Source organism: Uloborus diversus, chromosome 3, assembly GCF_026930045.1.
Source record: "Uloborus diversus isolate 005 chromosome 3, Udiv.v.3.1, whole genome shotgun sequence".
Taxonomy (NCBI): domain Eukaryota; kingdom Metazoa; phylum Arthropoda; class Arachnida; order Araneae; family Uloboridae; genus Uloborus; species Uloborus diversus.
Window position 1 is genome coordinate 153,505,537 of NC_072733.1, and position 144,179 is coordinate 153,649,715.

The 144,179-nt window shown below is 33.6% G+C and overlaps 1 protein-coding gene across 1 annotated transcript; it reads left to right on the forward strand.

Annotated features, from left to right (window-relative positions):
* The first annotated feature begins 54,522 nt into the window (after positions 1-54,522).
* LOC129218656 (uncharacterized) lies at positions 54,523-112,003 on the forward strand. The gene is made up of 8 exons (XM_054852976.1): positions 54,523-54,680; positions 74,473-74,909; positions 84,772-84,940; positions 86,834-86,903; positions 92,673-92,805; positions 92,896-92,978; positions 109,119-109,195; positions 110,451-112,003. Exons 2-8 carry the CDS (start codon positions 74,491-74,493, stop codon positions 111,222-111,224), a joined length of 1,725 nt encoding a protein of 574 aa, XP_054708951.1. The 5' UTR covers positions 54,523-54,680; positions 74,473-74,490; the 3' UTR covers positions 111,225-112,003.
* The last annotated feature ends 32,176 nt before the right edge of the window (positions 112,004-144,179 follow it).

A 144,179-nucleotide genomic window follows, 5' to 3' on the forward strand; every position in this document is an offset into this window, starting at 1 on the left:
ATTTTGCACCGTATTTTATTTATTTTTTAATACATTACAGAAGAATCATGAAATGATATTAAGTGTTTAACTAAGCAAACATCCTTATAAAATAAAAAAGAACTGCAGGTGATCAAAAATAAATAGTTGATTTTTTGTTCCTAACCAATACAATGTTTTTTTTTTTTTTTTTTTTTTGAGTTCTAGATCGATATATAGAAGTAAATAGTGCATGAGGTTTCTTATTTACTCTATGTACAGTGTCTTTTTTATTGACGATATTCTAAGCATTAAAGAGTCAGAATTTTGATTTTATGATGAAATTTACAACTAATAAACAAGTTGCCTATTTTTCTCTGCTGGTTTTGTCTTTCAAAGTCAACCAATTTTTCTGTTCTGTAACTGGAGTGTAATGAATGACATTAGGCAGTCACATTACAGTGACATTTCGTGATTATCCATCCCTCGGAAAAGCAGAAATGTTTCTTTTATGACCTTACAAAACAACTGAAACAAACTTCACCCTTTCCCCTCTGAAATGCAACGACATCCCTTTCAATTTTTTTCTGGCTACGTCAATGTTACAAGGACTTTATTTCTTGACAGTCGAAAAATTCAAACTGCAGTGAATGATGATGGCAGATCATTATCATTATTCCGCAGACTGTTTTTTGCTAAGCAATTTTTAATCTGTTGCGATATCCCTCAGTTTTCTTGAATTTGATGTGGATTATGTTTAGGTGAGCCAGATTTTTGTACTGTTCAACCGGAACATCGAAAAACTCCCCCCAGCCTTCAGCGTAGCAAGTATTCAAAAGGGTAGGGATTTGTCATTCATGAACAAACGAGTCAAAAAGAACGAATCCTTAAAATGAAAGATCCGTTCGTTAACTAAAAAACGAACAACCATTCCTTTGAACGGTGAGCATTTGGAAAATTTTATTGATGCACTTGTGATAAAATCGCATTTTTAAAAAAATACTTTCATCTTCAATTTTTTAATGGGCAATCAATTTCAAGTTTCCTTTTTCTCAATGCAGTACAATATCTTCTTTTCGAACCTTTTTACTTTCTGCGTTATTCATTTTTCTTTAACCATTGCAGTTAATTTTTTATTTTCCAATGTAGTTAAATTTACATTAAGCAATGTTTTGTGTAACTGGTTTGGGCTACTAGCAAAATGTTTGGACATTCCACTTCTTGTCCCAAGCACTTGCTAAAATCCTTCTCACACTTTCTGTCACCAAAGTTATTTCTAAAAATATTTTTTATCACTTTTCAGGTGATCATTTTATCTTCTATAACATTCCTATCAGCTACATTCTATATTGATTTTAATTTATTTTTAACTTGCTTGGCGATTTTGAAGTCGCTTATTTTACATTCAATATCCAGGGATTTTTAATAAAGATTGTCTAATTAGTCCCCCATTTAAAAAAGTGTTGTCTTTTTTTCTTCTGTTCTCATCGGTACTGTGGAATAATTTTGAAATTCTCTAATATTTAGGTGAGTACCTTTTTCTAAAATTAAGTTCTTCGGTACTCCGGCTGAGCTACCAATACATTTGTTGTTACTTTTTCGTTTCGGCAACTGAGAAATGACTTACAAAAAAAAAAAAAAAAAACTATAATTGCTTTATACATCTAAACCTGAATAAAAAATTTTGATCAATTTTTCATAGGCATTTTTTATTACTTTAAAATAATTTTATTTATTTTTTCTTTAAGAATATTACTGATCTAATGAAACCTTTCGAGTCTAAGTGAGTCCAGAGAGATCATCTGCAACTTTTTCAAGTGTACGAAGTAGTTCAAATGAACGAGTTGAATGAACAATCCTCTGATGTGTGTGTGTGTGAACAGAAATTAAATAGAATGACATTGCCCACCCATTTTTTTTTTTTTTTTAGAGTTTTAGAGGGTGGTTCATTCTCAATGCCAGGGGTGCCCATCCCCATTAAATTCAATGGCGCAAATTCCCCCCCCCCATGTGACCAGACGTCCTGCTTTTTGTCTTAGCAGGAATGTCCCGCCAAAGTGTCTCGCTTTGTCGAAAAAGTCCTGCTTTTTTTGTTTAAATTCTGTCACACAAGAAATATAACATACAATCTAGATTTTTTAAACGCTTTTTCGATTTTTTGCTGTCAGTAAACTTAAGAACGCCATGTAAAATGTTATTCTTTAATGTTTAATACGCTGCAAGTACAAATGAAAATAATAATTTTGATTAATAAATTTGTTGTGTGATGCAATATTCTTTACATCAATACTATTAAATTATTTTCAACTTGAGTTCTTTATTGGTACATTTGAGTTATTTCTTGGCATTTTTCTGTTACGTAAAATATTAAGCCTGTGGGAAAAAAAACTACTCAACCCCCCCCCCCCCACCGTCATGTGTCCTGATATTTAACTGGAAAAATCTGGTCACATTGCCCCCCCCCCCCATTTTCTCAACCTTCTTTCCCCCCTTTTTTTTTCCTAGCTCTCTTTTTTATGTTTTATTTTTTAAAAATATGTTAATTAATTTTTTTAACATTTTTATTTATTTGTTTATTTATTTGTTTTTAATCATTATTATCATCATTATTTTATTAGAAAAGTTCTTTGATATGCCAATGAAAACACACATACAAACTAAATAAATAAATGAAATGACATATAAACAGAATAAAATAAAATAAATAACTTGAATCAAAAATTAATCAATAAATAAATTTCAATAGAAAAATTAAAAAATCCCCTCCAAAAATTTTGATAGCGCAATTTGCACCATAATCCCGCTCTGTGGGCACCCCTGCTCAATGCTATGAATAAATGGTTACTAATTTTAATGATAAATCAGGGGTAATAAATAATACATGACGCAATCAGATACATTTAAATATTTTATTTCCTACACGTTAATATTTTTAAGTTACTTTAGTAGGAAGGAAAGCTTTGAATGAGAAATAAAAATTTGAACGATATTTACGCATTCTTTGCATTGACCAGGACTGTTTCAGAAAGTCTTTTTTGTTTTTAATCTTGCTGTAAAAATTCCTCACAAGCTAATCCAATATTAATTTTACAGGTCAACTTTACCTCAGAGCAAGACTAACTTAAGTCCACAATCGCTACTTTATAGGAAAAAAAAAGAACATTTGTCTGGATCATGCAAAGGATAAGGGGTGCGCTCTTTTAACTCTGGTAAATAATTGCATTTTTTTTTTTTTTTTAGAATTACGTTTGCATGACTCGATATGGACTAGGATTATACATACAATGCAGAAAATCGCAATTTATAGACTCGTGTCAGTCTGGCTCTGAGATACAGAAATGAGTTTTTGGACTTTTTCGGTCATCTGTAATCAAATTTATCTTTTTCCGCGACGTGAAGTAAACCAGCCAGGACACCGAGATTTTGTTTGAAAACCGAGACAGTCATGGTCAAACCAGGACTTCTGGCAATCCTACTTATAGTCTACAATTTCACCATCCGATAATGACTTAACCTTCCGAAATGGCTACTGCATGATAGATTTTTCTGTATGTTGCAGTGTTACATTTTGTTGCTTTTATATTTTTCTTAAATCTTATGATAATACCACCAACCTTAATTTTAAAACTCATATATTATTGCTTATTACAAGAAAAAGAAAGGATTATTTTCTCATAGCATGAGTATTGGAAAATAAATATCATTCATTGAAATCTGTTTATTGAAAACTAGTAATACATTAGTTTTTATGAATCATAAGGCAATCAAATGTAAAAATAGTACATGTCTGTATCATTGTATTGTTTAATAAAAGTATTTGTTTGTATTTAATGAATCTATTTTTTCCATTTAAATCCATATTCACTTTAAAACAGCCTAGGCTGATACCACAAGAAGTTATGATTCATTAAGTTTGCTTCAGATATTGAACCAAAAGTGAAAACGTATAAAATGCATTAAATTTGAACCGGAACAAAAGAGCTTAACTTTAAATTTACATTAATGTCATACTAAGTACTGGTTTCATTTCAATGTATATTGTGACTCTGATAAGTTTAAGCTTGACCTTGATAATGTTTATATTCTTTTGGGATATCAAGGAAGGGTAATTGGCACCAAATTGAGTTGGGTTGCTTTTGTAGAAGTTTCTCAAAAGTATTCCAACCCAAATCCGTGCAGCAATTACACGTCCCTTTTTCATTGAAGTTCCCAAAAAGAAGTAGTCAAGGTCAAGCTTGCATTTATCAGAGCCACACTATAATATTTTCTTTCTCAACACCAACTTTTTAATTCATTTTATAACTTTTAAAACTGGACCCAAAATTCATGATTTTTTGTATCATGATTTAATTTTTAGTTGCATTAATTGAAAATTTAACTGCTACGTTACAGATTCATCATTTACACAGATTACACATTTATTTATTATTATTAAGCTCAGCGTTTTCGATTTGAACATTTTAATGTACTGAAAAAAGGTGGATAGGGCGGTTTTTCCCAGCGTGGACAAAATCTGACAACCTTGCCTTTCGGTGATATTCCGCATAGCTTTGAACCCGACATTTCTTTGAAAAAACTTCTCAAGATACCATTTAAGGATTTTTTTTCCTCTACTAAATGCTTTCACTTAATTCATAGCATATTATAGGATTCTAATAGAGAATTTTATCAGTTTATATTGATTGTTTTCAGTTGTAAGACGTGAATTTTTTGATAAGTTGACCAAAAGTTTAAAAAGATGTGATATATGGAAATTCACTGTATAATATTGTTTACATTTTGTTTCACTAGCTGTGAAACTAGCTAGCAGACGAGTGATCGAAGCAATGGTTCGGTCACTCGTCTGGTCATCAGTGCTAATTCTACATTAGCTACCAGTTTGTTTGGCACTCTAGGCTTCCTTAAGAGGTTTTCCACCTCCAGCTCACTCACTTCCTATGCCGGGCTGATGAGTGCTAATAAGCACGAAACTGCAGTCCTCGGCTGGAATTGACTGAGCTGGCGGTGTATTTCATGTATTTCCGCCTTAACCCTGGCTATAGGGCGGTAAGTTACTGAAAAGTATATATGGACTTTCAATATTTTACCCCTACATGGAGAACAACATAGTGGCATGTTCTAAGTATGAAATCTCTCACTACACAACAAATCATGGATTATACAAAGTATAGTTTTACCATATGGACACATCAAACCATTGTTGAGTATATATAGATTATTGTGTGTGTGTGTTGTAATTTTTTATTTTACTTTATCCTGGTAAACTTTGCTTCTTTAATAATAAATTGATAAAAATTACCCTCTTATCCATACCATTCACTACTTACTAGTAATCAGACTGCCTATTGTTTGGGAGGAAAACTTTTTGATGCTTAAAATACATATTACTCTTTAGTCTTAAAACCAATTTTGAATGTTCAACAGTTTGTATAAAAAATAACAATGACACATTCAAATAAAATAATTTTATTTTCAAAAAAAATCCATTGTTTTTATGAAAATCAGCCTTCTTGTGTGCAAAATTTTTCGCTATGCCAATGAATCTGATGGGATGTTAGCCACTTCAACTGTGATAACCTAGACATATATGTTGCATGCAAATCCTTCTCATGTGAGTATGAAAGGTTTTTTAAGAAAGATAAAGTTCTGCATCAATTTCCACACTACCTTAAAGTGGCATCCAGACTGGAGCATCATAAAACAGCTTCTGAACATGACCTAAGATCAAAAGCACTCTAGTGGGGATGCCACTTAGGAGGTATGATGCAATAAGCGCATTACCCCTTTTTGCAGAAGCAAGGCGGGTTCCCCAGGAGGTATATTTCCATCACAGAAAAGAAAAGCTATTTGCTACTATTTTTAAAATGTCATCAAGAATTGATGGTGTAATAATCATTTACAAGAGTTGTTAGATAGTTCTAACTAATGGGAAAATTTTATACCAGGTATGTATCCAATGAAGGTGTAAGAATTGGAACATTTCTTCATTTATAAATGTTCATCCATCTGAAAATGCAGCAGGAAACTAAAAAATACAAAATTGTGTTTAGAAAATCAATAATTTTATGTAAGGACATTACACAAATATTTTATTTACTTTGAAAAATAAAAAATCATTTATAAACAGAAAAGATATTAAAAGTAATACCTCTAGTGTGATACTTTAATGTCCAAAAGAAAAACATTTACTTGAATTGACTGGTTCTCAAAAATATTCATGGATGCAAGCCTTCATTGAGTTAGCACACTTTGTCCTTTGCCTAATATTTTAAATAAAAGAAATGAATAAAATTGTAGAAAAGTTATCAAAATTCAACATTTGACAAAAAAAAAAGAAAAATTAATTTGAATTATGAAATTTTGAATCCAAATTATGTTTTTCGCAATCATGAGTTGCGACAGGACCCTACTCATTGGAGTTATTGTTTCTGGAAACGGCTCCTGTCCCTCCAAGCCTGCCCCTTCTCCTGGGCCTGGGCGGTTACGTGTTTATAGTTTTGTGTATGTAGGCGCGCGTTCGTGCATGTGTCGGCTTGTGTGTGTGCGTAGACCTGTGTGTATGCACGAAGGCGTGTGCGTATGTGTGTAAAAGCGTGTGTGAGTGTATGAGCGTGTGTGTAAGTAGGACATGAACACCACCGCCGAGCTGATTTTAGAGGACAGTGGTCAGTACCAGAGGAGCCGCGCCTGCAGAGGCTCCCGGTCCAAGCTGAAAAAGGAACCACAACGCCAAGGACGGTCAAATGAAAACAATTAGCAATCGTTATTGCTCAAAAAAAAAAAAAACACACACACAAATAAGCAATTGTTGAAAATGCAAGAATATTAATGAACAACAAATGAGCGATTTTCGGAAAAAATGTCCCGTTCGTAACGCTGGAGAATCAAAAATCAGGATACTACGTATAAAAAGCGAAAGAGATCCTTAAAAAGGCATAACAATTTTGTATCGGGATGAAAAAAAAAACTATGTTTTGTTACAAAAATTAGAATTGTTTACAAAATATATGAATAATTTTCCACATTACAGTCAAATCTCAATACCTCGAATATTCCTTTATCTCGAAGTTTTCATCAGATGCCAAACTTTTGAGACTGTTGTGAAAATTCCCCATAACTCGAAGTACCAACAACTCAAACGTTTTAGCCCACGGGACTTCGAGTTATCGAGAGTTGACTGTATTTCCTAACAAAGAATTAGTCTACTTATCTGTTTCAAACACTAGTGACATTTCAATGAAGCACGGTCATGAAAATGCTTCATTAATAGATCAAAATATAAATGGAATCTTTCTTGCACTCAGAGTTATATTTTTACTTTCATAACTTAAAATTATATCTATGAAAAAACAGGATTTTTAAAGAAATTTTTAAATTTGATTAACGAGACTACTGTACTGTACATTGGTTTGAAATGCACTTCTTAATTTCACTTCAACAGCTTTGTCAAAAATCAGTGGTGGCGCTAGGAAATCTCCGACAGGGTGGCAAGCTTGCCCGACAGGGGGGCATAGCCAAATTTTAGTTTGCAAGATTACACCCCCCCCCCCCAATTCAGGTGATAAAGAAGCTAATCATTCTTTGCGTCTAAGAACACGAATTCCCCATAAAAATCAAAAGCAAAAAATAAAAATTTTAAAATAGATAAAATGAAATATGTAGGGGAAAAAATCCAATTTCAAATGAAAAACATGAAACTAGGTTTTTGTGAACAGGGTCATCACGAGATGAATAAACTAGAACTGTCTGAAAATCAAATTTGACGAAAAATTTGAATATGATGTAAAATCATTATAAATGTGTGCTCAGAGGTTTTTGCAGAGAAAGAAACTTAACAGGAATTTAATTGTGGGTGTAGAAATTAGGGGGGTTCGGGGGTTCTCCCCCGGAAAATTTTCGAAATTGTAGCTCTGAAAACGCATTTTAGATGATCTTCGGTAATGTCAAGGAGAGAAGGGTTTGGGTGCTCACCCCCAAAGAATTTTAAGAAATTGAAGTCCAATAAACGAAATTTTACTCGATCTGTAATGGTATTTTATAGGAAGTGAGAGCCAAGGTGCATCCCCGAAAAAGTTTCAAAATTAAAGTATCGAAAACGCAATTGTAGGTCATGTTTGGTAACGGGGTTAGTGACCGATTAAGATACTGAGGGCTCCTCGCTAAAAAATTTAGAAAAGGTGCGAATTTTTACGGTTTTTAATTAATTTCTATGGGAATAAAAGGTCTACATCGATTAGGCCTAGCTGGTGGTGGATGGAGCCGGCGGGCAGCCGGGCTAATCAAATAAATAATCATGATCATGTTTCATAGGGGCCGCGAACATATTTCATTCCTAGATTTTTTAAAAATATCATCGTAGAAATCACAGCTATTTGGAGGAAAATGTGTGGGCCGCCGAAGCATGTTTAAAACAGAAAATAAAAGTTAAAATGTAGTGAGCGAGATTTAAATTATTGAAATGAATAGTCACACCAGTAGTTCTAAGCAGGACTGCGGAGTCGGAAGAAAAATGACCGACTCCGACTTGGGGGAAAATTAGAGCCTTCGACTCTGATTCCACAAGAACTGGCAGAGTTGCAAAAAAAGGGAAAAAGATCGACTTCGATTGTTGAATTTTAAAACCTTCGACTCCTGACTCCGACTTCGTTACCTCAAAATCAGTCCGACTTCAACTCCTCACCGTTGGTTCTACGTTTTTGAATGTACAAAACGAAAGTAATGTGTGTGTGTGTTTTGTGTAATCCAAAAGAAAAACAAAAAACGAAACTTGATAATATGGTAAGCACCATGCTAAACTCGGTAACAAACGAAGGTGAAAAATCGCGAATCTCGTTTTTCAAATTCAATGGTTTGCCATAGTACTCAAAAAGGACTATTACTACAGTACACTCCCGATTATCCGCGGACTTGAGTGGCTCAGGTACCGCGGATAATGCGAAGAAGGTTTAAAACCAGAGGTAAAGCAGACAGAAATTATCTTATGCTTGAGAATGATTGTATTGTAAATAAAACGTGGAAACGTTTAAAAGAGATGAGGCATTAAAATATATTTGTATTTCAAGCTCTACAGAACTAGAATAAACTAAAATTTAAATCATGAGGTTGACTTTCCGTCAACCTAAAACATTCAACAGCCCAGAAGTGAAAACAGTGACCACAACAAAAAAGACCACCCCATCAGAGAATTCCCAGAAGACCTGTAGGCGTTTTCCTAACCTTTCTCAATCGGAACAGATGATAAGGATAATGTCGTACGCTCCTTTTAGGGGATAAACTAGGGATCTTCAGTAAACACATTTGTTTTACCGAAATCAGCTGAACGCTTTCCCTTGAGGCACGTGTCAAAGAGAAGTCGATGACAATGCTTCGACTTTCACGTTTTTTGAGAAGGAGCACTTGTCGTGGGAAAAGGGAAAAAAAAAAATCTGGGACGAATTGATTTCAGATCCGTGTTTTTGAAGAAAAATTTTTTCACCACAAGGATTGAGTTAACTATTTTTTTTTCTTTTTCCGAGACTTTCGCGGATAATCCGCTCGTGGATAATCGAGAGTTTTCTGTACTTCAAACAATAAGATTTACCCTTAATGTTATTTATAAAAATCAAAACATTGAAAATAACTAAAGCGTCTGGTGGACAAAAATATTGTTTCGGCTCTCCTGAAAAGAGCCAATTTTCACATTCGGTAGTTCAGCATAATGCCGACGATATTACGCCGTAAACAAACCTATTAAGTATCAAAGTAATTAACATTAATTGCACAAGTTTCTCTTATGTAAGGTTTTTCTTTTTTTTAAAATTAACTATATACCTAACTTTTTTATTTTTCAAATTTTTTGAAGCATTCATAATTCGAAAATGCATAACCATTAGTTTCAAACTTTTTATTGAACATGCCAGTTGAAATCTGTCATACTTTCAAATTTTAAGTTTTAATTCACTTTCCAGACTAAGGGAGGAAAAAGTCAATTCAAAGTCTTACCTCAAAATTTATCTACATGGACCATTTTTGCAGATCTGCGGAGTCGGAGGGAAAATGGCCGACTCCAGCTCAGGGCCGGATTTAGACTTAACGGGGCCCTAAGCTATTTTAGGTATGGGGCCCCTTTTGTAGTTTTAACAATGTTTCTCTCGGTGGTGTAAGAGAGAGAGAGAGGCATTTTTTAAATTTTTTTTCTCCTTTACTATGTCTGTCTCTTTCATCTGATACATACAGCAATACTTTAATTTTTGTTGATCGTGTTTTAATGTGTTTTTCTTGATGTCCTGTGTTGGATTGACCTTAAGAGGGGAAATGTTATCAAGAAAGTGACACATGACTCCCTTTTAAGTGGAGTACAAAATATTCCCAATTGTAGGGAGTCCGGGGATTTCTTCCCCGAGGAAATTTTGAAAAATAGATATAAAATTCTGCATTTTGAAGCCTTATAAGATGTAGTTGGAACTACAAAAATATCAGGACAGAAATAGGCAAACAAAACTTTTTTTAAGTTATAAATTATATCAAAAATTAAGGTAATACACAGTAAAAATTGTTTTTGATTCGAAAAACTAATGACAGCAGTCGACAGAGAGAAACAGCGCGGGAAACGAAAAGACAACTCATTGCTTCTTGCTCACATTGGCTTTCGATACAATTAGTTTTTAATTACCCCTCCAACTCACCGACAAACAATTCAACTCCGACTCCTTTACCTTAAAATCAGTTCGACTCCAACTCTCACTCCGACCCCGCAATCACTGGCAGTGTTACAGGCATTGAGAAAAAATGACTCCGACTCTTGGAATTTTTAACCTACAAATGCCGACTCAGACTCTTTGTCTCCAAAATCTGTCCGACTCTGACTGCGCAGCACTGCTTTTTTACACTATTTTAGTACTTGAAAAAAAGCGTATTAAAAAAAAATAGAATATAGCTCGCAAAAAAAAAAAAAAATTAAGCAAGATTGAGTCTGGTATCAGTCTGTAAGTTGGTTTGATCGATCTCGAAGGAGCAATGTTGACTTTTGAATTGGACTTGGTCCGATCAAATGATTACAGCGGTCTGGGCTAAGCGCAGCTTTTACTTTAAGTTAGAAACATGAGTTTCGACTACATGATAATATCTGAAAAAAATAAATTTGGAAGCAAAATGTATGTTTTCAATTGCTTTTAACACATGATTTATTTATTTATTCAATTTTGCCTTTTCCAAAAGGTTCGCCCTTCCCCCAGACACAAAACTATTATGTAGCCTACAAACAAGATCAATATAAGTTTTTGAGAAAAATGTATTTAAAATGTTAAACATCTATTTGCTTTTATTATATTAGTCTAAAGAATTTTTTTCCTGCATTTAGCATTTGCCGACAAGACATCATTACACTAAAAAATTAAATCTACTTTAGTACACTTCCTTGTATGAGGTAAAAGGATAGTTTACTCATCGATATGTTTTGATGCAGAATAATCCAACAATAATCAGAAAAGTTGTAAATAACTATAGTAATAACTTACTTGTAACTTCTGAGTGAAAATAAAGTACTTTAAAACAAATCAAAATGAGTGCGTCTGCGTCTGCACACTTGACATGCTGAAGAAGAGCTGTTTAGCGAATGTAATAGAAAAGCAAAAATCTCCGAAGCATGTTTTTTCTCCGATGACAACCCCCTCCCCTCCCCTCTCGTCCTGGCTATTGTCATTCGGTACGTATTTGTCTCGTAACCCGATGACGACGCCTTAGGTCTGACCGGTAATCACCACTGCATTCTGCAAGCAAGGACGGGGAGGGGATGGTACTCTTTTAAGTGGACACCCTGAGGTCAAAACCAGCTCATCGACACCCTGCATCGACAAACAGAAATTTCAAGGATCAAAACACACCATTTCCCCCGAAGCAATAGCTATATTTTGTCACCATCTGGACGACGTTATACGGACTCGGGCTAACCTTGCCTCAAAGGGGATTGATTTTTTGTTTCCTTTATATATATATATATTCATATATAAGATACTTCTACTTTTTGCCAAAGCAAACAGATTCCCCGACGAAATACTAAATTTTCCCCGACGGGGGGGCAAGACGTTTCCGACAGGGGGGCAATTGCCCCCCTGCCCCTCCCTTGGAGCCACGTCTGTCAAAAATGTTTGTATTCTCGTTGGGCCCTCACACCGAACATAGTATAACAGTAAAGCAGACCTGTAGGTACTCAGAAAAGTAATTTTGCATTGAAGGTGCACTGCTTGGCATTCAATTTATGGTACGAGATTTGGCGAATCACATAATATGTATACAGTATAGAAAATATGTTTAATCATCCAATGATAAATATAGAATGATAAGTGTTCTTCATCTCTTCAGCAGGAAATTACTAAGATTTAAAAGATATAAATATGGCACAGCTCCAAAGACTAGTTTTAATCATTAAAATTTTGTACAGTATTTATATTACTTGACAAATATCACATGAATTTACAATTAATATACCTGAATCAATGGAATGCATGAGCTGTATATGAATGTTGAAAATTTATTTAACCTGAGAACTAATGTTCGGGGATGAAGGAAATAAGAATGAATTCAGGTAATTGCAGGACTAGTGGAATAAACCTTTGTATTCAACAAGAGAAAATAATTTATAGTTTTTTTGCACTTGGTGGTATAGTTTTTTTTTTTTTTTCGTACTAATAGTGAGACAAGTTTACAACATCATTTTTTAATACTCAAAGCTAAAAAAAAAAACTGAAAATCTAAAGGAATGTAAATAGTATTTTCAAACATACACTAAAAGACTATTAAAAGGAAACTTTTAAACGGGATTAGAACACAAAGTTTTAACATTTAAATTTTTATAAAAATATTTGAAAATTGACCATTTTTTACCTTTTTTTTTCAAATTTTGCTGCTAATGCGCGATCTGAATACAAAAATATTAATTGTTTTAATTATTTTTCCCATGTTTAGGATGGCAATACACAAGATTTTTTTCCTATTAGAAGTTGCTTCTCAAAAATATCCTTTTTTTCGGCCCACCCTAGACCACCTGACACGAGGAGAAGAGAAAGTTCCTGAAAGAAAAGGAAAATCCGGAAAAGGGGTGGGATCTGCAATGACGGACACAGTTATCAGCAGTACGCCACAACTTCCTACTCGTTACACATTATTAAGAAAAATCTCACAACTAACAGATATTTTTGTCAATAAATTTATCAAGGTTTATATAGAACCCGATAAACGAGTAGGGGCAAATTTCAGCAATTTATAGTGATCGTCAAAATTTCATTCATGGGGGAGGGGGGAGGAGAAGTTTTCAGTGACGCAATTTTTCTTGCGTCTATGATTGTCATAATAAAATATAGCAAATTCTAACGAATAAGTTTTTAATTTAAAAGCTGGAACTACTTCTGGGTATTTTTTTAAGAGGAACGTTTAGTTCGAACAAGTTACTGCTAAAACTCTATTGTTTATCAAAAACGTAGTTGAAGATAAATGCATCTGTGACCAAGTAAACTTACTGAATCTCTTATACATGATATGAGGTACATAGAAATTTTCAGTGACATCTATATTTGATTTTGAACTAAATAATTAATAGCCGTTAAAGGGCTATTAATTGTTTATTTTTTTATTTAACAGCGTATTATAAATTTTCTTAGTTCTGCATATACGATGAAAAGCTCGCCGAACGTACACCACATAAGCACGAACACCTCTCATAATGGATATGTTTTTAATAACCCCACCCCCATTTCCTATGGTTAAACTATCAAATCTCCCTTTATTATCCCTCTGATTTCTCTTTGAAAAAAACAAAAGAAAAGAAAAAGACAAGGGAATCTGAAAATCCTTTGCTTCCACCACATTAAACTGCAAGTTGTTCGAAACAAAGGAAAGAAACCAGCGATAACATTTCAGCTCCTAGGACCTGAGCTCTGATTCCAAGAAACGCAGATTTTAGCAGGACTACGACTACAGTATTATATGGTACAGTATTAGGTCCTGGCTGTTATTAGGGGCATTTCTTGGAATGGTTAATAATAAGTGAACAAGTCAATTTGCTGAAATTTTTGATCTGCACCCCAGAGTAACAAAACTTCCCTCCAATCCTGAGACCTTGTGGTCTTGTTTTCCGAGTTTAAAATAGAGATTGAATAGGCGACTCTGGTGTCTGGTGGTTATAGTCTAAAAAAGGTTGGGCGGATCACCAAAGAGAACTTGAACACATATATTTGCGGAAAAGCGCGGAAGGGCGCGTTGTGTCCCTTCAGGCACTTGCCGAAATTCCAAGCTTTCTTTTTGGAAACACTTCATGAGGAAAAGTTCTCTGAGTCACTTATTATTTACACCCCTACATACCACCAGTGGCGGATACAGCCGGCGGGCAACCGGGCATTTGCCCGGTGGGCCGGTCATGCTTGAGGCCGATCAACTAACAGCAGAGTCTTTCGGGCCTGTCTACTAACAGCAAAATGTAAATTTTGCGCGCATGTGTTTAGAATAACGCAAAACACATATTCGCAAAACACAACCTCAGCTCCTCTTTACGCATGGGCTAAAGCTTGCGGGTGGAGGGAGGTAGGGCCATCACCACAAGAGGGTGGAGGGGGGAATTCTGAAATGGGCACAAAGTACTGGCAAAGTACTGAACATAGTCCTTTAACGCGATAGAATGCCTATGCATGCGTTATCAAGTCTCCCTCTATAACGAACACCCATGGGCGGATCCCCAAGGGGGAATTGGGGCAATCGTCCCCCCCCCCCAAAAAAAAAGTTTGTAAATTCAAAAAAATTCCGGGAAAAGGTCACAACCCCCCCCCCCCCCCGTCCCAGCACGTCACAAAAAAACGCCTACTACTGTATTTTTACGATTTGAACTCCAAAAATTTCCAGGGGAGAGTTCCTCAACCCCCTCTCTCCAATGTCATCGAAGATCGCCAAAAATTTTGAATTTTTGGAGCTTCAATTCCAAAAAATCGCCGGAATCGAAAACTTTTTCGAAAATGTCGTTAATGAGGGCCTTCAATTACATTTTCAGAACTTCAATTCCGAAAAAATTATGGGGGAGAGTCCCCGATCTCGAGTACTTCCCCTAACATCAATAAAGACCCATTAACATGACGTTTTTGAAGCTTCAATATTGAAAAGTTGAAGGATAGCTCCTGAACCCATCCCTTCCCTTAACGCTACCAAAGATGACCAACCATCGCATTTCAAGGCTCCTATTCTCCTCTAACAATGTCCCGATGGAAAGTTTCAAACCCCATTCCTTCCCCCTACTTCATAAAAGATGGCTTATGCTTACTACAGCGTTTTCAGGACTACAATTTCAAAAAATTTCCGGAGAGGAGACTCCATGTATTTCTTTCCTCATCTTTCAACATCAAAGACCGTCTCAAGAACCAGTTTTTTTAAGAATCAGGTAGGCTGGATAGTTGACATTTTTAATTTTGCTGAAATTGTCAGGATCTGTTCCTTATTTAAAATTACTAAACACGTGTTTTTTTATTTTTACAATTTTTTTTTTTTTTCAAAGTTTTTGGAGGTCAAAGTTGGTCTTCGTTCCTTTTTTTCAAGAAAAACATACCAATTTTCGTAGGCCAATACTTTTTACTTTATGAGTGAATCGTGGCACTGGCAATTATGTTGTGTTCTACTGTATCCTCGATATCTGTTAGTACTTAGTTGTGGTGAACTCTTTACGCAAAGGTCATGGGTCACTCAAAGTTGCACAAAAAAAAGTTTTTTTCTGCAAATTTGTCCGTCGAAATCCTCTTGTGCCAACAGTGAGCCTCAGTAGTATATATTTCAGTAAATACATACCAAAGAGTAGTATCCAAAAAGAGAAAGATTTGTGTGGCTGACCTTTTGCGCACTGAAATATTTGACTTAAAAATTGCAGAAATCACAAAATGACCGGACTTTCAAGGTCATTAATTTCTTGCGCCAAGAGTCAGCAGATATGAAACTACCTGGAGAAGAAGCCTTTCTTGTCATAGAAGCATAGTCAGTTAACAGACCTATGGCTACCGTTTTAACTTGTACATATAATTTGGTTCTTAACTGTGCTTAACGAGTGTCTCTTGGCGCTTGTGAAAAAATGCCAATTAGTACCTGCTTTTAAGTATTTATTACTATTATTCACAATAATATTATCATAAATTTTAATAAACTAACTAAAATGGTTACAAAAGACAACATATACTTGGAACCAAATTGACAATGAAGTCTATAAAATACTCAGTATGCAGCAAAAACTCTATTTGTCTAAGTTAAATAAATACCTTTGTGAATGAAAAGTAAAGTAAGAAATAACAACGTCAAATAGTACCAAATGTAGATTACTGCAGACAAGAGTTTCGGATTACAAGGAATGCCTTTTTCAATGCAAAAGAAATCAGCTTATGAAGGAAAAGACCCGACAAAAGACATACGCTTTTTTCGGATGTCTTTTCATCCATGAGCTTTTACACCGAAACACGTGTCTGCAGATGTTGATATTTCCTATTGAGCAATCACGATTGCTTATTGCTTTTATTTGACTGTTTTGATGTGCTATCATTTTATTTTCTCGCCAGCACCCTCTGCAGCATCACCGTCGACCTTGTCCTCACGATGCTGCTCCTCTTGCGAAAACCGTGTCCAGGTTGCGTCAATATCCTACACTTACACGCATACATACACACACGTACAAACAAACACATACACACACACGCATACATACAGACACCTACACATACACACACACCTACACACAACTACCCACACACTCATGCCTGCACACAGACACAAACACATATGCCTACACACACATACACATCCCCCCCCCACCACAAACACTCATACACACAACTACCCACACACATACCTGCACGCAGACACAAACGCACACGCCTACATACACACACACACTCGTGATTGCGAAAACCATAATTTGAATTCCGGATGTCAAAATTCAAATTAATTTTTTAATTTTATTTTATTTTCTATTTGTCTACTTGACCCCAGGCAACTTTTCTTGTAACATCTCGTTTCCCTTTTCCGTCGGTAACTTGTTCAGAATTTGGAAATTCTGTTTCAGAATAATGAATATTCTCAAGTGTTGTAAGGTCCAAACTGAACCAAAACCTTTTAAAAAGTTCTACGAATTTGAATGTATTTCAAAGGGGTCCCAATAATCTCCTTCCTAAACCCAATAGGAAAAAAATGCACTTTTTATATAAATAAAATAATAGCTTAAAAAACTAAAAAAACACGCTTTAGTAGAAAATTGAACTAAAAAGTTAAAAATAATCTTTGGATGACAAGTATGTAAAGTAACTGACCAAACACTTAATTTTACTGTAATAAAAAAAAAAACGTGGGGGGCTGCCTATTTACATTTTTGCATAACAAGTGGAAGAAAGTTAAGACAACTGATAAGAAGCCCCCCCCCCCCCACGCTTTTTTTATTACAGTAAAAATAAGTGTTCGGTCAATTACTTTATATACTTGTCATCCAAAGATTATTTTTAACTTTTTTGTACATTTTGCTGCTAAAGCGTGTTTTTTTGTTTTTTTTAATTTAAACTATTATTTTATTTTTTACTTTTTAGTTCATTTTGCTACAAAAGCGTGTTTTTTTAGTTTTCAAACCATTATTTTATTATAATGGAATGTATCTTAGTATTCTATTGCATTATTTGCATCAGACATTTTGAATGCTTTCTGGTAAATTCATGTGCAAACATTGTTACACTCCGCAGCTCTGATTTGTACAAATACAAATACAAAAGTGACGACCAGCAACAGACTCTGAGTCAATTTTCAATCCCCAGTGAAGATCAATGGCCCTCTTAAAACTATCTACTCCCTTGCTCATTACCACCTCTTCCGGTAAACTGTTCCAAGGCTCCACTACCCTGCTAAAATAATAATTTTTCCTAACATCCATGTTAGCCTGAGATTTAAATAGCTTAAAACAATGACCCCTTGTCCTGTTTTCAATGCTAAACTTCAGCCCCGTAACATCTTTCATTTTAATAAATTTAAACAACTGAATCATGTCCCCTCGGTCTCTTCTTTGCTCAAGACTGTACATTTTTAGCCTTCTAAGCCTGGAATCATAGTCTAAGTGAGAAAGTCCATTTATCAACCTTGTAGCTCGCCTTTGAACCCTTTCCAATACATTAATGTCTTTCTTAAGATAAGGAGACCAAAACTGAACAGCATACTCCAAATGAGGTCTTACCAAACTTCTATATAAGGGCAGAAGAACTTCTTTAGATTTGTTTGAAATAGATCTATTGATAAACCCAAGCCTCTTATTGGCCTTGTTACTAGCAATGCTGCACTGTTGGCTAAACTTTAAATCCTGACATATTAAGACCCCCAGATCAGTAACTTTGTCTGCCTGACTAATGACTGAACCTTGCAAATAATAACTTGTACACTTATTTCCATACCCTAAATGTAGCACTTGACATTTCCCAACATTAACAGCCATACCCCATTTATCAGCCCACTCCGTAATATGATCTAGATCCTCTTGCAGCTGTTTTGCTTGTTCTTCATTTTCTACAGTCCCCATAACTTTGACATCATCAGCAAAACAATTCATGTTCCCAGAAATATTTTTGTGAATATCGTTCATAAAAACAAAACAGGCCTTAACACTGATCCTTGAGGAACCCCGCTTAAAACCTCACTCCAATTAGAACAATTTCCCCTTACAGCTACCCTTTGTTTCCTTCCGGTCAGCCAGTTTTTTACCCAAACGAAAGTTTTCCCTCCTATTCCTATATCAGCTAATTTGCTAAGTAGAGCAACATGCGGTACCTTATCGAAAGCTTTTTGAAAATCAATGTAAACAACATCTACAGGCTTCTTATTGTCCAAAGCCATGGTAACTTTGTCATAGAAATGTAATAAATTAGTTGCACAAGATTTACCTTTCCTGAAACCGTACTGAAAACTAGTCAATAGATTATTAGTCTCTAGAAAATTTACTATCTTAATTTTTATCAATGTTTCAAAAATTTGGCAAACCACCGAAGTTAGACTCACAGGTCTATAATTTCCCGCACTCCCTTTGGACCCTTTCTTGAAGAGCGGTGTAATGTTAGCCAGCTTCCAGTCCTCTGGCACTGTCCCCGAGTTATAAGAAGCATTGAAAATATTTACGATTACATCTGCTAATTCCTCCGCACATTCAACTAAAATTTTTGGATAAATATTATCAGGTCCCGGAGCCTTAGTCTCTTTAATTTTTTTCAAATGATGTAAAACGTCATCCCTGGAAAATAGAAAGTCCTCAAGCTGTTCTAAAGCTTGTGTCTTGTTGGTGTCAACTGTTGAGATACAGTTATCGTTAAAAACACTCGAAAAAAAGTTATTAAGAACATTAGCGATATCACTATCGTCCTGAACTAAAATTCCGTGCTCATCAATCAGTAGCCCAATATGACTATTTCGAACTTTCCCCGAATTAGCGTATGCAAAAAACCTCTTGGGATTCCTGTTTATGTTATCTGCCCATCTTTGCTCCAACTCTCTTTTCTGAATCCGTACCAAATACTTAAATTTACGCCTTGCCTTACAATACTGGAGCCTATCTGCACTGTGACCAGTTTCTCTAAACCTATGAAAAGCAGCTTGCTTGTAATTTAGAGCGTCTTTAGTTTCCCTGGAGAACCACATTGGCCAAATTTTAGTGTTGACACCCTTTCTCCTAAAAGAAACATGATCCCCAACCGTTTTCGCTAGCTTTTCCTTAAACTCTGCCCACTGAAAATTCACATCGCTATTGTCCAATCCAGAAGAAAAAACTGCTTTCAAACTCTGCCTAAGTGCCACAAAATCAGTATTTCTGAAATTGGGCACCATAGGCGTCGGAACCGGGGGAGCTGAGGGAGCTTGAACTTCCCCTGGAATATTTCAGACCGGCTTAGCTCCCCCGGAAAATTCTTGCACTGCTGCTTTTTGCCGTACATTGTTTACCTCAAACCGGATTTCAAAAATGTGATCTGCCTTTTTTGGGAATTTTGGAATTTCTACCCATTGAGCAACAAAAGCAGTGAGCAGACGGAGTGGTCAGTGCACTTGAATTCACCTTCACTTTTTTTTTTCACTGTTTAAACACTCTTGATTGCCGAAATGCGGGAAAGTGGACTCTACTCCGCGGCCTGCGAAAATCAGTACCAGTCAGAGGCGTAGCATAACCAAACATCTTGGGGGGGGGGGGGCACCAGAGCCATCACCAAGAAAGGGTTTACTACCCCCCGCCGCCCAGTTTTTTCAGAAATGGCGTCACCAATTTCATATTAGTAATGAAAAAAAAAGCAGAAAGGAAACCTTTACGATCTTAAGAACATGTAATAGAAATGATAAGTGAACAAATAGAATAAAAGTGTCAATAAGAGTTTTTTCTGAAAAATTTGAAAGCAAATGCAATCTCTGAATATTATTTAGGAACATCCAAGCAAGGTTATGCATTATGATTTACCTCTGAGGAGCGCTGAAACGAACGTTTCGAACATTTTTTAACGAAAAGAAAGTATTCAGTGTTTAGTACAAATCTATGACAAGCGTCAGTCAAGTAAAAAATGAATACGTAAATAAACATAACTTCATAGGGGCTGCCGGCATTTTTAAATTTCTTATTTTTTTTTTCTTTTCTTTCTTTTTTTTTTTTTTTTTTTGTAAAAATATCATCATGAAAATAGTGATTAAGTAGAGAAAAATATATGTGCCACCAAAATACATTTTAATTAGAGAAAAAGTTGAAACAGAGTAAGGCGAGATTTAAAAATGTCATGACTAGTCACACCACTGCTAGTGTGCTAGTTCTAAGTGTTTAAATACAAAAGGCGAAATTAAACGAAAATTTTATAGCGATGTTCTGGAGACATGACATCTAAAACAAAAGAAAGTGTAAAAACTAAGATAAGTCTGAACTACCAAAAAATTCAAAATGTTAAAAGTTTTTTTTTTTTTTTTTTTTTTTTTTTTTTTTTTGACGGGGGTCGCAAACGCTTGTATTTCAAACAAATAAAAATATAAGGCTAGAAATTGAAAATTTCACTATGGAAAAACCAAACCACTCAAATAATTTTGGAAATGAATAGCAGCTGAGAGCGAAGACACATTGACTTGGTTGGATAATGCAGCGTGCTAATGAGGGAAAGAGTGGGAGTTCAAATCTGGGCCGAAAAATATCGTTTTAATGGGTTTTTGTTTTTGAGCAGAATATTGATCCAAGTTTCCACTAATATGCAAAATTCTGAGCTGTATATCTATTGTTGTTAAAATCAGGAAACAAAACATTGATTTTAAGAGGGTAAATCGAAGTTTGACTTTGCAGAAGAATAAATTTCAATTTATTTTGCTGCTTTACTACGCATTGCTTTGGTCTATAACATCTCGAGGTTGCATTGAAATCAGAAAATTGTTCCTTTGAACTCGAATGCTTCGCGTGGGTCAACTAGTCATCTAAAATCGCGTTTCTGGAATTTCACTATCGGAAAATTGCTGAAGACGGATCCCGAACCGAACCTCCCAGCAACATAGCCAACTATCATCTAAAACTGCGTTTTGACAAGTAACTTCGAAAATTTTATTAATGAGCTTCAGCCCCCCCCCCCTCCACCTCCGCCAATATAATTTAAAATAATCTTAAATTTCGTTTAAGCTCTTACCTTTCAAATGATTACTGGGGTAAAGCACCCGAAAACTCACCCCTAACATCATTAAAAGTCAAATAAAATTGTTTTTGGAGCTCCAATTTGGAAAAATTTCCAGTCTTCATAACGATATCAAAGATGGCACACAGCTGCGTTTCTTAGCTTGTTCATTTTCGACAAAATTCTGGGAGGGGGGGGGGCCCGGATTTCTCCTCTAATTAACATCTCCGAATAATGTCTAAAACTGCGTTTTCAGAACAACAATTTTGAAAAATTTCCAGGCAGAACCCTAAAATACCAACCTTCTCTTAACGTAATTAGAGAAAAAATATAAAATTTTTCAAGTTTCAATTTCGAAAAATGCCGAGGAAAACGTTCTCAGGCCACTTTTCCACCCTAGCATTAACAAAGATCATCTAGAATACATTTTTAAGACAGTGGCGTAGCTAGGGAGGGGCGGAGGGGGCGGTCCGCCCCGGGCGACACTTTTTTAAGGGCGGCAATTTCACACATTTGGTGCGAAAAATTCAATCTATTTTCCCAATAAGGAAATCACTTTTATCTATTACTGGAGGCAAAAAAAAAGTCTTTGAATTGTAAAGTTTTGGTTCAACTATGATAGTAAAATTTCTCTAATACAAAACGTATGTTTTTCTTGTGGACATCTCAGCACGATTCTTTGTTTTTTCCCTCCCTTCGTCTTGATTTACAGACTAAGGGAAGTTGCAGTGTAAAATTAAGGTACCTAAAGTTTTTTTTTCACCGTAATGGTTTACTATAGGGAAGGAAACAATAAATTTCATAACCTTTCGTTTTTGAGGAATCTACCATTTAATTTTGAGAAAGTTCCTTGGAAATTACCTTATTTAAAAAAAAAAAACACTATTTTTTAAAGGATTGTGACAACAAGAGTAAGAGAAGAAAAGTCTCAAATAGAGGGCAATTTATTGCTCAACTTCGGGATAACATTATCTATTTCAACAATTGCTTTAATTGGTCCTTGATTACAAAATTTTCATTAAGACAGAATGAATTTTATATACACTTTATAAAAGCACTTATTCACAACCCAGATACCAATATTTGCTATTAATATTTATTCCTTTAAACAATGAGTTTCACATTTAGTCATTTATTATAATGAAAAGTTTTTTTATCAATAAAATGTCTAGGCAACGCCTTTTACATTAACATCAAAAATAATGAAAATGATTTTCGACCCACAACTTTTCCTTGTGATGAATCACAGTATGGTTAACCGAACGCATAGGGCCTCTTTATTTTATCGTCCTCTATCAGTAAAGAAGAGAATCATTCAAACTTGGTAATATAGCAGAAACGGACCTTAGTAAGTATTGCTCGTACCCTGACGGCAACTTTTTTCAACATTAAGTGAATCGCTCAAACACGGATCCAAAAGAAAGTCATAACTCCCTTTGAGGAACCAAAGAGACCCTAAAATTGTGTTTTTAAAACTTCAAATTATTAAAATTTCCATGGCGGAGCCACGACCTTACGTTCCTTCCAACTGTCACAAAGCTTCAAATGCATTTTTCAAGATTTCAATTTTGAAAATTTCTGGAGGAGACCCACTTACTTTCCCTTTCTCTCTTAACTTGGCCAAACATAGCCTAAAACAGCATTTTTAGGGGCTCCATTTTCAAGCCCTCCCACCCCTTTTCCCAATCTAACGTTTCCAAAGATAGCTTTAAAATGTGCTTCCAGGCCGGCGAATACTGACCTCTTCCCATATAACAAAAATAAATACAGCTTAAAATTGCGTTGCTTAAGACTCAATAAATGTTCCATTTTTTGGGAAAGAGCAACCGAACTTTCCTATTTCTTAACGTTACCAAACGCCAAAAAATGCAGTTTTAGGCCTTCATATCTCAAAACATTTCCATTTAAAACTTCAATATCAACAAAATCCTCAAAGCAGTTGAATTCTGACCGACCTGACCCTTCCTGTAACGTGATTAAAGGTAGTGTGAAATGTGTGTTTAGGACATAACCTTTAAACTTTAAAACCCCCTTTTCCTCCAATGTCTTCAAAAATCGCATCAAGATAAGTTTTTGAAACTTCAACTTCAGAAAAATTCTAAGGAAAAGGCTCCAAATGTCCACGCAGTCACCTAACGTCACAAGCTGACTTAAAATTTCGTTCTCAGACATTTCTGAAGGAAGTACGCGAAACCTTTTTTTCCCTCAATAATTAAATTTAACAACAATTTCCAGAAAGATTTCGGTAGGGAAACCCCCATCTGACCTCTCTCTCATAACGTTGTCTCTCAAACAACGGTTGAAATCGCGTTTTTAAGACGTCATTTTCAAAACGTTTCCAGTGGAGACGGAAGAGCCATCTGATTTTCCAACATTTTTAGAAACATTCAGCCGCTCCCTAACTCCCACCAAAGAGATAACCTACGATTGCGTTTTTGAAACTTCGGCATCGAAAAATTTCCGGCGAGCTCTCCGAAAGTTCTCTACTCTCTTTAGCGTCATCAAAGATAGCAAAAAATAGATTTTAAAATGGAAATATTTCGGGGGGGGGGGAAATCCAGTGGGAAACGCTTACACCACTAAATACCGCCAACGCATTTGTGTTTTTCAGTCTCGTCAAAACACTTTCCGGGCAGCTCTCCCGAGCTTTCCAATCTCTTCACGCATCCAAAGATATCCTAAATTGCTTTTTTAACACTTCAATTTCGGAAGATTTCCTTGAAAATCCCCCTTCCCCCCTGCGTTAATAAAATTGCGAATTTTTACTTAACTTTTGGAAATTTTTGGTGGGGCACTGAATTTTTTTTCGCCTACAAAAAAATAAAATAATAATAATAATAAGTTCCCTTTCTTCTCTTAATTAAGTTCTTATATTTTACTTCAAATACTTTTGACTCTTTAATGTATAAGCTATTTATCATCAAAAGGGCGGCAAATTGAGGAACCACCCCGGGCGGCAGAAAGTGTAGCTACGCCACTGTTTTAAGACCACACAAATTAGAAAAAACATCCTGTTTTTGATTTTTGGGCTAATTTCTTTATAATTCTGGAACAAAAGATTAAGTGTCTAGCAAGCTGGGGGTGATGAGTCTGTTTGGCATTTAAATATGAATAGCATGGGTGCTCCAGACATAACTAAAAAAGATTGCTAAGGTTGTTTGTACTTGTTCAAATAATTTCAATTTTCCAAAAACTTATCTCATTTTAAGTTATCTGACCCCTCAGATTATACTTTACGAAGTTATAATTATTCTTGTTATTTTGCTTTCTAAATTGCGGTTTTTTCGTCACTTACAGATATATTTTCATGACAAAATTGTTACTTTTCATCTACTATTGCAGGAAAAAAAACCCAACATTATTATTATATTAATATTTTATAGTTTCTATCAGACTTTTACAAAAACTATCTGAACAATATAATATATAACGAACACTTCATTTTAACACATTTCCAACGTTCTGTTTCGCCGTCCTCCTGTTTCATCTATTCGCCTTTTTCTAGTTCTCAGAGAATAAGAAATTCTTCTAAATGCTACGCTGTCGAAGCCTCCCCTTTCCTCCAAAATTATTACTGAGCACCTCAAATTTTGTTTTCAAGGCTCCGATTCCCTGAAAATTACCGGAAGAGAGTGCCTGGATACCTTGCCATCCAACAACATGGAAGATTATGTAATGTTCCGTTTTTGGGACTTCAATTTAAAAAAATTGCTGGGCCCCTAATGCCAACAAATATGATTCACAGTCAAGTGTTTTAACGATTACAATTTCGAAAAAATTAACGAGAAGGAACCTCTGAACCTTTTCTGATAACATCATTGAAAAACGCTCTCTAGTAGGACCTCAAGTTTAAAAGTTTCCAAAGTAGAGCCCTAGTACAATCTTTTCCTCTGACATCATTGAAGGTTGTCTACAATTACGTTTAAGACTTCAAAATGAAATATTGGACGGGAGATGTAAATCGATTCGAAAAATCGATCGAGGACAATCCTTCGAGTCACATTTTCACTAAAGTCAACAAATATGGTATACAATCGCGTTTTTAAGACATTAATTTCGAAAAATTTTCAGGGAAGGTATTCAAAACTTTTCTCCCCTTAACATTACCAAAGATCGCCTAAAAATTCGTTTTTAGAACAAGAATCCTGAAAATTTTCCGGAGGAAGATAACCGAAACACCTCTATTTCTACGTGCTCATCATCGAGTACTGACTGACCTTCTTTCAAAACCAGAAGTTTTATCACCTCATTCTCTCCACAAACAATTGATACAAGATAAAAAAGAGATGGAAGCTTAAAAGCTAATTTCATATGTAGAAAAAAAAATTAAAGTCCCCCCCCCCACCAATTATTTTAAGGGGCCACTGCTTCTGCCCCTTACATACCAGACACTTCTCATAATGTGCCCCAGCACCCCCTACTTCTACAAAGTGCCTACGCCTCTGTTGGGCACAAACCTAAAATTCTCTACTTTGTGCGTATCAAATTTAATCCCAAACCTAATACTGTTGTGGTCACTGTCTCCAATGTGTTCCCCTACACATAACCCCTGAACAGAACCTTCCATATCACAGAAAACTAGATCCAAAATCACGTCATGTCGAGTACCCTGAGTTACAATTTGATCTAAAAAGCAGTCACCAATTACTTTCAAAAATTTCTCTTCTCTGCTATTACTATGGTAAAAATTATTTCAATCAATTCCTGGAAAATTAAAATCTCCCATTATAATGACTGACCCCTTGCTTGAAATGTCACTAATAATACTAAACATCTGTTCATCTTGACCCTGGCTTAAGTTGGGTGGCCTATAAATGTTCCCCAAACGTAGTTTATTGCCCTTATTGCTCATCAACTTCAGCCAAATCATATCAATCTCATTAGGTTTATCATTAATTACCAATTCATAGCAAGTTAAAGTGTCTCTGACATAAAATAAAACCCCACCACCTCTTTTACCTACTCTATCTTGTCTAAACAAATTATATTCAGCAATAGATAATAAATCATCATCACTTTCGGTAGCCCATGTCTCGGTAACTCCAATAATATCCAACCTCTCGTCTATTGTTATGCTTTTCAATTCTTCCATCTTGTTCCTAATACTACGAGCATTTGTATAAAAAACCTTAAGTAAGCCCATCTTACCTTTATTTAATGCTGCGCGATTATTTGAATCCCAACTGTTAAAATCTTTTCTCCTACTAGCCACCCTATTTCCGTTTCTACTAAAATCCCAATAGTTAGTACCCATTCGAATTCTGTTCCTTAAAGCATGCCCCCCCCCCCCCCATTCCAACTTAGTTTTTTGATTCTGAATCCTCTAAAACCAAACCACTAACCATTTTGACCCCCGTAGAGCGCAGGCCATCCCTAGCAATCCAATCGCGTTTAAATTTACTCCACACATCAATAAACTTGATACTACGCTTAACGCAAATTTCCTTGAGTACCAGGTTCATACATCTAGCCCGTTGGTTTAACCAACTCCTATGCACTCCATATCTGGGAAGCAAACCAACCACTTGGACATTTGCCGAACAGTTGGTTGCTTTGTCCAACAGGGAATCCCATTCCTTAGTAAACTCATTGTTGTTACTATGGCCTACATCGTTAGTTCCCACCCACAACGTAACTACATCCTCTTTATTAAATACCCTCTTCTTTTCAGCAACCCTATTTACATCTCTCACCCGAGCCCCTGACAAACAACATCTAGCCACCTTACGTCTAACTGTGCCTATTGAGTCTCCCACCTCACGCACCATTGAATCTCCCAAAATTATACCCTTTGTTTCCCAGTCTGTTGCCTCAGCAATAACTTTCCCCTTTACCTCTGGAATATTCCCACTATCTAACACACAGCTAATGCCCACCTCCTTTTTACAAACTTCCTCCTTTACCACTGGAATATTCCCACTATCTAACACACAGCTGATGCCCACCTCCTTTTTACAAACTTCCCCCTTTCCCTCTGAAGTGTTTACTCCATCTACACTCTTACAGCCTAATGCTGACTCACCCTCCAAAGTAAGCATCCTAACTCTGATTTCTGAGAGTTCAACACAGTTAGTGCAAATGAAATCCTTTTCAGACTCATCCTTCCCCTTAAACAAGCAGAACATCTGACATAGGTCACAAGAAATCCACTTGTCCCCTTTACTAGTACGTTGTAAGTAATTCTAATAAGCCACTGACTATTTGTCCAAAGGAAAGTTGGACCCACAAACATACAAGTTAAGCTAATAAAAGCGTGTTAATTAGAAAAAAACTAATAACTTATCGTTAATAAATTAATTTGATTATAGAATATTGCATTGTCATCGGGTATGAGGTTGCATTCCAAATTTTAAAAGAATCCGATCACAAAAAGTGGGTGAAAATTGAGTTGCAACATTATAAATTTAATTTCGGTGTAGATGAGATTAGAACGCACGCCCAATGATTCCCGGAGGTGGACGTCAGCAAAGACCCGCGCCTTAGAACGCTCGGCTACGAACGCTCGTAAAGTGGTGGAATGTACTAACAGTAAGAAGCCACTAACTCTTAGTCCATAGGAGAGTTATTCACAAACATACAAGTGAAGATAATAAAAGCGTGTTAAAAAATACACGATTATGATGTTTTTATGAAAGGAGAAGAAACTGCTGTAAAATCATCTCCAGAAAGCACATCAAAAGAAATGAGAGAACAAACAGATCATAAAGGGAAAAAAATATTTCATCCTTACTAATATATAATTTCTTTACAAATCAGAAGCATCTTTAGAGATTGAAAAAAAAAAAAAAAAAGGACGGTACATGAAAGCCTCAGAGTTTTTTTAGCATGTCTGGAAATTTTTGATGACGTTAACGACATTGAGCAAGAGAGCACAGTTGAATAAGTAAGGTTTTTTTTTTTTGATCGAGTAACTCGCGTCTCCAACAATGAAACTCGCGTCACGTCATGATAATTTGATAATATGTTTTGGTAATGTTTAACACGCAGGGAAAGACTTTATTGTGACGAGGTTGAACCCGAGGTTCATACCATATTTCGCCTCCGCGACATTTTGCCTCGGACTGTCAATATAAATGGGGCAAGGGGTGCTTAACAATGAACAATAGAGATCGGGAAAGCCGAGTTGACAGTTGATGAACTAACCTCTTATTTAGAAAGGGGGACGCTGAGGTAGGGATTTTTCTTCGGGCTGACCTGAGATCGCACCATTGGGGGAGGAAGCTCGGTTCACCCCAAAACTCGCCCCAACCCCTTAGGGAATAAGTGTCAAACTTGGGAGGATTAGAAAGGAACAAAGGGGAAAGGGGAGATAAGGATTACAATAGATGCCTTCTCCTCCAACTCGAGGGAAAAGTTTAGCGAGAGGGAAAATTTTCAGGGATATTTCTTCGTGTATGAGACCCGCTATCTTGGACTACAAAATGCTAATATTGTCTCTCTAAAAGTCCCCCTATGAAGATATATTGAGTTATACAACTTGTTTCTCATTAATTGTTTTTTTGTTCAAAATATTTTAAGATTCTTGACGATATCATATTCTGTACTGTAAATGGAAGAAAATTTTGTTTTAAAACTTTATTATTATAGGCAAAGGCGTTTCCCAAATATTTATGAATCTCTTCGAGAAATATCTTAATATATTTTATACAGTACATTCATTTTCAAACCGAAACATTTTAAATGTGATTTAATGTGGGATGGCTATTTAGAATATGAATATTATGAATGTGCTGAGTAAAAAAAAAATTTTAGTCGTAAAAATAATAAAATCGGAAGGTTTTTTAGTATGAAAAGTTAATTTAATTCATGCGCTTGTTAATTACATACATTCCTAAAGTTAATTATTCTTATCTGAACTTGATAACTGCAAACTACATTTCCACAATGTTCAACCTATCTTATTACTTAATTAATAAACCAAGAAAAAAAAAACAGCTCCTATAAAGAACAAATTTAGTAATTCAGAAATAGCATGAAAATAATGAATTAAAACTAACTTCTCGTATTATTCACATATAGTTCTTTATTTTCATGAAGTACACATTAGGGCCATTTCACGGAAAGCGGTTACTTTGTCTCACAAGTAACGCCTCATATATTAGATTAAAAATAATTAATTATTAAACTTCTTAATGCTTCTTAACCTTCATGTTCCCCCCAAAATGGCTACTTTTTCGTGGACTTAAATTGCATACTTAATTTTTTAAATGGTTTAAATTATTATTTTTCAGCAAATGAGATATGCTTCATTAACATTGGAACTTTAGCTTTCAAAACCTACAACTTGTATTATCATTGCAAAACTATTAGGGTTATCTCCAAAAAGTATCTTTTCCGTCACACGCCTTTTAGCAAAAACTTAAAGAAACAATTCATTTTATAAAGTTTGTTTTTTTTTCCTTAATTTTTTTTAAACCTCAATCAAAAGTATATATCTATTTAAACCTGCCAGCAATGTTTTAATAGTAATTCCTATTTTAACATATTTTTGGTTCACAGCATGTGAATTCTCACCTCCGTGGCATGTCAAACACCTGGTTTTACCGTTTCTGTTGCTTAATAACTGGTTTTTTATTTATTATTTCTTTCACAAGTGTCTCGAATGCTAACCTTTTAAGTATATTTATTTTTTTTAATATTGTGTTTTAGTTCGTTTTAGAAGCATAAGGAATTACGTCATACAATAAATTCTCACCTCCGTCACAAAATGTCATTTCTCATTAACAGATGGCAGTAATGACATCGCATTTTATTTCTCCTTATGCGATGGAGCCCCCTTGTTTATGTTCAGCCATACAGAAGTTGTGGGATTTTACTTGAAAATCAAGATAGATTTGGTTTTAAAAACCGAGTGTGGTTATTGGGAATTCTCACTTCCGTGAACTTGAATTTCAGAACGTAAATTAATGTAAAAAAAAGAAGTTCACATGTTTTCATATGCTTAACATGAGCAGACTGTAGCAACTAAGAAAAAATTTATTTCCCTGAAAAATTTATCAATTAGGCTTATATTAATGGAAAATTCTTCACCTCCGTGACAGACCTTATCAATGTCATTATTTTTGAGGTGAGAATAAATGATGAAGGCAAGGAAATACCTCAATTTTAGACAATCTACCAAAATTATAAATTACCATTGCATTCTCAAATTTACTAATTTAGAAATACATTAATACTATACAATTTTTAACACCAATTTGAACTAAAAGGATGACTGAAGTTTAAGCCGTACTTTAATTAAGAGCTTAATATTACAGTCACACTAATCATTAAAATAACTAATTGTTTGTACATTTAACAAAATTACTCCTTTGATATTAAATTAGCCTCTATTTTCAAACACAAGTTTCTTTCATTTTTATTTTAAATTTCCGTGAACAAGATTGTTTTTTTAATTGTTTTAATTATTTATTTATAAGTAAAATAATTGGAATTTAGCCGAGGCATTGCTTATAGTTATTTCTAGTAGGTAACACTTTCATGTAAGACTAGAAAGAAAAAAAAAAGAAAACAGGAAAAAAAATATTTTGACCCAAAAGTTACACATTCTGGAGAGTGACCCATTAAGTAATTCATACAGCCTATTAAATAAATGAGGTAGACCTTGGATGATGTGCCACACGTGACGCATAAAAATAAATTCAAATTTAAGAAAAAAAACTCCTTTTAAAAAAAAGTACATACAGCGTACGGTAATGTCCACAGCCCTGCATTTTAGTTACAATACAGAAAATAATAACTTTTAAATTCAGAGCAATTTTTTTTTTTTTAACAGTGGAATTATTTTCATTTCAGCTGACTTTGTTTTTTCTCTGCACTTCATTGTTAAAATAAGAAAAACAAGACAGAGAAGAAAAAAAAAATCTATTCCTTTTTCCTCAAATGTTTGTGCTATTTTCTGCTCCATGATGAAATGAAACTTTTCTGAACCAAGTTTTTGGACTTCATAGAACAAAACGATATTTTTGTAGAATTGTGTATTAATTCAATCTTTAAACTGACAAATATTTTCGTGATAGAGAAGTAACAATAAGAAACTAGTAATTTTTAAATAATTTTTCATGCAATAGGTTGACAAATTCAAGTTTATGTGTTTTGACGGAATGACTGTGGTGGAGTGGCTTTTAAAGTCCATTCATTACTATAAAAATTAACATATTTTTAATTAAGCTAAAAATTGTTGCCTTTAACTTATATGACACTACTGTTGTTGTTTACGTGTCCATACTTAATAGCCATGGAAGGATTGAGGGACATTGCCTCCAGATTTTGGACTTTTTTATTTATTCACACGTAAGACAACATGAGAAAGATTTTCAGCGTGAAGAAAGGAAATACACCACTCAGAGCATCCGAGGTTATCGAACCCACGTTTATCGGCATTTGAAGCGAAGTTTCTACCACAAAGCCACGAAGGCCCCCAACGCATAATGAATGAGGGATAATGAGTGATATAGTTCACAAAATCATTCCAATAAATTAATGAAAAAAAAAAATATTCCGTAAAAATTGTCATTTTCGTGGAATTCCCCATCACTGAAATTAGAAGCACAGTGAAAATTCGTTTTTACATACATAAAATACGCTTTATCATAAAATCTGATTCTTTTTGGTAGGAATATATGTGTAGTTTCAGTTGATTCAACTGGAGTGAGTATTTTGATGACAAGATTTTCTTTCTTCGGTAATAATTTGCCTTCGTTGTAACTGTAACAGATGTTTCAATAAAACACCTTTTTATCAGGAGCGGCACGGATTTTCATTCTGTTCTTTAAGTACTGAGTATTTCAACTAAATTGTTTATTCTTTGAGTTGGGAGATTTTTTCACTTGATTCTGATTCAGCAATCAGGATTGCTCATAGTGGCCACATTGCCCAATGTCTTACGTTTGTCCTTGCAAACGGTAGATAGCGAGTAACGTGATCATGATCATGTTTTCGCATGTACAAATACAGTGTTTATTTTTATTGATTACTTTTTGTTCTGCTTACATACATTTTGAGACGACAAATCTAAGTTTAGTGATATTTCTATTTCTTTGCTTCTTTTATTGGCAGTATCTTTCGGATTGGAGAGTTAAAAGTTATTATCATATTTTTTTTAACTTTAAACGATTTTCTACGAAGATTTTAAAAGATTCTAAACGTATTTAAATCAGATGCTATTTTCTTTAAAAGAGAGAATTTTGATGGGACAGGTGTAATCTTTATCAGGATTTTTTTTTAATTACTTTACGGACTATGTTTGAAACTTATACAAAATTATGTGTGCACATTTTAACTAATGAAACAGAATCTTTCTTTTTATTTTGGAGTAGAAAGGGAACTTTACACTTACTCTAAGAGTTTTTATTTAATTTTATAGCACGAGCAGAACCCTGCGGGTATACTGCTAGTCATTAATAAACTGGCTAGTGAAACGAAGAAGACTGAAAAAAAAAAAAAAAAAACTGTTTGGTACATGACCATTTTTTTTTCTTTTGAATATTTGCGTGGGAGAGGGCGGGCAATATCCCCTTCACCATTTAGTTGAGCTATAATATAATTATAAAATGAATATAAAAACGCAGTATAGGATTAATTTGTAAAATGACTATAAAAAAGCAATGCTGGTGCAAACAGCGACTGCACAAGTCCCCATGGCGTTAAAAAAAAAAAAAAAAAGACTCTCCACTGAGGAGAAGTTAAACATTATTTTCTGTTGACATAAAGTGATAGAATGGAGAAGGGTCTCCAAATTATTGTGGGCCTTGGGCCTCACTTTCACTTAGTCGGCTCATTTAATATAAAAATATGTTTTCTTTCATCGGCAAAAACACTTTTAGACACTCATACACACGGAAGGAAAAAAAAAATTTTTAACTAACATTTTGGAAGCCTGGAAAACAATTAAATTAGTTTTTGTTGAAAGAGCGTAAGTCAACGTACAAAATTACGTCTTTTTTCCAAACGTTATTCAATTTTAGGCGCTAACTCCCCCTAGCCCCCCCCCTCCCCCCAGAAATCGTTAAGCATAATAAAAACTCTGAACGGGTACATGGTTATGACTTCCAATTATACTTTCAAATTGTCCTTTACTTGAAAGCACCCTTGCTCTGCAGTTTATAATACTGGTGCATTTCCAATACGTTCTATTCGTGGATTTGTTGTGAATCCTGTATAAATATTCGTTGTGTAATATTAGTTTCCTCTGATTAAATCGATGAATTTAATGCTGTTCATTTTCGGACTGAACAACGATTTTGGAGAAAAAGGAAAAAGTCCGAGTAAAAATACGCACGTGCTCGGAACCGGGAAAAATAATCCGCATAGAATTTCCCTACACCGATTGTCCCCTAAACCAAAATCCCTACAACCAGTTTGAATTGATGTACCCCACACCCCCCAATGGGAGATTCCCATGCATCATCCCCATCCCCTTGAGGATTGAGGCGAAAGATAGTAGACACGGGAAGCTCTTCCCCTAACCAAGACTAGCAAAGCAGAAAATTTGTCTACCCCCGTTGGAGCTGAAATCTGCGTGGATGATTTTGGTAACCTCTTCCATGTTTGGCGAGAATTTGTTGACCGAATGACTTGGGCAGAGAAAAAAGTTGCCAATAAGATTGCTAATTAGTTCTGCCAAAATTTATTATATTTCATTAATTTTACTATTTTGAAATATAAATATTTTTTATAATTTTTTTAAAAAATTTCGTATAAATTTAAATGCTTAGGCGAGACGAGTGGACTGTATTATACGTTTTTCTTATTTTTTCCACTTCCAAGGACAAAATTCATAAATTTAAAATTAAATTGATGCTCTACACTTATATTTTTGAATTCCAGAAAATATAATTAGCGATCAATACAATTGCAAATAAAATTAAAAAATAAATGAAAATGTTTCAACAAGCATGCATATCAGTTTGGAATAAGTAAATTTAACAAATTTTTGTTTTAATAATTTCATGGTATTAGAAGATAAAAGAATATACGTGTCAAGAGTATTATTTATAGCTATTGCATACGACAGTTTCTAAAACAGAAAAGAGTCTTTTTCTATAAACATACATCGCTAAAAATTAAAGTAGAAATATTTAAAATATAATTTACCTTACAATAACTACAATAACTGTGACTCGTCATTCTCCTACAAATTATTAAAAACTAAACTTTAGATACCAATTATGTACAGATAGTAAGCAAAATCTAGTAACAATAATTACAATATACGACAATGTAAAAGGGGGAAAAGGTGGTCATATTTGGATTCAGGGGGTTAATTTGCATAAGAATCAGTAAGAATTATATCAAAAGCCTTTTGAAGTTTTTTTTTTTTTTTTTTTGCCGTACGGTGTTATAAGGGTATATTTTAAAACTTTTAGTTCATATTCGCCAGCACAGTTTATTACTATTTAGTGCATAAAATCCAAATTCTAACAATCACAATTTCATTTCCACCCTGTTATTTTTTCTCTTTTTTATTTTCTTCTATATTTAATATATAGAAGAAAGTATTGGATTCGTGCAAATTTTCGAATTTCGAATTTTGATGGATTCGAAAGTTTTGAGGTATGCTGTCCATTTCTCCATTTCGACCATTTTTGGAAAATGTCTGTGTGTGTGTGTGTCCGTCAGTCCGTGTGTGTGCGTGTTACGTATGTGTGTGACCAGTTTTTTGTGGCCGCTCTACAGCAAAAACTACCGCATGAAATCGAACAAAATTTGGTACACATATGTGCCCATATGTGAACTTGTACCCATTGGTTTTTGGCACGAATTCCTCCAAGGGGGGTGGAGCAATGGGACGTTTTTTGAGTTGTGCGTGACTGCTAGTCCCCAAGAAGTAACTGGCGGAATCAAACAAAATTTGGTCCATATGTTGCCCCTAACAGGTACAGGTTCTGATTCAATTTTGGTGTCAATAGCTCAAACGGAGGTTGAGCTAAAGAACGTTTTTCTATCGTCAATTGTGACTGCTGTATATCAAGAAATAATGAACGTAATCAAACAAAAATTTCTCAACAAGTAGCCCTTAGAGGGTATAAGAAATGATTCTATTTTGGCGTCAGCAGCTGAAAAGCGGTGGTGCAATCGAGCGTTCATTTTTTTCCATTGTGAGTGCCATATCTCAAGAAGTAATGCTTCGTTCTGGATGAAATTTTGAATAAATGTGAATCCATATGTAAACAAGCGTTGGTTCAAGTTTGGCACCAATTGCTCCTAGAGGTGCTGATTTTTCTCTCTTTTTTTTTTTTGTTTTGCGAATAAAAATAGCTTTATTAACGCAACAGTAAGAAAGATAAATCGTAATAAACTGTCGTCTGCGTATTTCTCGTGATTTTAATTGTATGGAAATGATCGGAAATATTATTTCAAAATGATTTTAAAATTTTAACTGTTGCCATCTTATGTTTGTTAACAAATAAAATATTTGTAATTAATTCAAGCGATTATTTTAAAATAACTTTCAATTTTCGCTCTTTGCTTTAATTTTGCGATAATTCAGACATTGGGATGGTCGTCAAGTTTTTGCATGTGTAACTTCGTTTTTGTTGGGAATATTGCTTCCTCGTCAAGCATGAAGAGGGATCAGAATTAAAAGAAAGATATAGAAGAAAGTTTCGTGGTGGCCACAACATACTAGTTTCTTTTGAGTAGAAGTAAAATTAAGATGATAGCACTCAATTCTTAATTATAAATTGTCTAAATATTTAACATATTATAAGCAACTTTTTGGTAGTGGGCGCCAGGTAATTTTTGCCCAGGCGCGTTATGTCTTTAGGACGGGCCAGCTGATAGAAATAGAAAGGTTTTAAGCTCAAATTAGACAAAAAAAAAAATCTAGCTTTGTTCTTTAACCCTGACACTGATTTTTGTAGTGTATTTTTAGGAGGGTGCAACGCCCTGTCCGTTTTAAGTGAACATTATGCGCCGTCCTTATCCTTTGAAATTTTTTCAAAACAAAATCACAAAAGCAATTTTTTTCTTTGCGCGCGCGAGAGAGAGAGAGAGAAAGCTCAGGCAAGAAACGAAAACTGAAACGAAACTCCCTCGCCTCCCTGTCCACAAGAATTTAATTTAAATACATTTTAATTTCCTCGGTTTTTTTTTTCTTTTTTTTTAAATTTTTTCGAATTACCGTAAAAAAGCTCTTTGTTATTTGAAATTTAATTACTTGTATAAAATACGTGGGTTTAAAGACATATGCAGTACAGGAATGTAAAAAACGCCTTTATGCTACAAAATTCATGTTTAAAGTGCCATTTTATCTGGAAGTACTCCCCGACCTCCCCTTGATCTGAGAGAAACGTTATATTTGGAAATATATTTGGCTATTTATATAATACTAAGGATCTACCTGCGACCTCTAAAAATTCAAAGGTCAGAAAAGTCACCTATACTTTCATTTTTAGTTGTTAAGAGATTGATTTTATCTTCTAAAATGTCATTCAAAAATATTGTTAAGACTCGTGAAAGACTGCTTCTTTTGTAGATGAAGGCCTTATCAGTACCACCTAGGGAGGTTCAATAGGGTGTTTTCCCCTATGTTATGCCCACAAACATTCATACTTTTACTTATATTGCTTTCCAAGACTGCTCCTTCAATATTGTGAAAATCAAGAAAAAAAAGTGTATATCGTCGCCTCAGAGCAACAGTTAGACATCTAATCCCAGAAATAACACTAAGATATCTTACTGTTGCTCTGAGGCGACGATATGTTATACACACAAACATTCATATTTTTACTTATATCGCTTCCCGAAAACAAAATTGACACAAAGAGGGGGGGGGGGGGGAACCAACATAGGCGAAAACCAAGGTTTGACGGAATGCTACCTTTAACTGATTTCTTCTCTTTTTTTTTAATTCTAAAGTAATACGTATTGTATATTTGAGGTACGAACAGTCTTCTGCTAAACTATAAAATTGTACTAGCGTGTGTCACTGCTGATACCGTTTATACGTCGTCACACATCTCGCGAATTTTGTGGTAAAAAAGAGCATTACGTTTAGATTTTAAATCAATGATTGGAACGTTTTTTCAAATTGTTTCAGATGAGTCACTTCTGTTCCGTGGGCGCGACATACATAATTTGATCTTGAGATACAATTCGTTAATAGTTAAAGAAAACGCATAAAGAAAGGGGCATCTTCTCGCTGCTGAACATAATTGACGTTCAAAGGTTATTTTTTACTCAATAGTTCATTTTGATTCAAGAACTTGCTCATTTAGTTTTTTAAAACTATTATACATTATTTTTCTTGCTGCCTTTTAGTTTTTACGTGCTCGGGACAATTCTACGGTAAAGCCGTCATTTTATCCATCTCGTGACAGCTCATGTATTTGTTAAAAAGTATTAAAATTCAAAGGTTATGAACAAAGTTTTTGACAACAATTTCAACAGAATTGTGTTCATTACCCTTTGAAATTACTATTTGATGTAAAACATATGACATGACATGTGCGGGACAAATTGTCCATTTCTTCATGGAATGGCGCCTTAACACGTCCTTACTGAGACATAAGATGCAGCTTTCAGTTTTTTTATTTCTATTTTTATATTTCAGGAGTACAATTTTATCTCTACATAGTATAAAATAAAGTCTCCAAAAAGCGTCTATGTGTTTGAACTCGTAAAGTTAGAAAACTACCCGGCCGATTTCGCTGAAATTTTCAAAGTTTGTTCCTTTAAGTTCTGAAAAGGTTCGCAGACCGGTGCAAAAAAATTCGATGAATAGTTCTTTTTTTATTCCAATTTAGGCCCAATTTTCACATAAATTCCCGAATATGGGGGTGAAAAAATATTAATATTATGCATCAGTGAAAAGAGTAGAATTTCCCGCGTTTTACGCAATTTGTTTCAATGCTCTAACTTAATTACGGCGGGTGTTATTTGTTTTCTTAGCTCAAATTTGATTAGGCCTAGCTGAAATTTAGGCACTACTTTCTTCATTAAATCTATCAATAAAAGGTGAAGGAACTGTACCACATTTTTCTTTTTGACACCATTGTAAAAAGCGACATTTTTTACTCCAGATCTATCTCGACCTACGGTCGAAACTAAGCTTCTATCTCGAAAGGAAAAAAAGTTACAAGCCTTTTTAAATTAAGTTCAAAAAATCTCATTTCCATTAAAATTATTAACCATTTTCTTTCGCATTTTAATTCCTTAAAATTATCTTATTTTGGGTTTTCATGATTACGCTTTTTAAATCCTTCTTTCTAGATTTAATTTCTTTAAAATATTTTAATGTCTGTCGTCATTGTTTGGGAGGGAAATTTTGCATGATATTTTTTTATTTATTTATTTAAGCCTGATTGTTGAATATACGTCACTTGACACAATTTTTATTTTCAAGGTAGACTGGGCAAAGCAGCTAGTCTATATATATAATGAGTCTGGTAAGTTTACAGCAAACACTGCCAGTCAGGAAACTTTAATGGAAATCATTACATTAATATTTATTTCTAAGGCATTAACAAATGATATAAATTTGAATTATTTATTCAATAAAATGAAAGAATCTTGATAAAGTAAAATTGAAGGTGAAAGCTTTTTTTTCTTTCTTTTAATCATATTTCAATAGACCATTTTTCAAAGCATGTGAAGATTTTGAAACTGTAAATGTTTTCTTTTGTAAAGAATGTAAGCATATTGCTTCAGTTGTCATTATTGTTAATATATTACTGTTTTTTTTTTTTGCATAATCCCTGTTCAGAATTCGCTTTCTTTTCACCTGACTGAATTTTTATCGACCTCTGATCGGGGAGGTTGAATTAATAATACAAATCAAATCACAAAGTAATCCGACTTTCCAAATTCTGTACCAGCCAAAGCAATAAATTTCTTATTAAGGTTAATGGTTATTCTTAAAAAATTGCGATGCACTGATAATGTTAAAATGAAGATATTCGTCAATTAGTATCGCTCGGCTATCATTTTTGCTATTAGAAGTACAGTGCACTTCCAATGTCCTTGCTGTTCTCAAGAAATATGATAATTTAAATAGTAGAATGAGACTTGTTAGGACAAAAAAAGGGATATTTTTATTTTGGGGAGGGGGCGGCGTCTCCCGTTTTCGCCGAGGGTGGCGAAACTGCTTGATAGCTAGACCCCTGGTGATAACGGTCTATTGGTCGGTCTATAAATCGCGATTCTATCTCAGCTCTGTCAAAAGGAGATATCTGGACGCTTTTCCTACAAGTTTTGCCATGGTTATATCAACAACGATTTTTGAAACTGGAAAAATGATAATAATAAAAGGTAATTAATACTTTTTTCCAGAAGCAACTTTTTTTTTGCTTTTTTTCAAAATTAAGACGACATTCAATAATGTGCATGTATTGCACCGTAATGAACTGAAAAACTACTACGTTTCATTTCTTTTCGCCAACAAAACTCATACTGATAAAGGTACAGTAATGTCAACCCCTACGAAATTGAGATCATTCTACATTCAGGGAGGGGGGATCTCATGCTTGGAAACAACTTTTCCCTTTTGCCAACACTTTTTAGGGTTGTTTTGGTGCGTAGGGGAAAAAGAGCCGGGAAAGGAAAAATTTAGGGGAAAATATCACGCAACTGTCCCTAGTTGACCCCCCGTGAGTTTGATTGACACCCAACCCAGCCCATTGGGAGGTACCACGGAGTAGGAAGAAGGAGAGAAATGTCCTACGGGTTTGCTAGTGTAAAAGTGGCAACGATTGTTCACTTTTTCCAGAGCGCGCTGTCGGCGAACCGCTCCCGTCAATCGCAGTAGATCAATGTAAATGAAGCTAAGTTTCGCATTTTTTTAGAGGCAGCTATTAAAGCAAAAAAAGAAAAAAACTTCTGGAAATTGGTTGTAATAAGGGGCCAATATAGTGGACGATGTACAGCTTTCGTACACAGGAAGTTAGCGCAGTATTTTGATGGAAAATTTTATTTTATTTTTCATCACCAACTTGCCGAATTCGTCTGCTATGAATATTGCGCTGTGCGATGTTTTATTTTTTACGAGTTGGAATGTTTCTATTCCTGTAAATGATTGACGAAATGAGAATGTAGTAGAATTATTTACGTAAATACATTTTTTTAAATTAGTTGTAAATTTCGTGACATGTTTCGAGAACTAATTAAAGCGAAATAATTTTTTGCTTTCACGACCTTTAACAGATAAAAATAAATGTTAATGTTCTATTTACTTAACTTCAAGCTGATATTGATTATAAAAATTTTATTCATGTATTTACTCACTGCTTAGACATAATTATTATCATTGCTTTTTATTATTATTGCATTTATTTCAACAACCAAATTCGAAAAAAAGCAAAAAAAAAAAAAAAAATCGGAAAACCTTTTTCATTTAAAAAATACATGTACAATAAGAGTAAATCTTAATTTTTGAAAACTTGATTAATTTCAACAGAAAATCCCACAAATATCTCAAAAAAGCGTTCCAAGGTATAATTTTTTTAATGAATAAGGTTTCTCGATTTTTTTTTTCCATTTGGTTGTCGAAATAAATGCAATAATAATAAAAAGCAATGATAATAATTATGTCTAAGCAGTGAGTAAATACATGAATAAAATTTTTATAATCAATATCAGCTTGAAGTTAAGTAAATAGAACATTATCATTAATTTTTATCTGTTAAAGGTCGTAAAAGCAAAAAATTATTTCGTTTTAATTAGTTCTCAAAGCATGTTACGAAATTTACAAATAATTAAAAAAAATGTATTTACGTAAATAATTGTACTACATTCTCATTTTGTCAATTGTTTACATTAATAGAAAAATTCCAACTCGTAATAAATAAAACATCGCACAGCGCAATATTAATAGCAGACGAATTCGGCAAGTTGGTGATGAAAAATAAAATTAATTTTTCCATCAAAATACTGTGCAAACTTCCTGTGGACGAAAGCCGTACATCGTCCACTATATTAGCCCCTTACTACAACCAATTTCCAGTAGTATTTTTCTGTTTTTGCTTTAATAGCTGCCTCTAAAAAAATGAGAAACTTAGCATCATTTACATTGATCTGCTGCGATTGTCGGGAGCGGTGCACATACAGCGCCCTCTGGAAAAAGTGAACGATCGTTGCCACTTCTACATAGTAAAGATTTATCTCCTCCCCTTTAACCTCCCTGGGAGGTACCCACTCATCAAATTCGGAGGCCAATTTTCGCGGAGGCGAAATGTCTGAGACACCGAACCCGATCCGGCACCTTAACAGTTTTACCGGTAAAACTGTCATTTCAGTGGCATGAAGAAGCAAAAGAGAAAGGTCAACAATGAACGCTACGCACTGGAGTTTAGGGTTAATCCACTGAAGTTAGGGTTACAACTTCAACTATCGACATATCACCAAACGTGCAATGGCTTCGTTCAAATGTAGAAGAAATTTTCACCTTGACGGGCGATTTTTTTTTTTAAACAGATATTTGCTTACCGCACTTCAACTGATTTATTATTCTCAAACGCAATTTCGAATCTGAACAAGTTACCTATGGAAAAGGGAAGACAAGATGTTACAAGAAAAGTTGCTTTTGGCCAAGTAGTAGTTTTTGTTGCATACTGAGTATTTATAAACTTAATTTTCAATTTGGTTCCAAGTATATGTTGTCTTTCGATAGCATTTTAGTTTGCTTATGAAAATTTTTGATTATATTATTGTAAATAATAGTAATAAATACTTAAAAGCAGGTAATTGGCACTTTTTTCACAAGTGCCAAGAGACACTCGTTGAGCACAGTTTAAATCAAAATTATGTAAAAGTTGAAACAGTAGCCACAGAGGTCTGTTAACTGATTGTGTTTCTATGACAAAAAGACTTCTTCCTCAGGTAGTTTCATATCTGCTGACTCTTTGCGCAAGAAATTAATGACCTTAACAGTCCGGTCATTTTGTGATTTCTGCAATTTTAGAGTCAAATATTTCAGTGCCCCGAAGATCAGTCGTCACACAAATCTTTCTCTTTTTGGATGCTACTCTTTGATATGTATTTACCGAACTATACGTATACTACTGTAGCTCACTGTTGGCGCAAGGAGATTTCGATGGTCAAAGTTGCAGAAAAAACTTTTTTTTGTGCAACTTTGAGTGACCCATGACCTTTGCGTAAGGAGTCCACCTCAACTATAAAGTACTAACAGATATCGAGGATACAGTAGAACACAAAATAATTGCCAGTGCCACAATTGACTCATAAAGTAAAAAGTAGTGGCCTCCGAAAATTGGTATGTTTTTCTTGAAAAAACGAATTAAGTCCAACTTTGACCTCCAAAAAACTTTAAAATATTTTTTTTTTTTTTTTGCAAAAATAAAAAAACACGTGTTTAATAGTTTTAAATAAGGGACATATCCTGAAAATTTCAGCAAAATCAAAAATGTCAACTATCCAGCCTGCCTGATCCTTAAAAACCTGGCTCTTAAACAACGTTTCTGGAACTCCTACATCGAAAATTCTCTGTGGAAAAGTTTCGAACCCCATGTCTTTAGTTACGTCATCAAAGATGGCCTACAATTGCGGCTTTAGAACTTCAATTCCGATTTTTCTTTCTGCGGGAAAGCCCCCGACCCCCGTGGTTTTCAGCATCACTAAAGATATCTAAAATTGCATTTTTGAAGCTCTAATATCAAAACACGATTGGGGAGAATTCCTGAATCTCATCCTTTCCCTTCAAGAAAAAAAAATGGTAGCACAATTGTGTTTTCGCAAATATGCCCTTGAATGTAAAAAAAATTCCGGAGAGGGACCTCCAAATCTCTTTTCTTATTAACCACCAAATTAGTCTAAAAAATGCGTTCCTGACAAAAATTTTCGGAAGAGAGCCTGCCAACACTCCTACTTATGTGCGAATGTTAAACAACTCAATCAACAAACGATCCATAACTATCCTCAAATTTTATTTAAAAATGCAATTTTAGTATTTCAATATATTCTTTTCATTTTGTTGTTCAGTACCTTTCTCTTCATTATGTTGTTTGGTACCTTTCTTTTTCTGCAACCTTTCTTTTCTATCGAAAAAAGTTCAATTGAGGACCTGAATGGCTACTGAAAATGCTTCACGAGTCCGCAAACAAATCTAAAGTTGTAGGGTTTAATTTAGATAATAAATCCAGAATATTAGTAGAAATCCTTTTTTTTTTCTTCAATTTTTTATTCTTTGTCACTTATAACTATCATTCAAACTCTTTAAACAATACATATTATTCGAGAGGGGGGAAAAAACATGGTTCAGTTAAATTTTGTTTTCATCTTCCCCCCCCCTCTCCTTACATTGAATATTACTCAATCGCCCCTCCCAACAGGATGGTCTGGATCCGCCACTGTGACGAAATGGGAAGATTGGGCGCCGAAGATTGGGCACCGACTATTGGGCGCCGCATATTGGGCGCCGGGAACTTTGGGCGCTGAGCATTTTGGGCGCCGGGAACTTTGGACGCCGAGCATTTTGGGCGCTGGGAACTTTGGGCGCCGGGAACATTGGGCGCCGAGCATTTTGGGCGCCGGGATCTTTGGGCGCCGAGCACTTTGGGCGCCGAGCACTTTGGGCGCCGAGCACTTTGGGCGCCGGGAACTTTGGGCGCCGAGCATTTTGGGCGCCGAGCACTTTGGGCGCCGAGCACTTTGGGCGCCGGGAACTTTGGGCGCCGAGCATATTGTGCCCAGTATTCCCGGGGCCTAAAATGCTCGGCGCCCAATGTTCCCGGCGGCGAATTCTGAAATGCTCTCAATGCTTACGATACGGTAGCTACCGGTTAGTTAACCACGTGACAGCTAATGATCACGTGCTCCAATCAACTGCTTAGAACGGTAACCAGTTGATCATAGAACGCTGCGGATAGTAACCGGTCGACCGGTTCGTCGAACGCAAGGAATGCTTGCTTTCACGCAGCGGTTAGCAACCGGTTACTCAGTGGTCGACCGGTTAGGATCGCCGAACAAAAACAATTACAGTACATTGGCGAAATGAGAAATAAAAACGAGCGCGTTCTATTAAACAGCATGGTGACCTGGATACATTAAAGCAACCCCGAGTAAAATGTAAACAGAGCCGCCCCTTTTAAATTGTGAGGTAGAAATTGCAATGCGAAATATTGCTGTTTAAAGTTTTAGTTCGTTTTAATTTCACGATTTACTGTTTTTTGTGTTGTAAAATATTTCCGGTTTCGTAGGGTTTCTTCTGAATCTTTACGTCTGTATTGTTGTTATGTTTGGAACCCTTCCCCCCAACTACCAATCACTTTCGAAGTGCTCCAAATTCAGAGTTAATTACACTACAATATGAATAGCAACCCCTTCTGCAAGTTTTCCGGATTTTTCGCATGCCATGAATGTAAGGGAAAAAAACGGAAACGAACAAGTTCAAAGGGTGCAAGAATGCATTAGCCAAGTGCACTCACTTTGGCTCCCCTCCCCGCTCTAACTTAACTATCACAGGTGCTATGAATTCAAAGTCAATTATACAATATTTGCTGTAAACTTCTTTCATAGGGAACATTTTAATATAATTAAGATTTTGGTGCAATCTGCAAATTGTTATCAATTATCAGTTCATTCAGGCAAAATTAACAAGGCCAAAAAAAATTTTTTTTTTTAGAGCTCTGAATATATCATTATCATTAGCATACAAATGAACTCACACCTAGTAGACTATAATGATTTAGTACAGTTAAGGAGTGACACAAGCTCGGAGCATAAAACAATCGAAATGGAACAGCTTACAGTTCCTGGGGCCAATGACTACTGATTGCCAGTAGTTGGTGGTAGACAAACGTGTCATTTCAATTTTTTCTAGGAAATGGGGGGGGGGAGAGGGGAGTGTGCAAAGGCTGACACTGGTCGCTCAAATTCTCACGAGCCCCACAGAGCATAGGAGCAGTGATTCAACATCTTCCCACCCATCCTTTCCCCTTTTTTTTTTTTTTTTTTTTTTTTATAAAACTAAAAACTGAGACAGATGAAAGTGAAATTACAAATTAAATGAAATGGATTATATTTTTTCCTGAGATAAAATGTATTTCTTAGATCATTAAATGGTAGTATTTTTTAGATTTTCTCACGACACTTGTATTGTTAAAAAACTTTATGAACTAACCAAAATCTTCAACATTGTTCAGAGAAAACCAATAAATTAAAACATCAACACCATAAGAGAAGCACACTCAGATCATATTTCATTCTCAAGAATATAAAAAAAAAAATCAACAGTCAAAGAAACTCATTCTGAAACAGCATGTATTATCTACCATGTTTAAATCTGTTCTGCGTCTCTTTCAATGTGAGTTTATTGCGAATGTTTACAGCAAGCAGAATTTTCCAAACATAACAACAATACAGACGTAAATTAAGATTCAGAAGAAACCCTCCGAAAACGGAAATATTTCGCAAAACAAAAACGGTAATTCGTGAAATTAAAACGAACTGAAACTTTAAACAGCAATATTTCGCATTGCAATTTCTACCTCACAATTTAAAGGGGCGGCTCTATTTAAATTTTACTCGGGGTTGCTTTAATGTATTCAGGTTACCATGCTGTTTAATAAAACGCGCTCGTTTTTGGTCGACCACTGAGTAACCGGTTGCTAACCGCTGCGTTCTATCATCAACCGGTTACTATATTAATATGAAGCACCTGATCATTAGATGTCACGTGATCGATTAACCGGTAGCTACCAGTTGAGCTCGGCGATTCAAGCATTCCTTGCGTTCGACGAACCTCACCGGTCGACTGGTTACTAACCGCAGCGTTCTATGATCAACCGGTTACCGTTCTAAGCAGTTGATTGGAGCACGTGATCATTAGCTGTCACGTGGTTAACTAACCGGTAGCTACCATAACGTAAGCATTGAGAGTGTTTCAAAATTCGCCGTCGGGAACATTGGGCGTCGAGCATTTTGGACGCCGGAAACATTGGGCGCCGAGCATTTTAGGCCCCGGGAATACTGGGCACAATATGCTCGGCGCCCAAAGTTCCCGGCGCCCAAAATGCTCGGCGCCCAAAGTTCCCGGCGCCCAATAGTCGGCGCCCAGTCTGCGGCGCCCAATCCTAGACCGCCACTGTGAACACCCCCATAATCTGAACTCTTACCCAGGTAGCACAAACCATCGGATTTACGTTGGAGAAAGGTTGAAAATGCATCGCAATGGTTGGAAATATGTTTTGGTTAGATATTGGTTTTTTTCATACGCTCATCCGATCATTCGAAGCATCAGAGGATGGTTTAAAACTAACCTATATCCGATTAAACGAATTCCCAACTTATTTCTAACCTTCAAACCTGTTTCACATTTACGCCCATTTATTGCAAGCTCGTTGCTGATTTGCGCGTTCTGCGAAGCGTGCGTAATGCGTCCCATAACCCCCCCCCCTCCCGCCTCTGCAGTCTTGTTGAGACCCAGGATTTGAAAGGGGTGAGAGAGGAGTGCGCCGGGGGCATAGCCATTTTCTTTTTCATTCCAGGGTCACATACACATTCACATGTGTCGTACTTGCTCACGGCGAGTATTCAATTCTTGCAAGTACTCAAGTCTTCCAAAGTAAATCAATTCATTTTTCCAACTATTTTTCTTTCTTTCAATAAATTTAAAACTAAGATAAAAGATTTGTGTGTGTGTGTGTGTGTGTGTGTGATTATTAAATGCATTCTACTTTTATTCGTTTTTCAAGCTTGACAAATCATTGTAGCTGTGCAGGCGCAGATTTTTTCGTTTTAAACTGCTTGAATTTTTTCTACAAATTTTTTTTGGCAGAGGTTTTTAGGAAGAGGCTGTTTCTAGGGGTATTTTCTCTTTTTGGGGGGTCTCCCGACTTGGGAGGGGGGGGTCTCCGATGAATTGAAATTCTTAAAATTTTTGCGTATTCGAACTGATTTTTTTTCTTTTTTTTTGATAGATGCTTTAACTAGTTTTCTAGAGAATTTTCGTGAATGCTTAGAATTCGTTTCAGAATTTCGTGTTGTTCCTTAGTTTAACTTCGGTAATTTTAAACGCCCAATAATAAAAAATAGTTTGCTAATCATACAAATTACACGTGCAATTTACCACAGAAATAAAATTGTGTCTTTGAATGAACTTTTCTCTTTGACGGATAAAATACATTAAAATTCCTTCCCTAAAAATAAAATGAAAAAAAAAAAAAATCAATGAACATGAACTTTTTAATGAAATGGGAGAGTATAATAGTTCGGCAAAACAATAAAATAAGTACTTTTCATGATATTCAAGTTTAACCCACGTCATTTTAATTGTTATGAAGATTTACTAATTGAATGTGTATGCGTATGTTTTATTTATTTTTTAATTCTTATTTCAGGTCAAAGCAAAATTGAACCTTCAAACAAGCTGGGTTATTTTTCACGGCAGAATTTTAAAGGTAAAAATTCTATTCTGTCTTAAGAATAACCTTGCTGGTAATTAATATTTCCTGAAAAAGAAAAAAAGAAACTAATGTAATGCTTATGACGATAATTTTCGTGTAATTATTCCGAAAAATAAAAGGTAAGAATTATCAATATCATAAATTTTTGTTCATATTTAATTGAAACGTTTGTAAATGATAGGGAAATGATAAATTGTATGTCAAATTCAGCCACTTTATCATTTTATGTTCATATGACTGAAAAATTATTCTTTACACTCGCTCTTCTAAGAGCACCTCGTAATACTTATTTTATTAATGAAATGCTACAGTTAAAGTAGATAACATTGGAAGATGGTTTAGCGTTGAAATTCATAGTGGAATAACGTTAGAAAATGTAGATTAAGCATTGTTTTTTTACATCGAAATTACGTTTGGAAAATGTTAGTTTACTGTTGTGTTTTACATTGGAACAACATTAGAAAATGTTGGTTAAGCGTTGCTTTTTACATCGAAATTACGTTTCTAAATTAGTCCAGTCAATAGGTAGAAAAAAACGGGCTTGCCTTACAAAAAATGGGGTCAAAGATTTTATTTTTTAAATTTGTGTATACTAGTGCCAATATGAAAAAACCAAGTTATCCAACACGAAAGACCTCGGGAGAACTTTTGGGGGCCGAAAACCCCCAAAAATGTGTGACTTTTTGTGGTATTTTCAAAATATCTCGAAAATGGTTAAAATAACTAAAAATCTTCCAATGCAAATGTTAAAGATGATGAAATTTCCTTCAACTTTTGTTATTACAACATTTTTGTAGCATGAAAAGCAAGCGAGTTACAACTTCTTGAAAGTCACACTTTTTCTGAACCCCTTCAGCGAAGTACGTGAAAGCGCATCGGATAACGGAGGAAAAAAGGAGAAACGCCGGCAGTCTGACCTTGGAAATCATTTGTCTTTCACAGCTGAGGGTAAATGCCTCCGTTCCCTTTAACTTAAACAAAACACCCCCATTCCATTCCCCTCCCCCTTTTTTTCTCCAAATGAGATGAATCGACTCAATAGCTACTCATGTTGGTCACTTCAGGGTTTGAGCGAGAGTATGTTTTATCAATTTGTGTGTTCTGAATTACAATTTTTTTTCCTTGAAATGATTACGGCTGACCAAGGTGTTTTTTTATTATTATCATTATTATTTGCGAAATCAGTTTGCATGAATGCGAAATAAAGATTGTGAAGGAGAAGGGAACAGAAAATCTTCAAAGATGCAGCGCAAAACGGCAAAATGAAGAACATCAGCGTTTTTTGAAGTTCTTTAAAAAAGTGACAATTCACACTGCCTGTCACAAATGCTATATCAATGAGCAATCAATCTCTTCCCTTGAAGTAATGGTTGAACCTAACATGTTAACTAAATTCCTCAAGAAAGATTTCTGGCAAATTATAACAAAAAGAATCGTCTTATTCTACTTCTTGAGACATATTTCGAAGAGTGTGGCGTTGAAGTCAGGCAGACTCAAGATGATGCCGACTTACTTACTGCTCTTTCAAAAGCAAAAGAAATTGAAAAGGTTGTTATAGTGGGCGAGAGGACTGATGACAGCTTTAGGACAGCCTTTCAGCAACTTGTTCTTTTTAAAACCTGGAAGAGGGAATGCTTGTGATTTGTTTTTTCCCCCACTTAATCTTCTAAGTTTGACCCCAGCAATATTCTTTTCATCCATGCGTTTAGTGGGTGTGATACGACTTCGGCAATCTTTGGCCGAGGCAAAATTAAGTTGTACAAAATAGTCAAAAAAAAAAAAAAACTTGTGAAATTAAGGAAGCTATTGAAGTATTTATGGACCCAATCTCTCATCATGATGCCTTCCTTAGCTGCAACTGGTGAAAACATTTTGCAAATATTATACGCAGGTGACGTAAAGTATTTGAACCTATCTTTGGATACTTTGCAATTTAATCTTTTTATAAAACTAGTATACAGGGCTAAGATAAATCTTGCAGGGCTACCTCCAACGTGCGGGGAGGGGGGGGGGGGATGCTGGACGTTATCACTCATATCGGTTCTACCACCAAATTCAAAGTTTGTTAGGCAACATAATTGATCCAGAGAAATGGGGTTGCGAACGCAGGACGCAAGGTCTAATGCTTGTTGACACGAAAAGAGATTCAGTTACTCAGAATCGTTTGAAGATTGTACCTTGTACCTGCAAGAAAAATTGTACTGGAGCCTGTTCTTGTCACAAGGCAGGTTTAAAATGCTCCAGCACGTGCAAACACTGCAGTGGCACAAATTGTGAAAATGTTGCAGAAATTTCATCTATGGATGAGACTGATGAAGAAGATGATTTGTTCCAGGAGCTTTTGGAATTACCGCAACAAGGAGATGAACAATTAAAGGATCACAGCTTCTTTCTACCCCCTACAGATTCTGAACCGGGAGAGCCTGGACCTTCAAAACGGCTTCGAAGAAGATAAACAGCGTATTTTGTTTTCATTTCTCTATTTGCTTTAAGGTCGAATCGAATGAATCTCTCTGTAATTTAGATGTATATATTAATCTTCTACAGTTGGATTTTCATTTTGTAAGGTAATTCTTTTGGGTTTTTCATGCCTCAAAAAGTCAGTTTCTGCAGAATTTTTTCAAAGTGTTCATTAAGTATTACTATTGTACCTTTATTTATTCATTTTTATGTCTATTGTTTGCTTATTATCACCCTAATATTTATTCATTCACATTTATATTCGAATATTGCATTTTCGCTTGTAATAGAATAGATGGTCCGAATTATGTGCTTTAAATGAATGAGAAGATTACGTAATTCAATTACAAACTGCAATATAAATCATATGTTATTGGAGTCTGACTGAAGACTACCAGTGTCAGACTAGAAATATTAGTTCGTGAGCGGTGGGGGAGGGTTTATTATTATTATTGTAACAGAGCATAGGATGCTTGACTGTGTTTATTGTTTGCTTATTAGCTGCCTAATATTCATTCCTTCACATTAATATTTAAAAATCGCATCTTTGTTTGCAATAATTAGACTAGAATGTACGAATTATATCCCTCAAATGAATGTATATATTGTGTAATCCAGTTGCAAACAACAATATATCATCTATTATTGGAGTCTGATGAAGACTACCACTGTCAGCTCAGAAAAGTTAGTTCGTGAGCAGTGGGGAAGGTTTTTTTTTTATTATTATTATTGCATCGTCGTATGTGCTTTAAATGAATGCGTATATATGTATTTCAGTTTCATCCCTACTAGCAAAATTTCTTGCATCAACCTTGACAGATCTTGATATTATACTGACGGCGTCAATATTGATGTGTTTCATACTGCATAAAGCTTGCATAAAGATTAAAAAGCAATATTACAATAACAACACGTATGCAACATTGCATTCATCTTAAAATATCAATATTGATATTACCTTACAATAACAACATTGCATACATGTTGTCGCCGTCAAGATGATATTGATTTCATGCTGTCGCCGTCAAGGTAATTAGTACACAATAGAACAGGTGGACCTTCGTTGATACTTGCGCATGCGCACAGTTCTTTCTACCCAGCATCCCTCGCATTGCTGGTACATTCTTCCTGCTTCGACCTCAATCGGTTCAGAGGTGCTGCACGTGGCGTTGCATTCTTTTAGGCTTCGTTAAGTTGATTGCTTAGTTATTAGTCTGGAATAGTATTGTTTTAGGAAAAACTTATGAATGTCTGATAACTATATTTGTTTATTAATATAGTACTAAACAAGTCATATCGCAGACGATGTGCGATCAATGTTAGAAATGGCGAAAATAGCTTTTTTCGTCCCTAGACTTTGAAACAAAGGACATGAAGCCCAGAATTTCGTATTATCACTTCAATCTCACGTAAGATTAATTTTATTCAATGGTATTTATGTTATTCTTTAAGATAAATTCATATGTTTTGTTCATGGGATATTTTCAATGCTGACATCCATTTGAAAATGTACTTATTTATTGTATTTATTTATTTATTTATTATTTTGCTACCTTTAGTGCTATAAAAACTTCCACAATTATTCCTAACTAAGCATTTTATGTCTTTATAATACAATTAGAAGCATGAATTTAAAAAATAAGTCAAGTATTACGCAAAACGAAGAAACTTTCATTTTTTAAATTAAATCGCGAGTACTATTAATATCTTTATATTAATTTCCGATCAGATGTCAGCTTTAAGAAAATATTCTCAGGCTAGAAAACTATCTTGAAGAATAACAGAAATAATTAAAGAATGAAATTTAATTCTCGAGTTTGAAGTGAAAATAATACAAATAAATAAATGGATAAAACACCTTGCAAACATGCTGATTTCATACTGTCATGTCAATGTATCCTGACATTTTCCTGTCATATCAATACGTATGCAATATTACAAAAGCAAGATCATCTTGCCTAGACCTTGATTTCATGCTGTCATGACAACATCTTGATATTATCCTGTCATATCAATACGTATGCAAGATTACAAAAGCAAGATCATCTTGCCTAGACCTTGATTTTATGCTGTCATGACAACATCTTGATATTATCCTGTCATATCAATACGTATGCAATGTTACAAAAGCAGCCTACCTTGATATTTTCCTGATATTATGCTGCATACACCTTGTCAGTCAATATTGTGGCAGCCTGCTGACAGCATAAAGGGAGTAACATAACAACATTGAGGCAGTATTAATGCAAGATGATTTTTCTTGCATGTCAACCTTTATGCAATACTGAGGCAAGATATTTTGCTTACTGGGATAATACATCGTTTGTTTTTGGAGTCTAGTGGGTCAGCCAGAATTGCTACTAGGTCCAGCGGGGGGGGGGGGGTGAGCAAGAAACTCAAACTACTCTAACTGTCGATAAACTCTCTGAAACTAAAGTTTCTATTCAAGTTCTAATAATTATGACGCCTTGATTTCAGTGTGAAAGCTTTTTTTTTCGGAGTAGAGGAAAACTGCCTATTTTCAAAGAGCTATAGCAAGCTTGTTATTTGTGCTACAAAAAAGTTTTAAGTACAAAAGTTGTAGGAAATTTTATGTTCTTTAAACTTTACATTTAAAACTTTTTTCTAAGTTGAACCATTTCGGAGATATTTTGGAAAAAGCAAAAAAAGTCATAAATTTTTGTGGTTTTTCGGCCCCCAAAAGTTCTCCCGGGGTCTTTCGTGTTGGATAACTTGGTTTTTCCATGTCGGCACCAATATGTACAAATTAAAAAAATAAAATCTTTGACCCCATTTTTTGCAAGGTAAAATGTATCTATTGACTGGACTAAATGGTTAGTTTACTGTTGTATTTTACATTGGAATAACATTGGTTGAACGTTGTATTTTACATCGAAATTACGTTTGTAAATGGTTAGTTTACAGTTGTATTTTACATTAGAATAACGTTTGAAACTAACCAATAACCAACGGTTGGATAACCGTTTTCCGACGTACCGTTTTAAGGTATGTTCCGACGTAAGATGCCGACGCTGGTCCGATGTAATATGATAACGTTGGGCCAATGTTCGTGTGCTAGCTGGGTATATATTCGGTCCCATGAATGTTCAGATTAGAGAGAGTCTTATCTTATTAAAGTCCTATACGTTCCCAAAATCCTTTATAATCCTCAAGTTTTCTACATTCTCAGTGCCCTTATTGTTGAGAGGAAACAGAGGATAAGACATAATAGTATCCCGCTGTGTTCGTGTTATATATCCTAAAGGTTGCAAAGCATCCTCTTCCAGTCCAATTTAACTAGGTCCTCGAAATTCTGAATATTGTTGTTTTGCAGAGAGAGGGAGATGGTGGGACCTTAAAAGGGCGATACAATATAATTTCCTGAGCTCTTCTGAAAAGTAATCTAGAGTCCCTATATGGCTACATATATGCGTTTTTAGAATTTCAATTTCGAAAAACTTCCGGAAGAAAGCTGTCTAACTTCATTTTTTGTTGACGTACGCAGTATGTATAATATAATATATCATAAATGTCTTTATCTTTAATGTCTTTTGGAAATTTTCCTTTTCATTTTTTATACGCTTTCCACAAGCATTTTCTCAAAATGCATAGATTTTTATGAATAAGTAGCCTTTTTCTTCTGTAAATTGGTAAGTAATTTTGAAAGAAACTTGGGCGTCTGTCATTGGTGAGCATTTCAACATGTAGCATATTGGTATTTTTGTTTTCTTTAGTTTAAAAGATAAATCCCTTTCAAAAATTTTCTAGTGTTGACATAAATTTTATTCTTACTGATATTACTAATTAAACAATAAATTGCAGCATTAAAAGTTTGCTAACTATTGCACTACAACTTTTTTAATCGTTTTTATTTATGTACTTAAATATTAAAATTTCAGACTGCTCTGTGTTTGTTGAAATATACACATTTTTTCCATTATTTTTTTTTAAATTAATGAAATACTTTACTTTTTCATAAATGTAAAAGTTTTCGTAGTATTTTTATATCACATTCATTGAAATATGAAAAAATATATTTCATATTTCATAAGCAGATTAATGTTTCTTTAACCGGCCGTCAAACCTGGCAATCGTCCTGCTTTGTTCTTGTTGTAGGGAGAGTAGCGCCACGGCTTGGTTTGTTATTGCATAATTTTTCAGTTATAATATTTAATTTTTATTGCCGATTAAGAAATTGATTTCCTTTTATTATGGCTTACTTTGCAATGAGATGATTTTTTGAAATGCCGGCGTGTGCCCATCACAGGTAATTACATCTGTTATTTACATAGCATTTAAATGCACAGAATTCATTCCAATTAGCACATTCATATTGTTAGTTTCAATCAATATTTTTGAAATTTTCTGAATGCCGAGTGTGATGACAAATGTTTTAAAATGCGTGATCTTGTAGAGCAATATACTTCCGTAGGTATTTTGCCTTTTTGTATGTGATGAAAGCACTTGAATATTGAAGAGGTAAAAAATATTTTTAAAGTTTTAATTTATGGTTAGTACTTTTGACCATATTGATCGTTTTTGAATTGCAGTTGTATCTTCATTACTGCGTGTGTAGAATTAATTTCGAGAACTGTATACATTGTATTAAAGAGCACATTATTTATGACAGCCATGTGCTTCACGTGACTTTTTTTTATTTGATAAGTTATGCTAATGTGTGTATGATGTTTACTTTTTCCTTTGTTTCTTTTCTATAGCATAGTTTTAGATATTTTTTTCAACCGAATACCTATATTTTTTTTTGAAATAAAATATTAATTTATAATTTATTTTTGAGAATATTCTGAGAAAAAAATAAAATTTTTGATTAATTTCCTAAAATGTTTCCGGCTTCTTTTTCGTGGTACTTTTTTAGTTGACTCGAGGTTTCAAACCAGTTCGCATATTTTTTGTCTTTTTCTTTATTCTTTTAAAACTGGTTTTATATTTATTATGCTCACTGAATGCAATTCATTGGTTTTAGTTTAAATTAATTTTCATACTTTTTCCAAAAAAATAAATTATATATCAAAAGTTTTGCAAACTCAGAAATGGAGAAAAGAAATTCATATACATTATTTTTGAAACACCATCTAGCAATATTTATTTCTCTTTTCATTTTTGATACATGCAAATTATGCAAAAATTGTATATTAATAAAATTAATTTTTTATTTTCGAGTAGCTTATGTTTAAAGAGTTGAGCAATTTGCAAACTATGCCATTCAAAGACAAAAATCCCTGTCTTTATGTGAAAAAAATTTAATTAAAATAACTGTGCTTACATTGTAGTACTTTTCTTAAAGTTTAAGAAAATATACTTCTGGTTGAAGGAAGGTTTCTACAGAAAAAAACAAATTTTTTTTTTAAATCTCAAATTGTTCAGAGAACTCAAAATTTTTTAAAGGCATGACATTTTGTAGTCATATTTTTATCTTCATTTATTCTCCATTTTTTATCACACTTTATATTCAATGAATGTTTTTGTTGCAATATATTTTGATTTTTATCCGTTTGTTTTTAGTCAAAAATTGGTGATCACTTCTTAAGATTAGGTTGCAACCCTACTCAATTTGGGTCCTCTTAAAAATCTGGTAATTAAGTCTGATGATAACTTGAAGTGTTTAATTGATTTTAATTTATAAATTATCTTTAATTAAAAACAGCAATAGGCATTCACCATTAGTAGGGGAAGATGGGGCACATTGGACTGTTAATACTATAATATTTTTTATTTCAATTTATGTCTAACAAATAGCACCTATAGTTTTACAAATTCTATAATGGAATCACATGGTACAGTTATATCAGGAGTAGCAGAGAGGAGACGAATCTCCATGATAGCAATTTGGAGACAAAGTTCCACTTCCATTAAATTGGGCTATGCCCCCATAACTAGCTATGTGTATGTGCTTTTCCCATAGTCTAGCGTTGTGAACAAGCGCGTTTTTTTTTAATTTTTTTTTTTAAATATTAAGTTAATTTTACTATGAAAGCACTTTAAAGACATTATCTTGAAAGTCAGAATGTCTTTAGTTTCATCCTATTTTGGAGATTTGTTTTAAAATCAATGTCTTCATTTTTTTTTTTTTATTTATTATTTTTTATTCAGTTATGTGAAGCAGTCATATTATCTGCAAAACTAAATGATAAGTATGACAACTACTTGGAGGATAATTTAAGTACTTACTTGATGTTTTTCAGTTTATATGTAGAAGTTTTTTTTGCTTGAAAAATGTTCTGATTAACCTATTCTCAGAATAACTTTGTAATTTAGCATAATGATTGCATAAGCTCTCTGAAAACAAAAAGCAATTTTATTCCTTTCTTCAAAAAAATCTTACAAAAGAGGGCAAAATAATAATTTTTCACACGCATAAAGCAAGTTGACTAGTAAAACGAAACCAAATATTATTGATATAGCAATTGATGTAAATTATTGGAATATTTTTTAATTTGCACAGAAAACTTTCGTGTATGACAAAAGTTGTGATGAACCTATTTTCAGAACAAAAATATAGTTTAGCAATAAATATTAAAAAAAATTCTATGTTCAGCAAGCAATAAATCATGTATTAATGTTTGAATTAAATAACAGATTTTTTTTTATAACAGTTATTAAAAATCTGCATTTCATTTGATTTCGAAAATTAATCATGAACAAATGAGCAAGCAAGAAAATTAATCATGAAATACTAAAGGTAATTCAAACTTAAATTATCAAAAAAATATTTTCCATAGATAGCGCATTTTTTGTGAAAGGTAAAAATTTAAAGAAACGAACAAAATGATACAGAAATAACCATGATATATATATATATATATATATATGTGTGTGTGTGTGTGTAAACTTTTTTTAGTATTAAAAAAATAAGAGGGAGGTGAATCTTACATACTTTGGAATGGAGTGCCCCAAGTCCGATACTTGTGTCAAACAAAACAAAAGCAAAGAAATTTTTTTTTTAATTTCGTTTAATGTTATGGAAAATTCAACTTTTTTTCTTTTCCCTCCATTTAATTTAAAGTGAAATTTTCTAGCAACGTCTTGTCAAAACCAGTCTATACAAATCAGGGAGAAATCAAATATCTGATGAGCGTGTTCCGTTCATTTCAGTGTGACTGCTTAATTTAGAGGCTAATACACATCTACAAAAGCTGGAATCCCTGAAAACTAATAGATACTTCCATATCCGCCTGTAAACTGGATGTTTGGCTTTCAATCTCATCGGTGGTCAGACTATAAAGACTATTTTTACTAACTTGGTTTGCACTGGAAGTATGATTCATACTTTCATAATGAAATAAAATAAAAAAAGACTTCTTGAATTATAACCTGAAAAAAATGAAATTGCTTTTCATATCGTTATATTTATGTGTTGCTTTTTATGTATTTACATTTGTGCTAATTCTAAAGCAGTTAATAAAATTTGAATTAAAAAAAATTAGGGACGAAATATAACGGTAGAACGTGATTCGCTCAAAGCTGCGTACCATCTGTTCTCCTTTCAAGTTTTTATTTATAATTTTATTAGTTGCTTTATAGAATTTACATAAATATCTATTTGAGTGAGCAACAGCAATTTTTGAGTGTTATAAACAGAAGTCTTTTTTATTTTCTATTTTTTAATGCGAACCAAGTTAACAGAAATAATCTAGATTCATTTCGTTTTAAAACATTTTATTCATGTAATGCTATGCAGTTTTTCTTTTGAATTCAAATAATATTACCTTTAGAAGGGTTCGATGGGACTAATGCTGCTTTGCAAACTGTAAATCGTTTTCTTCAGACGACGTTAACTTTCTCTTTTTAGACCAATGCTTTTCGTGTTTTTCATTTTTTTCTTTGGGTTTAAAGAAGCTTGATATCGGTTTTGCTCGCTTCATTATGTAGCAACTTTCACTTAGAATGTACTATTCTAAACAGACTGTACGTTTCCAAAAGAATATGCAGTAAATACTGGCTGAAAAATCAATGTGATTGCAATGGATACTCTGGTTAGCAAAGATAGTTTTGACTATGACCTATGACACACACGAAACCAGATCAACAAAAACCTCTATCGTCTCGAATTCCGGTTATGCTATCATTTTCAGATTCGAAGCCCAGTGATCTTTAAAGCAACATACAAAAACATTTTCTTCAATTCAGAAACAGAAGAATAGTCTTCAAGAGCTGAGGAGGCAGTGGAAAAAACTGAGAAATGCGTTCCATGAATAGGCTTTCTAGGAAGATTAAGAAAAGGACAGTCATTTTGCGCAGGGGTGAAATTCAGAGGTTTGACATGTAAGATGAACTTTTCAAGTTCATGGTTAAACGTCATTCTAGTTAAAAGCCATTTCGCTGTTATATGGATTAGTACTGTTCTTTGGTTGCTCTCTTTCTTAAAATTGTGATTCCCAAGAAAAACGAAATGATAGGAGTGAAAAGAAAGTATAAGATTTTTTCAAGTGATGAAAAAAGGAAAATCGTAGAATATTGGCCAAGTTAGATTTGCAGCAATTGCTAACGTCAAGAGGATGAATAATGAATCAAAAAAAAAAAAAAAAAAAAAAAAATCAGGGATCAAAAACCAATAAAAGACTTTTTCTTGAAAAAGATATGCTTAAAGTTTCTTTTACTGTCAAAATGATTCCTTAAACTCGCAATAAAGCACTTAATAATGTAATACAGAAATAAATACCTAACAAAACTAATACAGAGGAATTTTAATCAAGAGCCCATATTGTCTTTAGTATCTAGTTCAAATTTTCACCATCATATTCCAAATTTCTATCAAGTTTCTTAAAGCCCCCGTATCTCCAAACCTCTTTATCTCAATTTTTTTTCTTTCGTGTGAAATTCGAACTGTACAGGTTTGACTGTATACAATATTCCCACTTCGCCGCTCATAAAATTAAACAAATTTAACAATTTGCAGAATCTATGACAAAGAAAGGCTACATACAGTAGATATTCTCAATAAGGGACACTAAAGGGACCAGATATTTTGTCCCTTAAATAGAGGTGTCCCTTATTCGGAGGTGGATGAATTGATGCATGCTGTGTACTTAGTAGTATAATATCACAATAAACATTAATTATTAACACTTAAGATTAAATACTGAAAATGTCTCATTATGTTAAAATAAAACTCATAACTAAGCAAATTTATATTATTTTATTAATTAAACTTTAATAAAAATTTTTGTAGTGGCGAAGTTTTGTATCATACAGAAATAATTTTGAAGTAATTCGTAACACGTATTTGCTTTATGTTATGTTATTTACAATTTAATACTATGCGAATTACAATTTATCTTCAATTTTTAAAAGTTTTATAAGCAAAGCTAATTAGTTGCTGTGCACTCGTCGTTGGCCCTGAACCGACTTGAATAAATTGCTGAGAGGGCAAATTATGCATGTTAATTTCAGCAAGGTTTTTTTTTTTTTTTTTTTTTTTTCACAATACATTACTTGTTTCCTTCACATATGTTTAAGTCAAACTCGCCTCAATTAATTTTTAAAGGAACGGTGAAACTTGAATTCCAGTAAATTCACTATTTCGTATGTGCTTATTCATTATTTCTTGCATTTTTTTTTTTTTTTTGTTTTGTGACCGTCCCTTAAACAGAGTGACCCTTAATTAGAGGTAAATACATGGAAGTCCCTATTCAAAGGGACTGGGACCAGAAAAAATGTCCCTTAAATAGAGGTGTCCCTTATTCGGAGATGTCCCTTAGTGGAGGTTCTACTGTATATGTGGATGTAACAAATCCATCTCATTTCTAAAGCGAAGTGTCAAATTTCACTCAATTATCAAAAAATTGTCGCAGCAGAGGGAGGCGTCTTTATACTTGAGGGTCACTCATGGAGCAGATTTTCAATGGCATTGGGGGTGGGGTGGGGGAACGAAGTGAATTTTTGACATTTGTTACTCAGAAAAAAGTCGTTTTGATTTTCTTCTCTTTTCTTTCTCTCTGTCTCTTTTTTTTTTTTTTGAGACAAACATTTCGGGGGGGGGGGGGGGTTGTCCCCCCCCTAGCTACGCCCCTGAATATGAGAATCGAAATGAAATATGACAAAAAAAGTAATTTCAATATCATAGTGGTAAAGATCTCTCATGATGTTAATCGAGTCCCGTATCAGACCTCTCACAATTTCCTTATCTCCGTGTCCCGAAACTAACAAAGTGCCGGCTACCTCCCAGCAGTCTCCCCGCTGATCCAGTCGAAAACACTTGGTCCAGGGAAATCTCCTTTCCCTTCTCATTCAACAGAGTACAACGTGACATCGAAGCGCCACTAGGGGTGATGAAAAAATCATGCCACATGTTTCTCTGTGTTGCCAAAGAAGATGAAGCTCTTTCCTTTTAGACTCCTTGAGTTGTATTGAACAAATTTTATTCTAGAAAGTGTTACTTCAGTAGTGCTGAGTAATTTTCAGAAAACTGCAACTTTATTGTTTTTATTAGGTTTCATCAAGATGGCAGAAAAAAACAATAAATAACTTCTTCCTTAAAGTAAGTTTGTTTAGTTCATAATTATTTGCAGTTTTTTGATTTTTTGTCATAAAATATTAAAAAATTGACATCATTTTTCCAGACTAAGAACATGGGGTACGTAGGATCGCCCCTTGGCAGGTCACGTTGCAATGGACCAAGTTTTTTTTTTTTTTTTTATTTTCTCTAAAATCTCAATAATAATAACAATATTCTAAGTGTTGGTATGTTATACATTCATTTCATGTTACACATGTTTGGAAATAATAATAATATACAAAGAAACTTGGGTTTAAAAAAAAGCAAAGGTACATTTTATAATTAGTTAACAAAAATTATGCTAAATGAATTTTACCAAAGGATTTATTTCATATCTGCACGTTTGGGCTATTTATATTCTTAAATATTCTTCTAAATTTTTGCAGAGAATTTTTTTTAAAGAGCAAAATATGTAATACAGTGTATAATTAAGTTCCTGTTTTTATTTATTTATTTAAGAGATTTATTTATTTAAGAGATTTTTATAACTCCTCATGCACCACAGAGGAGGCTTGCAAAAGTAAGTAAAAAATCACAAAAAGCTAAAAACAAACAAAAAAAAACATACACGAATATCATAAGACACAAAAAACAATTAAAAGTTTAAAACACAAAACATAACTTCGAAGAACAGCAAGTCTCTCACAACTTTTCACAAGATCCAAAGGAACAGAAGACTAACAATAGGACAAACTAATCAAACTTTGCCTAAAGGATCTTCTGACCTCTTTTTTGCCAGACAAAAACTTGTCGGAAAGCTTTGGCTTTTGTCGGATGTCTTTTTATCCATAAGCTCATTTCCGTGGGATTTAAAAAGTCATTCCTTGTGATGCTGAAACACGTTTCTGCAGTAATCTGCAATTTGACATTTTTATTTCTTATTTTACTTTTTATGCACAAACATATTTACACTCCTGTTTGTGAAAATTGCAACACAATGAAGGAAGCATCATAGTTAAATGAAATTTAATACACAGTTGAGTGGTAATAGTACAAATAAATGATTACATTTTTAACCCGGGAAAACGCGCGCTATAACTACATACGTTAGAACGCGCGGTGGGTCTCCCAGACCCGGTTACCAGTTTTTGTAAAATAATACTAACAAAAACATTTTAAACCACAATTGATGCAATTTTAATGAGAAAATGATCACTGTATGAACGTAATACAAATAAATATTTACAGAAAATACTTACAGTTTATTCACATTCCTTGCAAATATAAATCGTGTGCTCGCTGCAGATATTTTTATTACACCTGGTACAGCAAATTGCAGATTTTCTGTCCTTTTTGCTTGGGCAAATGTGGCATCTTTTCTTTTGGCTACATTTTTGTAGTTTTTTTGGTGGCTCACTATCCTGACTGGGAGAACAGTGCTCGATGAGCTGTTGCCTCAGTCTTCGAGGAAGTGATAGTTGCGTGCTTCTCTCTTGAATTTGTTCTTTTATCAGCTCCAAAGCAAGTTCTTTCAAAAAATGTCGTCGACTTTTGACTGCTGTTTGGCTTTTGGCTGATAATAAGAGCACACAAGCATTTATAGCCGCTGTGTTTAGAACAGAAGAAAAACACCACCATTGGCCATCTTTTACTAATTCGTGCAGTAGAAAAGTTTGCAGACATTTCATCTACGACATCAACAGCTCCCTTCGTAAGATTGTAAAAGGTTATGATCTCAGGCTTTTTTGCATCTCCAGTTGATGGATCTATTGAATCATCATAGTGCATTGTTGAGATGACATTTACACATTTATTCTTTTTGGGAACATACGAAACTAATGTCATGTGTTTCTGGAAGCCGAACAAAGAGGAATGTACTTCTCTATTTTTTCCTGTGATAAACTCCTTGGGTAATTCTCGTTTATTTTTTCTAATTGTTCCCACAAGCGTAATTTTTTTCTTTAGTGGGTCCTTGGCCAAATTATAGCTTGTGTACCAGCTATCAACGGTTAGGTTTCTTCCAGAATTTGCCAGTTTTTCTGTTAGTCTCTTTACGATTTCATCACCAGAATTATTTGTCTTATACGCTCCATCAGGTTGTTTACCCGCATAAATTTCTAAATTCCAAGTATAAAAGGTTCTGGAATCTACAAGAGCAAATACTTTTATGCCGTATTTGGCAGGTTTGTTGGGGATGTATTGACGAAAACTGCATCGTCCTCTGAAAGCTTCAAGTTTTTCATCAATTGTTATGTATTCACCCACAGTATAGCAATTTTGGCAGTTGCTTACAAAACTTTCAAACATACCTCTTATTGGTGCGAGTTTGTCTGTCTGTCTTCTCTGAGCACGGTCTGTAATATCATCAAAACGTAAGCATCGTAATAGGAACAAAAAACGCTTCTGAGACATGGTTCGATGGAAAATGTCCAGGCCTGTTCCATCCGTAGCCCAGAGATCTTTGACATTCACATGCGAGGATTTGTGAAGGCCTCCAAAGTACAAAAGACCAATCAGTGCTTTAATTTCTATTATTGAAGTTTCTTTGGCATCACGATCTCAGTCAAAATTATGTGCTATAGTCTCTATAAATTTATTTGTGCAAGCTACGATATTCAATAGGATACTATCATCAATCAGCAGCTGCCAGGAATCTAATACGGAAGAAACTTTTTTTGTATCACCAATGTTTCCTGGTAATTTTAGAATAACATTGTGAGAAGGAATTCTTACATTTTGACGGTTTTTAATTTTGCTCCATTTTGTGCCGTCTTTGCCAACGTAGCAGTTTTGAGACAAAATGTCTGTGCTTTCATATAAATCTTCATCAGAATCAAGATCATCCTCTGAAGAAGAATTGTGCTCGCTAAAGATTTCATCATCATTTATTTCTTCATCCTCTTCATTTATTGATTCCTCATCGGTTGGTATATCTCTAAGCATATCTTCAAGTCTTTTCATTTCATCCTTATAAGACAAGTAGCGCTTCATTTTACTTTCTAAACTCAAAAACAGCAAAAAAGAAAAAATTGGGACTGAATGCACGACCAGGCGCGTCGGGTCTGCTAGACCCTAACATCAAAAATACCTACAAACATGAAATTCTACAATGTGCAATTCTCAACCTTCAGAAAGTGGTTGACCTTGACTACAGCTACTGCGGACTTGGACCACTTTCAACGAAAGGGGGGAATTCTACGCTGTAGTTTTTGACAGAGTGGGTCTCTCAGACCCAACGCGATTGCTCGCGGGTTAAACCAAACAAGCAATAAAAAGAGATAGAAATTAGTATTTTGTGTGGCCACCACGCGCCGCCTTAAGAATTGCTACACGACTCGACATGGAGTGAAACGAAGTTTGAATATCTGCCTGTGGAAGAGTATTCTATATTGTTTTTATGCGCAACCAAAGTTCAGCAACAGGAAGAGGATCGTGAGCGAGACGCCGCCCAACGAAATCCCCACACGTTCAATCAGTGACATATACGGGGAATATGCAAGCCAAGGAAGAAGCTGTACCTGCTGCAATTCAAGGTAGGATTTGACAGTCCTGGCGACATGTGGACGGGCATTATCCTGCAGGAACACAGCCCTGGCAATCCTTGCAGGAAAGGAATAGCTTGGGGCTGTAAAACTTCGTTTATGTATCGGGTACTGTTCAAATTGATCACAATTAATAGCAATTGTGATCGCCCATGATATGCTATGGCATCTCAGACCATAACTCCGGGTGTTCGTCCATTGTGGCATTCGATAATGCATTTCGGAATGTGCCGTTCACCAGCATAGCGCCTGACACGAATCTGGCCATCATGGTGCCACAAATTGAAGTGGGATTCGTCAGAAAAGATGGCCTGCTGTTAATCAGCACGTCAGCTTCTATTCACATTGGCCCATTGTAGCTGCAGGCGGCGATAGTTTTGCGTGAGAGGAATCCGGTATAAAGAAATCCTTGCTTGCAGCCCACACTGCAGCTGACGTCTCCGAATTGATGAAGCACACTATGAAACACCTGTAACTGTTGACCATTGTGCTGCCAATTGTCTAGAAAAAGCTGTGCGGTCTGACCTTAGTATATCCACTGCTTCCAAACAGGCATGATTGTGCTGCTGTTACGCTGCACACGAGCGGCTACTGCATGATAAGACAATCCAGCTTCACGAAGGCCGCCGATTCTGCCTCGTTCAAACTCCAAAATTTGCTCATTTTGCTTTCTTTCGTTGAAGAGGCAAAGTAAAGATTCAGTTAACGTCTGCTCTAGCATATAACCGCCGATAATCATAGATGTCTCGCTACAGCCGTCTATTTATGTTCGGTTCTATCCGCTGTTCGAAGGGCGCTGCTCAGCATACGCATGCGTTACCAGTCTGCAGTTCTAATCATTTGCATATCATGCCCTACTTTACATTTCCTGCAATTTTCAGCTCACTCACGTAAGTTCTTCATGGTGTTGCAATTTTCACAAACAGGAGTGTATTTAACTTAACATTCAAGCTTCTGTAAAGGAAAAAATTATTTTGCTAATATCTGTAACTGTAAAGTAGAAGTCTCAGCTAATTTTGCATATAATATGATTCCTGGTATCAATCACTCATAAAACTGGTAGCACAGAAGGGAAACATTATTTGTACTTTATTTATTTATTTTTTAAACTGACCTACCTATTTTACTCTAACGCAAATCAGGGAATTTTGGTGAACTTAAGCAGTAGTCCAGTAAAGTTAGTGAACAACAGGGGGCTCATTTTCCACAATTCCCATAACTTTTACATCATCAGCAAAACAATTCATGTTTCCAGAAATATTTTCATTGATGTCATTCATAAAAATAATAAACAAAAGAGGCCCTAAAACTGATCCCTGAGGAACCCCGCTTAAAACATCACTTTATTTAGAATGATGTCCCCTCACCACTATTTATTTCCTTTCAGTCAGTCAATTCCTAACTCGAAATAAAGTTTTTCCTCCTATTCCTATATTAGCTAGTTTGCTGAGAAGAATAACATGCTGTACCTTATCAAAAGCTTTTTGAAAATCAACATAAACAACATTCACATACTTTTTGTTATCTAAAGCCGAGGTAACCTTGCTTTAGAAATGCAATAACTGAGTAGCACACGATTTACCTTTCCTGAAACGGTCGGTGGAGTTTGTGAAAAAACATTTCACTTCCGGATACCAGTATGAAATTCTGTACAGCACTTATGTTCATATAACACAGCAAAAAAACGCCAGGAGGCAATTGATTGGAGATTAAGACCCCTCTGTGGTGACGTCATCAAAATGGCCGCCATGTATCGGTTAGTGCGTTGGTTTAACTGCTTAGAACTACATAATAGGTCATAATTTTGTAAAATTCAAATACATTATCTAAAAGCCGTTTAAAAAAGCTCTTCTACAGTGCTTAGTTTTATTTTCTACTAGCAGTACCCGCACGGCTTTGCTTGTGGTAGAAAAATTAAAAGGTCATTTGATTCGCCTGTATATTTACAAACAATGGATGATGAATTTTTCCTTAATTTGCTTGGCCATTTTACGATTTCTTCCTTCTGTCCTCAGTTGCACGACAGCCCTGGGTGGGCCCTGACCTTCTCAACAATTTTTTTATGTTACGGTTCTACGTTATGATAATTTTGTAATTTACTCGTCTGCGTTGTGATAATTTGCCCAGTAAAATGTTCTTAAAATTGAAATAGAAAAAGAAACAAATTGAATTTTCGGCAAAAACGCTTCGAGGTGCACACCCCCATGCTACAAATTAATTCTGTGCCAAATTTCGTGAAAATAGGCCGAATGTTTTAGGTGCTATGCTCGTCACAGAGAGACATCCGAACAGATATCCAGACAAACTTTGAGCTTTATTATTAGTAAAGAAGACAAATAGTTTAATAATTATAACAATATCAACGTGAAAACTGATAGGAAAACAATGACTTTCCTGTATTCTGCGATATTGAAGTAAAATTTTTACTGTTATACCTGCAATATAAAAGAACCTTTCCAGTTTCATTAAATTTAAATTTGTACTTCATGTTTTAACACTTTTTGTCAGTATTTTACTTTTATATTAAATGAAAGAAAGGTTAAAATGCAGAAATAATCAAAGTCACCGCCCAAAATGGATCGAGAACTTAATTATTAATGCTATCGTATAATAAAACAATTTTGTTGAAATGCTTACATTTTAAACATGTAAGAGAAATAGACAAAAATTACATGTTTTAATAACAAAGAAAAAGTTCCTGTTATAACAAAAACTGAATAAGTTTTTTTAAGGAAACGTTTTACGTCTTGTACTGACCCTCACAACAACGAAAAAACAAAGAAGTGTACTATTCAGACCTGATCTGACGCATTAATAGCGTGTAGACATCTCTTTGCACTTGTATGATATAGGTTCCTGTAATTTCTCCATTGTCATTTCGAGGTGTGCATACCAAAGAGGTTCAAACACTTCACCGATTTTTTTTCCATGCCCACTGATCCCCACTGGATCCAAGAGCTGAAAATTTTGCAGATGACATTTTGTCCATAGTAAACACTGCAATATTGCTCTCTTAAGGTGATGCAGAAGAACTTTGCTAGATGGTGGAATACAATCAACTGGTCTGTTTTGCTGGGTGAAGAAAATTCTCCTAGCCTCATTTACGGTTTCCACTGAGCTTGAATGATATGTCAGGACTACGAAGCGCTGAATAAGTAGGAAATGCTCATCGTCTTCATTGATGCTCTCGGGTACTTTAGTATAGTACAAAAAACTTTGTCAACATCTCTAATTACCATCCACATTTTCCATGCAGTACCCAGTTTTATCAATGCTGGCAAAATTGGACACCGTGTGCTCGTGTAAAGGCATGGGAAAAAGACAGAAGATCCGGAACACCTTGTGGAACTTTACGGTGCAAAACGTGGATAGGAAGATACCGCAGATATTTTCTACTTCCATACTCCACCCATAGCTCTTGCAGTTTTGGAACTCGGAACATAGCAATCACTACATCATCACTGTCAAGAGTTTTCGTGTTGATCTTTGCATGACCCGAGTATTCTATTGCATGATGCACATAAAGGAATAGCCACGCATCGGCTTCTTCGTGGGATACGAGAGACATGTTTTCAAAATTGTTCTTGACTGAAGTAATTACAGTGTCTTTGTAGGAGCATACAACCTGCTACCCATCAGGTAGATCCATCTTCACGAGATTTTCTGCCGAAAATCCGAGAAGCTCCTCTTTATTTTTATCTTTCGCAAGAAATTTAGTAAATGACTTTGGTATCAAAATATAGGATTTAATACTTATTCTTGGTCCAGATCCTCTCAATTGTCTCGTGTCGCTTTTCAAACTTCCTTTTGAATACCGGTCAAAAACTAAATCTACCCTATGAACGCTTTTTAGTCTCATTAATATGTACGGCTTCACAATCTGATCGCAGTATTGTTGGACAGTTGGAGTAGACTGAGGAACAAGCATGTGAATAAGTGCAGCCCCATCAATGAGCAATTTGGTTCCGGAATAGTAGTCAAAACCAGTCCAGTTGATTGGACAATACAAGAAACTACGTCGGACTTTTTTCTTGGTTTCCTAAATTTGCCAGTGTTGGATATAGAAGGTGGACACGAGCTGTTTTCATGAGAAATTTTTTTTTTACATCCATTTGAATTGCTTGGCAGGTAACATATAGCTTAGCAAAAAGAGTACTGCCCCTCTTCAAATCAACAATGTTTTGCTTGTCTTTGGACTAAACAAAAATATTTTTCTGCTCATCAAGAGGAGATTGTTTCTTTTAATAACATCATGTGTAGATAATTTTCTTAATGCTAAGCGATCTTCTACAAATGTCTTGAATTGGCTTGCGCTGACATCACAGAAATGGCACTTTTTTCTGAGAGAATAATTTTGTTGCTGTTTACTGTAGTTAAATCATCATCTTTGAAAGGATTCCCGGATTCTTGTGTTCTTCAAATGTTTCAACTGGGCTGGAAACATGAGTTTCATACTGAATACAAAAGCTTCTGGTATCTTCATGTATCTAGTATCTAGCTTTACGGTAGTGACGTCAGACTTCAGGCTCTGATTTTCTTCAAACTCCCCAATCATGCGCACAACTTCGGTCCAGCAACCATCCATTGTATAAATGACGCCTCATGAATTAAACGTGATAGATTAGTTAATGATTTTAAAATTAATTTGTTGTTTTGCTCATGCAAATAGTCGTGTGCCGTCCTGGAAAATTTCCTCTCAGTTTTGGAGCCAGATATATTTCCCCTATGAAACTCTTGAAAAATAGCTGGATGCAACTCTGGTAACTGATTAAAATTGAACAGGAATACTGAAGGCCATCGGGCATAATTTGTATGATCAAGAACAAACATCCATGGACATATGTTCTCAAGATTGACAGTAAAATCTGAGAAATTTCCTTGACGAATAGTGCGCACCAGATTTAAAAGTATACGTTCTAGCTTCATGGTGATCCTCCTGTGTACTTAAACTGAGGCGATTCTTATGATCTTCGCTTAACCCAGTCTGTATATGTTTCGTCTATATCTTTTCGACTTTGAAATGCTTTCTCTAACAGAATTTGGAGAGTGGTTACTGCAAAATCGTGAGCGTATCGCCTTCTCTTCATATGCAAAACTTTTAGCGTTCTTTCTTGCCCCCCCCCCTCCTGCCCCATGTTGTTACTTGATGGCAGTGAAATTTTTTAACTATTTACTGGGGGGGGGGAGAACAAATGCATATTTTTTTATAGTTTATTTTAGAGCTTTTATTTAGTGTACCTATTTTTTACAGAAGAATGATTTCTAATGACGTTTTGAGCAGTTAAACGAAACTTTTCACCTTTTCACACCAGACATTTTGATGACGAAAATTTTAATAACTCCAAAACTATTTGTCTTAGGAGGAAAAATCAATCTCTGTTAAATAGCTCTTTTAAAGTTCTTTCAGATGATACACATTCATATCACAATATAAAGATCTGTAATATAGTTCTAAGCAGTTGAATGTACTTACTTACCTTTCCAGGCGGCCATTTCGATGACGTTAATTGTAATAACTCTTAAACTATTTGTGATAGAAAAAAAATTCAATCACTATTAAATAGCTCTTTTAAAACGCTTTTAAATGGTATACTTTAATATCGCAATATTAAGATCCATAATAGAGTTCTAAGCAGTTAAACGAACATACTTTTCTTAATAAGGCGGCCATTTTGATGACGTCATCACAGGGGGTTCATGACCTCTGATCAAATGCCTCCCGGCGGATTTTTGTCCTTAGATATGTACATAAGCATTGTGAAAAATTTCAGACTGGTATCCGGAAGTGAAATGTTTTGGGTATTTTTGTCACAAACTCCACGGACTATACTGGGTCATTCCACACGAAATGAGCAAAATTCGCAAAAAAAGTGGTGGCCGCATGGTAACGGATTTTTATGAAATTTGGTATACAGGTTCCTTTTATGCCTATATAAAAATATCTAAAATATTTTTGCTTAAAGTTTTTTATTTTAATAGTTACATGCGTTTGAAAATTGGTCAAATTGAACAGCATTCTCATAATTGCTAAATGTTGCACTTTTGAAGGTTTGTATCTTATTAACTATTTAATGAAAACATAAAAGTTATATGTTGTTGCAATCTATGGAGTAGGGTAATTAATCTGATATCAGTAAAATTTTCAAAGTTATTATAGTTAACTTTTTACCGAGTTTCAAAAACTGAAGATATTTCAATTTTCTCATAATTAAGCATTTTATTTTTTAATCTCAATCTTTAAGGAATGCATTAGCTTTGATGAAATTAATACCCAATAATGTACTAAGTATCATAAAAGAAATATCTTACTTTTGAAGTTGTATTTTAACTCCTTTGTCTTCATAATCAGTTTTAAACTTGGTGACATTTTGTAAAATGAGGATTTTCCCCTTCACATACACACAAAAATTCAAATGAAGGAAAATTCAGACAACTTGAAAATTTTACAAGAATATAGAGCTGTGTTTCTACTATTTGCTTGAAGAAACTCGAAATTGGTTTTTGATTTCCAAACGTAAAATAAAATTCAGAAAAATAGCTTTTTTTTTGTTTTATTAGTCAATCCATACAGTTTCGACGGATGGGTGCGCTCGACTATTTTTATTTTTTGAAATTCATATTCTTAAAAGCTGCATATGAAAGATGTTTAAAACCACTTTTATTTTTTCTCTCAACTGGACTTTTGATTTTTTAAAGGTCATCAAAAGTGATTTTCGTAGTCAAAAATGGGACCTTTGCATTTTGGCCGAAATCTATTTGAATTACATTTATGACAGTTAATTTAACACTTTGATGTTAAAGTGCATAAGTTGATAGTCTTATATGCTGAGTTACATTGCTGTAAGTTAATAATTAAAATAATGGCAACAGGTTAAAGTTCAAGACCAAATGTAAAAATTTTACTCATTTCAAAGGGGGATAACTCACGTAGGGGACGGAAACACAAAATGAAATACAACAAAAACTAATCACTGGAACCATGCTAAAAAGAATATGTAACTGTTGCTGTGTGTTTGTGCACCCTTTATAGATTACAGCCCCTCAAAAATCGTAAAAATGACATTTTTAGACCCCTATAAACCAAAAGGGGATAGAATTAAAAATAAAATTTCCTGGCCAATTGAATATTCCGTTCAAGTACTATACATGTTATACATATTGTTTTTACTTCCTTTTACAAAAAAGGAAGTATTGTATTCGCGAAAAAATTTTCACTCAAAAATCGCCCTTAATTTCCATTTTGCTCACCCCCAAATGAATGTTGAGTTTTTTTTCGATTCGACCACATGCGGAAAAGTGCCTAAGAATGTATAGACACGCGAAATATCCATTTTGACCATCACCGAGGTAATTACAACGACTTTTCTCGTGACGTCTGTATGTATGTGCGTATGTGTGTATGTGCGTATGTATCTCGCATAACTCAAAAATGGTATGTCCTAGAAAGTTGAAATTTGGTACATAGACTCGTAGTGGGGTCTAGTTGTGCACCTCCTATTTTGGTTGCATTCGGGTGTTTCTAAAGGGGTCTTTTGCACCTTTTTGGGGGGAAATCATTGTTAATTTCGATGCAAACTCAAGTGGTGTTATAATTTGGCGGTCACTTGGCGATATATCGCCAGTCTTTTGGTTGCCAAGTTTTGTCACCAACTTGGCGAAAAATTTGGCGATTTTTTTTTTTTTTTTTAAATCTGCTTTCAATGTGGCCATTGCTAGTGATATTTAAAGAGTTAGAGAGAGAATCCCATTAAAATTGCAATAATAGGGAAATAGCATTAAATTGGTGTAAAAGGAAGTCATGTGATGCACACATCAGCTCGTTTGTATTTAGTTTTTAAAAAAGATACAGGTCTTTGAAATTAGGCAATTTTACTAGTCAATTCACACACTAAAACAGAAATAAAAAGTGTGAAAACATCATGGCACCTTCTTAAATTACGTATATTGTGCCCTATGTAATACATTATACTGAAAAAACATACTGTAATTTTCAAAATAATTATTTTAATTTGATAACTTAGAAATATTTGAACATGAATGAGTAGTTTGTACTGCATGGAACCTGTATGGATTGACCCTTATGTGAAATTACGAGAATTCCATGAATTATATAAACGACTAAATGATGCAAAAGCAAGTAAAACTAACATTTATTTCAATTAAAAAAATGTACATTTCAGACTGTACTTCATAAACATGCTTTTGAGAAAATGAAACACGAAAGAAATGGTTAGTTTTGCTAAACTTACAAAATAAAATGAAGTAACTAATGAAATTTTAGCTCAGTTCAAGTTACTCTAGTAACAAAAATACGCTGATACCAATGATTAAAAGTTAATAGCATCTAAAAGACACTTCAAAATGATACGTAAAAAAAATTGAGTAAATTTAGAGCATTCCCTCATCTTCAAAAAAAAACATCTGAAACAGAGGGAAAATGAAATTTTTGGAAATTTTCGATTTTTTAAAGTACAATTTCATCATCAAGAAATTAATAAACAGTTACTAAATTAGAGCAGATAGTTAATTATAGATAGTTTTTCAATCTGAATTATTTTTACTGTTATTTTTTCATTAAAAGAGCTAGAAGAGTGATTTAAAATCTGAAGTAAATTGGCAAAATTTCAATCTTTGTTAATATCTCAGATTCAAAAAAAGATCCGAATAAATTTTACTTTGCTTTTTCTCAATAGAAAATTGTTTATAGAATGCGAAAATATTTATTTTTTAAGTGTACGTTTATAACTTATGGAGTTATTGAGTCACAAACTGGTAGTGATGGACTCTGAAAATTTAGGCTTAGCGTAAGCATCAACTTCTAATTTCAATAACAAAGCAACAAACAGTTTTTAAAGGTCCATACTTTACATTCCCTTATAGATATGTATGGTTTACCTAAATAAAAATTTTCATTGAAATCTGTGACATGTCAGCCACAGCTGATTTGCTCATTTCGCGGGGAATGACCCTACTGCAAACTAGTCAACAGACTATTATTCTCTAAGATATTCATTATCTTAATTTTGATCAAAGTTTCAAAAATCTTACAAACCACTGAAGTTAGGCTTACAGGTCTATAATTCCCTGCTTTACCTTTAGACTCTTGAAGAGCAATGTTATGTTAGCCAGCTGCCAGTCCTCGGACACTGTCCCTGAGTTATAAGAAGCATTAAAAATATTTAAAATAACTAACCACTAATTCCTCTACACATTCAACTAAAATTTTTGGATAAATATTACCTGGTCCCAGAACTGTAGTTTCTTTATTTTTTTCAAATGAAATCGAATCTCCTCCCTCAAAAACACTAAAGCCTCAAGCTGTATAATAGCTTGTGTCTTGCTAGTGTCAACTGTTGAGAGACAGTTATAGTTAATTACACTGGAAAAAAGTTATTAAGAACATTTGCAATATCCCTCTCGTTTTGGATAAAATTTCCATGCTGATCAACCAATGGCCCAAGTTGACTATTTCGATCTTTCCCAGAATTAACGTAAACAAGAAACCGTTTAGGATTCCCATCAATGTTATCTGCTAGCCTTTGCTCCAATTCCATTTTCTGAATCTGTACCAAATACTAAAATTTCGCCTTGCTTTACAGTACTGGAGCCTATCTGCATTCTGACTAGTTTCTTTATACTGACGAAAAGCGCTTTGCTTATAATTTAGGGCTTCTTTAATCAGCTCAAGATCAAGTTGCTTTAAATTTCCCTGTAGGTGGTTGTATTAAACTTTTTATAACTCTTCAAAATTGAATGAAAAACTACAAAGGGGAAAAAATGAAGCATGGGAATGAGATGTTCTGGGGGGAGGCAAAAACTTGTGCAAAAGGAGCCATTCCTTCAAAAGTTACTTAGTGGACAAACAGACATGCAGACAGTTCCTCATTTCAAAACCCCACTTTCAACTTTTTTTTTCAACAGTTATTTTATTTATTTTTGACCTTTTGCTTTTAATGATTTTTTTTTTTTAACTTATGGGATAGCAAACTACAGAATCCTTTATTGTAAATATGAAATATTAAAAACGAAAGTTGTTTTATAATGCTTTTTTTTTCTTTTAGAAATTCATAACACTCATCATGTCATCGCCTTCACATACAACAGAATATTCTTATCTAGGGCCACTGTCAACATCTACTCTTTATGGGCACAATGAAGACTGGCAGTGGTCCCCTGAGGACCAGTACAATCACTATACCTATCTCACTTCAAGTAGCACAAGCCAAGAACCACTTGATTATAGCATTGGCTCATCAATGTTTTTTGCTGGTGAAGAAAATGTTGATAGTTCTTCCTACAAAGGAAAGTCTATGAGTTCAGATGGAAGTTATCCTATGGAAGCAAATGATAGGCATGATGAAAGGTCCCCAGATGAGCAAGTTTTTGAAACGCTTGGACAAACTGTAAAGCAGGATCCGTACCAATATGAAGAATATGATGAAATTCCACCTCAACCTAAAAAGCGGGGAAGGAAAAAGAAAGAGCCTAATGGTGTGAGGTAAAGTCAAGCTTTTCATTGAGTTTCTCTTAATAAAAATAACATATTTAAGCTTTCTTATTTGAATTTAATCAATAATAAAATAATTTTTATGTAGCAAAACTGATTGATTGAAAATAATTTAGTTCCTTTTTCTTTCTTTTTGCACTATTTTCAACATTTAATTCAAGTAATTATAAGTAACAAATTTCATGTATATGTTAATTGCTGTTCAAAACATGCTCAAAAACTCTTTCATGAACATCAAAGGTTTTAAAAATGTTAGTTTCTCTATTATTGTGGAGCAGAAATCAAAAATTTAAAGCTTAAATGTGTATTTTTGTTTATGCTTGTATAGCAGGGTTTGTAATTCCTTAAGAGACCCTTCATTTCATCAAGCAAAATTAAGGTCCTTAAAAAACCCTTAAAAAGTCGTTAATTTTCAGAAAATTTCCTTAATTTTTTAAAACTATATTAAATTTGGTCCCGTTTTATCATTGACACCCCAAATGACAGCCCGGGGCATCACCCATGCTAGGTAGGTGACTATATTATGTATCAAGTAATTCCCCCCCCCCCCTCAACACACACACTCTGGAAAACTTTGAAATGGTGTACCTGAAGTAATCTAGTCATTTCCGATGAGACCTCAAAATTTTTTGAAAGACCTTAAACAGTCCTTAATTTTCACTTTTAAAAATGAGTATGAATCCTGTATCAACTTGTGCTTGTTCATAAATTGTATAATTTGTTTTAATGGCTGTTTTTATATTATTTTTGCCACTGTAACTGGATTTTTTTTCTGTAGTGTGCACTACTTTTAATAAAAGAAATAAGTAAAAAAGTCAAAGGAACCCTAGCAGACCTGTGCTGGGCACCCAAAGAGGGCGCTAGAAGGCAAAAAGTTCTATAGGTCAAGGATGTATCCATACAATGATGGGGAAGGGTGACTAAGGCTTTATATGGGGAAGAGTGACTAACGAAAGTAAAATTTAAAGAAAAAGTAGTTGAGAAATGATGCATATTGTTTTTCTTTCATGAAATAATGTATGTGATTAAAAGAGTTTAAATAAAAATTGTTTTGAGTATCAAAGCATGAAAAAAAAACTTTTAAATAAAAAAAAGCGCCTTCAAAAAACACCTAGGAACTAAAAAGCAAAAAATAACAGATTACACTAACACACTACCCAAACCTAGAAATGGAATTTATTTTACAATTCTAGTACAAAAATCAACTAAACTAATCACCTAATTTTAAAATAAACACTTTTTAATTACAGTACGATGAAGTATTTTAAATACATAACTAATTATATACGATCTCTTAATTTTTGATAACCTTTTGAAGTTGTGAGCCTGCTATAATTACTACCTAACATAACTGACAACTCACCGAATCCTGAATTGAACACTAATTTATCTAAACATGAAATTAGTCTTTAAAACCAAATCTACTCAGTTATGTTAGGTAGTAGTTTATAGGAGGCCCCGACTTCAAAAGGTTATTAAAAATTAAGAGATTGTATATAATTAGTTAGGTATTTAAAATAATTCATCATATAAGAATTAAAATCAATGTTTTATTTTATTATTCGGTGTTTAGTTTAGTTGCTTTTTGTACTGGAATTATAAAATAAATTTCATTTCTAGGTTTGGGTAGGAAATAGTATGTAAGTGTAATCGGTTATTTTTTGCGTTTTAGTTCCTAGATGTTTTTGAAGGCTTTTTTTTTATTTGAAAGTAATTTATTTTTTGCTTTTTAGTGGTGTAAATATAAAATCAGTTCATAGAGTATGAGGTACATGACGTTGAGGCCTTTCTTACGAGCATCTCGAGTAAAAAAGCGTTGAGCACATGAGTCTGAAAAGCAACTAAGATGAGCACGATAGAGAAAGAAATAGACCACAGCGTCTCGGAGACTTCCGAAGACTGTGAAGAAAGGCTTTTCAAATGTGCAACTGTACAAAAAATTTTGTCTTCATCATTAGTTCGACTTTATCAAAGTTTGCTTTCCAAAAGCAAATGCACGAGTCACTTAAAAAACAACAGAAATCACTTAAAGTTTAAAATTGTAAATTGTAAATTTCAAAATTGTAACTTTGTAAATTATATTTCACAACGATACGTATCACACAACCCTCGATAAAGCTGTCATAGATTTAGGAAAGAAGAACTTTGAGAAAGGACGAGTATACATAGCTCTCAGCAGAGTCAAGACATGAAGTAATAGCTCAATCTGATTTATAACCCTTTAAACTTTTAACTAAACCTCATGATGAATGAGCATTATCAGAAGTGCAACAATTGATACATCTCATTTCTGATAAAAAGTAGACTGGATTCAGTACTTAGTTAGAACCATTTAAATGTTTACGGTTTCCCAAACTACAAATAAACTGTAAATTGGAAGTTGTAAAATTATAAATTGTGACATTTTAAATAGTAATTTATGTTTCACAACAATACGTGTCATGTAACTTGTGATAAAAGTCGCATGGTTCTTCAAATGCCCCCAATACAGATGAAGATAAAAAATTCCACTAGAATGAATTTTATGTTTGCTTCAGTGAATCCTTGATTCACTGAAGCAATCATTGAAAATCTGAATGATCATTGAAATGTCATTGTGATTACTCTTAATAATAATATCTTTTGTACTTTCTATCACTATGGGTAAAGAAAACACATACCTTTGTTTTATGGCATTTTTTTAACAATGGGTTTACATATAATCGTTTGTGAGGGAAATTACATGAAATTAATTATTTTTACCCATAACTTTTCTCTAAAGAACAAATAGGGTAAATCAAAGATTTGAAACCATAGAATAAAGTTAGACACCCCCCCCCCCCCCATCCACTAAACAAACAAACAAAAAAAAAATCATAAAAACCGTTTCACTAAGTGAGACAATATATGAAGTTAATAAAGTACAAATCGCTTTAAATCTGAGTCTTGTTTACCCCTATAGTTCACCCCTTCTTCTTCTTCTTCGGCACTACAGCCTAGGGCAGGCCAAGACTGTCTCAATCAGTTTCCTCCATTCCGCCCTGTCAGAAACAGATTTCCTCCATCCACTGAGGCCAACAATTTTTAAGTCTTTTTCGGCACAATCGAGCCATCTGGCTGGTGGGCGGCCCCTCTTGCGCGCACCATCTGGAATTGTGAAGGTGACTTTATGGATTGGGTCCCTACTATCTAGCCTAAAAAGGTGCCCCAGCCATCTTGATGCGATTGGCTTTAATAAAGTGGATAACATCTGGCTATTTATAGAATTTTTTATGTATCTCAAAATTATAGAGAGTGCGCCATCTGTTGTTTTCCTGGGCAGCACCAAAAATTCTTCTTAAAATTTTCCTTTCAAAAACCATCAATCTCTCTTCTTCTGCTTTAATTAAAGCCCAACCCTCACTTCCATAAGTTAGGACTGGTCTTAACAGGGTCTTGTATATATTTATTTTTGTACTTAGGCGAAAAAGTTTACTTTTTAATTGGCTTTTCAAACCAAAGTAGCATTTGTTTGCCATAGTTAGGCGGCAATTGATTTCAACGCTAATATCATAGTTCACCCCTAGTTTTAAAAATATTGAGCCCCCTTCATTCTCAGGCCCGGGCCAACAAGGTGTTTTTTCTCCCCCCCCCCCTGTAATCACCCCTGGGTACAGGTGTCTTCGAGTGTTTATGGAACATTGTACAAAGAAAAAACAAATCAGATGAGTTCAGAACCTCCTCCTTTTTTTGAAGCCTGCTAATTAGTATAACCCTAATTTGAAATTAAACTGGAGGCATTAGAAATAGTAAATCTAGAATACTGATCAGACTTGGGAAATCACTCCAGCTACAACATATTATTAAAGAATATAAATTAAATCATCGGGGGAGGGGTGTTCTGAATTCAATTCCCCTTGGATTGAACACTAAATGTGTTTAAAAACTGAAAAATTAAAAAAAAAAAAACATTTTAGTGACTAAATAAAGTTATTTTAGTTAAAAATAACATTAAAGTAATTGATTCAGCTATTAAAGTAGCAAAATATATTTAATTTAATGCTTTGCTGCATAGTAAAAAGTAAACAAACATGTGACTTTTCAGTATTTTTACAGAATTCAGTATTTTTTGAGAGAGCAAAATACTGTGTGTAGAAAAAAAAGACGGGACATTGGAAGCTAAATTCAACATGTTCCAGTTTCATGCATCCAATTCAAGTAGTCTGCTATATAGATACAAAGATACGTGGAAAAGTTTTCGGGTGTAGTGCAATATATTAACTGTGTTGTGTCAGCTACACAGCCATGCCATTTCAATATTTTTTCATCCTGTTTGGATCACATGTCTGAGTAAAACATTAGTAACACCTATAAGTAAAAATTAACAGGCGACAAAAATTAATCATCCATATGCCCCGAGAATGATATTTCAAGACGAACGCAAAACCTTTGCTGTGAAAATACACTGGTCACGGAAAAAACACGTGACCTGTGACATATTCCGCCTGCTGATGTAAACTGGATTACATACCCACAACGTGTGAAATTTTAAGTTTCTTGGATTTCCCCGGGACCCCTTATCCGATCCAGACCAAATTTCCATGGGACCACGTGGGAAGTATACCCTTCTAAAGAATTTTTTTTTTTTTTCAAATCGTTCCAGTAGTCTGGGAATAATATGAAAACATACATAAAAAGACCCAATACGAAATCATATTTTCCTTTTTTGAAGTCGGTTAAAAAGATTATTTACCAATATTCTGGATCCATTAACTTTGCTCCATCTGTTCAACTATTGATTCGTTTATGGATTCCAAAGCTACCGTAAACCCCAGGGTGACTTTGTCCAGTTTTCAAGTTTCGAGTCAAATGTTTTGTACTTGCTGCAAAATTAATGGAATAATGAAAATTTTGCCCTTTGAGGGAAGGCAAAATGAAATTGAGATCGCTAGTGCATTTCTTTTTTGTCTTTCTTAATGTATTTTTAAAAATGAAAAACTGGATGGGCAAAATCAACCTGCTAAAAGGAGTGACATTGCCCACTTTTCATATGAAACGCCTTCAAATATTTTGTTGGGCAAAGTGACCTTTCCCAGGGGTGAATAAAATCCCATCTTTTCTCAATCAAAAATATTCATTGAACAAAGCAATGCAGGAAATAGATATAAACATTAAAATAAACAGGAAAATCAGGGGGAAAATTAAAAATAAAAATGTGTCACAATGATGAAATTATGATCAAACTAGAAGCCCGTCCCAACCTAGTTCGGGTTAAAAAACTATCCATCTTAAATAAATATTATAAAGGTACTTTTTAATGTTGAAAATTTATAGTAAGCAATATTTTTTTGTTTCGCTAACATTTTATCATTCACTATAAAAATCAAGCTTATAAATTACATTTAAGTTTTAAAAAGCTTGATTTTTTTTTGTCCTAAAATTTTTTCAAAATTGTGTCCTAAAATTTTTGAAATCAACACTCCGACCTCTGGGGTTGCTGCCGTTTTAATCTCCAATTTTTTTACCTATGTTAAATTATCAGTATATCAATCCCCTTGCTTAACTTTAACAATGAAGGTGCGAACAGTTAGACCTTCATTTCTTCCAAAACATGTAAGAGAAGCACATATGTTTAGTTATTGACAGAAGATATGTTGATGAACTAGTAAGTTTATCATATATATAGTTACTTGACAGAAAAAAAAAGGCAAAATATAATGAGCAAAATAGCCTCAAAAAATGTAGACATGTATTTTGGTGTTACAAGCAATGGAGTTTCTAGCAAATGTGTCACACGGGTTACTAACTCGTAGTGTTACCGACCCCAATTTTACCCTAAAAAAATTTAAATGTTTAAATGTAAATATGAAATTCATGCAATTTTCAAAAATAACTCTTTCCTTTTTTTGTGGCGTAGCAAAAGTTTGGAAAATAAATATAAACTGTGAGTTCATTTTATGCAAAATTTGCCCTAGACGCCATTTATAACCTCCCCCTTCTCCTGCAATTTGGGCACTTTTTTATTAAATTTGTTAGATTAAGTCTAATTTTAAGATATATTGGTGGAAATTTTCAGAATTAAACTATTTATATTTTTTACAAACTATAAAATCAGGTTTTGAGTGTTACCCGGTGAGGACACGCCCCCTCCCCCCACTATAGGTTACAAGGAACCTTTTTTCAATGCAAGAATATGAGAGCTTTTGAATCGAATGCATGGCTTTACATCTTCAGTAGAGTCTCAAAAATCTGAGGTGCTTCATTTATACTTTGAGTTAAATCTTTTAGAGCTAAAAATGATTTTCATTAAAATCAGAAAATAGAAAACTTTTAACTATTGTAAAACTTATTAACTACATACAGTAAATTATAAAAATGCATTGCAAGGTTGGTTTCAACAACACTTCCTAAGTCGAACGAAATATTCATCGACTACAAGATTGGTATCAAGGGATGCCTTAGAGATAATAGATTGATAAGTAAAATTGACTTTGTTTTGATGCAAAGAATGTCTTAACAACCTTTTGGAATATTTTGTTATAATCAAAAGAGGAGGTGCATAACTTGATGTGAAATTTAAACCTTTTGCAACTAATTAACCGTTTTTGTGTTATCCAAAATATATACAAATCTTGTTATGACAAATCTCTTCAAAATGGATTCGGGCAGTTAAAATGCATAAATACGTTCAGGCATCTTGAAAAACTAAAAGTCAAAATTTGTTTTCAACGTAGTTAAAATGGAAATTAATGTTAATGTTGAACTTTGTGTGGTGAATTTTTTGTGAAGACAATATTTCCTCTAATTTGTACATGGAAGTGAAAAGTGCTCCTTGTCATGTTATCCGAATAGTGTAAATTTGTTATTCTGGAAGAATTTTCCGGGTAATCCGAGTTTTCAGTAAACCGAGGTGACGTGAGTCCCAATTGCCTCGGATTTTCGAGACTCTACTGTATTTACTCGCGTCTTTTTGCATGGAAAAAACAGGCTCATTGTAATCTGAAAACTAGTCTTCAATATTTTTCACTAACTTGCGCTTTTAACATTTTTTTTTTAATAATTTCTTTCTAGTGCTGTAATCAGTTAATTTGTATCTGGCATGATATACTATTTTTGTACCCTGTATATATTCTGTAAAATATAAAGAAGCACGTTTAAGTTAAAAAGAAAAAAATAACCATTGTGATTTATTGCTACATTGTGATGCATCGTTACATGACATCTCGAGGTAAGGTTGGCTATGCATCACGATGTAGAAATTCCTACATCGCCAGCCCTACTACATAGGCCAGCTGTTCTAAAGTTAGGGGGCATAGAAGAATTTAAGGGAGGTGTGAGTGTATAAAAAAATGAAGTAAAAAGTAAAGAATTGTCAATAATTTGCTCAATTATGTGGTCACATGTGAATATTAAATAATAGTGTCAACCCCCTCATTAAGTGACTGATCAGATGCATATAAGGTGACCATTAGGGTGGAGCTTACTTTTGAAATATGAAAATATCATCTTCTCACCCTCTAATTTGGTTCCTTTTAATGAAAAAAAATTGAGGTAAAATTTTAGCAGGCTCGAATGATTTTTACACGCTGCTCAACAATGGGAAAGTTTTTAATGTACATATTAATATATGTAGCACATGGGAATTGTAATAACATTATAAAATTACTTCAGTACTTTTAATATTACTCCAGTTTCCCATTTTAAGGCATATAAGGTATTACTAGACTATGTAAAACTAGAAATAGTACAATAAAGAAATTTCAGAGGATCCATTTTGTTGTGCAATCATACAGGGAAACTTGCTGATTTGAAAAGTCAATAAAAGGAAAAGTACTTCATATATCAATTTATTCCTTTTTATTAGATATTGTATACATTCTGAATTTTTATTTTAACTAGATTTTAAAATTACATCAGGCAAAGGGCGGCCTCCATTAATGATACACTGATCTACCTTAGATTTGAAGTTTTGTTTTACTCTTTAGACCATATCAACAGGAATGTTGGCAATGGCTAGCCGGATGTCATCCTTCAGGTATTGCAGGGTCCAGGGCTAGACATTGTAAACGATCGATTTGAGATCAATCATTTAGTTTGTAACTGTGCATAAACTGCAAAAAAGTATAAAATACACATGCAGTTGATTGAAATTGATATCTATCCCGCACCATTTTGAGGAAGACATTAATGGTCACCTTAGATGCCAGGGATCACGCTAAGGATTTCGAATTGTTCGCCAGTAAATTAACCGAATTTTTAAAGTGTTAGCCAAATTTCAAAAGTCTTAGTCAAAGACTAACTTTTACTCATTTTAATGTATTTTTGTCTGCAGAAATATTTAATCAGAAAGTGAAGTATAACTTAATTTTTGACAATTTTTTGAGGATAACAGCAGGGGTATATCGGGAATTTTTGTCCGTTTTTAGGAATTTGGTGAGAAGAAAATGCAAATTAAGTAGTTTTTCCACAAATCATATGTAACTTTTCAAAGGAAAAAATGGCTAAAAACAACTTCAAGTGATATTTATCATTCTTTAATAAATTTGAGAGTAGAAATAAAAGCTTTTAACGAAGTAAAGACTGCATTCATATCTTACTCCGATGTTTCAGACATCAAACACAATGAAACAAACGTGCCATTCAACAAGGCATCCGCCAACACTTTCGACTCGGTAGCCACGCTGCGCACTCGATATCCAATCAGCGAGAGGCAAACGTCATCCTTCCTCCGATCCGATGGACGGTAACGCTCCGATCCGATGCTAACGCGCGTCTCAATCTGCTCGAAGTGGTCCGAGGATAAAACAACTTTCAGTGATTGCTAGTCTGGAGTTTTGTGAAAAGTTCGTTTTTAGGGGTCGGAATTTTGTTAAGGGTCTGTCTTTAGGGGTCCAAATTTTGTGAACAGACCTAATTTTTATTTAGATTGACATCTAAAGGGAGATTTTTTTTCCTCTGTGTATATTTTAGAGAATTTTCTGTTCGCCAATAAATTCGCCAAATTCGAATTTTGTTCGCCGATTTTACGATTTTATCGCATTTGGCGCATTGGCAAATGCTTAATGCGGTCCCTGGAAGCATACCAATCTTAACTAGATCCTAGATTACATCAAAAAATTTATTTCTTTGTTTTCATATGTTATAACAATAGTATAATCAAAATAAAGTTTTGTGTTGCTATGTTAAATTTTGTGGGAAATTATCTAAATGTTTACTTTATAAAGCTTCAGTTGTCCTAGTTCACCTTAATTTCCCATTGTACATTTCTCCATCTCACCACACTTAGCAAATAGCCTTAGGTTAATTTCCTATTGTGCTACTTGTATTAACCAAATATGGTGGCAAGCGCTGGGACCTCATGTCTGTTTTCAGGGGCGGAGGGGGCTAAAGCCCGAAAGTTTGAGAACCCGCAGCAAAGACCATTTCTTCATTATCCCTTCATGTGTCCTGAAGCCATTAATAACTTTCAAAATATTAGTTCTGTAGTTCTTCAGGCTTTAAAAATGTTATTTGGGAAACTTTTGAGGAGCAGTATTTAGTCCAGAATGTTTCAATTTTGTAAGAATAGAAAATTTTGGACTAATAAAAAGTCACCTATGCAAGATAATGTTAAGTAAAAAGTGCCTTAAATTGGTGTTTCACTGTACTATATGTAGGGTGCAAAAAAAAAAAAAAAAAAAAGAAATAATAACTGTAATGAATTTTCATAATTTTCAATAAACATTTGGCTTGGTGTCCAGAGGTTCGCGAAATTGAAGTTTAACTGTGTATCAGAAGTATCTGGAAACTCTTAAGGATTTTTTTTCCTTTTTTTTTCCACTTTGAAAAACACACACACAAAAAAAAAAGCTTTATTTTGTTGAATGTTTTATTCCTGTTTTTATTTATTTTCTAGCTATGAATATATTCATACACCAGATGGTGTTAAATGTGTTAAACAAGAAAGAATTACAGAGACTTTTAAGCAAAGGAAAAGAATGGATAGATTTGATGGAATGCCAGAAGAGGAAGTTATGAAGAAGTCCTTACCTGATCATTTAAGTCATGGATTAGACATAGTGATTGTGAGTAAAACAAACCTTGAATTTTTGTCTCACACTTTCTACTGTGCAAAAATATCTGCAGCATACATTGTAATCTGGCCATAATGGCATGGACATTCAGAAACTATAGTGCACACAAAATTAAAATAGTCTGGAAAATAGCCTGTATAAACAATGAACACCCATGCCACCAAAGTATCTTTTTGGCTATATGTTTTAACGTTATGAGAGTGGGTGGATGCTATCTGTTGGAAGCTTTTTGAAATTAGTGCCTTAAAAGTGCACTTTTAAGTTACGTTTCGTGACGTTGTGTGAAAGAAGTGGGTTCTGAGGCTCTTTCTGAAAAATTCTTGGCATTTTGGCTATAAAATCCCAATTTTAAGCTAGCTTTAGTGATATTAGGAGAAAAGATGAGAAGTTTATGATCTCTCCCACATAAAATACATTTTTAACTAATTTTTTATGAACTAATAAACAAGGGAGAAGGGTTGGTTGAGACCCTACCGGAAATTGTTTGAAGGTCCCAAAAATTTAGTTTGTTTGGTCAAGTTAGGGGAGAAAAGATGGACATGCTGCTCTCCCTCGGAAAAGCACATTTTTAAAAAATTAAACACATGTATCTCAAGAAATTGCTTCTTCCCAATATTTTTCTGGCTAAAAAAAGAGGTTCTCTATTATTCAAACTGAATTTTTCTCAACACATCTTAATTTCTAACTTGTGAAACCTATGTTTAAGAAACATGCCAGGCTCAAGCACATGCTTCGCCAAAAATTGCATGTGGTGCTTAAACTTTCAATCCTTGGGAGTCAGAATTTATCATCACTTATGCTCCTTGAAATGAATAATTTATGCATCATTTTATTCACTAGTGTATTATTATTACCTTATTTGAAACTTGAAAATATTGCTTTTTTTCTCATCCAGGACTGAAATAAATGCAGAAATGAACTAGATACTAATGCATTGGAATTCAACTTTTAATGAATTAAACAAGTGTTTTGATTGAAATTATTTATTATAACATACAAAATTATATTAAAAGAAGTACAACAAAAAAAGGTTTACAAAATTTTGATTGACTTAGAAGGTTAAAGTAATTATTCTAAGATTTCAGCTGAATTTTCTTAGCTTTAACCACACTTAAAACTCTATGTGAACATGCCACTATCAAATGCGTGTGTTGTCAAAAATTGCATCCATGCCTGAGATTTTAATCCTTTTGCATTTTGTAAATATTTCAATTATTTTGAGTTATTTTAACCTATGCTAGTTTAAACTGACTTATTTTATTTTTTATTTTAATAAATATTTTATTTTTTAATTTGATTTTTGTAATTATTAAATTATTAGTTTTAATTAATGAACTTGTCTCAGTACCTGAATTTTTGTTTCTATTTTAAAGTATGACTTCATTCTTATAACGAGAAAATATATTTCACAAACTTTTAAATTGCAAAAGATTCAGAAACACTTTCACGAGTGCAATTTAGATTTTCTATATGCTGCTGAACACATTTTCAAACCTTGATCCCAATTTCTTAAGTTATTTTTAATAGTTTCTGAAGTGAGTGGATGTATGTGTATAAACAATATTACATTACTTGTTTATACTGTTTGTAAAAAGTAATGTCTAACAGAGTGGTAACTATTAAAAGTGTAATTTGCAGCTGATCCCAGACCGCAAATTGCTGCTCTAAAACTGCTCCAGAAATTGATTTTTGATTTTCTACCCCTGCTATTGTTAAACCTTTTTTTTCCTAAAATGTAAATATTTTCCCTCCAAGTTGAGACTTAACCTAGACCGAAACCAGTATGAAATACGATTAATAAAAATGTTTATTTGTTTATAGGTTTGTTTATTTGTCTTTAGCTTTCATTTTTTTTTAATCTTAAAACCTTTTTTTTTTCTACAGATTGGAATTAATCCTGGGTTAATGGCTGCATATAAAGGGCATCATTATGCTGGACCTGGAAATCATTTTTGTAAGCAAGATTCTATTCTTGTTTATTTGCTTTATTTTTTTTTTTTTCAAAAGTTAAAAACTTAAAATTATTAAAAAAACATTTAGTGTTTCAGCTTTTTTTATGTAGTAAAGTATATGCCAAAGGGGAAAAAAATACTCTTAATACTTTTTTCCTCTAAAATGATTCCATAAAAATGAATGTACAATAATGATATATAGTTGGAATTTTAACTTTTAAATCAGGGGTCTGTTCAGGATTTTTCACAGGGTCCGTTTTTTGTGAAAAATCAAATAATTTTGTGAAAAATGAATTAATTTTGTGAAAAATCAAAACATTTTGCAAAAAAAAAAAAAAATTTTGTTAAAACGAAATTTAAGAATTTAGAGATGGCACAAACTGCATCAATTAAACTTAAGTGTTTTCCTCTTCTATGACGAGAAAATCATTCTGGATTTTTGTTCTGATATTTGGCGGGGGGGGGGGGGGGCATCGCTCTTTCAAGTATCATATTTGTCTACCATTCTGCATTATGTTAAATTATACTAGATATATTTCTGTACAGTATTTAAAATAATTGTAACAAAAATATAAATAAATATAACAAAATTCAGAATAGGGTTCAGCATTCAACTTTTTGACCCAAGACACTCTTAAAAAGCATAGAATTTCGTTTAAAACTTATAAATTCCGTGATTTTAACAAAAATAAAAAGACATTTCATTTGTTTACCTCTTAAAAAGCGTAATAATCATCAAAAATTCGAAAAATCGGATTCCCATAGCGGATGCAAAGAGATCGCAATTCTCAAAGTGAAGGCATCAAAAGTATAAAAACGGCTTGTAAAAGAAATATTTTTGATAAAATTATTTTAAAATTGCATTTTAGAGTCCTATGATAACATATCATTAATATCTGTGGACACAGTTGACCCCCCCCCCCCCAAAAAAAAAAAATAATAAAATGAAATAAACCATCTATTCAGCATTTTAATTTTTGACTCATAACAGAAAATGGAATTTTCTTTAAAAACTTGAAATGAGAGTTCTAACAGAAATAAAGAGACTTTTCATTTATTTGAATCCTAATAAAGCGAAGTTAGCTTGAAAAAAAAACAAAATATGATTCTCATATCGGATGTTAAAAGATTGTATTTTTCAAAATGTAGACATCTAAAGAAAAAAAAACGGTAATCAAAAGAGTTTTTTAAAGTTAGTCATCCTTTGTTAGCATCGAAAAATCAAAAAAAATATAATTTTCTCCCAAAATAACAAACATCGCACCGCACCGTAAAAACGCAAATATTGACACGCCTACAAAATGATGAGAATATTTTCTAATCAAGTCATTATAAAGGTTTAATGCCAGACGCTAAGTGGTGATAGTTTTGAAGTTGGTAACCCTACCTGAAGCGATCATATTTTTTCCTCACCCTTACTATCCCTTTGCAGGTCTAAGTTCATTTCGCAGATATATATTATTGTTTATTAAATCATGAGCGGAGAAAAGTGCTTACCAATGCCTTTTCAAAAAAATTTACAACAGCACCGCTGCTAATTAGCTGTGATAAAACAAACAACCATTATATTTATTTGGCAGTAGCAATTATTTATCACTTGCAGGAGCATCGCAAGAGTGCCGATTTTTTTTTTTTTTTTCCAAAATTAGCCGATTTTGTATAAGCTGATCCCTCTGATTTGACTTAAAAAAAGGTTCCAAAAATTATCGGTTTATACACAGAAATATGCGTTATTTTGCTTTCAGATCCGATCTTGTTTATCAGAATTTTGTGAAGGGTCCGTTTTGTTTGATCGGGATTTTGTGAAAGGTCCGTTTTGTTTGATCGGGATTTTGTGAAAGGTCCGTTTTGGTTGATCGGATTTTTGTGAAGGGTGCGTTAACGGACCCAAATATCCTTTGGCCAGACCCCTGTAAGTATAATAGAATGTAATAACAGTGTAGTAATCAGGCCCGGATCTCTATACCTGCAGACTTTGCAATGTGAATGGAGGCGGGCACACTCCTAAGGGGCTGCAGTGACTTACTAGGAGTTTTTAAATTGTGATGTTTAAATCTTTAAAAAATGTGCACGGACAGCATGAAAAATCCTCAATGTTTTGAAATATCTTAATGAAAGTCACATCAGTTCTAAAAATTTGAAGAGTGAAAACTGAAGTTTAACTTGATCAAAAGATTGAAGTTCATGTATTGTATCTAAACTTATTTAAAAAAACACAGAAAATTAACAACCTGTTAACAGAGGAATAACATGAAATTCAAAGCGTTCACAAAATTAACCAGAAATACCGTGAAAACTGATCAAAGCATGTGCCGAAAATATGGTTTGACCAGATAGAATGAACAAAAATCCTATGAATTTTGGTTCACCACAGAACAAAATTTAAAAAATTAATGAAATAAAAATGAATTTGTAGGAAATTTCAGGCAGTTAAAAGGCAGGCACGTAGAAATATCAAAAAGAAAATCCTCTAGTCACAAAAACATGTCCCAAACTTATAAAAAATATGGAACAAGAGCTGCTTCATTTACCAAACTAAGCCGATTCTACATAATGTGAAAACCCTTTTCGAAACCAAGATCTACAGGGGAAAACAGTTTTGGAATCATATTAAAAGATTGAATGAAATTAGAACACTCAAGTCCTTAGAAACTTGTTTAATTGTTGATATAGCTTAAAACTAAAATGTGTATCCAATAAGCAGGACTGAAAGCCCCACATAACTTCTCAAAACCTTAAAATAATAAAAAAAGAAATAATACCTTTTAAACAAATAAATTCAAAATTAAGGTTGAAATATTGAAGCAGTCAGAAAATGACATCGGAAGCGAGATAACGTACGAAACAGTCAACGTAAAATTAGGGTTAAAATTGCCCATTTAGATTAACCCAGAATCAAATCGTAAGATAGAATATTTCTGTTTCATATTCTGTCACTGTGTTAAATAATAAAAGATTGAATACATTCTCTTGTAGTTTTCTAGATTGAATATGAAGTGTTTTATCATCCACTACAAAACTCTAGCTTATAAATTATAGGAAGCATAATTTTAGTCAGAGACAAAGCAGGACTTAAAATATTGCCGCGATCGACTCATAATGGGTCAAGCGGTCAATTGTGATCGACTGGTTGTCTACCACTGATCTAGAGGAAATAGAAAAATAGTTATTTTTTGTAGTTCAATAATTTTACCAGGATGCGATTCTTTTAAAATACTGAAGAGAAAAAGATTTTTAAATCCATTTTTAAAAAGGGGCAGGGGACAAGACTATGGGAGGGTGGAGGTTCTCTGTAGGAAAAAAAACTAAATCTTATTTTAATTGCTTATCTTTTGTGTGGAGTTTCATTTAGAAATTTTAAAACACATTTGGTCAAACACATTTGTAGGTGCTACCTTAAACAATATTGGTTTAGGATAATATCGGTTATCGATAGATAATATCGGTTATCATTATCTATCGAAGGAAGTGCTGCAGAATTATAAGCGCCTACAGTTTTTGTTATTTTATATGCTACAGCTAGGGAGTACTAAAGGAGGGGGAGGGTAAACTACTTGAAAAAAAATACTATTTTGCAAAAAATAGTTGCTTTGATGTTAAAAATCACACATCATTGTTTATGTTTTGTATTGCTCTTGATTTTAAATATGATAAAAAGCATATTAAAACTTTATTTTGATGCAGTTTCTATATGGAATCATTTTTGGAATCCTCATAGGTTGAGGGACCCTTGGTCTAACTCTAGTGACAGATAGAAGTTTGCTTTGGTGTACACTTATTTGTATGTTTTACTCAGTTACCGGGGTGTCGGTCAGTTTCCAAGCTGTTCTAATTGCTGTAATTTTCATTGTGGCAATATTTTTTTTTTAATCAAATGTCTTATGCCGAAAGGTAATTCATTGTTCTGTGATCCCAACTTAAATTTATGAGAAATTCCTTTTACTTTCAGAAAAATCTTTTATTCAATCTGTATTGCTTTGCCTGCTGGTTTTATTCTTGTCATTCAGTTACCATGCTTTTAACATTTTTTAAAAGATCATCTAATAATTAAAGAATAAATACCTTTGTGCTGAAAAATTAAAATGTCAGTAATCCAACGTTATTAAGCACAAAACTTGCAAATGATTGCAGACACGTGTTTCGGTGTTACAAGGAACACCTTTTTCATTGCAAAGAAGTGTGAGCTTTTGGATGAAAAGTCATCCGAGAAAAGGTGTTCCTTGTAACACCGAAACACGTGTCTGCAATCATTTGCAAGTTTTGTGCTTAATAACGTTGGATTACTGACATTTCATCTAATAATTATCTTAGAAATTCGATTATACCATTAAATTCAGCTTAATAAAGTCAGTAAACTAGGAGAAAAAGTTTTTTTTATGGATTTTTGTGTTGTATGTTGTATGTCAGTCCGTTGCCAATATGTCATTCAGATACCAACTTGTTGTAAATACTGCTATTTTAGCAAAATTACATTTAACAATTTTATTTTAATTGCTTACCTTTTGTGTAAACTTATTCATCAGTTTTGCTGCTTAATTTTTGACATTTGCATTTGTATATTTAGAAAATTTCGGAGATGTCAGTCAGTTACCGAAATGTCAGTCAGTTACCAAGCTGTTCCAACTACTATAATTCCTTATTACCCAATATTTTCGAACTCAAATACCATAGACCAAAAAATTCTTCATTGTTCTTTGATCCTGATTTAAATTTTAGGATCCTTTCCTTTGCTTTTAGAAAAATCTCTCACTATCAGTATTACTTTTTCCGCAGGTTGAAGTCATGTTAGTCAGTCACAATACCTTTAACAATTTTTCTGAAATCATCGAAAATGAGTTTTGAAAATTCAATTATATCGTAAAATTCAGCTTAAAAAGTACAATAAGCCAGGAGAAAATTTCTTTTTTTTAAATTTTTATTTTGTGTTTCAAATGTTTTGCTCTGTTAATGTCAGTCAGTTACCTATGGAATTGCCTTTCTGCAAGTACAATACTTGAAGTACTTCCAGAACAATTGTGGTCAAATGATTTTCTGTGGCAGAACAGCACAAAGTATTCTGCTTTGGGACAGAACTGTAGTTCTAAAGACTAAATTTGTGTTGTGGAATGCATGTACGAACAACTAATATCTTCCTTTTTTTGGGGAGAGAAACAGCTAATCAAACTTTTGATTGCGGAATATAACAGTTATTTCAAGAATAAGCATAAGGAAACAAAGATTTTTTTTTCTGAAAAAAAAAGAAAAACTGCTGTAATAAAAGGAATTAAAAGAAAAGTTTGTGGGAACAGTATGCATTTAATCAAATGGCGAGGCAATACTATATGCATTCCCAGCCTTTCAAGTAAAAATGTTTGCATCTATATGCTTGTGGTTTAACTAAGTTCTGTTGTGAGAAAGACATGAACAATTTATGTAGAAGCAACTGTCCCTCATATAGCTTCGTAATCAAATATTATGTCCCTGTTATACGTCAAGTATCAAAAATGCTATGGATAACCTCAGAAATGTAGAATATATGGTACAAATTAAAAACATTTCATGTCAAAAACAAACAACTAATTAGATAATTTTATCTGATTTTAAGGCTCATATTTAAGTTACAATGCAATGTTATGAGCATGCTTTACAACCTTGAACAATTCCATCTTAAGTTAGTTCATGTGTGATTTAATATTCATGTCTACTTTAATTTAACATTTAAATTTTCATTTTTCTTTGAAAGAAAAGAGAAAAGTCAAAATATTCTGTATTGATTTATTTCTATTTTAAAGGGAAATGCCTTTTTCTGGCTGGACTCATACCAGAACCAATGAGTGCTGTTGATGATTTCAAATTGATATCTCATGGTATTGGATTTACAAATATTGTATCTAGACCAACTAAAGGAAGTGCTGATTTAAGCAGGTAAGTGATAAAAATATATGTATTTAATACATTATGCATGCTTTAAAGATTTATACTTGGATTTTTACCCATGCTATTATTTTTTCACAGAAAAGAGATTAGGGAGGGAGCTGAAATTCTACTTTCTAAATTACGAAAATACCAACCCAAAATTGCTGTGTTTAATGGGAAAAGTATGTATTTTACACACATTGTAAATGATTTTGTTTTGAGATGTTAAACTATTGCTTATTGCATTATATAGTTATTTCTTATCTGAAATTATATGTGTAAACAGTATATTTATATATATACACTGATAAGCCAAACCATTATGACCACTCAGTCAATAACGCGTTGTGCCACCTTTGGCCTGCAAAACAGCTGCGACTCGCCTTGCCATGGATGCCACAAGATAGATAGTACCAAATGTTAATACAGCGTTCACGCAAAGTCGAGATATCTTGACATGGTGGTGTTTCAGCACTGAGCTGCCTTTCCATGAAATCCCAAATGTGCTCTATAGGATTTAAATCCAGTGAATTGGGTGGCCAGGGTAATTATTGGAATTCTTCATCATGCTGCTGGAACCATCCAGCACAATTTTAGCCTTGTGACAACGGGCATTGTCCTGCTAGAAATTGCCATTTCCAGTAGGGAAGACCGACGCCATGTACGAGTGCACCTGATCTGCCACAAAATTCAGATAATCCACAGCCTTTATGGTATGTTCTACCACAACTAAGGGTCCCAGAGTCTGCCAGGAAAAAGTCCCCTAAATCATAATACCGCCACCACCAGTCTGTTTACAACCAACGGTACAAGACAGGAGCAACTGTTCACCTGTAAGACGGCGAACCCTGGCATGACCATCCACGTGATGAACAAGAAATCACGATTCATCGGTCCAGATATTTCTCTTCCAGTCATCAAAGGACCAGTCTCTGTGTTCTTGAGCCTACTGTAGGCGTAGTTGGCGATAACGATTGGTCAAAAGAGGCACACGAGTGAGACGTCTCTGTGCAGTTCCATATCCAACAGTGTCCGCTGAACTGTGCGTTTGGAAACACTTCCACTTGCATTGTATTGAATGTCTGCCTCTGGTTTTGCTTTACCAAGCGGCCTAGTCTCCGACATCCCTTAACTTTGATGACGCGTGGCCATCCAACACCTTTACGTCTACTGTTGATTTTACCGTCTTTTTTCCACTTGGCATAAGTACTAACAATGACAGATCGTGAACAATCTACTGGTGTTGCAGTTTCTGAGATACTCGTTTCGAGTCTTCGGGCCATCGCAATCTGCTCTCTATCAAATTCGCTTAGATCATTACCCTTTCCCATAACTTACAAAAGAAAGTGCTCAAATGAAGCCTTACCTTCTCCAGCCCCAGTTATATACCAATCCCACCTCTTCATGTGGTCTCCACACCATCCAGACGAGTTCTCTGAAAAAGTTAGGGAGGTCATGATATGTTTTGGCTCTTCAGTGTATGTATATATATATATATATATATATATATATATATATATATATATATATATATATATATATATATATATATATATGTTTTCCATTTTGTGTTTTATTTATTCATTTCACTTATTGTCTTAAAGGCTTGTCCAAAAATAATGTCACACTTTGACGGGGTCAGGACTCGTAAGTGTTTGTGTTCAATTAATTTGTTAATATTCTCTTTATTTGATAATTTTCTAAAAATCTCAAAGATTCAAGTCTCTTGCCAGAGCAGAAGGCATTAACTCAGAGTCACAAAATTTTGCACAGTAATTAGTGTTAGGGAGCACTAAGGCTAAGCGCTCTATAGAATTTTCATTTTTTTCGGCCTTGCCTAATGACATGCGACAGATGCAAGGGTATGGTTAAGTATGACACTTTGTGACAAATGGAGGAAAGAGAGCGAAATATTGGAAGAAAATAAAAGTGGATATCATTTTTCAGTAGCATCACTAGGGGGGTGGGGTACTGCCCCGGATGTCACCCGTCGGGGAATGACACCCAAAGTGGAATTGCAAATTTCTGAAAAATATGAAGCTAAAATGCATTTTTTAAGACTACAATTTTGAAATCTTTTCATGGGGAAAACCCTCCTCTCTTCCACTTTACATCATGAGGTGAATAATGTTTGTGTGTGTGGGGGGGTGACACTACAAATTGCTGCCCCGGGTGCCACCTATGCTAGGTATACCACTGCATTTATGGGCAGCCCCTAAATTATCTTCTTTTCCCTCTCTTATTGTACCTACTTTAAATGTTTTGTAAATAGGATTTTTCTTTATTTTAAAAGCTCTTCTAATCAGTATAAATTTAAACATCTTGCTTTATTTGATAAATATTTTTCTTGAATATTATTCAAGTTACCATCAAATTAACAAGTATCAAGAGAGCAATATAGTTGAGCTAGCTTATAAAGGGAACCTGCATTTAATGACTAAATCAGAAATACTTGCTTGGTACAATTCCTTAGTCTATGGAAGCATAACTCACTTTAAACAAGCAAACACCACCTTAACCGAACTACTTTGATTTTTAAAATTTCTTTTGACTTCCAGCTCAGCTTATCCTCTCTTGGAAGTCTGCATTCTGCAGTCAACTTAAAGTTAGTGGCGAGCCATTAATCCTAAAAACAAGTGATAACAGCTTTACATATATATACTAGCTGACCGTTCTGACCTTGTTTGGTTTTCAAAAAAAATATTTCAATAGTAAGCAACTTTTTTTGTTTGATTTTTATTCAGTTTGGGTTCAGGATAAACATTAAGGATCAAATCATTTAGAGAGAATTTCCTTACTCATATATTTTGTTAAGATATCCTTTTCCAGGTATTTTCCCATTACTTACTTGTAATAAAAGACTCTAGTAATGCTTACCACCATCTCCTAAACGAACTCTTATAGTTGTTCTTAAGATACAGGGATTGTAAAGAGCTCCTAAAAAGGAGACGACGTTAACCAGGATTGAAGTATATCTGCATGCATTCCTCTAGGGCACCACAGGAAGAGTTTGATGAAAGTCACCATCAAATATGGATGTGACACCTCTCATAATTTTGTCTGACCCTTTTTATCTTCTAAGAATTCTATCCATGCCTTCTATGGCCGAAAGTTGGCTCATCCAAAATTCGCCCTACATTATGAGACACCCTCTTAAAGAAGTTCTCCCAATTGCCATTTTTTTCTTGTGGGACATATGGAGGCTTTCTGGAAGAGATATTCAAAGCAGTTTAAATGTGGAACAGTCAGTTTTAACTACTAAGTAAAGTTTCGGCAGTTCCGTAAAAAGCCATCGTAAAAGCCAATCTGCCTGTTGATCAATTTTTGGTTAATGTTGAATTAATTAAGTTTCCCAGTTCCTTCGGATGCGCCAAAAAACATTTGTGTTCCTGGTTTTCAAGGACTAATCTTGTTTTTATGAAATTGTTTTTGTTGATTCTCTGGTGGTGGCAAACTAAAGTCCCCTATTGAATTTCCGCATCATTGACAAATTTTGCCTTTTTTTTTTTTAAATTAGATTTTGGTTTATATTGTTTGGCATTGAACGACAATCTTAGTATTTCTGCTGGCGCTTTCCTTGCAGTATGTCATCACAGAGATCTTGTTTAAATGTTTGACATAAAGCAATAATATCTAAAGGTTGTCATAAAAGTTAAAGTAGTTTTAAACATTTCTCTGAGTTTAGTAGTGGAGTCGGAAAATTACGTGTATCAAATAAAGTTAGTTTTCAAGGTTTATTTTCCTCTAAAAGACGGGGTGATCTATACATACTAATTGATAGGTTGGCAAGACCTTTAACTGTCAAAAGACTTTGGAAGTATGTTCTAAATGAATTCTTAATTGACGAAATTCTGATTGTCTAGTAGGATGAATATTGTATAGTCTACCAAGAGGTGAGTCGTTTTAAATCCCGGGATGAATTTCGACCACTTTTTCTTGTTTTCTTCGGAAAACTTGCTTTTTTCCTCTATTGCCTCTTTTTTTTTTCTTTTTTGGCAATTTCTTTCTGATATTTTCTGGTAATAGATTTGTGAGCTGTATTACTTAGTTTTATCGTTTCAAATGCTTAAATAGGGTCATTATAAAGAATATTTTTCCTAATAATATTTTTATTTATTTTTTCCCCTTAGCCAATTTCTTTCCTATCGAATTATCTTGGTTCGTCATTGTTTTAACTCTTAACATTGAATATATGGTACTTATGTGCTATCCCGATAGAAGAAACTTTGAGACGCGAGACATGCATTGCAGATTATTCAGCGGCCTGTAGACAATTTTACAAAAGAACAAAAAGAAAGGAAAAATCTTTATACATAAATGGGGGGGGAGCTATTTCTGTACGTATGTATGTTCAGGGTAATCTTCAAAACTACTGGACCGATTTTAACCACTTTTTCACCATAAAAAGCTACATTATCATAGAGCAACATGATAAATGTCATGTAATTTCCCCATTGAATGATTAAATATGAAACCCATTGTTACAAAAATTCGTTGCCTTACAACAGCAATATTAAAAGTAATCATAATGAAAATTTTGAATCAAGGCTCTCTGGAGCAAGCATGATATTTATTGCTTTCTTCGGAATTGTATCCTTATCTTTATACATAAATGACTCCTTCTGTATGTATGTCTGGGGTAAGCTTCAAAACTACCAAACCGATTTTAACAATTTTTTCACCATAATAGCTACATTACCAGGGAGCAACTTAGGCTATAATTTATTTTGAAAAACTTAGTTTAAAAAAGTTATGATGGAAAACTGTAAATTTCATGTAATTACCCCATTAAATGATAAAATATAAAACCCATTGTTACAAAAATTCGTTGCCTAACAACAGCAATATTAAAAGTAATCACAATGAAATTTTTGAATCAAGGCTTCTCCGAAGCAAACATGAGTTTAAAGTCATTTATAACCATTTGGAAACTACTTTTTGCACACTTTGGGAAACATAGTAGAAAGCTTTTTTTTTTTTCTTTTTGTGTGTGTGTGTACTATTTAATTAAATAAAGCACACGTTTTTTTTAGTGATCTTTGTTTTTGTTAGTTCATATTTTGGAAAGTCTTCAAATTTTTATATGCTTCAATTCTTGCTTTCGTTTCTAAATGAATACTTGTTCGTTCTCTATACTTATTGCTATTTTACTTTTATGGGTAAGGAAGAAGCTCGATTTTTGATCACGTCAAAGCGGTGTGTTTTGAGTTCTTTCAGTTAAAACAAAAAACGAAAGAAAGTTGCAATTGTGTCTCACAATCAGGGGCGGACTGGCTGACTTCGGCCCAGTTGGCAAAAGAGTATTTTGGCCCACCTCTGTAAATTAAAAAAGTTGAATTAATCAGTACCGGATCTTGATACTTCCGAGCCGAGCAAAAACATTAAACTACCGCTAGGGCTAGTTCCTGTTTTTCTTTAAGTTTCTAAATCAAGTTTTAAAGTTCTAAAAAAAGAAAATTGTTAAACATAAAATAAAGCTCTGACACATCTGCAGACAAAGTTACTGATCTGGGGGTCTTAATAAGTCAGAATTTAAAGTTTAGCCATCAGTGCAACATTGTTAGCAACAAAGCCAATAAGATGCTTGGGTTTATCAATAGATCTATTTCAAACAAATCTAAAGAAGTTCTTCTGCCCTTATTTAGAAGTTTGGTAAGACCCCATTTGGAGTATGCTGTTCAGTTGTGGTCTCCTTATCTTAAGAAAGACATTAATGTATTGGAAAGGGTTCAAAGGTGGGCTACAAGGCTAATAAGTGGACTTTCCCACTTAGATTATGATTCCAGGCTTAGAAGGCTTAAAATTTACCGTCTTGAGCAAAGAAGAGACCGAGGGGACATGATTCAGCTGTTTAAATTTATTAAAACGAAAGATATTACGGGGCTAAAGTTTAGCACGGAAAACAGGACAAGGTGTCATTGTTTTAAGCTATTTAAATCTCAGGCTAACATGGATATTAGGAAAAATTATTATTTTAGCAGGGTAGTGGAACCTTGGAACAGCTTACCGGAAGAGGTGGTAATGAGCAAAGGAGTAGACAGTTTTAAGAGGTCCATTGATCTTCACTGGGGATTGTAAATTGACTAGGACCAGTCTAGCTGGGCCCAGAGCCTGTTGCTGATCATCACTTTTGTATTTGTATTTTTTATGTGCCTTCAAAGGATATTAATGGTATAAGTCTGAAAAGGCACATCTTTAGGCTTCTGTACTCACAACGTAGAAAGGCCATGAGGAATAGGGAGGAATCAGGTTAAATTCCCCCGGAAATTTTTTCGAAATTGGTTGATCTGTATAGGCATAAGGATAAAAGAATCGGGAGAAGGGGTTCTAGTTCCCTTCCAAACGATATTTTCAAAGTTGATGTCAAAAAGCGTAATTTTACAATTTTCAGTAACGTTGAAGGCAGGAAAAAGAAAGGGTTCTCCCACGATTTTATTTTCTTAACTTTTTTTTTTCAAAATTGAAGTCTATTTTTTGCTATCTTTGTTTACAATAGAATGTCGAGGGCTCTTCTCAAAAATTCTCCGAAATGGAAAGTTATAGAAATACAATTTTAGGTTACCCTTGATAAATTTAATGTAACAGGGAAGCATCGGGAGCTCTCTACGAAAACGTTTCAATTTTGAACTATTAAAAAAACGAAAATCTATCTATTGAATGCAAAAAGAAAAAAAGTTTGTGGTGGCAGAACATTTGGTCATGATTTAAGTTTAAGCAGTATTTCTCAGGAGATGGGCATAGAACAATATGACTGGGTTTGTGATCCATTGATGCTTCAGCAAGAAATTTTCTTTAAAAGACGAGAAAAATCTTTAGACATCAGAAGCAATTGCTCCGTAAAACTATGGTTTAGCGATGTGCCATTTTAAGCATACTGGCTGTTAGTAAACCATGTACCTAAATATCTTTTCACCTTATGCACGAGTTGTTAAAGTTACCATTTTGAAGATGACATGATATTCTTGGCATTGACAATTTTCAAGAACAACAAAATATAACGTCCATACTTCATTCCAGTTTAACTTGGCACTGGAATTATAGCTAAGCAAACCGAATTGCAACCGTTGTCAAGTTAAGTACTTTGTGTAGCTCTTCCCATCATAAAGCTGAAAAGAAAATGCCACTAAGCCTCAACACAAGCAAAAGTGTCTCTGTCAAGTACACTGTAAAAACATTTCAGAAACATTTCTGGAAAATAATGTTCTGCTGATGGGCCCAATTTGTGCAAGTAATATATCTTGAAAAAAACAGAAATTTTATCCACTAAAATTCAGTAACTTTTCTGAAGAATTCAGAAAGATATCAGGATAATATTTTTAACAACCAAGATAATATTAAACAACGCTATCTTTAATCTCCCATATTAAAACCAGTTGAGTCTCTGGAACCTTCAGAGAAAACTTGGGTTTAATATAATAGTTTGGGATACTATAAAAGCATTATTGGAATCATGTTCAAAGCTAAGACAGATTTGCAAGCAAGTACAGTAGACTCCCAATTATCTGCGAAATTGGGTGGCACAAGTGCCTTGGTTAATAAAAATCGTTGATAAACCACAGAAAGGCAAAAATGAGGGACAAATAGGGTAAAAATTGTACTTCCTCAAAAACTTAGCTGTATTAATGCATTAAATTTTCTTCAAACAGTGAAAATAAATGCAGTACAGTAAAAATGTTTGTATTTTTGCACAACAGAACTTAACATCAATAAAGAACAAGTGTGTTTAAGATGAAGAAAGCATTAAAAATAAAACAAAAACAACCGAGTTTTTACAAATTTTTGACCAAAAAAACAGCCAAAGGTATTTGCTTTTTACTGCGAAAATACATGTTCCTGATTGTTGATTCACTCGCCGATAATTGGGAGTTTACTCTACCATGAATCAGACTCGTTGGCAATTCTTGCAAAGCTACGGAATCCAGAAACTATTCGCTCTCATTGAGAGCTTATTCAATCTGGACAAGCCACAATCGAGACGAAACCGATACACTAATAAAATACTCAATTAATCTTCATACTGGTAGTTAAAAGTATTTTTCACAACAGTGAAAAGTCTGCATTCGTGCAACTTGTAGCAATTCGGGAAACTTTTTGTCAAAAATACTTGATTTTCTGAGCAGCGGCGGACGGGATAGCATCAACTGGCCCTGGCATTTACAGGCCAGCTGGCCCCTTAAGAGTTGCTCCATGAAAAGGAGACACCCCTCTTCTCTCCCCCTCTACGTTTTTAAAATGTAAAAGAGAGAGCGGTTCCGGCTTCTCTAGTTTTAGGAGGGAGTCATCACTAGAATTTGAGGATTCAATTTAGGAGCGTTTACGAATGTGGAGAAAACGAAGAGGTAATACAAACAGCTGCATAGAAAAAAGTGCAATATTCTTGAAAGTAATGGGGGGGTCCGGGCGTGCTCCCCCGTAAAATTTTCCAAATATAGCTCTAAAAACGCATTTTTAGATAATCTTGGGCGATGTTTGTGGGCGGGGGGATATGATAAAATCCCCAACAAAAGTTTCGAAATTTGAGTCTTAAAAGCGCATGAGTAAGCTATCTTTGGACACAGTAGAAGAGGGGGGGGGGGGATTCAGGAATTCTTTCTAGGCAAAATTTCTCAATTTAAGTTCACAGAGTGCAAACTTCGATGATAATTGACGCTCTTTGGGGGAGTGGGATGTTTTTTGAATTTGAAGTTCTTTAACATGTTTGTTACCGATAAATTGATCCCCAAGTCAGTCTCTGCAGCCACACCTTATATGCAATATTGATTGAAGAGGAGGAACTTTTTTTACATTAGATTGCATGAAAACAATGTATAATTTGTAATGAACATGTATAGCGAAAATTCAGACGATCCTTAATGATATTAGGATTAGGAAGCGATCCCCCAGAAAATTGTTCAAATTATAAGTTCTAAGAACCTACATGTGTGGACTTTCTTTGATGACTGAGGAAAACAGATAAGGTAAGGAATCAGTGGGGTAGTTGCCATATCTCAAAGAGCTTCAGGTGGACGACATGTTAAGCAATCATGAAAACATTAGCCCTGTGTTACCATCAGCTGATGTCTCCTGGACTTAGACCCATAGCAAGGTCAAAAAAGTACCTTCTACGTTTTTTGTACTTCCCGTGCATGAAATGGGTGGTCGTTTAATTATTTCAGACATATCTTAAACAGAGGGGTCGAGAATGGGTTCAGCTTTCAGTTTAAGAGCAAGTAATTAGTAGATCTAAGTATTGACAATCTGAACCTAATCGTAAATATAATATTTACTCTGGGGGTTTCTCTTCGGAAATGTTTCCGAGTTTGTAGTCTTAAAAATGCACTTGAGGCAATCTTTGGTAATGTTAGGGGGCAAAAAGGTTTGGGGGCTCTCCCGGAGAATTTTTGCAAAATTGTAGCTCTAAAAATGCTGCTTTATATGTTTTTTTATGATTTGTGTTATATTATTGCCTTCTAGATAGTCTTTGCATAAGTTAGGAAGGTTCGGGAGCGCTTTCCCGGTAATATTTTGAAATTGAAGCTTTATAAACGCTATTGTTATATCACTAATTATGTTAAGGATATAGAATAACTCTTTGGAAATTCTTGAAAATTTTAACTCTAAAAACCCAGGTTTAGACTATCTTTAATGCATTCTTGATGATCTTAGGTAATGTTAGGGAGTGAAGAGGTTCAGGGGCTGTTTTCGAAATTGAAATCTAAAAAATGGGATTGTAGGTCTTCTTTGATAACGTAAAGAAGACCGATAATTTTCGAAGTTGAAGCTAAAAAAAAAAACCTTATTTTAGTCGACTTTCCACGTCGTGAGGGGAAAGAGTTTTCGAGAGATTTCCCCTGGAACTTTCTCGAAATTGGAGCCCAAACCAAATTAAAGGCGACCTTTAATGATGCTGGCCAGTATGTTGGGGACGTTCCGACGAAAAATTTTCGAAGTTATCTTTTAAAACTCAGTTTTTAGAAGACAATCTTTGGTGTTAGTGGATGAAGCTGTTCGGGGACTGAAATTTGAATTCTAAAACACAGTTGTAGATAAACTTTGCTGATGTTATCAGGGTTTGGGGGCTCTTCCCTGAAAGCTTTTTGGAATTGAAGCCCTAAAAACGCTATTTCAGACCTTCTTAGGTGGTATAAGGGGGAGGAGGTGTTTGATGACCTCTGAAAATTTTCTAAATGAAAGTCGTAAAAACGAAATTTTTGATGATTTTTAAGGATGGGGTAGAGAGGTTTCTGTAGGATTTGGGTGATCACTCACCTGGAAGCTTTTAGAATTTGAAGTCCTAAATATGAATTGTTGGCCATCTTTGATGATGGTAAGCGATAGGAGAACGGACTGGGCTCCGATCTGGCAACTCTTTCTCGTCCCTCTTTGGCTGCCTTGGTGGTGTAAAATGAAAATATAAGATTCGAGGACCTCCCTCCCTTCCGCATTCTTGGCTAAATCCCTATCTTATTTTATTAAATAATTCATGCAAATGTTGTGGAGAAACCTTCCCCCAGTATTTCTTTTCCAAGACCATTTTAATTCTTTGGGTTTTTCATAGTGAAAGTTTCAATTTCCAGCCTGATGTTTGTACTTGTTTGAAACTAAAGCGTTTGCGATTCATTAAAATAATCTTTTTACATTTTGGACTGATGTGGTACTTATCAATGACAGAATAGGTCTTCATTTCGCGACTTTATTTTAGTTTAAATATCTAGCTTGAAATTTATATTAAAAATTATAGCTTGGGGGCTATTGGCTTAGGGGCGGTTACTTACTGCTAAATACTGGTGTGACTATTCATTATAATATTTTAAATCTCCCTCCCTGCATTTTAACTTTTTTTTATATTTAAAACATGTTTTGGCGCCTCCTACGAAATTGACATGATTAATTATCTATTCATTTCTTGTATTAAACTGAAACTTGTCATGAGTTTATACCAGTGTCGGCTCGTGGCTTAATTCGGGCTCGCTGTTATCAGAAGCGCCCCGATGGTCACCGTGGCCTCCCAAAAGTTTCTTTATTTGGCAAATTTGGAGACCATATAGTTTTTTTGGTCTAATGTATTTTCTAATTATGTTTAAGTAGCTAATTTTTTATCATTCGGTAAAGTTCGAAGTTTCATTTTGTGAATTAAGAATGTAACCCCTCTCCTCTCAAAAATTTTAGTTCGGGGTGCCTCTGGCATTTGTACCAGTTTGTAGTTTCCACAAAACAAAAGAAAAACAGATCGTGGTTTTATCGCCGTCTGAAAGCCTAACTGATGATAAAGCATTATCAATAAGCTGTTTGTCAAAAGCAGGCAAAAGTACATCAACAGTTATTGCAAAAGAGTCGAATCAAAATTGCCCGATCTTATTTTACTGTACATTTTGTTTCTTCATGGTTCTCTGTAGTTTAATGGTGTAAAAAAAGTTAATTTTTCTAGAAAGTAATTCATACAGTTAGCAAATTCAAAGAGAAAAATGTTTATGGGTATCGTCAGTTTGAACATGATTTGATTCCCCTTGAAAAGTTGGATGTGTTAGTCCAAAAAGACCACAATTGACTTCATAAAGACACTGCGGTGTCCTTATTAACGTACCGACGGATCGGGTGGAGGGATATGATCCTGATGTATATACTGCCCAGACGTGCACAGGAGTGACCTACAGAAGATAACGACTTATCAGTGCCCCAAATGTGACAATTGATCCTTCTCATTTCCATTGAAGTAAATATTGAATTTTTTAAAAATGTTACGTTATTGAGTCTTCCAGACGAATTGACAATAAAGAATTTTTCAATTGTTTTTAGTTTCATTGTACTTTTGGCATCTTTTCAGAGTTGGCCCTATTGGAGGGACACGTGCGCCTAGTAAGGCCAAATCGCCATTCTTGGTTATAACTGCTGAAAAACATAATTGATACCTTAATTGCAATTTACTTATTTTGAGCTTCTCCTCAAGCGTCAAAGTTGAAATTGGTAGTTTTAGAAAATAATCCACTTGATTATTTTTTAAAAGTTCGAGGAAAGCAATTTCAATAATATATTTTTATATTTAAAAACACCAAACACAAGCCACTAGTAATAAATGACAAAAGGCGTTAATCTAACTCATATTACACCCTCGATACCAACACCCTCTCTGGGATAATGCAGTAGCATTAACTTTCACTTTAGCATGCTTCGTTATTATATATCTTCATATAAATAATATTGGATGATCGAGTAACCCGCATGATTCAACAATGAAAATCGCGCCACGGCATGATAATTTGATAACATGTTTTGGTAATGTTTAACATGCAGGGAAAGGCTTCATTGTGACAAGGCTGAACTCGATCCGAGAACTTAACTGTTTTACTAGTAAGACAGTAATTATAAAGAATGAAGGTAAAAATTAACGTGACTGGAGTGAGGATTAAAATTTCAACCTCCAAAATATCACTAAACAGACAATTGCTCCGTTCAAATGTAGAAGCAATTTTCACTCATCATACCATGACGGGCGGTTTTCTAGTTGATACCTAATAACAATTGGATCAAATTACGAAACTGGTAACTAATTTTTCTAGAAACATGCAGTTTACTTAATCAGCAATATATTCTTTTCATAAGAAATTTAATTTACTTTTAGTTTTCTCAGTGTAATAATTTAGGTTTGTTCAGTGTTAGAATACTCTAGCGTAGAAAAGGCATGAAAATAAGCCCTACATGATTAAGACTTATTACTTTAACAAAATATCATAACTTACCGGAAAATTGAAAAAATCTCACCCAGTGAAAACTATATTAGGAACAGCTCTTAATTCAAAAATACAAAGTCTGAACTCTTATTGTATTAGCACAACACTGAAAACCAACTGCACCTAAATTCAAACTGCAACTTAAAAAGTGGCAAACGCCTTTTTGAAAATAAAATCTCCATTCAGAAATTTCGAGAATGAGAGTGAAGTTAAATAAAGAAAAATAAACAAATTAAAATACGTGTTCCATGGAATGAAATCAGAGGGAACCCAAAATATTGTAAACCCCAGTACCTGATAGTAACAGCCGTTTAAGATTAAAGAAAAGGAAAAAGTGAATTAAAAATCCATCAAAAAAGAGAGAGAGAAAACTGGGAGAGAGCTATGAAAGAACTTTTCCTTTCCCCGTGGGGTGGGCTCCGAGATTTCTACCCTTTGCTTCACTGAAACATTGTATAAGCGACACGAGACGAGACACTTTCCTCCCACTTGCTTCTACTATTGCCATTGGACGAAGATGGTTTTCCATGGGGAAGGACCCGGCCCAAACACATCGTTCGGGGTGACATCGCTTGCCGTTTTCGTTACTTTGGTTCAATCATCGCAGTTAGTTAAGCTGTGGGCCGCCGTTAAAAAGGCCCAAAGGAACGTTCTTAAGGAGCTAACGCTAGTTAACAGAAAAGCGAAACTTTTTTTTTCTTTATATATTAGCAATGAGCAGAGTGCTAGAAATTTAAAATCAGTTTCATGCCCTGATTTTTTAAAAACTGAAACACCAGAAAATAATTTTTAACAATTTATTTAATTATGTACCTGGAACCCTTAGTGATGAGCCGCCACTGGTTTATACTATGTACAGAATTTTTTTTTTCATTAAAAATTTTTTCGAAACGTACATAAGTTAAATTATAATAAAGAACTGTAGATTTTCCTAAATAATACTCAAAGGTTTAGTTGCTTAATACTCAAACGTTGCATTTTCTTTTAAAATTTTGCTGAAAAAATACTTTTTGTTACTGGAATTCCACTTTTCATTTTCTTATTAATATTTAAATTTTTTAATGCTGAGAGCATTTTTTTTCTTTCTTTTATTTATTATTATTTTTTTTGTTCATCACTTAAAATTGGCAGCCTTCTCCGGCGACAGCCCTACCGTGACGTGTTCATTGTCCCCCACGAACTAAAGGCAGCAGTTACGGCTTTAGAAGGTCCTGGACAGTTATGCAACAAAATAATCTTATCGAGCGATGAATTTACCGATGCACAGAAAACCATGTTATTACTCACAACATGAGTTTGTAGTTTTTTTTTAAATTTTGCGACCATTACTTTTCTTTCAGCGATTTCCTTACAAGTCATTGAGAAATCTACCGGATTATTATGCTATTGTCACAGATATTTAAATATTTTTTTTAAAAAAGGAGGAAAGGTGGGGAAAAAAAGAAAAATCATGTTTTTTTTTTTTGTGTGTGTACTATTTAATTGTAAAATTCAATACAGCCCAAACAGAAGCGGCCCACCAAGCAAATGCCCGGCTTTCCACCGGCCCCATCCGCACCTGTTTCTGAGGAAGAGACTAAAAACTGAAGTCCAGAAACATTCCGCGGAAATAATCAGCAACATTTCAAAAAATTTTAAAGTGCGATTGTGAGGACTTTCTGGCTGTAAAAAGCACTAAATTTCATGGTGAATTTTAATTCAATTTCTGAAGAAACTGAAATACTTTTTAAATATTTCACATGTTTAAAAGATTAGTTGTTATATCCATATGGAAACACTTTTTTTTCTCTTTCTTGCCTTGATAAGTAAATGATGAAAGCATTGTTTATATTGACACATAAAATTTACTTCAATGCGCTGCAAGGATTGAGCCAACTATCAAGTGTGCCATAATATAAAAAAGGTTGAGATATACTGTGATAGACTACGTCCCTAATATTTTGCATACTCAGGGGTCTAGCCAGAGGATATTTGGGTCCGTTAACGGACCCTTCACAAAAATCCGGTCAAACAAAACGGACCTTTCACAAAATCCCGGTCAAACAAAACGGACCTTTCACAAAATCTCGATCAAACAAAACGGACCCTTTACAAAATTCTGATAAACAAGATCGGATTTTTCACAAATTGTTTATTGAAAGAGCAAATCAGAAAGCAAAATAACGCATATTTCTGTGTATAAACCGATAATTTTTAGAACCTTCTTTGAAGTCAAATTAGAGGGATCAGCTTATACAAAATCGGCTAATTTTGTAAAAAAAAAAAAAAGGGGGCACTCTTAGTGCGATGCTCCTGCAAGCTATAAATAATTGCTCAAATAAATATAATGGTTGTTTGTTTGTTTAATCACGGCTAATTAGCAGCGATGTTGTTGTGAACTTTTCTGAAAACGCATTGATAAGCACTTTTTCACCAGCTCATGATTAATTAAACAATAATAATATATGTCTGCGAAATGAACTTAGAACTGCAAAAAAAAAATTACATGGGTTTTGATTTTTTGATGCTAACAAGGATGCTTAACTTTAAATAAATTCTTTTAATTACCTTTTTTTTCTTTAGATGTCTACATTTTGAAAAATGCTATCTTTTAACATCCAATGTGAGAATCATATTTTGTTCTTTTTTCAAGCTAACTTCGCTTTATTAGGATGTAAATAAATGAAAAGTCTCTTTATTTCCGTTAGAACTCTCATTTCAAGTTTTTAAAGCAAAATTCCATTTTTTGTTAAGGGTAAAAAATTAAAATGGTTTTTTTAATGGTTTATTTTATTTATTTATTTTTTTTGCTTCAACTGTGTCCACAGATATTAATGAAATGTTTATCATAGGACTCTAAAATGCAATTTTAAAATAATTTTATCAAAAATATTTCTTTCTCTTTGCATCCGCTATGGGAATCCGATTTTTCGAATTTTTGATGTTTATTATGCTTTGTTAAGAGGTAAACAATTAATATCTTTTAATTTTTGTTAAAATCACGGAATTTTTAAGTTTTAAACGAAATTCTGTGCTTTTTAAGAGTGTCTTGGGTCAAAAAGTTAAATGCTGAAAATGTTCTATTCTGAATTTTATTTTATTTATTTTTTTGTTACAATTATTTTAGATACTGTACAGAAATATTTCTAGTAAAATTTAACATAATGTAGAATGGTAGATAAATATTGATACTTAAGAGAGCGATGCCCCCCCCCCCCCCTCGCCAAATATCAGAACAAAAATCCAGAATGATATTCTCGACATAGAAGAGGAAAACACTCAACTTTTCCATTGATGCAGTTTGTGCCTTCTCTAAATTCTAAAATTTCGTTTTAACAATTTTTTTTTTTTTTTTTTTTGCGAAATTATTTGATTTTTCACAAAAAACGGACCCTGTGAAAAATCCTGGACAGACCCCTGATACTATTAATACAAAGCTTTCTCTTGAATTCAAGGTCTACAAATAGATTTATGTTGCCTATAGTTTGAACCTATTTGCAAACAATACCTAATAAACATTTTACTTACACTTAAAATGACAGTCTTTTATTTACTTTATTACTGTAGAATGATGTGGTACGGCTTTTAGTTTACCATTTTGTATTACACTTCAATTAAAGTTTGACTATTTTTTAGTGATTTACGAGGTTTTTTCGGGGAAAAAGAATTTTGATTTTGGAAGACAACCTGATCCTATTCAAGGCACTGGAATTGTAAGTTGTCTCTTATATCATGTTACTTATATATTTTTTTGTTAAAATATACGTGTTATAAATTGGAGTTAATGTGCTTTAGTGATGATCTTTATATGCTGGATAATAAACTCCCAATTATCTGCAGAGATTCATATTTTTTTAGGCAAGTATTTGACTTGGTTGCATACTTTTATGACTTTAATTAGCAAGATATTAATTAGAAATTTTTTTTCTACCTTTGTTCTCCTTCAGAAAATAACTGATACTTGCGTTTTTTTTTTCTTTGTTTCTCCCTTCTTTCCTTTTCAAGGCCATATCACTTTTATAGTGCCTGTTTCTAGCAGAAGTGCAAAACCTAATATGGCGCATTTTATGAATTCTTTTGAATTGCCTCATCTATTCTGTTTGAAGAAAATTTAAGACATGTGCTGACCTTGGAATGGCTCCAGCAAAATTGGGTTAAGTAAGAGGCATGCTATGTCAAAACTTAATGTACTGTCCATTAATGTACCACAGGCGGTAAGGAGGGGGCAAAGCCCCATGCTGCACCAAAAATTAATGTACTGCCGCAGGCAACAAGGAGGGGAAAAGCACCCAAAGTACGCCAACGTGCCGCAGGCTAGCTGCATGAGCCACCTTAGACAGCGAGATTGAGTGCAGCTAATCTATCCGTCCTGAGGGCTAGTTTTAACTGAACAACTGCAAAATAGGTTTTTATACTGTCCTATTTCTCCCCCCCCCCCTCCCCCCGTTCCAACAACGTCATACTTTCCATCACGGAAACTTGAACAGTTAAAACCTGATTTTTAGATCAACACTACGAACAGATTTTTAGATGTACACTAATTGCTGATTTTTAGATGTACACTACTTACTGATTTTTAGATCTAAACTACTTACACACGTAAACAAGTAACCAAACAAGTTTGTTTGAAAAAATTCCTTTCCCCTTCCTTACTTACATGTTTTTAGTTGACCTAGCTTGATTTGTTTCAGAAAATCTGTTTGAAGGATTTGCTTGCATATGAATGTTATCCATTTGCTATGATGAGCGATCCTTTTTTTGCTTTTACATACACTGTTATAGCTTTAGCTATAATTAAGTGTATGCTAGTGTACAGTTGTTTTAAGCTGTTGTATACAAAAGTATAATTTTTTACCTGTTTTGCGGATTACCTGCTGTTACTGTACTACCCTATTATGCGGATAATCAGGAGTTAACTGTATATTAAACCAGTTCATCATATCTTACATTTTCTTTGCATCATTTCAGTCTGTTTTTGTTATGCCTTCTTCAAGTGCAAGATGTGCTCAACTTCCTAGAGCTGTTGACAAAGTTCCATTTTACATAGCTCTTAAAAAATTGCGAGACCATCTTTGTGGTGCATTGCCTGATCTAGACTTTTCGGAAGTTTCATTTCCGGATGTTAAACTGAAAGTGGAAGTGAAGGAAGATACTCACGACGAGTGTTTTACAGACTTTCATAGAAATGATGTTAGTGCTACAGTGCATCGCAGTCTACAGACACCTGACTCAGAAGTGAGAATGATGATACCAGTACAAAGGGGAAAGCGTGGTAGGAAAAGAAAAGCTGATTTAGGAAGATATCCCCCTGTTCAGCAGGAAACTGTTTGTCCTCGACCTCGAGGACGTGGTTCTGGAAGACGTGGAAGAGGTAGAAGACCAGTAGATCATGGAGGATATAGCTCATCTGGATCATCTTGGTCAGGGCAATCTACTGTTACATCTCCATATTTTCCCACTGATTCTGCTCCACAGCATAATTGGCAACATTGGCATGAAAATCAGAATGGAGCTGAATCTTCATTTCCAGATCATTCTCAAACTCATATCAACCCAATTCATAATTATCAACTATCACATACAGAGCATGCTGCCAAGCAGCCAATAAATAACCAATACTATGGGGGTTATTCTAGACCTTACATGGATTACTCTCAGGCTGACTGTTCGTATGTACCTCAAGTTGATACATATGCCAAGGTAAAAGATGAATGTTATGATACCAATTTTAGTGAATATTAAAGAAGTATTATGTTATTATGAAGGTCCTTTTCCTAAAACAATGACAGTTTCTCTCAAAAATGAAGGAGAGACATCAAAGTGACATTTCTTTGTTATATGAATGGTAGCAGTTTTTATGTGTTCAGTGCCATTTTTATTGAATGGTATTTTAAAAATATTTTTGGTTGTTGTCCCCCCCCCCCTAATTTTGAATTCCTATGTAGTTGTTTTGATTTGTTTATTAATATTTTGCTGTCTCTTTTTATGTCCTCTTTTGTCATAAAACTCCTCTAAACTGAGGAGTCTAATCTCCACTGCCTGTTTACATTAATTGGATTATAGTCTAGTCTGTTTTTACCATCTTGTCGTTTACATCCTGAATGTTTTGATATCTGTAAATGGTTCAAATAGATTTTTAAATTTTCATTACCATCATGTTCCTCAAAGATGTACAATGCAAATCAGCACAGAATGAAGGGCAATTTATCTGTGCTGTGTAACTGCATTTTCCTAGATATTTTCTTGAAACATGCTTTAGAATTTTATTTCATTTTCTGCTTTAATATAGTTTCAACGTTCTACTGCTCTTGCTGATTTTGTTAAGAGAGCATATAGTGAGTGATCTTTTGCATAAGCTACAAGCTGTTGATTTTTAAATGCTCAACATGAGCAATAATAGCAAGTTTCCTAGCATTATTTTTATCTACAGAGTAAGATTTTCTCCTTGCCTTTCAAGGAGTCATGGTACAAAACTGAAATACTAGTTTCCCTTAGCCTTACAGAATAATTTTGAATACACTTCAAGGACATACATCAGGGCAAATGTTGTAAAATATTAAGTGTTCTTAGTAAAACTGGCAACTCTTTTATTGTGTAAAAAATAAATGACTTTTTCATAACCTTTGCATAAGTTATCTTCTGTGTTGTATACCATACCATTCTTAAGCATTGGTTTCCCCGTCATGCGAACATTCATCTCATTCTATCGCCTCATATTTATCTGACTCCAAACAATGTACTCTGGCAATTAGTAGGCGATAGAATTTTAATCTTTCTGTGTGCTTTTAATTTGCTGGTGCAGACTTAAGTGTTCATATTTTTAAAAATGTAAACAATAATTTTGCATTTGTTGATTTACAAGTAAATGTGATACAAATTTTTATACCATTTTTATAGCTTCCTCATTTGACCATCTTTTTGTGCATCTTTTTGTGCTGTTATTGTTTGGTTAAACAATTGTGCAATTTTATTTCCTTTGCAAGTTAAATACATATCATCGTCAGTTTTCTTTTGCTAAAGATGTGTGTATTCCTTGTTATGCAATTATATAATCATCGGTATTTAAAATTAGGTTTTTGATTATTTTTTTTTTTTTTTAATTTGAAATATATCTCTTTACATTCAATATTTTTACTGAAGATTTTTCAAAAGTTTTAATGAAGTTTGATTTTAAAATCAAATATTTTGCATTGGTGTAAGTTACAAATGATAAGTTTTAAACCGCCTGAAATTTCAAGATAATTATTAGACTTGATGTGTTTGTTTTGTTGTAGCTCTTAACTGACAAATATAGTTTTTTTCCCTTATCTTTGGTGCATTTCTGAAATATTTATTAGTTTCCACTTAGATTTAAAAAATATTCATTTGCAATAGATACATGTGTGCATTTTAGTTTCATATAATTACTAAATTTATCATTGATTCAGCACCATGGTATAATGTAAATTGCATTAGTGTCAAGAATTCACAAGTTAAGAAAGAAGAATTAAAACGATTTTTCTCTTTATAGACGAAATGCATTATAGAAAACAATCTAGTATTGGTGTGGTTTCAGTTATGGTTAAAGTTATATTGACATGTTTCTAATGATATGCAGTGTTTTTTATCCTTTTTTTTTTTTTTTGTCAACAAAAGAAAGAAAAAAAGAGTGAAATGCTTTAATTACTTATACCGAATATCAGATTAGTTTTGTATAACTTTTTTTTTAAAAATGTTCATAATGTTTACATTCTTTTGTCAGAGCATTCATGAACTAAAAATGAGTATAGAAAACATGTACTAATATTAATCATTTTGATGTTGACTTAAATTACATTTATTATGTTTTCAAATTTTCAGCATGGTGTTTGAATAAATTAAATTTTATTTGGGCCGTTATACATAAAGAGTTTTCAACTGCATTGATCTTATTTTGCATGTTAAAGCCACTTATATGTATATGTTAAGTTTAAGGTAAGTTTTGTGATTATTTCAATGGGAGAAAAGTCTTACCCCTCCCCACTAGATATAAAATTTAATTTCTACTATAAGTATGTTTTTTGAATAATAAACTACAACTTTTCTTTGATTTAGGGTGAATAAACTTGAGATCATCCAATTTACTCAATGCATAATATTTGTTTAAAATGTCTTTCAAAAATCTGTAGCTGTTTGGAGGTTTATTTGAGCACAATATGTGCACTTGCTTAAAATCATTTTTGATTGCTTTCTATACATAAGTTAATTTGTAGCTTTTATTAATGCTATGCTGCATATTTTATATATTTGTTGACCAATAAAGCATCTATTTCATGTGATATTAAGGACCTACTTAATTATTTGTGCAATAATTATGTGAATTAATTTTCATTCAGATCTTGAAATGTATATCTGAAGGTTTTCAAAATTCAGTATTTTTTGATGAAAATATCTGTTGTTTCAACTATGGTAGTTATTTCTATACCTTCATTTACATTTCACTAATTTGGGAAAAGTAATTCAGTGTCAGAATATTTATCAGCGAATGTAGTAAGTTACTATGCCATATTTCATCATTATGTGTTATTCATTTGACAGGGATGCTGCCATAGGGTTTTTGTTTTTTTTTTTTTTCATTTTAAAGAGTACTCTTAATGAATTTCAATATATTAAGAGAACATTGAGTTCCCATTTATTAAATTACTAGAAAATTGCCCATCAAGATATGACGAGTGAAAATTGCTTCTACATTTAAACAAAGCAATTGCCTGATTGGAGATATTTTGATAGTTAAAATTTTATTCCCAACTCCAGTAGATTAACCCAAAACTCCAGTAGATAGCGTTTATTGTTCACCATTTTTTCATTTCTTCATTCCCCTGAAATGACATTCCCCAGTAGAACAGTTAAGTTACTGAATCAAGTTCAGCCTCGTCACAATAAAGCCTTTCCCTGCATTTTAAATATTACCAAAACATATCATCAAATTGTCTTGCCGTGGTGCGAGTTTCATTGTTGATGATGTCAGGAGCATTACTCGATCATTGGCTATTATATACTGTCTGCCTCTGGCAAGTTCAGATCCGCTTGCCGGCCGATTAAACAATTCCATTTATTGAAATAGGGGTGAGGAAAAACGACTGAAGTTCAAAAGACTGAATGGCCCTAATACATTGTGTGGCTTATCATGATTTAAATCTAAGTATTTCTCATTTGATAAGACCTTTCTTTAAACATATTTTTATTTTTTTATTCTTATTTATTTATTTTTTTTTTTTTTATTTTCATTGTGTATTAATTACTCCTTACCAAATGACACTCATATTTTTTCTGTTCCTGTATTTTGAGATTTTTCTCTCATCTCTTTTAACTAATTTATTGTTGCTGATGCACATTTAAAATTTGATTGGTTTTTCTCAAGGTTTGGGGGAGAAGGAAGCAGCATCCCTGTTCAATATTCGTCATTTCATTTTTACCTATATTTTCTTTATGCTGTGGGATAATCATGATTAAATGTTGGGTGGGGTTTTTTATAAGAAATAACAAAGTAAAAAAACAGGCTTACCTTTCCTACAGCAGATTTTAAGAAAAGGGTTTTCTTAGTAAAATGTAAGAATAAATGTAAGAGTTGATGCTTGACTAGTTGATGTATCTCTTTTCTTTCTTTCTTTTTTTTTTTTCTTAACTATAGCATACTTCTTTTTATAATCTAGTTTGTTTACTTATGCCTAAAAACAGCTTTTTAACTGAAAAAATTTTTGAACAAAATGAAATACTTGTATAAAATAGATTTTGGAATATATTCTCTAATTAAAAATGTTCTATGGGTTAAGATTTACCAGAGTCGAGACTCCTCTTTTCCAAAGTTGTTTAAAAAACTAATTAAATAATATATCAATACAAAACTCACACAACTTATAAAAACCTTTAAAAACTTTCTATGCTTATTTTCAGTTAAGGTTATATTTTAATATATTAAGCTGTTTATATTACATCTTTAGACCTCAAAATGGAAAAGTAGATTTTAAACGTTTTTAGAAAATTTTATTTAATTCATCAGGGGCTAATGGGAACTGATGTGATATACCCCACCCTTGGCGACTTTTTCCTGTTGGCGCAAAGAAAGCGTCGCCAAGAAAACGATGTATGACAACATATGTCATACATCGTTTTTAGCGATGCTTTTTTTGCGCCAACAGGAAAAAATCAGATGAAAAAACATGATCAAAGCACTTCAGAACACAATATATATAAAAACAACATAAAACTACAACAAAAAACATCACGAATATACGCTTCAAAAATACCAGAAACTAGAAAGGTTTTGTACACAAAGAACAATTACTAGAAAGTATTTAAAATGCTTAAATCAACAAATTACTATAACAGTTCACCAACGAAATATGTACCAATAGAAATAAAAGCTATTTTCCAACATGCATTTCATCGAACAAAAACTTTTCTCATACTCTGTTAAAAAAGAGCAAACCGATTCAAATCGCGATGTTTAAAGCGGAAAACATCCCCAAAATCCATAACTATTTCAGCCAAAAAAGCGCTTAGTTACTCAAATTTCGATGTATGAAAAGTAGAAATGTCTCAACAAAACATCCTAAACATAAACAATACAAAAATACCATACATTTATTTGCTATATAGACATACTCTCAAAATACCTATTATATTTTACATAAAGTAACACCTTTATATTTTTATAAAATGCTGGAGTCAACTTTTTTTCAGAAATTCATTACCTAAAGGAGGGACGTTAATTGAATATGTCTAAATAATTCGTGACATCGATAAGAATGAACTTTTAGAACAAAATAACCGTACTATTTTTGTAAAATTAATTTACATACAGTAAAAATAAAGTTAAAAACTACAAGAACCCCTCAAGGATTTGTAAAAAACAAAGAATTTCGGAAGTGAGTTTTTTTTTTTGAATTCTAAAAAAAAGAACTTACCTTTTTATAGTATAAATCCTCACACTCAGTCCAAAACAAAACATCATATGACAATGGCACGTTACAGACACACCACGTTGGAGTTAACTTTTAATTACTATTCAAGTTTGAAGAAACTGACATTTTCTAATGTTTTTACTTCAAAACACAACTACTGAATCTAAACTAACACAAAATAAACTTTCCTGTAAGGTATATTGCACGAAACAACACGTATCTCTCCTGCGTGAAACCGAGTAAACAACCCAAGTAAACAACAAGTTCGAACAAGATTGCCTTCACGTTGCCAAACACAGATCAGTTTCACCAGGGATGCCATGCTTAAAAAATTATCGCCTCATTGGTGAGAAAAATATTTCAATTTTGTGCAAAAAATCGGATGTCGCCAAATGGGGGGGGGGGGGGGTATATCACATCTGTACCGGTTAATGTTTGAATGTGATCACAATTTTTAGGAGGGAAAAAAAGCAACAACATTGTTAACGGATATGTGTATTCCCAAATTGTGAAAGTTGGTTTGATGTGTTGTTTTTCCTCGACGTAATCCGAATTATTAGCAATTGTTAATTTTTATAGAAAGAAGGCAGAGTCCCCCCCACCCTCCCATTGGTTATTTTTTTCGAGTGTATCTGATTAATTTCTCCATCAAAAGATTGGAGGCAGGAAGGATATCACCCTGAAATGTTAACCCCTGTGCATGCGTGCAGTAATGTTAGTTTGTTGCTCATGAATTTTTTTGCTGGAAAAAAATATATATTGCATTAGATTTTTTTCCTTCCTACATAGAAAAATCCGTAGAAAGTATAACTGATTTTAATCCTAAAGACATTTTTACTTTTTGGCCCATAGTTAAAAAGGGTTGGGTCCTTATTGCATTAAAGTAATTAATTGATTAGTTTAAAGCAAACCAAATGCAATGTATTTTTCTTCTATAAATTGGCAACAGCTTCTCATTTCTTCTCAGCTGATTAATTGTACGAGGGAAACTGCTAAAAAAAAGGAAAAAAAGCTAGATAATTTTAAAATGCGGAAGAAGAATTTTTGAAATGTTTTGTTTTTATCATGTGCGGAGGAGTTCTTAGGGTTTTTTATAGCTTTTTACCCCTTCAGGGAGTTTCTAATTAATAGTCTTAAAATTTCATTCTGCTCTTGAAAGCAGTTACTTGAATACTAACTTAGCTTTCTTTTAGAGGATTATTGAATTTCACAAACCCTATCATGAATATTGAAACGTCTTTGCTTAATATGGCACAAAATCAGTTATTTATTCATACATTTTTTTTATCATTTCATTTAGTGTAATTTTTTTATTACATTTTACTACGAACGAGTATAAATTAACCATATATATTATTCAATTGGCACTATTCATAAAATAAAATATTTATATCTCTCAACCATATTATTATAACTGCCAAAAGGAAACTGTTTCCTATATTCGCAAGCCTGTACTTGAAGACTGTTTTAACATGCCTTTTAGTTCCGTTTAGAGTTAATGACATGCTAGATTAGGGCTGTATACTAGGGAGGAGTTCTTAGGGTTCAATCCCCCCCCCCCCACATTTAAATGTTTGTTTATATTTAAAAATTTCCAAAAAATATTGTTCCATAACTCCAATGTCTTTCATATGTATATTAAATGCATAAAACGCTTTCATAATAGATAACCCAATGACTTGAACATTAGCACAATATCGCAAAGCTTCGCATGGAAGTTTTTAAACCCTCCTTGAAATTATTTTCTGGTTACGGCCCTGTGGTACATTATGAAATGAATTTTCTCCCTTAATTGTGTTGATGAAGACTTATCAGAATTTCCCCTTATTCAAAGATTATAACAAGAATTTTCAATTTATTTTTTGTTATCAAATTCTCAAAAGCAATATCTACCTCAATTGATTTCGATTGCCTTCTCTTTCACTGCTTGCTTTAAAAGAAGTGGTGAAAGTATTTAATGTTTATCAGGCATTTCTCATGGATTGTTTGTGCCCTAATGAATTGTGTTACATTGGAAATATTATTTTAAAATAAATATCAAACTCTTGTCAGCATATGTGACTTATAAATGAGAAATTTTTTGATACAGCTCACATTTGAAGTTATGAAATCTGTTTTCATTGTTATTATTAGTGTGTAACATTTCATGTGGTATCTACCAAGTAGCACGACTTTTAGGTGCACATTTTATGTATTATACATTTCCATTATAGCATGGAGAAATATCAAATGACATGCATTCAACCCCCTCTCAAAGCATTTTTGCAGAATATTGTAATTAGGTTGTTCTAATATGAAATGATAGTTTTTAAAAACCTAACAAGATATATAGATTATTTCTCTATCTTTTATTTTCATCTATTTATTTATGCATTAAAACAAATGGAGAATGCGTGAAAAACTAAAAATGCTTAAAATTATAATGTAATTTTAAAATATTCTTCAACCATTCTGCTAGTTATTTATTTAATATTTCTTTAACATAAATTATAAATTTCTTAGATGTAGTGAATGTTAATAAACAATACATGCAACTTCCTTAAATTTTAAAATTAAGGCAAATAATTGAAAACTGGTTGCACCTAACAAAATTAGAAAAGAGAAACCAAGATGAAGTCAGTTCAATCAATTTTTCTTCACTAATTAACTTTAGTAAGATTTTGATTATTAGTGTCAAAATCTTTCACTTTATGCATGAATTTTTTAATAATGTACTAATTCATTGCCTTTTATAAATTAAAAATTCCAACCTTATTCAAAAGCTAGTTCTGTGTTTCTAATTTAGGATATAGTCACCTCAGAACAACAGTAGGATATCTTACTGTTTATGGGATTAGGTGTCTTACGGTTACTTTGAGGCGACTATGTATTCTTTCTTTTTCTTTTCAAACACTGAGTGCTAGGAAAAAGAGTTGAAATGTACTGGTACGATTTCTTTTTAAAAGTACTGTAAAAACTGTGATCCTATTGTATGTCAGTTGCTTTTTTATTTTTTATTTGTTAAACTGCTATTTACTAGTCCATTCTGATACATGTGACTGCTATTATTTGTTCAACTGCTTTTTAGATAATGATGGAGTCAAATATTTTATATAGAGCTAGATTTCATGAATCTAGTGTACATTTGTCCTATTATATTCAAAGTTCCTGTTAGTGTTTTAATTCTATGCAATGCCTACTTTTCTAGGATTGAAGTTTTAATTGATTTGATGTTCATGTGCTTAGCAGTAAATAGCAAAAGTGCTCTTTGCCATGGCTTTCATTTCTCAAGCTAATGTTGTTGGATAAAAGTTTCTTACTGCTCTTAAGCATATAAAGTTGTAAAAGTTATTTTTTATTCTTTTGCATTTTAATTTTTTTTATTTTGTAAGAACTTTAAGGAAAGCCTTTGATGTAACCGAATAGTTTCATGTGACAAAAAATGGTTTCTTTTCTCTCCTAGAGACTTAATCTTTATTGTGATTTGCTATTCAGTAAAGTCTATTGATGTTCTTTCCTTTATTTTTTGGGGGGGAGGGGGGTAATTTGTGATACTTTTAAGCATAACATCATACAATTTGTTCAAAAAATATTTGGCATAAATTTTAATTTGAAGCATTTTAAGATGAAATATACATACAATTAGGGTGAAATAGACATACAGTTACCATTGACACATCAAATCCTGTTTCCATTGCATGTTCTATAGAAATAACTTTCTTTATAAATCTCTAAAAGCAGTTTTTCCCTTTATGTGAACAAACGCTTGGCCCAAGCCAAATTAAAAATTTTATTCTTTCTTTTATTGCATTGCTTAAAACTTATTTTAAGCAATGCAATATATTTTACTATTTTTCTTCTCTGATTTTCTGAGCTACCTCATCCCAGGGGTGCAATCCCTTGGGACCCTTCTTGGAATTTAGAGTTTGTCTTAGATTTTTCATTGCTGAACTAAAAATTAATCATCAGCAAACGGCCCAGCTGTATTTGATTGTTATATTCTGGAAAAGTGTTGATTGTTAGATATCTAACAAGTCCATTTCCCCTTCTTCCTCTTACTATTCTTAAACTATACAACACACAGGGTGATTCATAAAAGATGGGAAAACTTAAATGGCTACAGTACACATCCAAACAAACAACTTTCATCAGAGAATACATGAGCGGGAATAACTCTCAAAGGCAATTAATGTGATGCTGTGCTACAAGGCAAAGAATAACAAAGAACAATTATGTTAATAAAGATAGTTTTATGACCTGAGATTACAATAACTGCTCAAAACAGTGACTACTAGCAGTTATGCACACAGAAACAGCAAAGAAAGGAATGGCAAACATTCAAGTAAACACCAGGCATTTTGCACAATTCTCCTGCAGCGGCCGAAAGTCTGGTTACAAGTTCCTCAGATAATTCAATGTGTGTCTCTACTTAAGAGCCTTCAGCTGTTCCCTCAAAAATAAATTGAGGCATGAAAGTTCTGGAGAGCAAGCAGGCCAAACAGCAGTTGGTATGCATGATTCTCATTTGCAGCTGCTCCAGCACCTTTGAGTTATTTCCGCCCATGCATTCTTTCATGAAAGTTGTTTATTTGAATGTGTACCATAACCTCTCTTAAAGTTCTGCCCATCCTTTATGAGTTACCCTGTATATACACACATACACAGGGAACACCAATAAAAATAGCCTATGCCAGACAGAGATGTTAACAAGGAGTGGGATTTAAGCCATGTTGCAAATCCCTGTACACTAATATATATGCACATGTACAGACAGTTATAACTAGTGATGTGCCGGATCATCAACAAAGTAGATCCGCGGATACGGATCCGGATCCACGGATACGGATCCGGATCCACGGATACGGATCTCAATATTTTTTTTACCCAATTCTACTATACAAGTGTTTAATTTGTTACGGAAGGTATTCCCGTCAGAATAATAACATTGTTTATTCAAAAAATGTCATCTACGGCGAAAATATAATCAAAACAATGATTTCCTCTCTTTAAAGAAATCTCTGTTAAAATTGAGGAAGGGTTGGAACGAACGGGTCAACGCTGCATCAATGTGTAAATGGAATGTGAAAAATAATTTCTAGCTTGCTCGGTAGATGTAGAATACAGGAGCAAGAGTGTAGAGCTGCTACTGGACAGACTAGAAATATTTTTTCGCATTTTATTTCAGCATAAATGCAGCACTGACACAATCTACCCAACTTACTCCGACCGACAGAATAACAGAGCCGGGAACACCTTTACAAACAGTAAATAGAGAATTTAGTCTCACTTTTTTTGAAGAATGCCGAGAAAAACCAATATGAAGAACATAACAGAAACTAATATTAAACTAAAAATTAAAAAAAAAAAAACATGTCCCAGAGGGCCGACCTGATATTGAGATGAATTTCGCGGGACGGAACACACATTATTAACAAATATGACAGCGGATAGAAATTTTAAATCGTTAAGCTTTTTCTCCTTATCCGACTATGAAATAGCTACTGATCAAGCGTATAAAGGCTTTGAATTACATTTAAAATTTCCTTAACAAAATTATACCTTTTACTGTATATAACTTGGAAGTTCCAAACAAATATCAAACGCAGAAAACTTTGTTCTTTTAATTTGAGACCAATATTTTAAACGCACGGGTAAGTTTTTACTACCGTAATTCTGAAAAAAGTTAAGTCGGTTTTTATTAAAATTTCCAGTAATTAAAGTTCTGCAAAAACGAGGTCAAGCTAAGAACCCTTTCGATCAAGTCACGTTTTGAACGAAAAAATAACTATCAAAATCGGTTCGATGCCACGAATAGACACACAGATACACTTTTAAAACTTATTACTCGTTTTTTTTTTGCAACGGGGGGTACAAATTAGCTTCTGAAATGATACCTTATAATTTAAATAGGGAATAAAACTTAATTTAAATGGAATTTAAGAGTCTTTTATTCAAATATTTAAGAATTTTTAGAATAGAAAAGATCCGTTTCAGATCCGTCAAAAAAGTAGCGGATACGGATACAGATCTTTATTTTCCCTCGGATATCCGGAACATCACTAGTTATAACCACTTACCATCCAATAAAAGAATTCTGTTTGTACCGCTTTAGTCCTGAGCCGAGGACCATGATTTTAATTTCAGATTAAATGACTCATGTTAAAACATACACATTCTTAAAGCTTCTTTAGACTGGTGGATATTAGGTTGAATAAGAAAATGATGTTTAAGTATAGGATATGTGTAATGAAAATTGAGTACAGAAATTGAATCTTGCCTGTTTCTTTTATAGAAGAAAATTTTAAATTTTTGGTTTACATTAAATAATTCTGTGAACAAATAATACAGGGTGAATTAAAAATACGATCATTTTTAGTTTTAAAATGAAATTTAATACACAACTAAGCAAGTACATAATACTTCATGTGAAAAGAAAATTTATCTCCAGAAAAGCACTACCTGAACTGTATTCCATTCCAATTCAGCTCTGATATGTACATGTATTAGAAAATATTTGGCAGCTTATGAGTTTCTATCACTTTGTTTTCTATCATTTTGTCAACTTACTCTCTTTGTTTTACTGAATATATTGAAGTGGCTTTCTTCCACTTTTCTGGTTCATTCTAAGACAAATACACAATTACTATCTTAGCAGTTTTAAATTTGAGGACTGAATTTATCTTGTATGAAATTTAGAGTTCCTTATATTCACAACATTGCTTTCTCACCTTTAGTATTATTAGGTAATATATTTTGTTTAAAACGTCTCTAGTATAAAAACTTACCAGTAAACCAAAAATATCTATAGAAAATAATCAATTTATACATTTGTTGGTTGGCCGAAATGGAAGTATATTAATGTTCATGGAATGAATTCTATTTACCATATTTACTTGCATCAGTATCACATTTTTCCTAGATATTAAGTGGAGAGGTCTGTTACATAATATCATATGTGCACAAACTAAAATATTACTTGTATATAGAAACTGTTACGGTGAAATTCATAACTTACAAGTTGGTTGCAGACAATGTATATGCTTATGAAAAAGGTTTTTTTTTTTTCTGTTCAAAAAAATGCAGTAAATCTTTTATACTGGTAGCTTAATTTTATTGTTATACTTATGAGAGATTTGTCAAAATTTACCAATATCAAAAATCAATTTAAAAGCATTATTTATTAAATTTTTAACATGCAACTTTATTTAGTTACTAATTTTCTTCAATGTTTGCTCTATTGTGAGCAGAATGAATGTTGCACTGATGTGAATCACTTCCATGGTGCATACATTTAGTGTATGGACCATTCTGTTTAAAGCTATATGTGAATTTTACAGGGTATGTAAGTATGTAGCATGTTCAAGTTCATGAGCACTTGCACATTTAAGATTTCCATTTCAGTGATTTGTATTGCATGTTTTAGTCACATTGGAGTTTAATTTTTCTTCTCTCTAATAATACTCTGACTATAAGTCAGGATTTGGTAAATTTGTGTAGTGAAGAGACATAATTGTGAATAATGAAAAAAGACACTTCAAAAGTGTGACAGTCTCAATATACAAACTATGTGCTGATTTTTTTTTTCCTTGAACAGATTCTAAATCTGCCCATGTACATGCACTTTGTTTCTCATAATTTTGGCGCAATTTATATTAGTGAAAGCATTTTCTATATTATAGTTATTTATGTGGGATATTTCTAATGCAGATAGCTCTTACTTTTTGATCTCATATATTAGAGAAACATTAATAAGACTTTTTTTAAAAAAAAATTCAAAATCAAAGTTTTTAGTACATAGTACATTTGCTACTTGAAACTTTTGTTTTACTCTAATCAAAAAACAAAGTTATGTAACTAGTGATGTTAGATTGCAAAATAACTTTAGTTTTAATAAGTGAAATATTTATTTCTGTTAAATTAACAGTAAATTTATTGAATCATCATTTAAATAATGTAGAGTTCTTAAACTGATTTCTAAGTTTATATGTTTTGATATTTGAAATTGGTGATTTAGCTGAAAATCTATTTGTGATGAAAAATTTGCTCAAAGCATTTTGTTGTGTGTTTTATAAAGTAAAGTTATAAATGTATATCGTTTATGTATTAAGAGTAGTTTAAATGTATTCAAAATTTCCTATTGTTGAAACCTATTTGTAACATAAAAAGAAGAAACTTGTAATTTAATGCTGATAAAAATTTAGGTTTTGCCTTTAAAAAAAACATTTTCCCCTCTTTCTCTTTTTAACAACACAACAATACTGATTTTTATTCCTTATTAAATTAAAGTAAATTCAAGTGCAAGTTTAATAGAACTTATCTTGTGCTGTCTTTGGACTGAAACATTTTTATCTGCACATAGTGTAATCTTTTCATGGGACCAATACCCATTTCGAAAGAAAATAAAAGTTAAGACATCAGAGCTTTGCATTTCAGTGTTATGAAGCAACAATTTAAAAAAAAAAGGAAAATGTTTTTTTTTTTTCTTTCTGCAAACTTGCTTGCAGGATAAATAGTACTACAGTTTTATTGCCTTAAATAACTAAATAACTTTGTTTTTTTCTCATCTGTTTCTTCTGTAAATAACGATTTAACTATTTTATCTTTTCATTGAATGAATAATTGTTCATATTATTTCACATAAAGTCTATGCACACATTGATTTGGCTAAAATATTTATTTCACAAAATCATGAAATCATTCATTAATTTAGAAAAGTGCTTCCACCTTTGTGTCCCAATACCACCTAGCATTAACCTTCATATTGCATGTTTCTCGTGGAAAGACTTATAGTTTAAATCTAGAATAGTGCCCAAAAATTTCATGCAGAAATTACTTTGCAAAGAAAACTTATTGTTTTTAATTGCATTTTATAAGCAATCTAAATTTTCGGTGTTAAATTATTAAGTGTTGATAACTAATGCATGAGAAGCATATTTTTGCCACGAGATGCATGTGATGCCTTCAAATCATTGTGTAATATCATAATTCCAAACTGTGAAGTCTTTCTGCTTTTTATTTTCGATCGATTTAAAATCGGTCATTAGTACTCTCACACTGTACAAAATGTTTCAGACCATTATAGCTGTCTCAAAAATAAAGTTTTCATATCTCTGGTGTTGTGATTAAACAAGGATTTGTAACTAATTATTGAATGGATTTGCTTATTGTATACTGTAAATCATTAAAATTGTGATCAATGTCACTTGGTAAATAAAATTTCATTGAATTATTTGCTTTCATACCAGCTTTTTTGTTACTATTAACTTTCATTCTGAATCTAGTTTAAAATTTAGTTAATGATACTGGAATCTCTTGAGCTCAGGGATAAGTAACTTTTAATGAATGCCACAAACTGATCACTTGAAATAACAAAACCTTTACATATCAAAAATTGTTCCAAGTTTTTTCTTGTAATTCATGTGCATACCATTGATTTCTGAAATTCTTCACTTTAGAGCTACAAATATATCAAGTTTTAATTTTATTTCAAAAAATTATCATTAAGTTTCTGAAATAGTCCTGTTGTTTGATTCAGAAAGAGTCTGGCAATGTATAAAATGAATATGATCCATGTTGAATTTTTAAAATCAGTAGAATAATGGATATGTGGAAAATTGCTTATAGATCTTGAGTGTTAATTGAATATGCTCTATTCATGATGTTTGTACGTAAGCATTGTTTTAAAAAAATGATTGAATGTCAACTGATTTACTTATAAAATCTTGTAAGTGATCACTTTTTAAATGCTATAGGTTTGAATTTGTGCAAAACTTTTAACAACATGAATCCTTGCATATAATCATGACACCATCTTGACTGTATAAAATATGACTGTTGTTATGAAAGGCAAGTTTTGTCTGAAAAAATTTTTGTTGAAAACTGGTGAATGGAAGTTTTCCCTACTTATTGCACTTTAAAAATTTTTAATCTTTAATACAAGTCACTATGAGGTGCTTTCCTAATGTTATGTTTTGAAAATATTTTTATATTGTTTTTCTTTTTGGTTATGGTGAATGTCCAGTAAAATTTCGTAATTTGTGATGTTTCATGTAAATAAAGTTCTTTTAAAAACTCTTTAATTATATCTGATTATATCTTGAAAACTGATACGATAGCAGTTTCCTTGTCACTTTTATTTCAATAGCCTTTGATGTTCTTATTGAAAGTTTCGAAAACATATTTTAGTTTGTTTAATCATAATAGAGAAGTTTTTTTTTCCAAATTATAGAATAACATATGTTAACATCATCTGCAAAAAAATTTTTTTATCATGCAATAAGTATTTTTAAAAGAAAAAATGTTTAAATTTTAAGCGCAATAAAAGATGCAAAGATAATTTTTGTTTCTCGTGTTTGGTCACGTACTTGTATGAAAATATGAACATTCGAAGTTTAATTCAAATATTTTTCAATAATACTTCTTTTGCTTAAGAAAGGGACTTTAAACTATGGAATAGGAATGTAAAACAAGTGTTCAGTGGTATCGTTTTAAGCTGGCAATTACGTCCTGCAACAAAAGAATTGACAATTTCAAAAGTCACATATGAAATTTACATTGCTTTTTTGAACTTAAACAGGCTTCAAATGGTCAACCTTGACATCAGTTGCATTGAATATATCCATCCCTCTCTGAACTTCCATGTAGATCATTACAAAAGATGCAACTGCCATCCCTCTACTGCTCCTTAAATTATGCCACTTATTATTCCATTTTCTTCTTGGCTTTTTGATCTTCAACAGGAGTAGTTCAGGAGCAGATACAGGATTTCATTTTAGAGGAGGTCATGCTCAAGAATGTAGTCTTAGGTATGACAATTTTCTTGATAAATTGTATTATAACTCGCTGTTGACCAGTATTCGCACCAGCCAACACAATGCGTAAGTACTACAAAAATGTAATAAAAATTAAATGTTTTATGAACATAAATTTAGAAATTGATTACAGGTGTAATAGTGGAATCAAGCAAAACTTTCTGAAGACAGTGTGAAATTTCCTGAAACTAGACGGAAGCTTGAGCCTGCCCTGTCCCCCCCCCCCAGAAAAAATCTTCAAATATACATACAAAAAATCATTGAAATCATAAAACGATTAATAAAAATCATTTTAAAAGTTTTCTTTTAATATAAATTTTTAGTGTTAGAAGGTCAGCCCAAAATTTTCAGAAAGGACAACCCAAAGTTTTTGGATCACAAAACCCCTGGTTGATTAAATATTTGCGTAATACTCGACACATATCCATCTTAGATTATAAATTTGCATGATACTCGACACATCCATCTTGTATGCAGAAAAATACTATTAAAACATCACTTAAAATAATGGTAAAAAGTGCGTCGAAAATCTAATTGAATCGATTATTTCAGAACGGGCATAAGTCCAATGGATTCCTGTCGGACTTCGCCCTTTCTGAATTAATCTATTAAATTAAATATTCTACAAAAATAACTCAGACTTGATAAAATACTCACCGACAGATTAATTCCAATTGTTGAAAATTGGGGGTTGACAAAGATGTCAGTCTGAGAGGATAGGAACTCCAGACATGTTTCCATTGGTTTTGGGTTCATAAGTTTTTTTCAACTTTCCAAAAAAAAAGAGACACTGCATTGTCACCAGAACGCTTCATTGTTTTCGTTATAGGTCAAAGGCTTCCCAAAGTGGGTGCCGCAAGGAAGGGCGAGGGGTGCCGTGAGCTGCCCATATTTTCAATATGCGTGTATAACAGAAATAGATTAGGCTGCCATGAAAAAGTTGTAATTTGTCAGAGGGTGCAGCGAGTTGGAAAAAATTGGGAACCCCTGTTATATGTAGTTCTTTTCTAACAAAGGCCGCTTTTTTCAAAAGGGTTTCCGTCTAATACGCAAGCACTGATTTAAACTAATAGACAATTTACAGCACATTTAAAAATAAACTCAGCACTACTAAAAAGGAAACTATCTGAAAATTACATCAGAAAGCAGTTATAATCTGCAGAGACTTTATATTAAAAAAAATTTACGCACTCATGCTTTATCGATTAGAGCGATGGCTACAGCTCCGGATATAGTTTTACAATAACTATTGTTGATTAAATGTGTTGCATAAAAAGCGATCGGGCATCAGACACTTCTTTGTTACATTCATTTTGTAGCTTTTCCTGAAGACAGTGCTGCTGACTAACTGTCTCAAAGAAAAGCTATTTTACTGTCTACATCTTTAAAGTACAGTGAAGCACTGTTTATACGTTTCTCTTTTATACGTTTTAACCATTTATATGTGTTTTTATATTGGTCCCTGCTGAGTTCAATACATATTAACGTATATCTATTGTACGTTTTTTCATTTATACATTTGTTTTCATGCAGCCCTTTAAAAACGTATAAACGGTGCTTCATTGTACATATACAGTCGGACCTCCATATATCGAAGTAGCAAATTGCCGGAAAAAAATTCGATATATAGAAATTTCGATATATAGAAACGATCTTATTTTATCCTAAAAATCTCCTAAAACATTAAAATTAAAGCTAATTTTCGTGTATGAACCCAATTTCTAATTTATACGAGCGTCCGATTAAATGAAAATTGATAAGTAAAAAAATAACAGAAATTACATTTTTGCGCCTTCATACGTCTTCATTCTTCGGCAATTCAACTTGATCCGCAACATTAAGGGATTTTCGTTTTGACAAATCGAGAGAAAAGTAAAAAATTAATCTACTTAACTTGAATGATTTTTACTGCAGCTAAAACGACTAGGAACGATAATCAACAGACAAAAGGGAATGACTTGAAACTGATTTTACAATGTTACTGGTTATAACTAAGATATTTGAAATAAACTTCAGGGAATTTAAGAATTCTAGAACAAAACAACGACCTATCTGCACACCCTTCAACTCCAGATTCCTTCCGAGTTTCGTAGCAACCTTTAGTGAACATAATTTTTTCCCCTAACCTAATTTTCATGAGACAAAGTCTAAAGAGGAAAAAAAAATCTACGAATATCTCGAAAAAAATTCGATATATAGAAATTTTTTCGATATATAGAAATAATTTTTCTATGTAATGAACATAGAAATTTGCTGGGATTTCGATATATAGAAAATTTTGATATGTGGAAGTTCGATATATGGAGGCTCGACTGTATAAATAGAAAAGTGACAGTTGGGCAATTCCATGTCAAATCATTCAAAATAAATAAGTTTTTGACCTCATCATCACCGATTTTAACGACAATTGGTGTGAGGGACACATATGACAAGATAAGTTATCCTGCCAATTTTTTGAATTCTACTTGAAAAATTTTAGGACATACAGGGCTGTTAAAAAACTGAAAAAGTACGAAAAAAGCGAAAAGTTGTGGCATACAAATGACTGTAACTTCTCTCCTGATTGTAGTAGAATAAAAATTCAAAAACCATTGCAAAGCCAAAAAATAGAGCTTTCTATTGATATAAAACATGACTTTCTTATGACAAAGTTTCAAGGTCATTCACCGTGACTTTTGAACTTGAATATCTCAAAACATGCCCCCTTAGAATTTCTCCCAAAAAATATATTTTATAGCTCTAACACTATACATCCACTACACCAACACTTAGATTGGGATCGCAATGGCAAGGTACTGAAAAAAAATCAGGAATGTTCACATATTTTTCATTGTGGAATTCATATGTCAGGTAAGTCACCTTCTTGACCTCCTCACCATTTCCGATTTAGTGAAATTTCGTGTGAAGGACACATATGACAAGATAAGTAATCCTGACATTTTTTTGGATTCTACTTCAAAAAATTTACAAAATACAGGACTGTTAAAAAGTGAGAAATAAAATCAAAGTTGTTACATGCAAATGACTGTTAACTTCTATCCTAATGATAGGAGGAAAAAAAAATTAAAGAACCATTGCAAAGCTAAAAAATAGAGCTTTCTATTGGTATAAAACATGACTTTTTCACCGCAGGTTAGGGTTTCAAGGTCATTCACAGTGACTTTTGATCTTGAATAACTCAAAACACGCCCCCTTAGAATTTCTTCAAAAAAATATATATTGTTGCTTTAACACTGTTCTTCCACTACACCAAAAACGCAGGTTGGGACCGCAATGGCAAGGGACTGCAAAAAAATTAGGAGTGTTTACATATTTTTGTTAGATGCTTTACATTATTTCTGTTCTAATGTTATTGTTTTAATGTTTTGCGTGCATTCTTTATAAAGTATGCATATTTTGACAAATCGACAGATTTCTGAAATAAGAGCTAGAAAATGACAGACATTTTATTTGATAACCGTAATTTTTATCTCTAAATAGCAACAGATCTTGGAAATAAAAACAACAAGTTTTAGCCTATGACAAAGCTTCTCGTATTATGGCAGAAGTTTGTTTGTACTTCAAGAATAATGCGTCCAGTAATTTAAACCATAATAATAGGACAGAAATAATGTGAAACATTTCACGAAAATTCAGTTGACTCTCGAAAACTCCCAAGGGCTTCGCTTCGAGTTATCAATAGTTCGAGTTACTGGAAGTTGTATGTAAATATTCTTGGTTACTTTTGCAGTACCTTGGCATTGCGGCCCCAGCCTAAGTTTTAGAAAGCAAGTGTTAGAGTTATAATATGTATATTTTTAAACAAATTCTAATTGAGCATGTTTTGAGACATTCAAGGACACGGTGAATTGAATCATAGTGAACACTTGAAAACGTTCACAACGTTGACACCCGGTGAACCTTGAAACAAACCTGTCGTGCGAAAGCCATTAAAAAGCTCTGTTCTTTAAGTTTACAATGGTTTTTAATTTTTTGTTCTACTATCATTAGGATAGAAGTTACAGTCATTTGCATGCAACAACTTTCTGTTTTTTTCTCACTTTTTTAAGTTTTTAACAGCCCTGTATCTCGTAAAATTTTTGAAGTAGAGTTCTGAAAATTGGCAGGATTACTTATCTTATCATATGTGTCCTTCACACGAAAGTTTATTAAAATCGGAAATGGTGAAGAGGTCAAGAAGGTGACTGAACTAACGTATGGAATTCCACAATGTAAAAACATGTGAATATTCCTGATTTTTACTTTCTTCTATATCTAATATATAGAAGAAAGTATTGGATTCGTTCAAGTTTTCGAATTTTGACCGGATTCGAACGTTTTGAGGTGTGCTGAGTCCATTTCGACCATTTTTGGAAAATGTCTGTCTGTGTGTGTGTCACGTATGTGTGTGACCAGTTTTTTTTTTTTTTTTTTTTTTTTTTTTTTGGCCGCTCTACAGCAAATACTACCGCATGAAATCGAACGAAATTCGGTACACATTTGTGCCCCTATGTGAACTTGTGCCCATTGGTTTTTGGCGCGAATTCCTCCAAGGGCGGTTGAGCAGTGTGACGTTTCTTGAGTTATGCGTGCCTGCTATTCCCCCGGAAGTAACTGGCGGAATCAAACAAAATTTGGTCCATATATTGCCTCTAACAGGTACAGGTGCTGATTGAATTTTGGTGTCAATAGCTCAAACGGGGTTTGAGCTATAGAACCTTTTTTGTCATCAATTGTGTGCTGTATCTCAAAAAATCATGAACGGAATTTAACAAAAATTTATCGACATGTAGCCCATAGAGGGTATAAGAGCTGATTCTATTTTGGTATCAACAGCTGAAAAGGAGGTGGCTCGATTTGACGTTCTTTTTTTTCCATTGTGAGTGCCATATCTCAAGAAGTAATGCTACGTTCTGGATGAAATTTGGAATAAATGTGAATCCATATGAAAATAGGCATTGGTTCAATTTTGGCGCCAATCGCTCCATGGTTTTTTTTTTTTTTTTTTTTTTTTTTTTTTTTTGTGAATAAAAATAGCTTTATAATTGCAACAATAAGAAAGATAATTTGGAATAGACTGTCGTCTGCGTATTTCGCGTGATTTTAATTGTTGGAAGATGACCAGAAAATCGCGATGATTTAAACTTTTTAACTGTTACCATATTGCTTTTGTTAACAAATAAACGTTTGTAATTATTTTAAGCAAGGCTTTTAAAATAATTTTGCTTTTGAGATAAATCGGGAATTGGGATGCTCGTCAAGTTTTGGCGTGTGTAATTTTGTTTTTGTTGGGAATATTGCTTCCTCGTCAAGCATGGGGAGGGATCAGAATTATAAGAAAGATATGGAAGAAAGTTGCTTGATGGCCACAACATACAAGTTTTCAGTACTTTGCCATTGCGATCCCCAGTTTTGGTGTAGTGGAAGAATAGTGTCAGAGCTATAAAATATATTTTTTGAAGAAATTTTAAGGGGGCATGTTTTGAGATATTCAAGGTCAAAAGTCACGGCGAATGATCTTGAAACTGAAACCTATAGCAAGAAAGTCATATTTTATATCAATAGAAAGCTTTATTCTTCAGCTTTACAATGGGTTTTGAGTTTTTATTCTACTATAACTAGGAGAGAAGTTCAGTCATTTGTATGTCACAACTTTTCGTATTTTTTCAGTTTTTTAACAGCCCTGTATTTCGTAAAAATTTTAAAGTAGAATTCTAAAAATTGGCAGAATTAGTTATCTTGTCATATGTGTCCCTCACACCAAATTTCGTTAAAATCGGAAATGGTGAGGTCAAGAAGGTGATTGATCTGACATGGAATTGCCCAGTTAATCCCCCACTCCCCCCCCCCCCCCCCCCAAAAAAAAAGAATTCGAAAATTATTTACTGTTTCTTATGGTTTCGGTCCGGCTTTTTTATTTTTTCAAGCAGTCATTTTCACTACTCAAATGCAATGAACCTTAAAACAAATTACAAAAAATTGTCGCGGATTGGGAGGGAAGGTTTCGAACCCCATGATTCTCCCCCTCCTTGTATCCACCTATTACGATTTGGATCAAGATTTTTATATTTTCGAGCGAACATTCAAATACTGTTGCGGTTTTGTGCCTGTATTTACCTCTGGAGTAGATACTATAAATAATACACTAGCCTGTGAAATTAAACTTTTCGTTTTCAGCCTGAAATTAAAAATGAATTTATGTTGAGTTGATGCATGAATTCAAATTTTCAATCCGTTTGCTTTCATCATGTAAGGTTTTCTTGCGAAATCACTTTACATGTATATTGTATAATTGCACTAATTTAATCCCAAGCATTTTTATTGTATACTTTTTTATTTTTATGAAAAAAACAATATTTAGTGTGCACAACTTGCTGAATTTAGTGTCTAAAGTTGTTTATACATGTTGACTTAAAATGCTTGAACTCACTGAGGTGCTTCACCCTGTATCAGATAAGAAACATCTGATCTCAATGTTTACTATGATCACATTAAAAGCATTTTTAATGTGTAGTTTTAAAATCCTGCCATCATAAAACTGCACATGGTAAAGTATTACCGTTATAACTCTTTGGACAAACGAAAATTATGCTATAAGGAAAGTGAAATGCCTTCAGGTGGTGGGAGGGGGGAGGGTCAAGTTAATTCGATGCAAAAGAAAGAGAATATTTGCAATAATTTGTTTTGATGACACAGTTAATATAGATTAATTGCCATAAACTTTCATTATATGGATCATTCCCCAGAAAACGTAACTTTTAAACGCAAATATTTTTCAATTTCGAAACCTTTTGTTTTCTTTTTTCTTCATTCTTAAATGAAAGTGTTACCTACTAGAAGTATCCATAAACAATGGCCCAGCTAAGTTCCAATTATTTTACTCATAAATAAAAAAAATAATAAAATGCCTTGTTCACGGAAATAAAAAAAAAAGAAAAAGACTTAATATTTAAAAATCGAGGCCAATTTAATATCAAAGTAGTAATTTTGTTAATTGTGCAAACAATCAACTATTTTAATGATTAGTGAAAAGATAATATTAAGCTCTTTTAAATAAAGTAAGGCCTAATTAGTAGTTTCAAATGTAGGTTTAAAAATAGTCTTTAGTAAATTTGAGGATATACTGGCAATTTATAATTTTTGTAGAATGCCTATTATTGATGTATTTCCCCTCCAACATTTATTTTCACCTAGGAAATAATGACATTGATAAGGTCTGTCACGGAGGTGAAAATTTTTTCATCAATATAGGCCTAATCAGTGGCGTACCCAGGGGGTGGGCTGATAGGGCTACAGCCCCCCCCCCCCCCGAAATTTTCAAAATTAATTATAAAAATTATAATAAAGAACAAGTTTTTTTTTATGATGTATTTTTGAAATCTTACATTCGTATTGATATCAGAAAAGCGATACATAAACTTTTCTTAGCTACAGTTCATAAGTATCCCTCCCCAGCTCAAAGACTTTCGAGCTCAGCCCCCCCCCCCCCCCCCCCCCCGAACTGATTTGTCTGCGTACGCCGCTGGGCCTAATAGATACATTTTCAGGGAATTTTTTTTCTCCGTTGCATTAATCTGCTCATGCTAAGCATATGAAAACATATTCACTTCTTTTTTTACATTAAGTAACATCCCTGAAATTCAAGTTCACGGAGGTGAGAAGTCAGAATAACCATACTAAGTTTTTAAAGCAAAATCTATACTTTTGTTTTTCGACAAAAATCTCACAACTTCAACTATGGCTGAAAATAAACAAAGGGGCTCAATTGTATCATGGAAAATAAAATTTGATGTCATTACTGCCACGTGTTAATGAGAAATGGCATTTTGTGTTTAATTAACGGAGGTGAGAATTTATTATGTGACATGACGTGTTGTCCTACTAAAACGAACTAAAACACAATATTAAAAAAATAAATATACGATTAGTATTTGAGACACTTGTGAAAGGAATAATCAATAAATAAGTATGTACTTATAATTAGCAAGTTATTAAGCAACATAAACAGTCACACAAGGTGTGTAACATGCCACGGAGGTGAGAATTCACATGTTGTGAACCAAAAATATATTAAAATAAAAATTATTAGTAAAAACTTTTTGCCAGGTTTAAATAGATATATTTTTGATGAAATTAAAAATCATTTTTAAATAAAAGGCGTGTGACAGAAAAGTTACACTTTTTGAAGAATGACCCATATATGTTATGAAGAAATGAGCCATTATCAGCGACTCTCCGCTCACGTCCCAAAAAATAAGAAAAAGTTCCATTGTGGTGCCCCTCATAACTCATCACTGGATCATTTGAAATCAAAATACCGAAATGTATTTATTAATAAGTTTCTGCAGGTAACAAGGTCATTTTTTAGTAATTTTAAAATTGCAAGATTTTCAATTTGTTTGATGAGTAACCAGTGTTTTTACTTCTATGTACTGTAAAATATTAAAAAATCGGTAAAAGAAAATAATCTCAACATTGGTAATATGTAACACTTGGTCTACGTAATAAAATGGAAAAGATAGCTGTCAGATTATTCCCAAAGAGGGGGTACCGCAAGGAAAGGCTAGGGGACACCGCAAAGTGTTCATGGTATCAATATGTATGTATGAAATAGAGGTAGACTAGGGTGCCATGTGGAAATTATAATATCTCAAAGGGTGTCGCGAAGGAAAGAAAACCCTGCTGGTTAAAAAAAAATTAATTTGAAAAAAAAATTAATTTAATTCTCAAGGAATTCAATCCTTCTTCCCGTAAAACAAATTTTAAGATCATTTCAGAGAGGCTTTTACTCCCTGGTTCATTTTAAAAGCAAAATAACACGTGGCGCCATCTCTTAGAAAATATGAAAATCTGCGCATTTAATGCAATCATTATACTAGCTGATACCTTCAGCTGAATGGGGCATTCCACGGTATTTTTGACATTATGTAAAGTCCGTAACGTGATCTTTTTTTGCCATAACTTTTTAATTTTCCGTTTGATTTGCAAATTATTTTATTTTGAGCTGGTGTGTTGGTAGGAAAAGATCAAAATAAAATAATATGCTAATCAAACAGTAAATTAAAAAGTTATGGCAAAAAAGGTCACGTTACGGACTCTATATAAATGTCAAAAATACCTTGGAATGCCCCGAATACGAATTAGCATGAATAATATTTGTAGCTAAATGTTGAAAATAGACATGGAAAATATTTTTTTGGTTTTTATGAGTGTCATCTTTTTTAAAAAGTAAAAAATAAAGCAACAAAGAAACTATTTAAAAAAAAAAATCACAATAATTGGTTGCACCATCTCCAAGAAAATATGAAAACCAGCGCATTTAATGAGATCATTGGAATTTAAATTTAAATTAGTTTTTAAATACGTCACAATGCAGGGGTGCTCACCTGGGGGGGGGGGGGGGGGGATCACGGCGCAAACTGCGCCATTGAAATTTTTAGTGGTATTTTCCCCTTTTTTGTGTTGGGGGGCCTTTGGGATTTTGAGGGGTGCGTTCCCCTGTACAATGTACATTATTTTTTTATTTATACAGTGAATTCCTTTTTTTTTGGGGGGGGGGGGGGGATATTCTTTGCAAAATTTAAAGTTTCGCATTGAGAAGAGCAGTAATTAATCTGAGCACATTTCTTGTAATTGAATCATTGGCATTTTTAATGTGATTATTGAACAATTGCAAGCCCTTATTTAATGATTGCTTTACGTAATATGAAATAATTAATTTAAAGTGTTAAATAATTAGTTTAAAGTGTAAAAATTAAAGTTACATTTTAATTCATACAATTCTAATCTTATACCTGCATGAGTTTCAAATTATTGCTTATTTTAAAACTTAGAAGAGAAACCTGTTTGTTCAGGAAAGATTTTAGATGAAAAGAGAAAGAAAAACATTTTTTTCTAATTTTTTTCATTCATTCTTTATTTATTTCATTGACATATTTTGGGTTATTAATACAGATTTTGAATAATCAATCCCCCCTCTCCCCAATGTGGAATAAAAAATTATTAAATAAAAACAAAAAACCCGACTGCGTAGAAACCAAAAAACTAAAAAGAAAAATGTATAAGCCCAGTAGTTTAGAATGTTATTAAGTACTACTGAATAACTACACCGTTGAAATAGTTTTTATAACCGTACACAGATAAGACAAATCATAAATTCAAAAGCAGAATAGAAGGATCAACAGTCGAGGCCCATTCCTTTCTGATTCAAAGAAACCCGTAAAATTTGAATGGGCCCTCGACTGTTGATCCTTCTATTCTGCTTTTGAATTTATGATTTGTCTTATCTGTGTACGGTTATAAAACTATTTCAACGTTGTAGTTATTCAGTAGTACTTAATAACATTCTAAACTACTGGGCTTATACATTTTTCTTTTTGGTTTTTTGGTTTTTACGCAGTCGGGTTTTTTGTTTTTATTTAATAATTTTTTATTTGGCACTTTTTAGTTAATTTTCATTGACTTAGTTATTATGATTATGATACGGTACATTTCGCAATCTTGTCATTTCATTGAGAGAGTTTGTTTGAATCGTGAGGTCTATTAAGTAATTTGCGGTGGTCTAAACTACTGATAATTAGTTCCTCTAGGGATCTAACTCCGCTTAAAGCTACATGTGCTTGGCCTTCGGCAAAAATGCGCGAACTTAAGTCAACTCCAGCACAGCTATATAAACAGCCTGTATAACTCATGATGACGCGAAATCGGAAACGTCCCCCCCCCCCCCCCGTCAGTCAAATCTTTCTCGCAAAACTTAAAAAGCCTGTCGAGAAGGTAAACGTCGCGAAACTCAGTCCCTTGAATCAAGGCAAAAACAAATGCAACATGTTAGAGATGAAAATCAAATTAGTAGACTTTCTTTCTTTTGGTGCTTATTGCACGGGTTTATTTTGATGAGGACTACAATCTGAGTGTCTTGCCTTCGTTACGCATAATATACTTTTTATTACAGTGCATAATACAAATAAAGAACACATGAAAGAATTCACATCAGAAAGAGGGGAAAATACATCCGGAGCGAGGGGGTCTTGATCCACCGCCTCAAGTGGGAGAAGAAATCACTTAGACCACTCGGCCACTAAGATCCCAATTAGTAACCAAAAAATTTCAGGCAGCGAAAACTACCTGCATTTGTCGCACGCAGGTACCGTACGACACAGTGTGCAACACCAAACGTGCGCCGATCCCGAACTGCTATATTTTGTCAACTGGTTGTTGATATGGCGAATTTTGATTACTGTCATGTGGTTAGTGACACTCCCAAGGTTAAGACAAATCGATTGACGTAAGAATTACCAAAATTGACCAAGGCGTTTAGCCCCTAGAACGCCACATAGAAACGGACATACATACAGAGACTGATAAACACATTACCCTCCTTTGCGTCACGCACGCGCAGTCGGGTAAAAAAAAAAGAAACAACAACATAAAACAATCACTGTAATTATTGTGTGTTAGAAATTTGCTCACAAATAATGTCCGTGCTTTTCACTTTAAATAAATGAATAGCGTAAAATGGGGTAACTTTGGTACACTTTTCAAACTTTTATACTCATCTGTTCCTATCTTTATTTTCAAAGTAAAAAAGCTTAAAAAAATCATTAATATGTCAGTTGAGTATTTTTCTTGACAGAATCTTACAAAAAAAATGACTCTAGTTGGCATGTTATTTCATATAAAAAAAAAGAAAAGAAAAACTTTAATTTGTCCCAATCTTACACCATTACTTTATCCCCATTAAGAACAGTAAAAACTATGACTTAGTAGCAATGTTACTCCACTATCGTTATACAAGTGCATTATCTACATTGGAAACAACAGGGGAAATTAGTTTATATCAATCCTAGAATATTATAGTTAGCAGGTCGTAAGAACAATACATTCTACTTAATGGGTACAACTCTTTTATATATGATCTCTCTTCTTTTTTCTTTTTAAATTTCAATATGTAACTTGTAGCTCATCTATTTTATCTCAAATCATAGATAGATAAAAAATCTGAAAAATTAATAACAGCACTGTGTTTTTTAACTGTATTCCAAACCCGCGCAATGGCAGTGTACCAATTGACCCCATGTATCAACTAACCCCAGTCTCCGCTACGTTAAAATGCGCATTCTGTTTATTCAAAACGGAAAAGAGTTAAGTCTGGCGTTTACTGGTCAATAATTGCAATTACATTCCAGTTTCATCTATTTTCTTAACAGGCAGATAGATGAGTTGCGCAGAATTGACCGATCGGACTGGGTAATTCTATGCACAGTAAGTTTTTCACTTTTTAATTTGCTAAATTTACTATTTTAAAGTTCAAAACGAATGCGTAGCGAATTTGAATGCCTAATTTTTCACATGTTAAAAAATCAGACAGGTTGTAGTTATATATAAGGTATTACAGCTACACAAAGTCAAGTACGAAGAATTAAACCACTTCACCTTTATGCATATTGTTCTTTTTTCTTTCTTTTTTTTTTTTTTTTTTTGGCGCTAGAGACGAAATAAGGTAAAGAAAAAATATTTTACTTTCACACCAGTAATACGCCCGTCTAGCGTAGAGGAGCGCACAACGAATATATTAAGGCTATTAAGGCTTGAACAAAAGTTATGAATTGTGCTGAGAAATAGTAGTAAGAAACAGAAATTGTGCAGTTTGAAACATAATCACATTAGATATAAGAGTTTAAATAAGAAATTTATTAAATTTACAGCAAACATTTCGCATCAAACAAATAAAACATGATTAACTAAATTGTTGTCTTCGCTTTCTTTGACACTAAAAGACTGGTTCAGAATGTTAATTCCTGATTCTCTAGAGGTCCTGTCCATATTGATCGGGAGTTACGCCATGAGAGATGAATAGGAATGAAATCATACTCCCATAGGGAACTCCTAATTAACATGGAAAATTCTGAATCGTTCCTAATCGCTAAGCACTTGATCTAGAAAAGAAAAAAAAAATTGTTAAACTTGCTGCAAAAATAGATATTTCTTGTAAAACGTTACTAATATATAAAGCACTTTGCATGGTTTTTCTCAATGATATCTGTACCTCAATTGATGCAGTGAGAAGTAAAGGGATGTAGGTGGCAAAATTAAAAAATTGAAGATAACCAGTATAAATGGTAGGTGAACCTCTCATCTGTCTTCGGGCAAGAGATAGTACTATTAGCACTGGTTGGTTCTGTTATACAGCATAATTTAGAAAAACTTTTCAATGAATGCCCACCTAGGACCTTATCTTTAAACGCCTTTTACTCAAAACTTGAAAATGTCCACTTACATCCCTTTGCTTCTCACTGCCTTAATTGGTACTTTGTCAACAACTTTCCACTTGACTAAAGAAGATTATTTTTTAACAAGAAGAAATTATTTATTTTTCATATTTTTTCCTACAAATAGTTAAAAATACTTTTATAGTGGATTTTTCAAATAATCTTAAGCTCATCCGTTGATTTGTATCTGTAGAGGAACAAATATAGTATAAATGTGAGCAATTAGATAAACTCATTTTAATTGACGATTTATTTTACTTATTTTTATTCTGAAAGTACTACCTGTTTTCCTATCCACATATAAGTGTGCTTCAGGGCTCAGTGATCACATATCAATGCGCACATTGTTTGAATGAAATATATTTTAATTTGCATTGTCGCAACATTGTTCAATTCTCATTGAATTAAAAGTTATTCAATAAATACAATATTGTATTGGACGAAGATTTTTTGGATACCATGCTAAGCATTTAGTCAGGGGTGTTTGTGATCCGAAATTTCCGAAAATTTTGGGTTGCCGTTTCCGTAAATATGGAGCTGACAACACATTCTAAAAATATAATTTAAAAAAAAATTTTTATGTTTTTTTACTTGAATCCACTATTATCCCTGGTCCATCTCAATCCATTTGTAAGATATTTACAGGTGAGAAAAAAAAAAACATTTCATGATATGCCCGCTCATTTTTTTCAAAAGATGTTTTTTTTTCTTTTAGTTGAAATACATTCGTTATGCGACTTTATAATTTAATTTTTACTGTTTTTATTTATTTTTTTTGTTTATGGTTTTTTAATTAGCTGGATTATCTAATTATTTGCACGTAAAAAATAATTTGGATCGTGCTGGTTTTAAAGTAAGTCGACTTTATTTTATTTTTAAGCTTTTTATTCAAATTGAAATTAAAGTCAGATGGTTTCTCTCTTATATGTCTTGTACTAACTTGCATAATCGAAAATGTGAGTACATTAGGCACATGATTATACTAATGTTATTGTTACTCGTACGTTTGTTAGAGTAGCTATATAATAAAAGCATGGATTGAGCTGGTTTTGAGTAAAATGGAATTCCGGTAGCGGTTTTTGACCTGATTGAGTGGATTTCTTTCTAAATCGCTTTGTAGCGTAATAGAGAAGTATTAAATCATGAAATAAAAAAAATTTTGAAAATTAATGGATTGAGCTGGTTTTGATGATAAACGTCTCACAATGTTTTGCGCCAATGAATTCTCCAGTATTCTATTTTTGATGCATTACACAGTAGCGTCACTACGGGAGGGGGGGGGGGGGGCTGGTCCGTACCGGGTGTCACCCGTCTGTGGGCTGACACCCAAAGCGGAGTTGCAAGTTTTTGCAAAATATAAAGCTAAAATGCATTTTTGAGACTACAAATTTGAAAAATTTCCAATGTAAACCCCCGGATCCCCCTTTTCGCAACCCGCATCACAAGGACGCCCATATAGGGGGCAAGGGGGGCTTGAACCCCCCCTTAGAAATTAGAACTTTCTTGCTTTTAGTACTTTTTTCTTTGCAAATATGTGAAAACATTTCTTCTCCAGCCATTAATGAATAATTTATTAAAAATGTCAAATTTTAATGACTCGAATCTGTCCTGAAATGTGCTTCCATGGGGAAAATATCCTGCTAAACCATGGTTAAAATATCTGAGCCCCCTCTTACAATTTTGCACATGGGCGCCCATGCCGCATCATGGAGTGAATACTATACTCAGAATTAGGTTCATATTGTATATACTTAGACTTAGTAATGACTTCTTCTTATACCAAAAAACTAAACCCCCATTATCTTTCTTTGTGTTTGAGATACGTTTGTAATAACTAAAGGGCCATCAATTTCATTCACTCCTTATTTATTTGACCTCTCGACGACCTGCACACATGCGTCTAAGGCAAGTTACATAAAAAAACGTTCATAGTTTTTGTTTGTCTTTTGTACATTAGCCTACTTAAAATTTTGTTTTACATAAATGTAGTTGTTTCTGAAAATTGTATGAATTTCTCTCATGTTTACATGGAATTTTAAAACTTTTTTTCAAATTTGTAGGGGGGACACACCATAAATTACCGCCCGGTTGTCACCCATGCTAGGTACGCCACTGCATTACATATTTATATATTATTAGTTTATTTAGATTTCTAGTCTGTCTTTTAATTTCTAGTAAAGCTCCAACAGTCTGTACTCTCCCCCCCCCCCATGGGCGCCCGTATGCAAAATTGTAAGGGGGGGGCTCAGATATTTTACCCATGGTTTAGCATGATATTTTCCCCGTGAAAATCAATTTTAGGACAGATTAGAGTCATTAAAATTGGACGTTTTTAATTACATTTTCATTAATAGCTGGAGAAGAAATATTTTTTTATTTTTGCAAAGAAAAAAATGCTAAAAACAAGGAAGTTCTAATTTCTAAGGGGCTCGAGTCCCCCTTTTGCCCCCCCCTTTTCACTCCAGGATCTCCTGTACCTACCACTATTTGTGGTTTAACTAGTAAGATGGGACCCAGAAGACAGCTCGGATTTTTTGATCCAGACCAGAAACCGCGCAACCCCTGGCCCAGCACTTCCAGAGGTATCGTTTCACTTGGAGGACTTTGTGACTACGAGCATATTTAACGTCCCGTAGTCACCATTAATGAAGCCGGTGGATCTTCGACCGGCTAGGTCGAACCTGGGACCCTCCGGTCACATGTCCAATGCCTTACGATCGGGCCACCATGGCCGATTAATCTGTATTGGAGTATATACCCATTAGGTCTGACTATAGAGTTTTTTTTTTTTTATAACATTTTTCTGTTTATGAAAGAAAGTTGATAATTTGCAATTTGATTTTTAATAGAAGATTAAAAAGTCGGTTTTTTAATTCGGGAGTTAAGTCAATTTTACCGTACTCCGTGAGACATACGCATATATAGATAATCTGTAAAGACGTAATTAATCAAGTTCGTTGTTAATTAAGAGAAGAACGAGGAATGAAACTTGAGTACGAGTTGAAAACTAGATCCAGTTGACGATTTGCAGGATGAGTAGGGTGATTCAAAAAATACATGTAAAAAAAAAAGTTTCCCCTCAATATTTTTGCACTTGTGGATAGTGGAAGAATTTCAGCTTCTTATTTCAACTGAAAGAAGGTGCTCAATCCCCTTTCTCAGACTTCAAACGTATGGGGAGGGGGGGGGGGGTTAAAAAATACTTTGAACTGAAAAAACAATGCTACATATTATAATATACGCTAGTAATATGCATATACGTTGCAATAAAATAATTATTTACAAAAATAAAAAAACAGCTGGGGAAATGAAATGTTTCTAAATTTGTGGCATTTTCTATGCTGCGGCTAATGTTAAATTAAGGGGTCATTGAGTACCCTCTTAAAATTTGAGCATGAAGCTAAAACTTTTACAGCATAATACTATTAGTAAGTCTAAAAGAAATAGGGGGTGTCCTGGACTCTAGATGAAAAAAAGTTTTTTGAACCACCCAAAGGATGATTAAGTAACCTTAGCTTCATAAAAAATTCAATTTTTCCTCCAGTTCCTCCAACAATACTAAGTAACTTCTACAGGTTTACTTTTATTGTCTAATCTCAAGACATTTTGAACTATTAAAAATTATCTTTACGTTCTTAATGTCTGTTTGGTGGACTTTCGTTCTTGAGGGGTGCTCCTTAGCATTTGAGGGGGGGTGCCATCGCTCTTGGGGAGCGGCATCCCTGAGATAATGTGATT

Excerpts from the sequence above, each read along its gene's own strand:
- LOC129218656 (XM_054852976.1), top strand. The coding sequence starts at position 74,491 with ATGTCATCGCCTTCACATACAACAGAATATTCTTATCTAGGGCCACTG. Across the intron at positions 74,910-84,771 it reads AAAGAGCCTAATGGTGTGAG|CTATGAATATATTCATACAC; the intron begins GTAAAGTCAAGC and ends TTTATTTTCTAG. Across the intron at positions 109,196-110,450 it reads CTATTCAAGGCACTGGAATT|TCTGTTTTTGTTATGCCTTC; the intron begins GTAAGTTGTCTC and ends GCATCATTTCAG.